Source organism: Stegostoma tigrinum, chromosome 2, assembly GCF_030684315.1.
Source record: "Stegostoma tigrinum isolate sSteTig4 chromosome 2, sSteTig4.hap1, whole genome shotgun sequence".
Classification (NCBI taxonomy): domain Eukaryota; kingdom Metazoa; phylum Chordata; class Chondrichthyes; order Orectolobiformes; family Stegostomatidae; genus Stegostoma; species Stegostoma tigrinum.
The window spans coordinates 60,308,988-60,453,166 of record NC_081355.1 but is presented as its reverse complement, the minus strand read 5'-3'; the positions used below and the strand labels follow the sequence as shown (position 1 = coordinate 60,453,166).

The following is a 144,179-nucleotide window of genomic DNA, read 5'->3' as shown; positions in this document are numbered from 1 at the left end:
TTCTTGCCCTCCTGAATTCTCTCGTAAGTGTACTCCTATACCCCGCTATACTCCTGAAGGGATTCACTTGATCCCAGCTGTCTACACCTGACATATGCCCCCTTCTTTTTCTTGACCAGATCCTCAATGTCTCTAGCCATTCAGTGTTCCCTACTTCTGCCAGCCTTGCCCTTCACTCTAACAGGAATATACCCATCCTGAACTTTTGTCATCTTGCTTTTAAAACTCTCCCACTTGCCACACATCCCTTTACCTGCAAACAGCACCCCCCAGTCAACTTTTGAAAGCTCCTGTCTAATACCTGGTAACACTGCTTTCTCTCCACAGATACTGCCAGACTTGCTGAGATTCTCCAGCAATTTCTGTTTTAGTGGAGTATATCCTTATGCAGCCTGATGTAATGTTTAGCTTTATAGTGCTTCCACAAAGTGCCTTGGATTGCCTTTCTACGATAAAAAAACCATAGAAGAACAGGTTATTATTCTGAATTCAGAAGCATATACTGTGTCATCATCTTGTATGATTCACTTCCAGGTGTAGCACAATAGAGAAGTCTCTGTTCAATTTTGATGGTAACATTTTCACAAAGATAGGCCAAATACATCTACATCTGTTAGTTAAAAAGAACCGAGAATCTCTCTGTTACGTGATTACTATGGAAAGGTCATGATCAACCAAGTGCGCAGCTGTGATGAACCAGTTGCAGTTTTCAAAAACAGAACGACAGGAAGCAAATTGTTTTACAGTGAATTTGTATAAATTATTCACAATGATGAAAGATGCAGAGACCTGTGAAGATAATCTTAAAAATCTATAGACTAAAAGTAAATAGGCACTTGAGAAATAATCGTCATAAAAAGTAACTGACATTTCAAGTAAGCCACCAGAGAATGCCATAAAATACAGTTGAACTTAGAGTTAAAGGGCAGATCATCAACTTTACTGAATGAAGATAAACAGGGCGACTGACCAACATTCCTGCTGTTGAATCTATCCGACAACAAGGGGTCAATTTTCATGGAGCGGGAAAGGCTCGTTGCCTCAGTCAAAATGGTGCTAGAGCCTCAATCCAAAAGTCCCATTCACAAATCCAACTTTCACTGTTACACTAGGTGGGAGATACTCGGAATAGGGAGCACTTTGCTCATCCATGGTTCACCGAGGCAGTTGCTCATGTAAAATTGCAGCTCTCTTCAAAGTCATTTACTGTTCATTTCTGGGATTTCCAAAACATGACTTATGGTACTTAGACATTTGAGTAAAAGATCTAAGTTTGCTGGATTTATTTGGATAAAGTACACTTTTGAAGAGCAAAGATGCCATTTGTTAAAGGTCAGGTGTTCTTTGGGAGTGGTCAAAAATCCCTTTGGGATTGTTATATGTAGACACGAATGTCCATGAAAATGTGGACAAGCTCATTGGAGCTGTATGTTCTCTGGCCCTTTAACATTTGAAAAAAAATGAATATCCAGGCTGTTGTTGGGGGAAAAAAAGTTGGTTTTACCCTGTTTGATACCATACTAATTATTTCTGCTTAATTACTAAAATAGCCCATCATTGTCAAAGCAGTAGGCAGGGTAGGGTGGCTCAGTGGTTCACACTGCAGCCTCACAGTGCCAGGGACCCAGGTTTGATCTTACCCTTGAGCAACTGTCTGTGTGGAATTTGCATGTTCCTACTGAGTCTATGTGGGTTTCCTCACACAGTCCAAACATGATCAGGTTAGGTGGATTTGTCATGCCAAAATGCCCATAGTATCCAGGGACGTGCAGGCGAGGTGCATTCACCCTGGAAAATTCAGGGATCGGATGGTTTTGAGTGGAAAGCTCTTCAGGGAGTCAGTATGGTCTTGATGGGCTGAATGACCTGCTTCCACACTGTAGAGATTCTACTCTATGATGGTGAGTTCACAGTTTGACAGTGATAAGAACTTGCTAAGAGATTAAGTGCCTCTGAAGTAGGTCTGTGAAGGCAATTGCATGCAGTTAATTAGAGATGAGCTTCTTGAATATCTTTTTTCATCAGACATATGAGTAATTAAGGAGATTTAAAATGGTATAAATCAAATTTTCAAAAATATAGCAATGCCCAGCACAAACATCTAGAACTAGTGTGAAAATAGATGTTGCTGGACAATTTCTGTTTCTGTTTCAGATTTCCAACATCCACATTTCTTTGCTGATATTTTTATAGAATCTGGGTGAGTTGGCATGGATGATGTAAGGGCAAAGGGCTGGCATAAGTTGGCAAAAAGTTTGCATATGTGCTCAAAAGGGCTATGAGATGAAAGGGAGTTAATGGGTTGGTATCAGTTGGCATAAAGTTGGCAAAGGAACTATAAAGGGTGTGTAGAGGGGTATAGGTTAACATGAGGATGTGAGGTACCACGGAGTGACTGGGACATGAGAAGTGTGTGGATGGTGAATGGAGGTGAAAGCATGAGAACTCTTTTTGCTTTTGTTGATTTCATAATAAATGGGATAAAGTCCAAGAGCTGCAAAGCAGATGTTTAAACAACCATATCAAAGCAAAATACTGTAGATGCTAGAAATCTGAAACAAACACAGAGAATGCTGGAGAAACTCAACAGGTCTGGCAGCATCTGTGGTGTAAGAAACAGAATTAACATTTCAAGTCCAGTATGATTCTTCTTCAGAACTGAAAAATAGATAGGTATCGAGGATATAAATTGAGGTATGAGAAAGAGAGAATTGATCTTTGCTAATAAATGCAAACTTAAAAAGGTACCAACACAACGTAGTTGTGGGGGCTGGTGGGTATTGGAGAAAGAATGCAAGAAAAGTGGAGAACAGACATAAGGTGATCAGTTTCTGAAGTTACCAAGTTCAATACTGAGACCTCAAGGTTGTAAAGTGTCAAGGCAGATAACAAGGTGTTGCTTCTTAAGCTTGCATTGTGCTTTACTAGAACATTGCAGCAGGGCCAGGAGAGAAATGTGAGCATGAGAGCACAATGGTTTATTGAAATGGCAAGCAACAAGGAGGGCAGTGTTATTCCTACAGACAAAATGGAGACGTTCCGCAAACTGGCCACCCAGTCCGCATTTGGCCTTACCAGTGCAAAGGAAACTGCAATGTGAGCAACAAACACAGTAAACTAGGTTGAAAGTGGTAAAAGGGAAGCACTGCTCCACCTGGAAGGTGTTTCTGGGGCCTTGGACAATACGGATGGTGGAGGTGAATGTGCAAGTGTTACACCTTCTGCAACTTACATGGGAAGAAGCCTTGGAAGAGGGACAAAGCATTAGGAGTGATGGAGGAGTTGGCCAGGATTTCACAGACAAACAATGTGGAATGCTGATAGGGAAGATATTTTTGGCTGCATCACCCTGCTGTCCACTCAGTCTCGGCACCTGGCGGGCACAGAATTGTTTCCAGAGGCTATGGGCATGGCTTCTGTGGCAGTATCCCCTATTTTGTTCCTCAGATGTGGGCACAGTGGTTAGTATGATGCATCACAGCACCAGGCATTTATTTCCAGCCTTGAGTGACTGTCTATCTGGAGTTTGCACATTCTCTCCGTGTTTGCGTAGGTTTCTGCCAGGTCCTCTGGTTCTCTCCTACAGTCCATATTAAGTGCACTGGCCATGCTAACTTGCTCTGTAGTGTCCAGGAATGTGCAGGCTAAGTGATTAGTGTCGGAGAATGTAGGGCTGTGGAGATGTGGTGCTGCTTGGGTCTGGGTGGGATACTTTTCGGAGGGTTGGTGCAGACTTGATGGGCCAAAGGGCTTCTATCTGCACTGCAGTGAAACTTTGGGCTTAGTTTCACCAGGTCATGTTTGTGGAATCAGGAATTTGACCAATTCTGCATGTTGCGATCTGACATACATATACCTTCAAAAGAGTAAATCCTAAGTTAGTGTCAATTCTAGTTCCTTTGCTAAAGGTAAATTTGTAATATTTGTTTTAGCCATAACAAGAACCTGACTTCGAATGAGATAGTAGGAACTGCAGATGCTGGAGAATCCGAGATAACAAGGTGCAGAGCTGGATGAATACAACAGGCTCAGCAACATGAGAGGAACAGGAAAGCTGACATTTCGGGCCTAGGCCCTTCTTCAGCAAAGGGTCCAGGCCAGAAAGGTCAGCCTTCCTGCTCCTCTGATGCTGCTTGGCCTGCTGTGTTCATCCAGCTCTACACCTTGTTACCTGACTTAGAATGCTTAGTTTCGATGTAGTTACAAATATTTGTATTTAGTTATTTAATTTCAAAAAAGAGAGTTGTAGGACATTAGCTGCAATGACAATGCATAATTCAGCAGCAGAAAACAGAACTGCACCTAAGGCATCTCTCATCTTAACAAGCTCTGATATTGACATTGTATTAACACAAGTGAAAGAACTTCTCCCTCTAGTGGTGTGACACAGATTAACACAATGTAGGGGTCCTACTAGATTTTACTTTTGCTTACATTTTTATGCCCTCTCTTTACATTCCTAATTTTCCTTTTACTTTAATCCCTGAACTTTTTATATTCTTGAAGGTTTTCCATGATACTGCCGTCTGAGTAACTGACGTAAACTTCCATTTCTTTCTGCCTTATCCGATTGAGCAAATTCTTTACCATCCTTGCATGCCACCATTTTCCCCTGTGGGAACATATTTTCGCAATTCTCCAAATCTCCTCCTTGAATATATCTCACTTACTTTGAAGCCTCTGTTTCCAGTCCACTTTTGTAAAATTACACCTCATCATTGCAAATTGACCTTTCCTCAATTTAGAGCCTTTAGTCTTGTCCTTTTCCGTGGCTGTGCGAAACCTAACTGAACAATGATCACAACCATTAAGCTGGCACTACCTCTTCCTCCTGTCCACCTTCAATTTCTAAAGCTAACTCTGAGGTTGTCATATCTATTGTTTAACTATTGTTAAAGCTATTGTTAATAATATTAATAACTAGACATTAAACTCACTAAAAATATCTCCTGAATCCACTTTAAGAACTCTATGTTATTTATACATTTTGCAATGATATTATTCCAGTCAAATTGTCCTGGATTATAATATTAAACTGCATGATATGTTGTCAATCATCACAGATCAGTTATGCTTGGAGAGAATAGAATCCCTTTCAGTTCCAGAACATGGCAGTGTTGAAATGAGGCACATTTAACCAATGCCTTTGCCATCAATTGTCCAATGAAGAAGCCCTCAATCCTTTCAGAGACATATACTTCCTCAGCCAACTTACCTTTAGCAAAACAGAATACATGTAGGGATCTGACTTTTGCACCGAGAGCCTCAGTGACTTATTTAGGCAATGAGGATCTGCAAACACTGAGGTATTACCAATAATTTGAGCCTAAAGGGAGCCAGGACAGCAGCATATTCACTATCACAGGCACTAGAAAGGCAGTCCTTGCATTGCACTGAGGTTGGAGTTGAGACAACAACAGTTGGCAGAGTTCAGTGAGGACCCCTGTAGTAAAGGGCAGTTAACTCAAACATTGGTTGTTCCTGAGTTTGGCTAAGAGATTTTTTTTGTTCTTTGCCCATGCAATGTAACAGTGCTGAATGTTTGCCCTGTTAAAAGATGTGATGGTTGTGAAGGAGTTATTATTGAAAGTGCTTTAAGCTCCATTCAATCTGATGATGACATTTACGTTGAGAGAAAGCAGCCTCACATGTGGTCCCTATGGAGATAAATGTGTCATCATTGTTTGGCATGCTTGAGGATAGGCGTTTGGGACGTCATGTTGCAGTGTACAGGACATTGGTTAGGCCACTTTTGGAGTACTGTGTACTGTTCTGGTTGCCCCTCTATAGGCAGGTTTTATTAAATTCGCGAGAGTGCAGGAAAAATTTACAAGGATGTTACCGGGACTGGAGGGTTTGAGTTGTAAGGGGAGGCTGGATAGACTGGGGCTGTTTTCACTGGAGCATAGGAAATTGAGGGGTAACTTTACAGAGGTGTATAAAATCATTAGGGGCATAGATAAGGTGAATAGCAAAGGTCTTTCCCCCAAGGTTGGTGAGTTCAAGACTAGAGGGCATAATTTTAATGGGAGAGAAGAAAGAGTTAGAAAAGATGTGAGGGGCAACTTTTTCACACAGAGGGTGGTTCATATGTGGAATGAACTGCCAGAGGAAATGGTAGATGCAGGCAGTTACAACATTTAAAAGACATTTGGAGAGGTACATGAATAGGAAATGTTGAGGGAAATGGGCCAAAAAGCAAACAATTAGGACTACTCTAGTTTGGAAACTTGGTCAGCATGGGCAAGTTGGACCGAAGGGTCTGATTCCATGGTGTGTGAATCTATGACTCTATCTCTGCCTCCCAATGGCCTTTGTAATTGCACCAAACTAACAATGTAACTTGTAACTGCTGCCAGCATGTAATAAGCTCCATCCTGTTTTGTAAAATAAGTGCCTCCTCTTGTTAAGACATAGTAATGGTTTATCATCCACTGATGCACATTAGATAAGCCTTTGGGCTCAGTCTAGAGAGGAGGATTCATTCAGGGCTATGTGTGTTCGGAGTGGAAGGGGGAAGACCTCTCCAACTATCATCCATTCTTCCAACCCCCACTCAGTGTTTGGTACTGAGAGCTGGAGAGTGTACCTTGGAAGATAAGCCCAGAATACTGCAGAACTGCCTGAGCTCCTGTGCCAGGAACTGAAGGGCAGAGTGAGCTCCCATTGCCAGACACCAGGAGAAGAAAATATCATTGCTACTCCTGCTGATGGTGTGATCCTGAGGGCTACTGGTGAGACAGACAGATAGGGAGGGGGAGAGAGTCAGGGTTACATGACCACTGAACTACTGGCTCTCAGAAAAGAGAAAGGGAACATTGAGTGGAAGATTATTGCAAAGACTTTCTCTTCAGGAGTTGGGTGCTGATTGCATCTTTTCTCTCATAAAAGCCTAAAGAACTGCAGATGCTGTAAATCAGGAACAAAAACAGAAGTTGCTGGAAAAGCTCAGAGTTAACATTTCAGGTTCGGAAACCCTTCCTCAGAATGTTCTCTGATAACTCTGATTTTTTTTTTGTCCACAGATGCTGCCAGACCTGCTGAGCTTTTCAAGCAACTTCTGTTTTTGTGCATCTTTTCTCTGTTTTTGGTGGAGAAAGACAGCTGTTGCTATAAGAAAAGGAAGAGGAAAAGTGACATAGAGTCATAGAGGTCTACAACACAGAAAAAGGCCCTTCAGCCCATCAAGTCTGGATGAGTCAAAAACAATAACTTTTATCCACCACTTGGTTTATAACCTTCCATACCTTGCTATCACAAGTGCTCATCTATATACTTCTTAAATGTTCTGCCTCTGTCACCCTTACAGGTAGCGAGTTCCAGATTCCCACCTCTCTCTGGATGAAGAAATTCTTTCTTCACACAATCCTTAAACCTCCTGCTCCATACTCTCAATCTATACCACCAGTCATTGATCCCTCCACCAAAGGGAAATGTTCTTTACTGTCTACGCTATCTATGGCCCTGCAGAATTTTATACTTTTCAACCAAGTTTGGCACATTCAGAAGATAACTGCTTAAAGAGTGAGTCAGCAGCTACAAATGGCTGAGGATAGAAGAAGCACTCAACGTTGTTTGGAGGGCAAAGGTTTTAATGAGCTGTGAAGAAAAGGATTTATTTCAAGTTTTCCTGATATATGGGTAGTGGTTTCTTTAAAAGAGACCTTTGAAAGTCCACTGTGGACACTGAAGATATCTTTCAACAACGTTTCTACGATTTCTAACAAGCTGAGTTAGGGAAAAACTTGCAATAAATAATCTGCCATTTCTTAAACAAAAAATTGTCTACATCAATTCAAGGTGAAATCTATTTATTCTTTTGGAAATGATTGAAAGAACAACTCAAGATTATGTTTCCCAAACAAACTGAATTTGCAAGACTTCATAAACATCTGTGCATGATTAATGACTTGCATGTACATCCCAGAACAGCAAAGTTCTAGGCTCCAGAACATCCAAGACTTTATTTTTATGCCCTCTAGAGTAATCCATTGGCCAAAGGGTTTGTGTTAGAGAAAACCAATCTCTGTACAGAAATCAGGCTATTTTTTTTGTTTTTCCTGATGTGTATTCTGGAGTTGTTTAGTTGGAAAAGCATTTATATTTCTGTATTCCAGGTTCTGCTTGATAATATGCCCATAATTATGTTTATTAAGAATCCTGGTTGATAGAGCATTTTATTTAAAATCTGATATAGATAAGGTATTTAATTTGTCAACTCAGTAACTGGAAAAAAACATTTTCATTTGATGTCATGATCTGTGGATTCATGGGGTGAGAATGATGGTGCACTTATCCAGCCTCAGGCATAATTAAAATTGAAAGCTCGTGGTGGGATACTCAACAAGGATTTAAGTGGAAATGTGATGCTAATAATTGGAATTTAATAAAAAGTGTTACCCCAGATTTCTTATGCATTATTATATCAAAACGGCTTTGGCAGTGGGTTCTTGAGGTGGAAGATTTATCCCTGAATGATTAATGAGGTATATTCAAGGGTAGGCTATTTGAATTGGCCGGGAAGTCAGGGTTAGAATTAACAGTAAGAGCTTGGAGGGGGTTTCATAATTGAGATAATAGCACAGCAGTTGAAATTTGAAGAACAGCTACGCAAACTTGATGTGGAGTCTATTACATTAGTGAGAATTCAATTGCTGATGAAGCAGCTTGAAGTAAAATTGGAAATGGAAATTAAAAAGCCTGAACCTGAGGCGGGGAAGAGAAAGGAGAGAGAGAGAAAGAAAACGCAGGCTTAAAAGGCTGAAACTAAGAACAGGTGAATGACTCTAGGGGATATTCTGACGCAGATGGAGGGTGATCTAAGATCCACTTGGGGCTGGTGGGGAGAGGACGTGGGGTTTGGTCAATTTAGTGAAATTTCTCCCAACTGTTAATTAAAGAGACACTCAGTATATTTTTCATTTCTTTTGAAAAGATAGCTAAATAGATGAAACAACTAAAAAATAACTGAACATTGGTCATCCAAAGCAAATTGACAAGAAGAGCTTATGACACTTATGACCTGCTTTTTGAAGAAACTTCTTTTAATTATGAAGTGCTTTTAAAAGCTATTCTCAGTGCATACAAGTTAATCTCTGAAGCTTACAAGCTGCAATTTTGAAATATCCAGAAGCAGCCTGGGCAGATCTATGTAGGATTTGTAGGAGTAATTCAAAATAACTTTGACTGTGGGCTGCAGTCATTAATGCTCAAGACAGTACCTCTTAATGTATGAGGCACTGGGGAGGTAATTTTCCTACAAGGATTTAAAAATCATTCCCTGCATTGGTAAGAAATGATTAATAAAACCAGAAATTTGCAACTGCAAGACTGATAGTGGGAATAGTTGATGATTGTGAATTGGTCGATGAATTCAAATCATGTTTCATCACCTCTTTAGGCCTAAAAAAGAAGTTGGGATGATGAAAGGACAGAAAGTCATGAATGATGAGAAAGGACAGCTGGGAATGCCTGACAGCCTCTTTCTCAGCTCAGAAAAGAAGGTACTGAGGATAGGTGTCACATCCAAAAGCTTATGGGTGTTCACTGTCACAAGGTGGGACACCTGCATACAGATAGCTGTAAGTCGTTAGTTCATGGCATAGAATTTATCAGAGTACACACAATCAATTCAGAGAATGGCTCTCTGACTGCAGCAGAGACCAGTATAAACATTATTGTGAATAGAGGGAAGTTAAATAAGATAGCTGAGACTTGAAAATAATTCCTGTCCAAAGAAAATAATCCTTAACCCTGAAATGAGGCAAGTTATTCTACTTAGACATACAGGAGTTATTAAACCTCATTTGCTGGAGAAAGGCTTGATCTTTCTTTCAGAGAGTGACATGAATGCCAAAGTTTTAGTAAATAACATTAGCAGAATGTTTATACCACTATGTTTATATTGAGTACACCTGTAGTATGACCTAATGTCTGAAATGGTAACTGTTAGGATTCTCCATAGTTTATCCATGGTTGGAGCTAACTTACTCCGAGGGAATGATTAACCAAAAACAAAAGTTGTGATTTCTCCAATAGTAAGTGAAATCAAGGAAGCAGAACAGTTACATAAAAAAGTTTCTAGGAATTTCTCCTGCATTTGTAATGACCAGACCATTCACTGAACAAAGTCCATTGTCAAAGATCAAATTGACACCAGGTTTTCTGATAACCTGAAGGAACTGTTCAAAAATGCCCTTTCTGATCACAGCTCAGCCATGGTGATCCTGGATTAAGTTGAAACCAAGAGAGTACTGGATATTGCTACAGTAGAGCATGTCAGAATCCAGAAAACTGAACACATAGAATAGTTTTTGAGGAAACATTCAGTAAGCTGTTAGTGAATATGTGGGATCTTAACAGAAACCTAAAGTAAGACACCAATATATCCCAACTATTATGGATTTGACTATTTAATTCCCAAGGGCCATTCCTTTGAAAACAATCACTGCTATTGAGTAGTAGCTAACCCAGTTTTTCATTTGATATGAATTATATATGGAGATTAAATTCTAATTTCATTTGTAAAATATTGTAGGAAATTATGAGCAGTCTATATATAATTGCAGTTACAGTCTTCAGTCTAACATCTACAGATACAAGGAGCTTTAGAAATACATAATCAAACCTTCAAAATAATGATCAGTGCACACTGTCATGAATATCCTTGTGATTGGGACAAAAGTTCAAAAGTTATTTTGTTTTCCGTGTGAATAATTCAAGTGATTTTAGGGATTTTGTATCAGTTATGGCCATGAGGTAAGGGAAATGTATGAAACTCATCAAAAAAAAGTTAGGACTACAATCTAATGTGGATGACTCTTCCTATGCATCTGCATTCTGGGAGCAGCTCACAGGAGCTTGCAAAGTAGCAAACAAGCTTGACAAATCTTTAACATTTCAGTCAAGAAATTAGGCGTTTTTACCAAATGAAACAATGTTTCAGTGGTCAGATCAGTCTAATCAAGAAAATTGAAGTAAATGGTATCCCAGATCATCAGAAAAAGGATTTGGACATGTCATATTAATATGTTCAAGTTTTATCACATTCAGGAGGGGAATAAGCAAGTACAGGTCTTTCAGGTACTGAGGATTGTTCAGAATGAAAGGTATAGTGAGGATGAGGCAGAAGGAGACCTGGATTGCTTTGAAATTGAACAACATGTCATCCAGTTAGGTAACACTGAACTTTAGAGAGGGTTAGGCTTTCATACTTAGTGGCGGAAAAGTGAAAAGATCTAGCAAGGTTTATTCACGGAATTTAAAGGAGTCTGTAGGGCCAAATGTAGGTGTATAATTTCAACCATACATAATGTGGATTTAGGAGAATCTTCTCCTATAAAACAGCATCCTTATCACTTAGGTCAGAGAAACGGGTTCAGATAGAAACAGAAATCTAATGCCTGTTGAAAACTGCCCCAAGCAGTTGGAGTTCCTGAGTATAGTTACGGCCTAGATCTGATAGTTCAACCGGGTTCTGATTTTACTACACAAGGATCAATGCAGGGTCCTACCCAATACCTTGCTTGAAAGATGACATTGATGGGCTGGCAGTGCTAGATTTTATTGCTAAATAAATTTGTTAAAAGGATTCTGGCAAGTTATTTTACCAAAGCTGACTGATTCCATTAATAATGTTGAAACCTTTAAAACAAGCAGCAGTAACATGTTACAAAACACATTAGAGCTTTCAAAGAAATAGAGAAAAACAGTGTCAAGATGCTAGAGATGTAAAATAGCATTAAAGGTAAATGCAGTAATCATCTCATTAAGAATAAATGGAAAAAGAAATAATACTTCTAAGACATAATATCGAAGAAATCCAAACAGAACATGAAAATTTGACAAATAAAAGTAAAACACTGAGGATATCAGATTTTTGAAATAAGAGTAAAAGCTGTTGAAAAAACTCATCAGATCTGCAAAAGAGCAACAGAGTTAATATTTCAAGTCTGAGGTGACATTCCTTCAGAATTAACTTTGTTAGATGTAGAATCCCTTCAAAATTAAAAACGAACTCTCCAGCTGAACAAGTAAACACACTACTGAATTCAATACATCCTACTACAAATGTCACTGTAAATCAAAAGATGGCCTGGATGCATCAGAGAAGTTCTAACAGTTTTGGATATTTAGCTTAATCTAAGAAGAAATAAGATTCTTGACAGAGAAAATATTTCACAGTAGATTTCAGTGTCCAGGGGATTCCATGGATAATTTCAAGAATTATCTCTACAGATAAGGGCTTTGAAATCAGAATTCATTAGAGTCAGCATTATTGTTGGAATTGTTGATGAGTCCTTGCCAGATTTATTATAGTGCAAGGAAGATTTGACTTTGAACAATGGTGTTCAAATTGTGCCAAAAGAAGAAGCCTAGAACATTCACAGGAAACTTCTGAGGGAAGGATAACATTACAACAGGAGACCAACAGAATCTATCCATTTTATAAAGCACACATACTCTACGTGACAAGCTCTCAAAAAAGGTAGATCAAACAACAGATAATAAGTGTCTGTGTCAATGTTGTGGAACAAAAATGTCTCAGGCGCATAGTGTCCAGCTATGACAGGTGAATCCTGCATCTGTAAAACTAAAAGCCACTTCCCAAAGTGATGCAGAGTTTCAAGGCAGCAAAACTGGTGGTGTTTACAAATGCAAACAACTCTGTACAGTGGAGCATCCACCAATGGAAAAAGTTTGAGAGGCATTCCTCAGGGAAATTGGTGATCCATCTGACATGAACTAACATAGAGCTTATAGATGTTTGATACAGATGTGAGTATCTCTGTCCTCTCAGATCAGATACCATGGCTACGGAAGCAAAAGTAAGCCTGAAAAGATAAACCAACATGACAAAGGTCGAAGAACCCACAAGTGCAAAATTAAGTAACACTGCAAACACAAAGCTCATAGGAGGGTTGAAAATGCTTGTGTAATTCACAATAAATATTTGTTGACTGGTTCGTCTTTAAACAATGTTACAGATAACTCCGAGCAAATGTTATGAATGAATTTTCCCAGGTATCCTGCAATACCAAAGCGGTCAAATCAATACATAAACAAGCTGGTACCAATACAAAACCGTCTTAGCTTTATTAAAATCAAAGTTACAATAATCTTTAGTATGAAACATAGCATCTCTAAGCTTGTTTGACACTTAATGTTACAATACTTCCCAAGCCTCTTGTAAGTTTATGCAGTTGCTCTCCCTGGGTCTGCAAGGCTGCTTTCTTCACCTCTGTCTCTCTGGATGGTCAGCTGGTCTCTGCCTCTATAGATGGTCAGCTGGTCTCTCTCTCTTTCCTTGGATGGCCAGCTAGTCTCTCTTTATCAGGATGTTCAGCTGGTCCCTGCCTCACTGGATGGTCAGCTGGTCCCTGCCTCACTGGATGATCAGCTGGTCCCTGCCTCTTGCCATGCTGATCTCCTCAGACAGCCTCAGGCGATTCCAGAAGAGATTTCAAGAGAGAGGACTGCTGGTGAACTCTGTTTTTATCTTTTAGCTGGCTTTCCAGAATTTTCTATAGTTCTGGACAATCAGAGAGATACATTTAATAGTTTGAAACAAAAACCATTCACTTAGTTATTGTTAGTCACTGCTACTGTTAGTTTCTTTGTGTAGCAAGACCAGGTGCCTTTCTGTCTGAGCTCTCCTCAGGTTTAGCCGGTACATTGTTGGAGATAATGGGACCTGCAGATGCTGGAGAATCCAAGATAATAAAGTGTGAAGCTGGATGAACACAGCAGGCCAAGCAGCATCTCAGGAGCACAATTGTTAGAGTGTGGCTGTCCAGAATAACTGTTTCTTTTCATGTTATGTTAATTTCATTAGCATCTGACTGCTGTGTTTACAGTGTATCTGATGTGTGGGTTTTGTGAGTTCAGAGTTTTACGTGGCCAATGTACCCAGCATCCCTTGCTGTTTGGCCAAGTTATCAGTCTATCTGTGTTTTAGCAGCTGGGATGCTCACTTTTTAGTCTGCATGTTTGTTTAGGCCTCAACATCTTTTAGCAAGCAGAAGGAGTGCAACAATTTCTAAGAAAATGATTGGTCCAGGGACAAATCAGTCAAGGTGCAACCAGTGCAAAATTTTATGGGGTTTTCTGAGCTCATAGTGAAACCCAAGAATAAGAAAGAATCAATTGATTTGACCTGTGTTGATTTCAGAGAAATGTTTCATACTGCCAATTAGATGGAAGTCTTACATTTTGCTTACACTGTAGAATTGTTCTTCATTTCTAGCATTACTGAAGAACATTCAGATGGCAACAATCTGCAAAATTTGCCAAAGAAGCAAATATTAAGAAGAAGAATGAATTCTCCAACCCAGTTAATCGCATTGAGAAATCTTTAACTGAAGTTGTTCAGACAGCAAACAACACTCTGAACAAATTGACACAGCAGTTTTGACTTAGATGCCAGATGATAAACCAATACAAATTCAAAAGTAACATTTCAATCCTTCATTTCTCAGGTAAGAATTATCAGTTGCAAGGAAAACGTTAGGGAAGCAACAATGCTATAGTACCATGTGAAGAAGAGCAAACAGGTATAAGACTGGTAGAATGCAAAATGTAGTGTATAATTGGCTACGGTAGATGGAAGGCAATTGAGCAACTTAGGTGAATGATCCACTGAGATAAGGAAATGACTGGGCAGTGCAGACAGTTTAACACAATGATCTTGATGAAGGACAGTCAGCAGTTGCATAAAGTCCAGAGGCCTCAAAGCAAATTCAAATAATCACATAATATCAGTTGTGTGAAGAGGCCCAGGGTACAGATCACAATTGGTGCAAATAGATAGAATAATAAAGTGCACACAAAAGCAGAAATTCCGATAAAATTGGAAAGATAGCAACACAAGGCACAAGGATTATGCCATCCAGGAGTAGTAGGATACAAAACTAAAGCCTGCTCTTGCATGAAATAGCTGACTTCAAGTTTTATTTTTAACCAATGTTGCATGCAAGCTTTGTGATGTGAAATGTATAAATATGTCACTTTGAGCTGAAGCTGACAGAGTGTCTTAAAGTTTAACTCTGAGGCCTCTCCCAAGCTGTGCTGGTATAAGCTTGCGTAAAGTTTGCCTTCTTATAATGTACTTAGACTGAAGCCTCAATTTGTGTAATTCTCTCCAATACCATGCCTGAAGATGTGAACATGTCTGTACACCAGGGAGATACCTACAGTGGGCTAATGATGACATCCAACCAACTCAACAAGGTAAACTAAAGGGTTTACACACTTCAACATAGTTGTACAAGCAGACTGAGATTAAGGACTTCCTTGAACAAAACAGATAAGCTTCATTCAACTCCACGAAGCCAGACCAATTTTCACAGTTTGAGGACATAGTCCAGAATAAGAAATTTCATGATCTAAAAATCTAGGATTTAGTGAGAAAAGGAAATCTTTTTCAACAGATCAGATGTTTTCCATGTTGGACTTTCATGAGAGTAAACATCCTCTCGATGATGTTACAGGGCAACTATCTGAGTTAGCAAAAGAAAGTACCTTTGCAAAGCAAATTCAGGAGATTAAACATCCTCCAGGTAACTTAGACAACTACTGGGTTTAGCAAGAATGACACTGTCCGTGAAGGACAGCTAAGAGATAAAAGATCCTCCAGCAAGAAAATGATGTACAGAATGAATGTCAACCATTCTCTAGCCAATGACCTACCAATCTTCCAAGTGTGAAGGGAATATGTTCGGAAAGAATTGTGAAATCTTCAGACCACCTGAAATTGTGAAGTCAAACACTTGGTGAGTGAAAGGGTGGTGATAAAAGTTAATGACATTTTATATTAATGAATGTATAAATATTAACACTCGGAAAATTGCTTGATTTGTAGATTTTGCATAAGACAAGGCTTCTGAATGAATTTGCATTGAAGCTTCAATAAACACCACCTACTCTGATTATATTATCCCATCTTTCAGTAGAAAACAGTTGGCCTTGCAGGAGGTCCTGATGGAAGCAGATGAATCATCTTGACTCCTATCTTTATAGTTATGGCTAATTAGTCAATGTAACTTGTACCCATTGCTATCATGCAGCAAAATATGTCTTATTGTGTAAAGCAAATGCCTCTTCTTGCTAACACAGTGTAGAGCTGGAGGAACACAGCAGGTCAGGCAGCATCAGAGGGACAGGGAAATTGACATTTCAGGTTGGGACCCTTCTTCAGAAATTGAACCCTTCTACAGCTCCACACTGTGTTATCTCTGACTCCAGCATTGGCAGTTTTTACTATCCCTGTTCTGTTTAAGACTCTTTGATGGTTTATCCTCCAAATAGATATGACCATAGCTCAGAATGGAAAAGAGGATTGATGGCAGCATTCTACCTCAAACACAAGCCTCTAGTGGTTGAAATCGCCACATGTGACATGCCCAGCTATCCATATAGCATAGACATCACACTCAACTAAAATAAAACAATAAGAGAAGATCCAACATTAACTTTAACTTCAACAGAAACAGCGTTAATGGAGGATTTAAGAGCTTGGTAAAAATTCACTCATAGGTATTACTGGCTGGGCAAACAGTTATTGCCCATCCACAGATTTCTGAAAAATTGGTGGTGAGCTGCCTTCTTGAATTGCTGTGGTTCATGTGCTGTGGGTTGACCCACAATGCCCTTATAGAGGTAGTTCCAGAAGATTTACCCAACCACACTGAGGGAATGGTGATATCTTGCCAAGTCAGGATTGTAAGTGGTTTGGAGATGAACTTGCAGGTGGTGGTGTTCCCATGTATCTGTTGTTGTTGTCCTTCTAGATGATAGTGGATGTGTGTTTGGAAGGTGCTGTCTAAGGGTCTTCAGTAAATTCCTGCCCTGCATCTTGTAGGATGGTACACATTGCTGCTACTGAGCATCACTGGTGGAGGGACTGAAATTTTGTGAATGTGGTGCAAGCAAAAGAGATTGCTTTGTCCTGTATGTCAAACTTCTTGACAGTTTCCAGGCAAATGGAAAATATTCCTTCACACTCATTTGTGCCTTGTAGATGATGGATGATCATAAATGCTGTCTCAGTCCTAGGATTTTAGCATCCTATGGGTTGGGAGCATGTTGACCCCTACCACAGGTAAATAGGGGCCTAATGTATCATAAATATTAGCCTCAAGAATGTAATTCTGACCACAATACAAGTATAGCAGAGGCAGGCAGTGAGTGGCAATGGTGTAGTTCTGAAGAAGGGTCACTGGACCCAAAACGGTGATTTCTCTCCACAGAGGCTGCCAGACCTGCTGAGCTTTTCCAGCAATTTTTTGGTTTTGTTTTTGTTTCTGATTTCCAGGATCTGAAGTTCTTACAGTTTTTTTGTCAATTAAACCACTACTTTGGTTCAGTCCTCACACAAGAAAATATCAATAACTTTGCGGAAATTCTGGGGAAAACAAGGATCTTGTAAAGACAAATGAAGGACATCATTATCTGTGGAAGCAAAAAATGTGTTGAAGAAATTAATGGGACTAAGTTGAATGAAAGTGTGCATTCTTCCTCAATTTCTTTCTTCAAATCAGTCTTTTATTGAATCTATGTTGTAATGTGGTAAAAAGCTATGAGGACATGGCAGAACTCAAATTAAGCATCAGTGAAAATTGTCGAGTAAGTTTCACTTAACATTATTGATGTCAGTTTCCATCACTTTGCTGAGGATTCAGAGCAGATTGATGGGGAGTATTTGGCCAGGTTGATTCATTCTGTTTTTTTTTTAAGGACATATTGGGCAATTTTATGTTGCTGTGTGGAGACCAGTGTTGTACCAGAAAATAAAAAAAAACTTGCCTGGGAATTAAATGTCTTCAGTGCTATTGCTGGAATGCTGTCAGGGCCCATCACTTCTGCAGCATCCTGTGCCATTAGCTGGTATTTGATTTCATGTGGAGTGAATCAAAGTGGCTGATGATGAGGACCCCAGGAGGATGCTGAGGTGAATCATGGACTTAGCACTTGTGGGTGAAGATGCTTGCAAATAGAACATAGAACATAGAACAGTACAGCACAGAACAGGCCCTTCAGCCCACAATGTTGTGCCGACCATTGATCCTCATGTATGCACCCTCAAATTTCTGTGACCATATACATGTCCAGCAGTCTCTTAAATGACCCCAATGACCTTGCTTCCACAACTGCTGCTGGCAACGCATTCCATGCTCTCACAACTCTCTGCGTAAAGAACCTGCCTCTGACATCCCCTCTATACTTTCCACCAACCAGCTTAAAACTATGACCCCTCGTGCTAGCCATTTCTGCCCTGGGAAATAGTCTCTGGCTATCAACTCTATCTATGCCTCTCATTATCTTGTATACCTCAATTAGGTCCCCTCTCCTCCTCCTTTTCTCCAATGAAAAGAGACCAAGCTCAGTCAACCTCTCTTCATAAGATAAGCCCTCCAGTCCAGGCAGCATCCTGGTAAACCTCCTCTGAACCCTCTCCAAAGCATCCACATCTTTCCTATAATACGGCGACCAGAACTGGACGCAGTATTCCAAGTGCGGTCGAACCAAAGTTTTATAGAGCTGCAACAAGATCTCACGACTCTTAAACTCAATCCCCCTGTTAATGAAAGCCAAAACACCATATGCTTTCTTAACAACCCTGTCCACTTGGGTGGCCATTTTAAGGGATCTATGTATCTGCACACCAAGATCCCTCTGTTCCTCCACGCTGCCAAGAATCCTATCCTTAATCCTGTACTCAGCTTTCAAATTTGACCTTCCAAAATGCATCACCTCGCATTTATCCAGGTTGAACTCCATCTGCCACCTCTCAGCCCATCTCTGCATCCTGTCAATGTCCCGCTGCAGCCTACAACAGCCTACAACACTGTCAACGACACCTCCGACCTTTGTGTCGTCTGCAAACTTGCTGACCCATCCTTCAATGCCCTCATCCAAGTCATTAATAAAAATTACAAACAGTAGAGGCCCAAGGACAGAGCCCTGTGGAACCCCACTCACCACTGACTTCCAGGCAGAATATTTTCCTTCTACTACCACTCGCTGTCTTCTGTTGGCCAGCCAATTCTGTATCCAAGCAGCTAAGTTCCCCTGTATCCCATTTCTCCTGACCTTCTGAAGGAGCCTACCATGGGGAACCTTATCAAATGCCTTACTGAAGTCCATATACACCACATCCACAGCTCGACCCTCATCAACTTTTCTAGTCACATCCTCAAAAAACTCGATAAGGTTTGTAAGGCATGACCTACCCCTCACAAAGCCGTGTTGACTGTATTTGATCAAGCCATGCTCTTCCAGATGGTCATAAATCTTATCCCTCAGAATCCTTTCTAACACCTTGCAGACGACAGACGTGAGACTTACTGGTCTATAATTGCCGGGGATTTCCCTATTTCCTTTCTTGAAGAGAGGAATTACATTTGCCTCTCTCCAGTCCTCAGGTACGACTCCAGTGGACAGCAAGGATGCAAAGATCTTCGCAAGTGGCGAAGCAATTGCATTTCTCGCTTCCCAAAGCAGCCAAGGACAAATCTGGTCCGGGCCTGGCGACTTGTCAATCTTAATGTTTGACAAAATTTTCAGCACATCAGCTTCCTCTATCTCTATCCATTCCAGCATGCACACCTGCTCTTCAAAGGTTTCATTCACTACAAAGTTCGTTTCTTTCGTAAAGACAGAAGCAAAAAACTCATTTAGGTCTTCCCCTACCTCCTTAGGCTCCACACACAAGTTCCCTATGCTATCCCTGATCGGCCCTACTCTTTCTTTGACCATTCTCTTATTCCTCACATAAGTGTAAAATGCTTTAGTCTTGTCTTTTACACTGACTTGCTGAGCTCTCACATCACTGAGAATGGAGTTATTTTGGGGGTCGCTCCCTCCAGTCATATAATTAGTTCATGCCTGGATGAGATGGGACTTCAGAGCTTAGATCTGGTCCATTGCTTATAGGATCACTTAGCTCTGTCTATCAGTGGCGGATTATGCTGCTGGAATGCAAGTTGTTCAGTGTTGGAGATTCACCAGGTTGACAGCTCACTTTTAGGCATGCCTACTGCTGTTTCTGGCATACCCTCCTGCACTCTGCATTGAGCCAGGCTTGATCCCCAGGTTTGTTGGTAATGGTGGATTGGGGAATATGTCTGGTCTTCAAGTTACAGAATGTTTGGCCGCTGCTGATTGTCCACAGCATATCTTGATTCTTGAATTGGTAGGTCAGTTCTGAATCAATGCCTCTCAATGCAGTAGCAATGTCACACAGACGATAGAGAGTATCTTTGATTTGAAGGTAAGACTTTGTTTCCACAAACACTGTGCAGTGCCCACTCCTATCGAAGTTGTCATGGACACATGCATCTGTGACAGATGAATTGGTGAGAATTGTTCAAGTACATTTTTCCCTCTTGTCAGTTCCCTCACAACCCAGCACAGGCCCAATCTAACAGTTATGCCCTTTAGAACAGAGTAGATTTGGTCAGTAGTGGCAGGGCTACTTGGTGATGGACACTGAAGTTGCCCACCATTCTTGTATCTCTGCCATTTTGCAGGAGAACTGATGTGGGTAGTTATCAGCAGGATAGTTCCTCATCCATGTTTACTGGCTGTCATGGCACTTCATGGGGTTCAGAGCCAATATCGAAGACTTCCAGATCTACTTCCTGCCAACCGCCTAGCATGGTGCTGCCACCTCTGGTCAGAGGATGATATCAAAGACATTTTATGCAAGGTATGTTTCCATCAGGATGGTTATTTCTGGCTTTTGCTTGACTAGCCTGTCAGTCCTCCCAACATTGACAGAAGTCCCCTGCTGTTAATCAGGAGGACTGTAAGGGGGCAAGATCAACAGGACTGTGTGTGCCATTGCTGTGTCCGGTGCCTGGGTCAGTGCCAGACAGAGCATCCAGCTCTATTCGACTGTAGTGGTTGGTTACATTGAACTTACTGGGTCAGAGGGAAGTTAAGAGTCACCCATAATGCTGTGCCTCCAAGAGTTAGATCAGTAAGGATGCCAATTTTCCTTCCCTAAAGGCATTAGTGATTTTTTTTTAGGAAAATAGTCACACAGTTACTATTAGATGAGCTTTCATGTAGTGACCCTTCTTCTGAGTTCTGAAAAGTTCTACCTGAAACGTTAACTCTGATTTCTCTCCACAGAGGATGTCAAACGTGTTGAGATTTTCCAGCAATTTCTGTGTTTCTCTCTGCAGCATTGTCTTGGATTTACTAATCCGGTAATAACACCACTTCATTAATTATCTGCCTCCACTTTCTAATAACTCACCTCATAGAGCTATCTGCAGCAAACTAGAAGCATTTTCAAAGTTTCTTGAAGTATTTGTAACTATCTTCCTACTGGGTTTTGTTGGAAGGAGAAATCCTGACAAACAAGCTATGTTCAAATGTGTACATTTGTGCACTGGGAACCCCAGTTCCTTTTTGCCTGTTATTCAGAATTGTGCCAGTAGGTGGGAGTAAGTATCTGAAATCAGATTCAACACAACTGAATTGAAAACACAATTCCCACAGAAAAGAAAGTTTAAAAAATTTTATAATATAGAAATTAAAAAGAAAATTAAAAATTAAAGTGTAAATAAAAAATATTTTTAAAAAGTCTTTAGGCACAGGGCAGAATCTTATTGGGACCTGAATGATATGGACTGTAGAAAGAAAATTGGCAAAAATATAATGAAGGCCTAACTGGACATTTTAAGAAGAAATTACTGCATCTATTAATTAAGTTCAGAGCGGTGAGGTGAGATTTTCACGAGGTAGCAGTGAGTTGCCTACCAAGGGGGGCTTAATGCTTGCTAATAATCTTATTAACTGCACATCTCACCTCATTAACCGGCAGCGTTCTATTTTATCACTCACCGAAAGTGGTAGACACCGGGAATTCTCAGCATCAAAGCCAGAGTGGGTCCCTGGCGACTTCAGCTCACGGCTTATGGACCTCCGTATTGGGCACCAATGTCTCTGAGCATGTACCATTGGCACACACACAGCCCGTGTCTGAGGTCATCGGAATCTGCCTGTTCCGGCCTCCCGGACAACCTTAAAGCACATCTCTGATCCACTTACAGTTTGCTCCCACACTGCAATGTTCATGGCACTTCTGCATTGCCATGCCATTTAATGCAGAAGCAAAGCCAGGAATCTAGTTATGGTTGTCAGTAGCCCTCTGTCAAGTCAAGAGGAGGTAGGCTTCAGTTAGGGGGTCCAGCACAATAAGACAAGAACAGCCTCTGTTACCAGCCCAGGGTGTTGGACATAGAAGATGTTGCAAGCAGTAGCGAGCATAGTAAAGCATGGGCTCGATGGGAGGCAGGTAAAGTAGCAGAGAGAGAGTGACTGTGAGGTATCGGGGAGAAGAGGGCGACATTTATGATGACAAAGAGGAGAAGGTCTTTGACTTTCTTCCTACAATGCTGTGCATTTCTCCATACAGGCAAAACTTCACTGAGTTGGGTGGCAACCTCAGCCCGGGCTGGCATGGTCTGGTGTCATAGGCCCTGTTGCCCCTCCTGGGGAAAGAGAACCCATGTACCACCCCACCCACCAGGAGTTCCAGGTCCCTGCCTGCAAAGTGACCCCCCTCAACCCCATGTACGGTCTCTGAATAAGTGTCAGGAGCTGTACAGGGCAGCTTCAGACTGATACCCCTCTCTGGGTACACAATGGCCTTGTGAAGACGTTGCTGATGCCAGGGATGCCAGTTTGAGCCGGAATATCCCAGCAGTGGGTGAATTGATCCAGGTAGAACATATGGTAGAAAAGGGCTAGAATTGATAACAGGGTCACCAAAGGGGTGTGGTTGGTCACTAATGAGGCGGATTTGGTAAGATGTAGTGAAAAAACACACTGTCTCACAAACAGAAATCATCCAACAAATTCATTGAATCCACTGTTAGCCAGAAAAAGAAATGCAACATTCAGCCTATAATTTGTAATGAACTACTCATGACTGAGTAAAAGAATGCAGTATTTATCAAAAATCTCCACCTTGATAATGAAGGTTTATTTTCTTAATTTCTTCCATGCTTTAGAAATAATCTACAGAATGTTTTCTGAAAAGAACCGCAGAAATAGCGCTGGTTATAGGTGGTACAACGTCCATGGAATCTCACAATCAAGGAGCAACCCATGCAAAGGATGTGATGGGGAAGGGTCTTATGGGGTGGGGGTTCATGGGATGAGGGAGGCAATGGCTGTCAAAAGAATGGGGAATAAAGCTTGAATTGGAGATAGATGAGAAAAAATAAAGGAACATGTTCAGAGAAAGGTAGTTTTAAAAGTTTGACTTCAAAGAGAGAATTTGGACAGCATAATGAGGAGAGAAAAGCTTAAAGGAAGAGAGAAGTAGTTGATCAGAATGTGTTTCTGATTTGATTTAACTAGAAATTTGTTTTTAGTATCTAAACATACTTCATCTTATGGAGCGAAAAGGTATTTCATATCATTTGAAAAGATAGTTGAGGAGGTGAACTGACCAAAAAACATTTGGACCTTAATATTACAGTGTCTGGATAGCTCCAATTATGAATATGAAAACCAGTCAACATGGTTAGTAAGGCAGATTGATTTCTGAGACTGGAAGATTATATTGAAAGGATTAAACAAACATCATTTGTTACCAAAGTTGACTTGTTAAAATGATATTGGCAATGTGCATTAACTGATACTGGCAAATATAGAGTAGCTTTCAAAACACTGACTGGAATTTAACATTGCAAGTGTTTCTGTGCAATTTAGCAGTCTGTGAACTCTGAAATATTGAAGGCTAAATGATGATGGAAGGGTAAAAATTAAGTGCCTCATGATTGCTCCCAACTTACTGCCTATCATGAAAGACTTCACTGCACAACACTTGGAGCATGTAGGATGTCTCCTAACTTTAGTGCACACAGTGTTAAAGCACTGCCTCACTGAGGCTTGGTCCCTAAAATCGAGTAGATCATGTATGGATACCTGAAAGTGTGGTCACTAAGATACCAAACATACACGCAAATGGATAAGAAGGCATTTAGCCAGCAGCTGGAAAGTTCAAAGACTGCAGAAATAACCAGATCCACATGTACTGTGGACTGAGCAGGGGCTAGCTGTGACATAATCAACAATGAATGAAGTCCATATTTGACTCATTCATCCTGAGAGTGGGTCTCAATTCTGTTGGGTCTGGCAACTCTCACTCATCGGTGCATTTTGAATGTTCCTACCAGTCAATGTCCTGATCTTCGTGGTCACCTAATCCTCCGGCAGTAATTATAAAACATCCTTTGACCAAATCCTCATTTCCTACATTTCTTCTGCAACCAGGACATTTCCGGTGTATCCAGACGTGAAAGGCACAAATACCACTAAGATGCAGAACACCCTTCTGCACTTCACTGCAGGGTAACTGCTAGACTGTTCCAAGCTTCTAAGCCTCATCTTAAAGAGGCCCTTAGCATGTTCCACTCGCCTGGTGGAAGCATAGGCAGTATTGTATCTCCATTCTGTGTCAGTCTGAGGGTTTTGCAAAAGGGCCAGGTTTGGAGAGTGTAGTCCTAGTTTCCCAAGTAGTTATCCATCTAGCTCAAGGAAATTGGAACACGGCAGAAACCTGTGAGTGTCCTGGCATTGATGCATCTTAGTAGCTCCCAGTAAATCCAGTGTGAACCTCCAATATTTGAAATCCTCAGTCATAGTTATGCTAAGCATTGAGAGAATGGAAGCCTTTACTGTTAATTAACTCTGCAGGTTGGTGATAGAGCACTCTCAAAGCAATAGTAGGTGCAGATTTCAGTGCTAGTGATGGTGGAGAATGTTGCAGTGCTTATCCTGCTCCAGCAGATGACATTATTTGGTGATACTGCGCTGGTATATCTTTAGTTTTCACCTGCACTACATTTCCAAAAACTGCAGGAAGCTTTATATGTGCAGGTTGTGGTCAATCTCCTCTGCCTCAATGTTTCTGCCCCTCTGTTTCGCAGCGTCTGTTTCTGTCTATCTGTTTCCCAGCCTCTGATACCCCTTCTGGAGGCTTTGAGGTAGTAATTAGAAATTACAGTTCTTGCTGGGCTTGCTGAGTCACTTCCGATTTTAGTTATCTTCTGAATACATTTGCTTATCTAACATGACAAGGAGGTAAATAGTGCATGCTATGTAATGGCCATGATTGCTTGAGGCTTTTCAATGCTCATTCTTGCAAAAAGAATAATGTGGCAACCAGTTGCAATTTATGCTGGATGGTTAGCAGTACTGACTGCATAGATACATCATTAATGCAATTGACGCTAGCAAGGTCTCACTTTCAAAGAATCGTAGTCTACCTCCCGAAGACAAAACTGCTTGTGGTGTCTTGACTCGTTTTGCACATTTGTGTTTGGATCAAAGATGGCAAATTTTCAGTTTTCTGTCCTGGTGAATGATTTTGGCAAGCTCTGCAACATGCAGAATTATACCCCTCATCCTCATGTTCCCTTTTGCATTTGCTGCCTTTGGGTCCATGATAACCTTTCAGTCTCATTCTATTTCTGTTGATCCCCTTTATTTAACTTTATTTTAACTGTTGAGCCCATGGCCACTATTTGCCTAACACTTTCCGCATGTTTCATCCAAAATGATTGTAATCTGTCAAAACTATCCCTCAAACAGCTTTCTGCCTTGAACTATCCCCTTCCATTGTTACCACTCCTGAACTAATCCACTCCGAGAATGCTAAATTCAGGTAAGCTTCCCACTTTCCCATGGTTTCCACAAACTGGCTGCTGATAAATCGCCTGACATCCAAGATGACAACTCTAACCAAGCACAGCCCAATCCCCAGTGTAAAGTCTCCCTGACAGCACCCTAAGCAGCCTACCTATAATCCCTTGACTGGTTGCATTTGAACTGCGGACTGACAATGGCACAATCCATGGACTACAAGGGCACAGACCCCTGGTGTCTGTTAGGACAAAGTGCTTTGACTGAAGATGGCTAAAACCCTGGGCTGTATTTCAGATGAGCCCCTTAACTATGTGCTGGTACTGCTGTCTAATTGTAGCCTTCCTTGACCCATTTGTCTTCCCGAAATGGCTGTGTCATTGAAGCATATGCAGTCTTAGCTGCTGCACATGCTTAGGACTAACATTGATGTGAGATGGTGTCATATAGTGCCATGTCCACAGCCTTGACTGTTCGGTGCTCTGTACCACGACAAACTGTCTGCATCTCCTTGTGCACTAAAATGCAATGCTGACATCCTTCGGGTTAAACTGAAAAGCTTATGCATGGAAATTATGAAGCGGGCAGCCCTTATGTGAACACAAAGTAAGTGAATGCTAAGAAAGAACATAAGAAGCATCCTGCTGAGATGCTGAGATATGTGTGGCCCTGAATGCGATGTGAGCCAGCAGTAGCATGCAAGGTACAATTATTCCTCAGCTCTGTAGTGAGGTCCTGACAGACTGAATTTTTATGGAAGCAGCTGTGGTGTAGCGGGTGATTTGGTAATACCAACTTGCATGGCTAAAAGACAAAATAAAATAGTGCCCATGGAACATGCAGAGGAATTATGCCGTAGGTGAATTTGTCCAAAGTCCCGGAGAAGCAAGATCCTGTAGCCAGTTAACCCATCTGACTTCCATGCCCGGAATTGGCATCATCTGGTTTCTAGGAAGGAGCGAACTGGGAGCTGTTTAGAAATGACCTGTTCAGCTGATAATGAAATGCAAATGCTCAGAAATAATAGGGTAGAGAAATTACCCTAAAAAAACCTTGAAATCTATTTATCTACAAATCTGCAGAGATTGTTATTTATAAGCAACACAATCGGTTAGTTCTTCTTCGAGCCTCCATGACATGAATTTGAGACTGTTTCCTTGGAGTTTAATGCCGCTAGCAATCAAATTAGATTATTGATTTAACCGCAGTATACTATGTCATGGCAGATGCTTTGACAAGATTAAATATGTACGAAAATGACTTATAATTAATGTGAACTGTATAAAATGTGATTATTGTAAGAAAGACTTGTGTTTAACATAATATTACTGTCAAAATGAAATACAATCAGTGAATGAGGAAATTTTTATCGAAAATGAAATTGCCTCTTCAAGATAACTTTTCACTTTTTGAGGCTTGCTGTGCTGAAGTTGTATAAAATAGTATTGTTGACTGGATTTGAAAGTGAAGGAAAAAGTAATGTAAGATTTCAGTTACATGAAGGTCACTTCTAAAGCAAGGATTAGAAGGCCATTTCGAGCAGTGGACTATGAACCGCCTTTCTGAGAAAGTGTACGATGTAAGTGAAATGACTTGATCAGTTCTGTCAGGAATAGTTGGTCAGAGGTCAAAAGGAGGATGAATTCAAAAGCAGAGGTATTATAAGAGCTTGGAGACAGTTTTTGGTTTTGTCGCAGTCTTCAGGTAGAAGTCCCCAGATCATCAGAGCTGCAAATAATTTTCCAGGTAGGAGAGCGGGAAGAGTCAATCACTTAGTCTGTATTTATATTTCTCTGGGATACAGATTACCACATCTGGCAAATGTCCAGAAAGTCAGTTGAGTAAAAAATCTTGTACTGAAAATACTTCCCAAGGGTTGAATTTCTGTAAGGGACGTTATTGGGAAAAGGGATGAATATTTCTTTGTCATATGTTGAAACAAAATTGTACATAGAACCCAAGTTGTAGCCTCATCAATACTCTGACATGTGACTCACGTGTCTATATCTCTCCGTGATCTATTTGCATATTTCTCACTTTCTCTCCTAACTTCCTATCGTTAAAAAAATCTGAATATATTCTCGTCAATTTCTAATCTACATCATTGATGTTGATTGTACATTGGCGAGGACCAAGTACCTTGTGATACCACTTAGTCTGCAAACCTGGATATATAGCTACTTCTGCTATTATGCATGTTTCATGAATACAAATTGGCTGAAACGTGATTGATGAATAGTGGATGCTGTTTGAATAATGCAAACTATCTGCTATAAAGGTGTAGTGATTTTATCTTGTGATTTCCCTATAATGTGATTTTCTGTAGCATGATTTTATATAGTGCAAGTTCATAGAAGAATGCGACTATCACGTTGTCGGAGAAATACCTGTACTTTTACAGTTTTATTTATTCCTATCTTCTATCCACGACCAAATTTCGTTGAGTTCTAGCCATTTTATAACCTCTTGCATTGCACATTAATGAATTATTTTAGTTTGAAAATCCAAATACAGTGCATCCACTGGTTCCCTTTTATCCATCCTTAAAACTCTAACAGATTTATCAAACATGACTTCCCTTTTATAAGTCCATGGTGACTCTGTTCAATCATACAATTTTTCTTGACTCAGGGACACTGAGGACTGCAGATGCTGTAAGCCGGAGCCAATAAATGTGGAGTTGGACAAACACAGCAGGTCAGACAGCATCAAAGGAGCAGGAAAGTCAACATTTTGGGCCAAAACCCTTCATTAGGATTGCATAGGGCTAAGTGAGCCCGTAAGTAATTAAAGTGAGTGGGTGAGGCTGGGAAGAGATAGGTGGGATGGTAATAGGTGGATGCAGGTGAGGGGTTATAGAGATCTGTCAGTGGGAAGGGTAGAGTGGATAGGTGAGTAGGAAGATGGACAGGTTAGGACAGGTCAGGGAGGCGGGAGATGGGATAAGGCTGGGAGTGGAGGGATTTCCTTATCCCATATCCTTCTTCCCCGACCTGTCCTAACCTGTCCGCCTTCCTACTCACCTATCCACTCTACCCTTCCGACTGGTTGATCACTATAACCCCTGGCCCCCATCCACCTTTTATCATTCCAACCACTTTTCTCCAGCCCCAACTTCTCGCTCTATTTATTAATGGGTTCCTCTGCTGTCGTCCTTCTACACCTCTAAATAGAGTGTAGTATTTTGGCTACTAATTTGCTATTAGCCTATAGATCCCCAGCTTCCCTCTTCCTCTTCCTTCATATTGCAAAGTGTTTGCTGTGTTCCAATCATTAGGAAATATTTTAGATTCTTAAGAAATTCTGGAAAATCAGAATGAATGCATTTACTGTCCCCGTAGCTACCTCTTTTAAAATCCTAACATTGAGGCTTTAGAGATTTATTACAACCTAGTCACATTGGTAGACAATCTATTTTTATGTCTCATGCTAGTCTACTTTCATTATCTTTTGACAACATTATAATCCTTTTTCTTTAATACCCTCTTTAACCTACCTTGTTAGTCATAGATTATATCACATTTTTACCTGTGTTTTTTAAGAATCCTATAAGGAATGCATATTTGTTTCATACTATCTGTTACCGATTTATTGCTAGCCATTGCTTGGCTACTGTCATATATTTTCATGAAGTTTTTCAATCTAACGTAACCAACTTGCTATTTGTACCTACATGGTTTTCTTTGTTTACATTTAGGAGCCTCTTTTCAGAATTACTAAACTACTTCAAAATGCAGAAGAAATCATATTAGCATCACTTTTCTTTAGATACCCATATGCAGCACTGTTATGAATTAATCCTACTCCAAGCATTATGCTAGAGACAAAATAATCTGGCCTCAAGTTATGTCAGTTATTTCCTTGAGGGCTTATCTGGATCAATGTATCTTGTATATATTACATGAATTATATTCTACAGATTTGCCTGCCTCCAATTTTTCCTCTTGAACATCCTAGGTTTTCGTCATCCCACCGTTAACAACTGTGCTTCAGCTATCTGTGCCATAAACCCCAGAATTTCTTCTCAGAATTTCCTTTCTCCCTCTTTTCAATTAAGACTTTTTCCTGAAACCTATCTCGTATCATATCCCTTTGCTAAACGTGTGAATTTTACCCTCTCAAAACCATGGGATATTGATTTCTTTTAAGAATAATAATGCCATATAGGGTGAACTTGTAGTTATAAACAAAATGGGTATCTTTAAACTACTGAGCTTATTTTTGCAAGCACTATTTTGCTCCCCAAACAGCACCAATAACTCCCAAAAAACTATTGCACCAGTGGCTATTATCAGATCAGAAAATTACCTGATGACTGTAGTCTGAAGAATATAGCTTGCAAAGGACATAGATATTCTTTTTCCACCACTGTCTTTTATTGCATCAGAGATACAGAACTAAAATCTAGCAGGACAAACTGATAGATTGCACAGAAAGTCAGCAGAAACAGCATGCATGTGTTGCAATATTTTTGCATAAGGAGGGATGTGGTCTAGCTAACAGTTATAGTGCTAGGATTCTACCAAGGCTTGACTCTTGAGTAAAATTTTTACGCCTTCTCCAGTTGTGGGCTCCTGACAGCAGGGTAAATAATGTAGGACCTCCTCCTTGCAATAATGGCACATGTTTATTGTTTCATGTGGGTAAAGATAGCATTGGCTGATTGGGGTGCATAGACATTTATTGTAGTGGTGACCATCACAGCCAGAGAGCAGCTCTCCCAGTTCCTGTTATTGTCTGATGACAAGTGTAGTGTAGAACAAGTAGCATAGCTGGAGTCACAATTCTTTTAGTGAGACAAGAACAGTGAAATGGGCTTCCACAGACTCACTGAGGTCTGAATGCTAAGTACAGGCCCAAAGGTATTGACTGACCTGTATTTACCTCCTTAGACACCTTCGAATGATGTGTTCTATCTAAATGCACGCCAATATTCTGTTCTCTAAACTTTGCTAGCAGCAAGTTACCAAGCAATATCAATAAAAAGAACCCCTGAATATTCCTTGGTTCCAAAACGATTCATTTTGTGAAAATAGCAGAAAGAATACATTAAAACAATGCCTATCCACCAGTACTGAAATGTTAATTCATGAAAAGAACAATTCTCAAGCCCAATTACATAGAGTGAAAAGTAATTTTAAGCAGACGGCTAAAGAGATTAAGCTCATGGATCGTTGATACAACTACCTTATACTGCTGAGATAAATATTGAAGAGAGAGCTTGGGCAACTGCCTTGAAATTAGAATAAGACTTAATTCCATAATTATCTGTGGAAAGGAGACTTGTATTATATTAGGGTTGCTACCTACTCTTGCCCATCAGAAGTACTGGTCACAAAATCCAACCTGCTGTGAATCAGATACGGAACTTTAGGTACGGTCTCTATTATTTTATGTGTAAACAATTTAATCTTATCCTTTAACATGTGGCAAAAACAGATAACTAATTACTGATGCAAACTTAAACCAAACCCCCTTAAATCCAAATACATGTAAGGTAGACAAATGAATGAGACAAACAATACAAATAGTGGGTGGAAAATATGGGTGAAGTGCTCTAACAGGAACACTGTTTAATATAATATAACCAAATTTATATTCTCCTAAATGTACATGCAGGGAATTATTTATAAAAATGCGGACATTTGGTCCACCATCAGCTGATAGTGATCATCAAGTTAAATGCCATTTTCTATATTTATGCTCCATGGCATATGGAAAATATCACAAAATGCTGATCAATTACCTACAAATCTGATTTGCACTTGCATGAGGAAGGATTTAAAAATCCAACTTTATTGTTTCTAGTTGATGCTATGCATCCTGGTATCATCTAGACTTGAATGCACAGTAAGCGTTATGTGGCTTGACTCACTAGTTTCTTTTACCGAAAGAAGAGGCAGATCATTTTTCTCTCCCCCACCTCCCCCCTCCACCCACAAGTCTCCACTGCATTCTCCTTCGTTGGCTTCGGAACAAAACAATACTAATACTGTTACTTGCTTTATCAAGTTTTCCTTATCATCAGCTTTTATCTGGTCATTATGGTAACAAGCTTTCATATGAACTGCAAAGTAATTAAATCAATGGTCCCATACCCTTTCAGTTAATCAGCTAATGCGTTTTAGGCTTAATGTTATTAAAGCCATATATAAGATACAAATTGAGATGGCTGGTAGATTTGGATAAGTTATTACCCAGTGGGATCAGTCAGACAGATGGGTGACTGTCAGGAAAGGTAAAAAGGTAGTTCAGAAGTCTCCAGAGATAATGGGAACTGCAGATGCTGGAGAATCCGAGATAACAAAATGTGGAGCTGGATGAACACAGCAGGCCAAGCAGCATCTTAGGAGCACAAAAGCTGACGTTTTGGGCCTAGACCCTTCTGAAGATCTAAATTATACTTATTTCAATGCAAGGGGCCTCACAGGCAACGCTGATGAACTTAAGAGCATGTTTAAGAACATGGAATTAGGATGTCACAGATATTACAGAAATTTGGCTGTGAGGTAGACAAGACCAGCAGCTCAATGTTCCCAGTTTTACATACTGCAAGAAGGATAGAAAAGGAGGCAAGAAAGGAGGGTGGAGTTGAGGTGTTTTTGATTAAGGAATACATTATCAGTGCAACTAGAGAAGGTAATTCTGAAAAATCAACCAGTGAAAATACATGGGTACAAATTACAAAAAGAAAGGAGAGATCACTTTGATGGGATTCTACTGTAAGTCCCCCAGTAGTAAGAGAGAAATTGAGAAACAAATACAGAGGGAGCCCCCAGATGTATGTGAGCATAATAAGGTTGCAATAATGGGGGGTTTAATTTTCCAAACATTGACTGGGACTACCATAGTGTTAAAGGTTTGGATGATGAAGAATTTGTTAAATATGTTGAAGAAAATTTTCTTTATCATTAGGTGAATGCACCGAATAGAGAAGGAGAAAAACTAGACCTTCTTTTGGGTAATAAGGGAGGGCAGGTGGCTGAAGTAAAAGTGGGAGAACACTTTGGGTCCAGAAATCATAATTCTATTAGTTTTAAAATGGTTATGGAAAAGGAAAAGCCTTCCATCAAAGTTAAAGTTTTTAATTGGAGTAAGGCACATCTTAATGCTATGAGAGAAGAACTTTCAAAAGTTGATTGGAGTAGATTGTTTGCGGGTAAAAGGACATCTGACAAGGGGGAGGCATTCAAAAGTGTGATGAAGAGAGTTCAGAGTTAGTGTGAAGGGTAAGGCTGGTAAGATTAAGGAGTAACGTATGAATAAAGATATTGAAGTCCTAGTCAAGAATAAATGCGAATCCTTTTTGTGATATGAACAGCTTGGTTTAATTCAATCTCTTAATCAATATAAAGAGTGTAGGGGCATTTTTAATAGCGAAATGAGGAAGGCAAAGAGGGGGTATGAGACAGCATTGGCAGATAAGGTTAAGGATAATCCAAAGAGATTCTACAAATACATTAAGAGTAAGAGGGTAACTAGAAAGAGGGTTTGGCTTCTTATAGATCAAAGAGGTTGTCTTTTGTGTTGAACCCCAGGAGACGGATGAGAATATTTTGCATTAGTTTTTACAGTGGAGAAAGAAGTTGAGTCTAGAGAATACAGAGAAACAAACTTAGTTGTATTAAAAACAGTTCACATTATGGAAGAGGAATTGTGGAAGGTCTTAGAGAATATAAAGGTGTATAACTCGCTCGGACCTGATCTAATGTATTGCAGAATGTTGTGGGAACTAAGGGAAGAAATTACGAGACCCCTTGCAGAAATATTTGCATCGCCTATAATTATGGGTGATGTGCCCGATGACTGGAGAGGGAGCTAATGTTTTATCTTTGTTTACAGAAGGTTGTAAGGAGAAATCGCAGAACTATAGACCTGTGAGTCTTGTGGGTAAATTGTTGGAGGTGATTATAAAATATAGGATTTATGGGCATTTAGGGGGGCAAAAATTGATTAGAGATAGTCAGCATGGTTTATTTTGAGGAAAACTGAGTCCCACAAACATGACTTGAGTTTTTTTGAGGACGTTACCAAAAAGGTTGACGCTGACAAAGCAGTTTATTTGGATTTTAGTAAAGCCTTTGACTAAATTCCACATGATAGGTTAATGTGTAAAGTTAGGTCACATGAGATTTAGGGTAAGCTAGCCAATTGGATATATAATTGTTTCAACTGCAGGAGACAGCATAGTGGTGGAAAGTTGCTTTTCAGACTGGAGGCCTGTAACCTGTGGTGTTCTGGGTCCTCTTTTGTTCATCATTTATATAAATGATTTGGATGTGAATATAGAAAGCATGGTTCGTAATTTTGCTCATGACACCACATTTGGTGGCATTGTAGACAGTGAAGAAGGTGTTCTAAGATTACAAAGGGATCTTGATCAAATGGGTCAATGGGCTGAAAAATGGCAGATGGAGTTCAATCTGGATAAAAGTGAGGTATTTCATTTTGATATAAGAAATAAGGGCAGGATTTATACAGTTATTGTTAGGGCCTTGGGTAGTGTTGTAGAACAGAGGGACCCAGGGGTGCAGGTACATAATTCCTTACAGTTTGCCTCACGTGTAGACAGGATGGTTAAAAAAGGCATTTGGCACACTTGCCTTCATGGCTCAGCCATTTGAGTATAGGAGTTGAGGTGTTATGTTGAGGTTGTAAGGACATTGGTGAGGCTTCTTCTGGAATACTGTGTCCAGTTCTTGTCACCCAGTTATAGGAAGGGTGTTATCAAACTGGAGAGGGTTCAGAAGAGATTTACCAAGATATTGCCAGGTATGGAAGGTTTGAGTCATAAAGAAAGGCTGGATACGCTGGGAGTTATTTCGCTGGAGCTAGAAAGTTGAGCCGCGACCTGACAGAAGGTTATAAAATAATCAGAAATAGATAGAGTTTGATGGTAGTTATCTTTTCCCTAAGGTGGGGATTGCATCTGGGGGTGGGGTGGGGGTGACATATTTTTAAGATGAGAAGGGATTTAAAAAAGGACATGAGGCAATGATTTTACACAATGGGTCCTTTGGGATTATGTTGGGTATGGGTTGGTTGGACTTAAGTGTGTGTTTCCGAGCTGTGTGATTCTATTACTCTGTATGTTTTCCAACAGTTTTGGCAACCTATTGCCCTCCTTGGAATATTTGTAACGTACATTCAGAATAGATAATCTTTGACCCCGGCAGCAACCCAGCATTGTAGAAAATGTTTCAAGGTATAATTTACATCGGTAATTCCAATTCTTAAACGGTAAAATATTTTAAAAATAAAATTAGAACCATCATTTCCCGATGCTTCAGTTTTTGTTTTATTTATGCTCAATTTTGTAACAAAAGCAAACGCTTTCTGTAAAATATACTCAGTTATTTTGTACATTTTAAAACCAGCAAAGCCGCCCTTTGAAACAGCGTATCGCGCACGAAATCAAATCCGTATTCGCGGTCTTAAAACTGAGGTTCCAAATAGCAAAGCCTGTATGAAGTATTATAATCTTTACTCGCTGACTACAAGTTTGCACGATGAGACGCCGCCGTGTCATTACTGTACAACCCAAGTTACTTGGGTTGGTCCTGTACAATTGCTATTTATGTTGCATTAACCATTGAAGCTCCTCTGAATTCGTCCAGAGTTTTGTCCGGAGCTTTTCATTTATTGATTTCAGCTTTTAATGTAAGAGAGAAGAAATTGATTTAACTTTCTTTGGTCTGAGGAAGTATTAGTGAAAGTAATACTGTGGCATTGCTCTCTCCTTAATTGCATTGCCATTAATTCTTGAATTAAATGAGGAGGTTTAACAAATCAGATTTATGTGGTGGAACTGATCAATAAACTTATACTGTGTTCGACTGCTGTTCCCGTCTCCTGCAGACTGATCAGGGGGTCGCCGAGTGCTAAGAAGTCTGCACATTTGCCAGTCGTGCTGTTTCTGTGGAAAACCCCAATCTGAAGATTTAAAGGTAAGTAAAAAGAATTGATAGAGGCTTTACAAACCTGCAAGCAAATACAAAAGCGTGGGAAGCGAGAAAGCTTTCGCTTATTTACTTACTTATTCTTGTCGTTATTTCACTGGGTAAAACGAGACTTTAACTTTCCGCATCACGGCTAGACTGAAACAATTCGGGCCCTTTTGTGCAAAAAGCTGCCATGCAACAGCTGAATACCTCATTAGAGGTACATCTGCACCAACGTGAATGAGCAGAAACCAGTTAGTGAAGATCTCAATGAACAAATGCAATAACTTGTATTTGAAGAGGTAAGTCCAGTTGTTGAATGTACTTCTTCAGTAACTGGGCAATATCGACTGTTGAACATTGGTTGCATAGAAAATCATTTAAATAGACACAGACACGACGGGCCAGATAACTTCTTTCCATGATTTCATATGATACAGAGATGGCATGGAGAACTAATGACGGAGATTGAGCCATTTATTTTAAAGTCAGACCAATGTTACCAAGCAGGTAGGGCAATATGTGTAAGCCGGCCGCTATGTAGTCAGAGGGCAGCGTGGGGTGCTCTCTTACATGTTTAATAGGTGTCATTCAGAATGCCAGTGTGCGGATCTTATCATTTGAAGACCCCGTCCAGGCAGCCTCACGTCTTTAACCTGTCAGCACCCGGCTCTGTTCTGGAGGGAAGTGACCCAGCCTGGCCCGGTGAGGGGTCAGCACTGACCGGGATAGCTGCCCAACGTCAGAGCCAAGGGCCAGTGTCTTACAGTGACGGCTGTCTTCCCGTTATTGCTGCATGAGAGAGGCGCTCACAAGGCGCTATCTAAAGGCAGGCGGCTAGTGCAGGGTGAAGTGGGATGGGCGCTGAGGGTGATGCAGTGTGATGTGAGGGTACGTGCTGGCTCCCTGCAACATCTCTCTGCCGTCTCCGGCTCGGAGAGCAATTACAAAGAAAATGACCGTGTTCCAGCGCCCAGGGTGAAGACATCACAAAAAAGATGCTGTTTCTGCTGCAAGCCTTTCGGATCGCGGGGAGAACGGGGGTGAGTTTCTCTGCAGTGGCAATACCGTAACAGGGGATTCTGCGTCGACTGGACACAACCGAACGAGCTGACAAGGGTCCACTTCCCTCAGTAATTCCCATTTTGGTCCCACTTTTTTACACTCGCCGATTCTCTCGCTGCCCTTCTCTCAATCGCTGTGATTCAATGAAGGCACCTTTTTACACAGAGATGACATTTCCAACAGTTGCTCGAAGTCTCAGTGAGGGGTCTCATGCTGCTCAAGTGCTCAGTCCGTTCAAAGAGGGAGCAGAGTCCCCCGGTGTCAATCCGGGGAGAAGCAGCTTCCCTGGGGAGCAAACCTTTCTTGTACGATAACTGAAGAAGAAATGTGAATCAGCACACCATGTCTTAAGACTGGACAGGAAAAAAAACTTTTCTATCATAAAATGTTGAATACTAAGAGGCTATCTTTATGGATTACAATTAGTAAGGGTGATATCTGTATTGGAAATTGGAATCATATGGGGGTGGGACATCTGTTTGCTTTTGGATTTATAGTTCGTTGATTGCAGTTTAGAACTTACAGGGCCGATATATTTCATTAGCAGCTAGCATTAAGAATTAACAGAAGTGGCACAGAAAAGATATTATTAAGCTGGAAAGGATTCAGAAAAGATTTGCCAGCATGTTGCCGGAGCACAGGAGGCTGAGGATGACATTGTAGAGATTTATAAAATCATGAGGGGCACAGATAAGGTGAATGGCAGGTTTCTTTTCCCTAGGGTGGGGGCTTTCAAGACGAGTGGGCATATATTTAAGGTGAGGAGAAAGATTTAAAAAAAGACACAAAGGCAATTTTTTTTACACAGAGAGTGGTTTGTGTGTGGAATGAACTTCCAGAGGAAGTGGTGGATGTGGGCTCAGTTACAACATTTGAAAAATATTTGGATAATTGTATGAATAGGAAAGGTTTGGAGGGATATGGGCCAGGAGAAGACATGGACTGGTAGACTGAAGGTTCTGTTTCCATGCTGGGTGGCTCTATGACTCTATTTCGTATGATTAGTGGGATTATGGCATCAAGATCCAGTGGGTGACATTATTTTTAGTGGAGTTTGAATTAACGAGTGTGATATTTTCTTCTGGTTTAGCTACTAATTGTGGTAACTCCACTGGGGATAGAATTAATAGGTGCATGTTGGGGTTGGGTTCATAACTGAATGAAGAGTGTTGTTTAAATTAGGCTGGGAAAATAAACTAAGGGGGAACTCAGTGGGTAGCAGTGCCTGGCATTTAAACAAATATTTCTTACTGTTTAGCAAACATTAATTCTGCTCAATAAGAAGGACTTCTCAAAAATGAAGGCATACAAAGCCACAAAAATTAGTGATAACTTAAAGAATTGGGATTTTTGAAGGAACCAGCAGTGAATGATTAAAGAAAGCTAACAATGAAAGAGGAAGAAATTTGTTCACGAAAGTAAAACAAAGAATACAGAAACAAATAGCAAGAGCTTTTATAGGTTTATAAAATGAGAAGAGCTGAGGTTACTGTGGGACCCTTACATTCCCCAGAATGAATTAATAATTGTGACTTCTTAAATTAAGTTAATTTAATATTTTACCTCAGTCTTTATTCCAAAAAGAACAGACAAGCAAGTGCATAAATGAAAAGAAAGATCTTGTAACAGTCGCTATCACAAGGGGCAAAGTATTCGACAAACTAATGAGACAAAAGCCAAACAAGTCAACAGGACTTGATGGGCTCAGTTGTTTACTATCTATTGGAGGAGGTGATAGTGTAAGGTATTGTCACAGACACTGAATTAACCAACACAAACAAATACAAAGTGGAGAATTGTGAGGTCACAACATGTGATGAACATTTTGTGAAGTTATCACAGTAACTCCTCCTAATTAACATGTCCATCAATTTCCTACCCCCGAGCTATACTTGTGTTGAAGACTTCTGACATCGTTTGTTTTACATAAAACATGACAACTATTTATTACTAATGAAAAGTACTTTACAAAATTCTAGGAATGGCAATGATACAAACTCTTAAAACCACTAACTAACTAACTGGACTATTAGCCCAAAAAGACTCAGAGGAAGGAAGTGAATGTATTGTAGCCAAATTTGCAGACAATGCTAAAGTAGGTGAAAAGGCAGGTTGTATGTGATACAAAACGTTTAGAGATACTGGTAGGTTGAGTAAGTGAGAAAAATGTGGAGTGGAGTATGTGGGAAAATGTGAAGTTGTTCATTTTGGAAAGGAGAACCAAAGAGCTATTATTTTAAGTAGAGAAAACCTGCAGAAAGCTGCAATGCAAATACACTTGGGGGTACTTGTACATGAAACACAAAGCTAGTACACAGATGCTGTAGGTAATCAGGAAGGCCAAAGGAATGTTGGCCCTTATTTCATGGGGTTTGGAGTCTAAGAGTAGGGAACTTATTTTACTGCAACTTTACAAGATCATGGTGAGACCATATCTGGAGGCCTGAGAGCCAATTTTGGTCCCTTTATTGAGGAAAAATATAATTTCATTGGAGGTAGTTCTGAAAAGGTTCATTAGGATGATCCTGGTATGGAGGGATTGGTCTTATGAGCAGAGGCTGGGACTTTATTCACTGGAATTTAGAAGACTGAGAAGTGATTTGATTGAAACATATAGGGGCCTGACAGGGTAAATGCTGAGAGGATGTTCCCCTCATCGGAGGGGACCAGAGGGCATAGTCCTGGAATAAAGGGGTGTCAAATTAAGACTGAATGAGGAAGAGTTTCCTCTCTCAGAGGGTTGTGAGTCTTTGGAACGCCTTGCCACAGCCAGCTATGACAGAAGAGTCCTTTAGTATAGTTAAGGCTATGATTGATAGATCCTTGATCGGTCGAGGATCCAGGGCATACAAGGAAAGGGCAGGAAGGTGAACACGAGCAATGTCATATCAGCCATGATCCTATTGAATGGCAGAGCAGGCTTGAAGGACTGGACAGCCTACTCCTGTTTCTGTCTCTTGTGGCCTTTTGTTCTTACAATACCACAACATTGGTGCCAAAGAAAGCATTAAGAAGGTGCAAAAATGCAAAGGCATCAAAATGTTCAGGGATGGTCAAAAGGCAAATTTCAGAAAATGACCAAGCTTTCAGTATTGTTAACCTCATGCACCATATCAACTGTATTTAGTCACCTAATATTTACAGAAATTAGTATCATATAAGCTGAAAAGGCAGGATAACAAACATATAAAGCACAAGCATGAGCTAATGCCAACAAATTATTATTACCCATCTCAAACAATGTGCAGCACAGCAAGTAGGACTGCACTGTACAACCTTACAGGAAGGACTTTTTTACGTTAGATATCAAGGTTGGATGAACACAGCTGGCCAAGCAGCAAAGGAAGAGCAAGAAAGCTGATGTTTCGGGTCTAGACCCTTCTTCAGAAAAGTTAGAGAAGATTTAGAAGAGACTGGGAGACAGGGTGTTGCCAGGTAAGGATTAAGTTATAAAGAAAGGCTGGATGGACTGTAGCATTTTTTTTCACTGAAACATCAGAGGTTGAGAGGTGACTATAAAGAGGTTTAGAAAATCATGAGGTTGATAGATAGTGTTAATGGTAGGTGCCTTTTCCCTAGGATGGGGGATTTCAAGGCTAGAGGGCATAATTTTAGGGTGAGAGGAGAAAGATTTAAAAAAGATGTGAGTGGCAAATATTTTACACAGAGACTGGTTCCTGTATGGAATGAACTTCCTGAGAAAGTGCTGGGTGCAGGAACTGTTAAAATGTTAAAAGACATTTGGGTACGTACGTGAATAGGAGAAGTTTGGAGGGATATGGGCCAGGAGCAGGCAGGTTAGGCTAGTTTAGTTTGAGAGTATGTTTCACATGGATTGGTTAGACCAAAGGGTCTGTCTTCTGTGCTATATGACTACACTCCATAAATTGTCTCACAATATATCATGGCTTGCCAATTCTATTCATTGCTGAAATCACACTACATTTCCAACAACTCACTTTATTTTCTCTGAATCTTCCACCTGGTAGATACTAATGGTTCAGCAGTTGCAAGGATATCAAAGTGTACAGATTTTGATAGTCATAATTCATGACATTCAAACCTCATTGGCAAGTAGATAATGTGTGATATAATCAAATCATCTCTACCCAGATGGTGTTGACAAGATTGGCAGTTTTAAGGATGATGCAGATCCATCTATTGATTCTCCAAGGAATGACATGGAGCAAAACGGTAAAGTTCAGAAAGCTGACCACTACACAGACTGGTATAGCTTCATCAAGTGTATTTTAAAGAAAGAAATTTGATACCATGAAAGTATACCTAGATTGAAGGCACTTCAAACTTGCACTTAGAAGGTGGTCACACAAAATACTGTCACTGGAAGAAGTATTCCTAAATCTTCCAAAACAAGACTTTTTCAAGCGAAATCTGGCATGGATAAAGGCCTAGAGATAATGGGAACTGCAGATGCTGGAGATTCCAAGATAATAAAATGTGAGGCTGGATGAACACAGCAGGCCAAGCAGCATCTCAGGAGCACAAAAGCTGACGTTTCGGGCCTAGACGAAGGGTCTAGGCCCGAAACGTCAGCTTTTGTGCTCCTGAGATGCTGCTTGGCCTGCTGTGTTCATCCAGCCTCACATTTTATTATCATGGATAAAGGCCTGTCCATTTAGTCAACATTAAGAATGCCAATTGGACAATACAGTTCTGATGATTACCATTTGGGTAAGCAGTTAGTGAAGACCTACATGACATTATTAACCCATTATCCGACTAAAACAGTCCAGCAGAATGCACTTAACTCACTTCCAAAATTATTATCATCACGTGCTGAGCAACAAAGCATTGCATGGCTGTATTTTAATGTAATAGTAATGCTGAAGGGATTATCAACTTGGGCAGAACTTGTGCTCAAAAGGCAAGTGCAGATAACGTGAGCCAGCAACCAGCTGGAGGGGCTGAGGCATAGCGGTAAAGTCACTTCGTTAAGTAATCCAGAAGGGCAGGTTAATTTTCTTGGGACTTGAGTTTGAATCCCACTATGACAGATGGTGATATTTGAATTCAATAACAATCTGGAATATAAAACTAGTCTAATAGCAACTTTGTAACTGCTGTCAATGGTCTCTAAAAAAAGATTTGGTTCAATAATGCCCTATAGGGAATGAAAGCTGCCATCCTTACCCAGTCTAGCCTACTTGTGATTCCAGACCCATGACAATATAGTTGACTCCTAACTGCCCTCTGACCAGTTAGGGATAGGCAACAAATGCTGACCTAGCCAGAGATACTCACCCCTCATAAATGAATTTTAAAATTTGTGTAACTATTCTGAGACACAGGGCATTCTTTTTCAAAAACAAAGGAGATATGGGTTTAGAAATCAGGGAGAATGCATGTGATGCTGTATTATTAAAGAAATTTGCACAGATAGAGAGGTGGTTCTGTGTGGTCTGACAGGCTTAAAAGTAAACAAATCTCCAGGGCTGCATACCAGATTATTGAGTGAGGCCAGGAAGAAAATATTTAGGATGCTTGTTGAAAATTGTCACTTCATCTCTGGCCACACATGGGGTGCCAGAGATTGGAGGATGGCCAATGTGGTAGTGTTATTCAAGAAAACAGCCAAGGCTAAACCAGGAAACTATAGGGTGGTCAGTCTAACCATGGTTGTGGGAAAGTACTGGAAGAAATTCTGAGATACAAAATTAATCAGCATTTGGAGAGATAGCCAGCACAGTTTTCATAGAATCCCTGCTGTGTGGAAGCAAGCCATTCAGCCCATTCGAGTCTACATCAACCCTGCAAAGGTCATCCCACCCAGACATACCCTGCTCCCTGTAGCACTAAATAAAATTGAGTACTTTTCTGTAACATTTCTGAAGGCAATTTGGAGACAACTGCATTGCTATTGAGCTCAATGTGCTATTAGGACAGACCCGATTAGGGCAGCAAAGACACTAGTGAACCAAATGCGTTTTAAGGACGATCAATAGTTTCCCTTATCATCATGAGTATTATCTCTATCTTGGTTAGGAATTACCAGCAGTGGTGTATTTAATGAGTTTAGGATTAAGGGGGCAAGAGCTGTACACATATGAGCATTAATGGGATTTTTTTGGGAGGGTTTCAATTAATAGGGATGATACACTTATCTGGGTTAATAACAATGGGGCATTTATATTGTGGTTAAGCTCATTGGGAAGGTATGTTTACTGGAACTAGGGTGCTGTCTTCTATTGGTGTCGGGTGTGATAGCCACTATATCTTTACTGAAGTTGTGATTACTTGCCAAAATCAGATATAAGGTTAATAAGAGCAATTCCTCTATTAGGATTAAGGAAAACTGTGCATAGCACTGTAATACAGGAAGCCATTCAAATGGAGTGATAAATTATAATGGACAATATAGCCCAGAAAATAGATTCTGTTCCCTACTGCCGTGACTGGGGGTTCCAATGATTGTGTTGTCTGCCCATGCTTGCATTTAAGACCTCTCTTCAAGACAATGGATGAACACAGGTTAGAGAAGGAAGATCCAGTTATTGGGATCCATGCAGAACTGGCAATGATATTCTGCTGAATGAGTTTAAGAAGTTAGGATTCAAACTAAAATGCAGAACCACAAAGGGCAATATGTTTGGGTAGTTACAGGAGCCACATGAAGCAGTTGTGAGATTGAAAGTGTGGTGTGTGAACAAGGAGTTTCAATTCATGAAGAACTGGCACTAATCTTGAAACACCCCCCCCCCCCCCCATCCTAGGTAAAAGAACCTACCATTAACGTATCTATACTTCTTATTATTTTATAAACCTCTATAATATCACCTCTCACCCTCCTGTGCTTCAGTGAAAAAACTCCCGGCCTATCCAGCCTTTCTTTATAACTCAACTGCTTTGTACCCGGCAACATCTTGATAACAAGGCGTAGAGCTGGATGAACACAGCAGACTAAGTAGCATCAGAGGAACAGGAAAGCTGACGTTTCGGGCCTAGACCCTTCTTCAGAAGTGGTGAGGGGAATGAGGTTCTGAAATAAATAGGGAGGGGGACGTGGATAGAGGAGAAGATAGGTGGAGGGGAGATAGGTCACAGAGGCGAAAAATCTCGCTGCGAAACATCTTGGTAAATCTGGTTTCAAATTTGCACATTCCATTTTGAAGATGTAAACCCTCATATAATTGTTAGTGTCCGCTCAGATGGACCTGCATATCATGCTAACATAATGCATACCCTGTATATACTTCATGAAGAAGGACAGTGTATGTGGAGATTATATAATCGGAAATGCACAGTGAAAAAATAATAAAAAAATACTTTCAAAGGCGCTTTTCGAGTTTGAGACGCGGAATATCCAAAGTGAGAATGGACCACAGTCAGTGAGCCCAGTGAAAATGTGCGTGTCTGTGTTTAAATATCTACACTGCCTGATTATTGGCTCCAGTCATCATCTTCGAGCAATAATGAGCGTTACCAGTGTCTAATGTCCGCGCTGGGGCTTGTGTTGTAAAAGCAGCTGGTGGACTTTCAGTTTAAATATAGCCTGAGTGCGGTAAGCAGACTTAATGGGAAATGTTTGCCATTCTTCCCCAAAAGGCAACAGCGACTCCAGCGTCAAATATGAATTGTAGCCGAGCCGGGATGTTCCCGATCGCCTTCAGTGTTGGCCTCCAGCTCTTTCTGTGCTATGTGTTGGCTGAATCCACCCTATTGGACAACGCGTTCCCATTACAAACAGGTAGAGTAGGTGAAATGATTGTTACTTTCTCTGTACCCTAACCTCGCCATGCTTGTTAAACTGGGTATTGCATGCGCAGCGTCAGGGAATGAGTGAAATTGACAGTCCGTGTTCTTCCGAATGGGGCTATCCCACCGGATGAACGGCCTGACCCGGATCAGGATGTGAATAGCTGTTCGCGCTCCAGTACCTAGTTTCTAATGTTGTAAGCGGCCCGCGTTCAATTCTATTTCGGCCGGTCCTCCGGGAGAGAGGACAGAGTGCAAACGTAGATTTTCTTTTTCTAAAAATACTTCGGGTCTCTTCCTCATTGCTATGGGACACCAATCGGATGTGAAATGGTAAACAGCATCAGCTGGCCCGTTCGTATCACATATTCAGCCAGGGCTCCTGAAATAACTTGTTCAGGCAGCAAGAATTAATGGGAAACTATTTCCAATTGTTTGCGGATGTTGCCTTGGGAACGCCAAAGTCAAAGATTAATCCGTATGTTTGACTAGAGTCTGTTCAACCAGCAACTTTGCAGTTATCTGTGCGTCCAATTAGTGAGGGACATTGTGCATCAGACCTTCTGCACAATACTTTGGGACTCAGTTAGTTCAGATGGCTAGGCAGCTGTTTTGCGATGCAGAGTGATGCCAACAGTGCAGGTTCACTTCTCATGCCAGCTGAGGTTACCATGCAGGGCTCTCCTTCTCAACCTTGCCTCTGGCCTGAGTCATGGTGACCTTCAGGTTAAAACACTCCCAGTCACCTCTCTAATGAGAGAGCAGACTATGGTAACTTTATACTCCCAAAAACACATTTCTCCATGAAACGTAAAGTCAATCTTAATTGAACTTTTAAAGTCATGCTGCAGTACCTCGTGTGTTGCATTTTGTTAAACTCTATAAGGTATTGCTTCACATAAAATGTAAAGGTGATGCAGTTGGCAGCCTAATTCAAAGGAACATGCCCTGAACACAGACTGGAATGTAGGGAGAATAGGGTTCTACCAACGGATCCAAAACAAATAACTTCTATAATGCCTGCACAACAGTGATGACTATCATTGTTTATATTATTATAGCATTTTCATCAGTTTTACCAAGAAATAACAAAATGTTACCTCCAATGTGTCATTTATTTTGAATGCACTCTCTTTACTATTTGGCACGGGGAAATGGAGAGACAGGTTAAACTGTACACTTTTAAAGAAGTGCAAGAACAGAGATGGAGGGGTGGTGGTGATGTTTATGCTCCTTTGAAGGTGATGAGGCAGGTTAACAAGGCATTAGTAAAGCTTTTGTACTTTATAAATAGAGGCACAGCTGTACCAAAGCCAGAATGTTGTGTAAACCTACAGAAAACACTACTTTCACCCTGGTGAGGATATTGTCTAATTCCAACCCCATACTCAGGAAGGATGCAAAATCTTTAGAAAGGGTTCAGAATGGATGAACGAAAATAGATCCAGCTGAGAGGGATTAAAGTTATACAGATATAATGGAGAAACTTTTGCCGCTCCAACTCCATTTTGATTTTGTCCCTTGCTGCTGTCCGTACCCCGTAACCACCATGATGGTTTGCATTGTCCATTATGGGTTTTGCATGTCAGTATTGAATTGGCTACTCGTGTTTTATTGGAGGTGGATTGTAGTTTAAGAGAAAAGCAAACAAAATGTCAGTGGTGGTGGGAACATGGCTCAGTTGTGTGTGAATACTTTTTTGCGTAGAAGATAGAATGGAGAAACTTGATGTTCTCTTCAGGCTAATAGGGGATTTAATAACAGTGTTTAACATCTTGAAGGATTTCAATACAGTAAATAAAGTAATGCAAGTGTTTCCAGGCATTGAAAAATTGATAAGCAGATGCCACAGGTCTTTTCTAGAAGAATCAGATGTGAGGGGGAAAAAGAAAATTTCAATAAAACAAGTAGTTGGAATTTGGAATACACTGCCAGGTTTAGGAATGGATGCAGGTTGAATAGCTACTTGTAAATGGAATTACAAAACAACTCGAAAGACCAAATTTTGCAGGGATGTGGGAAAGGAGCCAAGGTGTGCAATACTTGGATGCTGTTTGAAAGAGCCCAATGCAGACTCAATCATCTGAATGGTCTTTTTCTGTGCTGTTCTATGATTTAGTGATTATTTCATGTTGAAGACATTTGTACATCCATTGTGAATGTTGAGCTCACTGATCACACAATTTTGTTTTATTCTTTCCTGTGATGTGGGTGTCACCAGTGAGACCAGCATTTATTGCTCATACCTAACTATCCAGAGACCAGAACAGAGTCAACCTCATTGCTATGGGTCTGGAGTCACATATAGACCAGACCAGGTAAGATTTCCTTCCCTAAAAGACACAGTGAACCAGATAGGTTTTTTCCCCCTCCTGAAAGGCAACAGTGGTTTCATAGTCATCTTTCGACTCATTTACAGTTTTTATTGAATTCAGATTCCACTACCTGCCATGGCAGGATTTGAACCCAGGTCCCCAGACCGTTAGCTGAGTATCTGGATTAATAGTCAAGCGATAATACTTCCGGAATATTGCCTACAATAGCTAATAAAAAATACTGCAGTGAGAATGTGAATGCAGTTTAATAAATTGCAATTTTGAATTCAATTCCACAGGGAATCCATTTACATAAATTAAAGTGAATTCCTTTTTGGCTATAATTCCAGATTATTTGAATGGGGCATCTATATTGCGCATTTGTATTGGTGCCAGGGAATGTTCATGTTGAGTGGTGAGAGATTAGTAGTGTCGCATTTTCAAGGGACTAATTGGAGGAGATAGCACTGCTCAACAACATCCCTTGCATTGGTTGTAGTTTGACAATAACCAATGTCAAACACATCTTTTGAAACCCTTCAGATTTCAAGTTGAATTAAACATAATTAAAAATCTCATGACTATCGAGCCTGATTAACTTACTGAATAGCAGCACATATAGAGGAGTAAGTTTCAAGTTTTGATCTTTGGACTTCACAGTGTTGATTGATATCAGCCAGAACAGTGGTACAGCAACTGACCTCATTGTTAGGGGGAAAACCTTCTACTAGTCTAATCTCCTGACTGGATATTTGTGCGAGTGCAATACCAAATAAGACCAGATCAAGATTACTGCTGGTCCATACCCCTCAGTGGTTGTCCGAAATATTGCTAGGTTAAGTGAACACAGAAACAAAGCAAATTGAATTCAGTTGTAGCATTGTAATGTCATTCACTTTCGATGATAAATGGATAAAACAAGGTCCACTCAAAATAAAGAAAAACTAGAATCAGTAAAGTTTCAAAGATAATTTTGTGTTTAAAAGCACAGATCATTGTTAAAATGTCAGGAACAGGTAATCAAAAAGGCTTGTGGAATTCTAGCCTTTGTATATAATGGAATTGAATGCAAAAGGCTGTCTGTACTACCTCATTTACAGATCAAGTTTTCTTTTCTATAAAGGTCTTCCATTGCAGACTGCTCATGATTGGTTAATTAGCACACTCCATTGAGGCCAAGAATAAGTCATCTTGAAAGCACAACTGTGATAGTCCCACTGAGATCTGTCAATTGAAAACATGGGCTTATTGCCGTATCTTATATTGTAATTTATACTGAAATGTTTAGGAGGGAACACACTATAGATTTACTAGAATGACATGTGAACATCAAGAGATAAATGATGAGGAGTGATTTCACAAACTCAGGTTATGTTACTGAGAATTTCAAAGGTCCAGGGGTTACTGGAGTGAAATTTTCCAGATATTAAGGGAAACACATTAGGTTTACAGATTCTATTTTGGTGTCTAGGACTAGCGCTTTGGTGTGGTCTAAAATTTAAGGCTTCAGTGAAACTAAGAAACAGTTTAATACAAAGATCTGTAATATCCTTCTACAGCAATTGAGCAATTGTTAATTTTAAATCTGTGATTGATAGATTTTTGTCAATCTAAGGCATTAAGGTAATAAAGTATTTAGAGTACAGGTATGCATGTAGAGTTGGGTCACAGGTCAGCCTTGATCAAGTTGACTGTGAAACGAAGTCTATTCTTGTTCCAATGCTCCCATTTTTGCCTGACAACGTGGGACCAAACCTCAGTCAGCAGGAAAGGGGTTCAAGGACGAAGATGCAAGTGTGTGATTAAGGGTGGAAAAACAGAAACAGAAGTTCAGATGTTTTGCTGGTAATCAGAACTAACAGTCAATACTCTACACAAGTACATAACTGTACATAAACAAAAGATCCTTAGCTTGCATGGCGTGTGTTGCTAATGAATCAGTAAAACGTTGTATTGTCTGCTCACACTACTTATACAGTAACTACAGCACCTGTTCTAACTGCAATATAAAGGTCACTACCTAAACATACAGTTCAGAAATATTTTGCATTGAACTGCACCACACGGGCCATGTTGATATACTATGTCACAGCAGATTAATCAAAATGTTTTGTCAATACAAAATGTTCCTTCCCATGTCAATAGTTATTTAGATTCAACAGAAATAACTCTTGATGCTTGTTATTTTGTTTTATTATGCTAGTTATCAGACAGTAATTTAAAATTAATATAAACCATCAAACCTCACTTCAAAAATGTGTTAGTGTTATTAGTTGGTTACTTAATAGTGCCTCTGTTATAATGCTCTTGATCTTTGAAATACTTATTGTTCCATGTTGTTATATACTACCCTGTAGGGCATTCACTGTAGAGTTGCATTGACTGTGCAAAGTGTATGACTTCCATGGATCATGTTTTGATGAGGATGGAACACATTACAATGATGACAAGAGGCACTTAGGAGGTACTTGGATTTATGTGCAGATTCAAGGTTCAGAAAATGTTCTATACGTGGCCAGAGCCATTTATGGTTTGTGACATCAAAGGGGTCCCCAACTAGAGAAAGCATTGTTTGAATCTTGCACTCCCAATAGCAATGACTGCTAAAATATTTGTCACTATTTAAGGCCAGAAGAGAATTATAATTTTTAGGGTCTAACTCATACTCAAGTCCAGATATTATGCTCCACCAGAAAGGCTTTAGTGTCACGGATGGTGGGGGAATGGGAGATACCTGTTAATAGTCCACTGAGATCTGTCAGTTAGGAACACAGGTTGGTTATTTTAATTTCAAAATTATACTGTATTCATTAGAAGTAACTTTATATACATAGTTCGGTTCTGTACAATAGCATATTAAGGAAACAAGCAAGTGTTGGAGTTTGACTATATCCAAACAAAGGAAAGACATCTCTGACACGTGCAAGACTTTATTAAAATACCTGAGGCACTGGAAGAGTTTGATAACTGAATGGACCCCCAATTAACTTCAGCAGGAAGACCTCAGACAGTGGTCTTGCCCCATTGTGCCTTGGCAGCAGCAGTCCCAAGCTTTAGCATGTCCCTCGGCACATAGTCCAGCACCTTGGACTGGTCTGCAACACTCAGGTGAGATCAGCTGTTTGTCCTGGAAGACCCAGGAAGCTTTGGGCAGACCAAAGAGCATCTTTCACAGAGTTGATTGTAGTCCAGGTACAGTTGATGTTTGTCTCATTGTGCGTCCTGGGGAATAGCCGAACATGGGCTGATTGATTAATTTTACATTGGTATTTATATTGAAACATTTAGGGCTACTCCTAACAAGCCTGAAGGCTGTTGGAGAGCAAAGTCTTTTAAATAAATAAACATATCAAAACGTGAGTGATAATGAAACATTCCTGCAAACTTGCCAATATACCAGGTACTGTCTTTTTGTGGAATTGATAAATAGTTTTGCAAAAATTGTTACATCAAACGAAGTAAACAGGAAGTGCAAATCAGAGCTGATATAAAAATAGGGCATAGAGACAACCAACAAAATCTTGCATGTATTGGATTTTTCTAATTTGATCCTGCTCCACCTGGACTGTTACAGTCTGAAGTACCTTCTGAAGTAGCCTACCATGTGCAACATCAAGCTATTTGTGGCATTTTATGAAGTGTGCTATTAGCCACTCGTGAGCAGTCTGTAACAGAAGGACTTTAAGGAAAGAAAGTCCATGCAAACCAGCATGGTAATATCTCTTACCATGAACCTCTTTAACTCTATCATTCTCTAATAGCACTGCAGGTTTCATTGAGAACGTTGGAATAAACAGTACCATACACAGCCAATTTAGCTACCACAGAGCCAATCCATTTCCAATTACTGTATAGTATTCGTAACAAATTAATACTGAAATCCAAAAGCATTGCCTTACTGCATGCAGTGGATTTAGCAATGTATTCTTGGTGTTTGGATGAAATTATAATACAGTGCTTCTTGGCTTTTTGTAATCGTGTGACCGTTATCATGAAGCACACACTGGGCACAAATGGCTTATGACCAGTTCAAAAAAGAGACAGTAAAAGCAGGACAGTTTTCCTCTGAGGTTGTGATATGTGGTAGGGTGGAACTGAGATTGCGTTTTGGAGCTATATAGAGGAACAGCTATAATGTTCAGCTGGAATGTTCAGAGTTGCTGAAAGCTTCTAAAAGCCACAGAAAAGAAACAGCCATCAGCTGAAAGGTCCAGGTTAAGGCACAATGGCTGCCAACACGCCTCTCCGAACACTGGTTGAAATGAAATGTGAAATGAGTAAAACTGGTAGTTTTATTCCCATTTACATTGATGAAACTGCTGTAGTCCATTCAGAGCAGGTACACCCACAACAGTTTTGGAACTAGTTGCAGGATTTTGATCCAGCAACAGTGAAGCAACACTGATGAACCTACCATATTGAAATGGATTTAATTAACAAATGAAAGTGGCAATAATCTTAACATCAAATGGGAGAAACTGTTACAAGTTGTGTTCTAACCTTAACCTCCAAAGAACAAAAAAGACTGCTGAAATTTTAAATGCCTTCAAGACATATTTGGAACCTTAACATAATGCAACACATGAATGGTGTGTGTTCAACAGTAAGGCTGAAGTTGAAAATCGACCAAATGTTTTCAACCCTTTTGTGACTCAATGGTTAAGTCCCTACTGTTGGACCAGGAGGCCCAGGATCAAGTCCAACTTGCTCCAGAGGTGAATAATAACATCTCTGAACAGGTTGATTAAAAAAAACAGATTAGTGACACAGCTCAGAGAATTCTGTGAATTTGTTCATGTGAACGATAATTTAATCAGGGATAAAACTATTCTATAAATAAGTGCTCCTGCTGCAATTCTGCAACTGCAAACAGAAGGGACTTTGGTTAATATGCAATGTGAAGGAGTAGCCAAGACCTGTCCACTATTTTGATAAGAAACTCAGACCTGTCCACTATTTTGATAAGAAACTCAGGCCTGTCCACTATTTTGTAAAGCAGCCATGACCCTTCAAATGCAACAACATTTGAACAACACTCCAAGCTTTATATTATTCAGGTCAAAGCAGGTTTTTGATTGACACAATGTCTGCTGATATTGGCTCACTTCACAAGTGTGGCAGTGGTGTATATCATCTACAAGATGCATTGCAGAAATTCATCAATGCTCCTCAAAGCACTTTCCAATCGTACCTTGCCATCTTGAAGGAAAAAGGCAGTGGATAACGGGAATAACCTTCAAACCGCACACCATGCCACATCTGGGAAATATAACATCGTTCCTTCACTGTCACCGAATCAAAATCCAGAAGCTACTTTCTCAACAGTTGATTAGTGTACCTGCTCCGAATGGCCTACACTGGTGCACAAAATCAGCTCTCCACCACCTTCTCCTGTCCAATCTGGAATGGGCAATAAATGCTGGCCTCAATGATGCCCAACCCCTCTGAACAGAAGCTAAAAAGTAGCAAAAAGCAGTAAGTATCCGTAGAATAGCCAACAAGACCCAAGGACATGTTGCAAGTGTTGTGAAGGTCATCATATAAAACAAAAGAGCAAGTTCAGCAAATGGAGTGCAATGTTTTACCTGCAAGAAGTTAAATCAGATTGTGTACAATGTTTAGCTAGGAAGAAGCCAAGTAAGTATACAGAGCTGAAAGACTATTGCTACAGAGATGTTGGATGACAATCCTGATTGATCAAATGTGGGCATGAGACAGAAACTAGATTAAGATTCCGAGGACTCAATTGACTCCTTTAGGCAAATTGACAATATCAGGTCTAAAAGAGAAAATTGGTTTGTAATTATTGTGATTTAAGACTGCATAGAACATAGAACATAGAACATAGAACTGTACAGCACAGAACAGGCCCTTCAGCCCACAATGTTGTGCCGACCATTGATCCTCATGTATGCACCCTCAAATTTCTGTGACCATATGCATGTCCAGCAGTCTCTTAAATGACCCCAATGACCTTGCTTCCACAACTGCTGCTGGCAACGCAATCCATGCTCTCACAACTCTCTGTGTAAAGAACCCGCCTCTGACATCCCCTCTATACTTTCCCCCAACCAGCTTAAAACTATGACCCCTCGTGTTAGCCATTTCTGCCCTGGGAAATAGTCTCTGGCTATCAACTCTATCTATGCCTCTCATTATCTTGTATACCTCAATTAGGTCCCCTCTCCTCCTCCTTTTCTCCAATGAAAAGAGACCAAGCTCAGTCAACCTCTCTTCATAAGATAAGCCCTCCAGTCCAGGCAGCATCCTGGTAAACCTCCTCTGAACCCTCTCCAAAGCATCCACATCTTTCCTATAATACGGCGACCAGAACTGGACGCAGTATTCCAAGTGCGGTCTAACCAAAGCTTTATAGAGCTGCAACAAGATCTCACGACTCTTAAACTCAATCCCCCTGTTAATGAAAGCCAAAACACCATATGCTTTCTTAACAACCCTGTCCACTTGGGTGGCCATTTTAAGGGATCTATGTATCTGCACACCAAGATCCCTCTGTTCCTCCACACTGCCAAGAATCCTATCCTTAATCCTGTACTCAGCTTTCAAATTCGACCTTCCAAAATGCATCACCTCGCATTTATCCAGGTTGAACTCCATCTGCCACCTCTCAGCCCATCTCTGCATCCTGTCAATGTCCTGCTGCAGCCTACAACAGCCCTCTATACTGTCAACGACACCTCCGACCTTTGTGTCGTCTGCAAACTTGCTGACCCATCCTTCAATGCCCTCATCCAAGTCATTAATAAAAATTACAAACAGTAGAGGCCCAAGGACAGAGCCCTGTGGAACCCCACTCACCACTGACTTCCAGGCAGAATATTTTCCTTCTACTACCACTCGCTGTCTTCTGTTGGCCAGCCAATTCTGTATCCAAGCAGCTAAGTTCCCCTGTATCCCATTCCTCCTGACCTTCTGAATGAGCCTACCATGGGGAACCTTATCAAATGCCTTACTGAAGTCCATATACACCACATCCACAGCTCGACCCTCATCAACTTTTCTAGTCACATCCTCAAAGAACTCGATAAGGTTTGTGAGGCATGACCTGCCCCTCACAAAGCCGTGTTGACTGTATTTGAACAGAACAAAGCATCAAGTGAACATGAAATATTCAAATGACATGGCGCTTCCGGCTACTTTGAGCTTCCAATCTGTGGAAAGTTACACAAAGTAGTGACTGAATGATGCACACCCTGCGAGGACAAATTTACCATGAATGAAGACGTAGAATTCCAGATATTCGACCTGAAGATAAAGCCACTCATCTCAGAAACAAGACAGAGCTCAGATGAATACTCCTAAATACTTCAGACAAGAGTACTGTGTGCAGCTGTGGACACCACAATAAAGGAAAGCTGAAATTGCACTCGACAGAGCATAGAGGAGATTCTGTGGTTGGTTTGCTCGCTGAGTGGATTTGTTAATTCGCAGATTCATTACCCTGCTGGGTAATACCCTCAGTGCAGCCTCTGATGAAGTGCTGCTTTGTTTCCCACCTCGTATTTAAACTCTGGGGTCCTTTGGAATTAATTTCCTCATTTCTGGTTTTCCTTTGCAGTGGTGTATATATAGGGTCTAGTTCTATGTATTTGTTGATGGCCTTCTTGGTGGAGAACTGAGCCTCTAGAAATTCCCGTGCTTGTCTCTGTTTGGCCTGGGATTCTGACGTTGTCCAAAGTACCACAACTGGGTAATGAAATAATCAGCACACTGAAGAGACTCAAACAGACCAGACAAATCAATAAAGCCGACTATCTGAAAATGAAACCTGAAGGGACAAACACCTCCTGATCCTATGCCCCCCCCAAAAATTACACAAATTAGAAGTATCCCTCAGACCTGTAGTCTCCCTCCCAGGCACACCAACACAGAGGTTAGCCAAGGACTTACAACAAAGACTACAGCACCTCATCAGCAAGTCACCCCACTCAATTCATTCAGCCCAGGAGTTCCTCACTTCGCTCAAAGACATAAGAATAGACAAGGATGAGACCATGGTGCCCTTCGACGTTACCGCTCCATTCACATCAATGACATACCACTGGCAAGAGAAACACTAGCATCACTACTGAAAGAACTGGACCCGAACATCACCATCTCCACAGATAACACGCTGAAATTACTAGACCTATGCGTCATGACCGACTTTACGTTAATGGCCAGATCTGTGAACAAATCAACGGGACACCCATGGGGTCACCTGTCTCCGGACTAATAGCAGACGCAGTGATGCAGGGACTTGAAAGCACAGCCCTTCCACAGATTCAACCTAAATGACGGATTCGATACGTGGACGACACTTTCGTCATCATCAAACGGACAAAAGTAGAGGAGACACACCAACTAATAAACAACACTCTCACCGGCATCAAATCCACCAGAGATGAAAAAAAGAACAAACAGCTCCCATTCCCGGACGTCATGGTAGAATGCAGGACCAACGGGGAATTTCGGACAAAGTTACACAGAAAGGCCACATATGCACAGATTAAGTCCTGAATATCAACAACCACCCCAACACCCACAAACAGAGTTGCATAAAACCACTATTTAAACAAGTGACAACATGCTGCAGCAACCCTGAACTATGCTAAAATGAAGAAGAATACCTCTACCAAGTATTTACGGACAACAGACTCCCGAACAGCTGGGTCTGATGATGTCTTTCAGACAAACAACAGAAAGATACTGCATGCCCTGACGCATTTGTCATGTTAACATGAATCAAAAACGTATCTGAACTGACCACAAGACTCCTACGACCATTGGGCATCAGAGTGACACACAAACCTACGTCAACCCTACGCCAACTGCTAACTCGAACCAAAGACCCCTTACCCACTATAGACAGAACAAGCATGATATACAAAATTCCATGCAAGTTCTGCGACAAACATTACATTGGACAGACAGGAAGGAAACTGGCCACAAGGATACATGAACACCAACTAGCAACAAAAAGACATGACCAGTACTCATTCATCTCCATTCACAAGGATAAGGAGAACCACCAGCTCAGTTTGGACAACATGGGATCCTAGGACAGGCCAAACAGAGACAAACACGGGAATTCTTCGAGGCTTAGTTCTCCACCAAGAAAGTCATCAACAAACATATAGAACTAGACCCTATATATATATCACTGTGAAGGAAAACCAAAAATGAAGTAACCAATCCAATAGACCCCAGAATTTAAATACCAGGTGGGAAAACATAACAGCGCTTCATCGGAGGCTGCACTGATGATGTTACCCAGCAGTGTAATGAAATGTCTGCAAATTAATGAACTAGCTCAGTGAGCCAACCAACCAAAGCATCCACAACCTGAGCTACAAATCCACTCAAAAACCTCATAGAGGAGAATCATCAGAATGTTTCCTGCGTTAGAATGATTCAGCTATGAAAAGAGACTGATGGGTTAATTTTCTTAGAGCAGGAGGCTGAGAGAGAACTTGAATGAGTTGTGCAAAGTTATGAGATGTTATAGACAGAGGAGATAGAAGTTTTTCCCATTTGGAGAAGGGTCACAGCCCAAATCAACCAATCAATAGGCAAGCAACAGTGCAAAACAGAAAAGATCTGATGGCAATGCAGAAAGAAAAGGTTAATGCCAATGTGATTAAATGAAAAGACTGCCTTCCTGGATACAGTCGATAGTCTGCATGGTTTTGTCAAAAGCAGATCCTGTCTGAAAAATTTAACCAAGTTATTTGATGAGGTGAGACATGCAGTGGATGAGAGTAATGCTGTGGGTGTTGTATATATGGACTTTCAGAAAGCATTTGATATGATGCTACACGGCAGGTTGGTTAGCATTTAGAAATGTTTGGGATTGATGGCAACATGGATTAGAAGTTGACTGAAAGCTAGAAAACAGAGAGCAGGTATGGATGGGCATTTCTTAGACTGAAGATAAGTTGAAAGTAATGTTCCTCAAGAAATTGGTTTTGACCCTGGCTTTTCTTGACTTATGTGAATGATTTGGAGGTGGATGTCGAGGGAGAAGTCTCAAAATTGGCAGAACATGCTGAGCTAGGGAGAATAGTGAATTGTGAGATCAACGCTGGGCAACTTCAGTGGGACTTTGAAAAGTTGGCCTAATGGGCTGACAACTGGCTGATGAATTTCAGTGTAGAAAAATGTAAGGTAAGAAGGAGCATGGAGTGACAACACAGGCTCAATGGTATAACTTTGAGGGGAGTACGAAAGCAAGGGGACCTCAGGGTTCACGTACATAACTCTCTGCAGGTGACCAGGCAAGTTGAAACAGTTGTTAAGAAGTCTTACAGGATTCTTGGGTCTTTTGATAGAAGCATAGTGTATAAAGACAAGAAAGTGATGCTGCGCCTCTGCAAATCATTGATCAGTCCACATTTGGAGCATTGTGTTCAGTTCTGGGCACTTTATTTTAGGAAGAACGTTAGCAGCCTGGAGAGAGTGCAAAGTAGATTTACTAGAATTATACAAGGAATGAGGCATTTTAAATACAAGGAAAGATTAGAAAAATTGGGTTTATTCTCCTTGGAACAGAGAAGATTAAGAGATGACAGTATTGATTTGTTCAAAATTATGAACCATTTTAACAGGGTAAAGAAGGATATTCTGTTTCTGCTGGTTGGTATATCAGTAACTAGGGGTTACAATTTCAAAGTTGTCAGCAACAGAGCTAGGACTGAGATGAGGAGAAACTTCTTTAATCAGAGAATTGTTAGGATTTGGAATACACTATCTGGGAAAGCGACGAAGGTAGATTCCATGAGTTTTGAGTATGGCATCCTTTATGTTTGTCAGTAGCTGTCATAGAGTGGTTGTTGGTTTGTGGGCTAACCTGATAACTAGGGATCTGAGCCTGATAGCCCACAAACCAACAACCACCTATGACAGCTACTGACGAACATGAAGGATCCCATACCCAAAACCAAGAAAAAACAGTGTAATGTACAAAATACCATGCAAGGACAGTGCAAAACACTACATAGGCCAAACCGGAAGAAAATTGATGATGCTGATACATGAACACCAACTATCCACTAAGAAACATGACCAGTTCTCACTTGTCTCACTACACATGGACAAAGAGGGACACAAATTTGACTGGGACAACACGTCCACAATTGTACACGCCAAACAGAGACATGTCCAGCGAATTCCTGGAGGCCTGATATTCTAACCAGGACTCAATCAACAAATGCATTGAACTAGACCCTCTGTACAAACCACTGCGAAACAGAACTGGAAGTGATATGAAACACCCCAAAAAACTGAGATATATAAATAACAAGCGGGACAGAACACCGACACTTCATCAGAGGTGAAATGATGATGTTACTTAGCAGGGTGACCAAACATTTGCAACCAAACTCATCGGCTCGGCGAGCATGTCTACAACCTCATCCATGACCCGAGCTGCAAATCTTCTCAGAAACTTTAAAATCACAGTGTGTTTTGGCCACATTCATTGTTTTGAATTCTGCCTAGCTTCACAATTGAAAAATGTCTTTACTTTGCATAGTTAGGATTGACTGAAAACAATACCTCAAAGGGAATTTGGTGTGTGGGATATGACATTGAAGAATTTGAATACTGCTACTTGAAAAACATTTGATTCTGTGATCTGGTTCAGTAAAAGAATCAATTCACTGGCATGTTGGAGTATACTGTTAGATAAAGACTTTTGCAAGAGAGATCAGATGAATTGAAGTCACTATTCAAAATCTACCTCCATGAGAGATTTTTATGTTCCATTTGAAGACATTCTCAGAAACAATACTTACCACTTGACAGACTTTCTTGTTGAATGGATGTACAAATACAAGTCTTGATTTGAATCTCTATAGGTGCAGAGAATTAGCACTGTCATATGATCAGGCCAATTCAACCACTGCCACCATGTGCTTTGGTACATAACTGTCACCATACCTGGAGCTAGTGAACCTATTTGGTCCAAAGCAGATCAAATGTTTCATACAATAAACAGGCACAAGTTACATTGTCACTTAAACAATGTTATAAAGGGCATTAAGAAACCTCAGATAATGCCTGTTCTCTCCAAGATCATAAAGTACTGTTAATTCCTCAAAGGGCAGTAGGGCTGGGTGAATTGAAAATTCCAAGTCTGAGATTTTTGTCCAAGGGTAATCAAGAAATATAAAACAAGGACTGTTAAATATATCTCCGGTATAGATTAGCCATGATCTTATTGAATGACAATATGCATGAGGCCCAGTTCTGTCTCTGTGTCCAGTTGTTGCATTTGTCAATACTTTTACGTTTCATATTATTATTTAGTTGCGAGGGAAAAAATCTGTCTGGCTTTTATTTGTAGATCTGTCAGCAAGCCATGTGAAAGTGAGTTCACGACATATCACGTGGCTGCTTTAACTTTAAATAGATTGATGCAAGTGATGCAATTGATAATCTCCCAGGCATGCATTTCTGTGAAAAGTGAACAAGAGAAAGGAACAACTTCTACATTGGAAAGGCTGGCGATTCCTTTAAGCGACATGTGTCAAATCATTGAGGGATGAGATGACGACGAAACATTCTAAATCTTAGTTATTACTTTAAATAGTGATTTCACCAACATAGAAGTGTCCTATTATTGGAGACACCTGGACAATGGAGCACATTACGTCTTACTGAATGGCAGAGCAGGCTCGAGGGGCTGAATTGCTGACTCCCACTTCTCGATTTTATGTTCTTAAACGAAGGTGGAATTGAAAGGTGTTTGGAATCCAATCTGTGAAATTACTTTTATTTCTTTTTTGCTTTATATTTTTAAATCATTTCCTTACTTTGTTTTCTCAAGTACTCATCTGCGCAATTTTTTTTGACAGTAAATTGCCTGTGTTACACTCTGAACTTGTGTACAATTTCAGCATTTAATGCCTGGCTGGATTAATACAGAAATCCCGAAATAGGAGATAGCAATAACTGCAGATGCTGGAGTCAGAGCTGATACAGTGTGGAGCTGGAGGAACACAGCAGGTCAGGCAGCATCAGAGGAGCAGGAGAGGTCTAGGCTCAAAATGTCGATTCTCCTGCTCCTCTGATGCTGCCTGACCTGCTGTGTTCCTCCAGCTCCACACTGTATCAATCCTGAAGTAGGTGTTTGTCGCTCACAGCTCTGCCACATGTTGTACTATAGACACAACCACTATCTTCCTGCCCACAGAATCAGTAATCAGAGAAAAGAGTTGATGTGATGAGAAGTTCCCATTTTCCGGTCTTAAATCACTGCTGATAACCATGAAAAGATCCAATTTCAGTCAGGTGTAAACAAGTTTTAATTGGTGGTCAGGGTGACAACTATTGCTGAACAACACAACTGGCTCTGAAAAAGAAGTTGTCTATACAGAGAGATGTTGAATGTTGCCATTTAGATTGTTTGATCAATAAATTCTTTAGACTTTTAATTTTAAATGACCTTTTAATGACATTTTGTCTTCTACTCCCTTTCCACATGTATGCCAAATGTTCCCCCATGGTTTTTTTAAAAAATGAATTCATTTTACAGCTTTAATTTTTCAATTTGGTTGTTTTTGTGTATTATTGGATGTGATTAGCTGTTAAGACAGCTTGTTGACATTCCTACAGCTACGTGCTGGAAACTCCCATTGAGCAACTCTCAAAGTCACTGCGTGGTGACAGAGGTAAAAGTGTCAAATGCTGCTTGATATCCAACATCCCCATCACACGCTGCATTCAACTGACTGTTGAAAGCAGAATGTGATCACATGTGCAAAAGGTCAGGCTGGAGTCATTATCATCATATCAGCTCATTTCAATCGCAATTAAATCTTTCATTTTTATTTTGTATAGTATTCATTTTTAAATTCCAACATAATTGTTCATTTTGCAAATGTTTTTGTTGTGGTCAGGGCAGCAGTGGAAGTACAGTGGAAACAGAAATACTCAGCAGGTTAGTCAGTAACTGTGCAGTGACAGACAGAGTGGGTGAAGACTGTAGACCACTAATCCGAAAAGCTGGGAAGAATATTCTCAGCCACATGGAAGAAGGCTTGGGTGCAGGTCTGGGAGCAAACATCGAAACCTGTTCATCTCTCTGGTTCCTTGATGTGCTTCAACCTGAGGTGATATTGCTGGAGAAATGGACAATGTGGGAAAAGACCCTGCACAGCAGCACAGATCTGCTAACTGACCAACTGGGGCAAGTTTCTGATGATGCAGAGTGTCGTACAAGCCTTTTGCTGGGTCAGGAGGCTGTTCGCAGCGCAGAGATGACGTCCTGATGGCAGGTAGGAGGGCCCAAGGGATTCCCTGTCACTTGTCCCATGAATGTGCCACAAAAGTGTAAAGGCTATGGTTGACCATAATTCCTGTTTTTCAATATAGATCAGGCTTCTGGGGCTCTCGATTCTGAAATGCCCTCATGTCTTCTTACTAGTGTCAGCAGGGTCCACATGGGCAAGTGTGTCTGCCATTCATCCACTGCAGCAGCTCGTTTATTGGCACTTCCACCTTGGAAACCTGCCTGCTGAATTCACTTGTTTAACAAGTCAGCGGGAGGTGGTGGGTGATGGTGGTGGGTGCAGTGGTGGTGGAGGGGGGAGGGGTTGGTGATGGTGGTGGGTGCGTTGGTGGTGGAGGGGGAGGGGATGGTGATGATAGTGGGTGCTGTGGCAGTGAAGGAGTGAGGGTTTGGTGATGATAGTGGGTGCTGTAGTGGTGAAAGGGTGAGGGTTTAGTGATGACGGTGGGTGCTGTAGTGGTGGAGGGGTGAGGGGTTGGTATTGACGGTGGGTGCTGTGGTGGTGGAGGGGTGAGGGGTTGGTGATGGCAGTGGGTGCTGTGGTGGCGGAGGGATGAGGGGTTGGTGATGACAGTGGGTGCTGTGGTGGCGGAGGGGTGAGGGGTTGGTGATGGCAGTGGGTGCTGTGGTGGCGGAGGGGTGAGGGGTTGGTGATGGCAGTGGGTGCTGTGGTGGTGAAGGATTGAGGGTTTCCATTTCAGAGAGAGATGAAGAGGAATTTCTTTTGAGTCACCAATGTTTGCAATTCTCTTTCCCAACGACCACTGCATTCTGACTCATTGAATGTTTATTAAAATCGGTGAAGATTTTTTGATCAACTTGGTTTAGCACTAAGGGCAGTAGGCAAGAAAATGTAGTTAAGGTCACAAGCAGATCAGTCATCATCTTACTGAATAGTGGAATAGACTTAATGGATTGATTTGCCTACTTTGCAGCTATGTTTTATGTTAATTTGTTCATGCAATTTCTTACTTGCAGTGCTGTGAAAATTGAATGCACCGATGCCATGTAACAGAGCAGGGCAAATCGAAGAGTTAGAAATGCGACCAGCAATGATGACTCCCCAAGCACCCCAACCCCATGACAACCTGTTTCAACAGCTAATTTCAGCTTCAAAAGGCCCATAAGCATAACAAAGCACTCAAACAGAAATAATATTTTCATGTGATATTCAAAGTAAAAAAAAATCATCGATTAAATCAAAACATGTCAATGAAATTGAACAGAGATGGTAGGAACTGCAGATGCTGGAGAATCCGTGATAACAAGGCGTAGAGCTGGATGAACACAGCAGGCCAAGCAGCATCAGAGGAGCAGGAAGGCTGACGTTTCGGGCTTAGATCCTTTTGAAGAAGGGTCTACGCCCGAAATGTCAGGCTTCCTGCTCCTCTGATGCTGCTTGGCTTGCTGTGTTCATCCAGCTCTACACCTTGTTATAATGAAATTGAACAAATGCATCACGCCCTTGCCTTCATTGGTCAATGCATTGAGTATAGGAGTTGGGACAACATGTTGCGGCTGTACAGGACATTGGTTAGGCCATTTTTAAGATACTGTGTTCAGTTCTGGTCTCCCTGCTATAGAAAAGATGTTGTGAAACTTGAAGGAGTCGGTATATATTTTCAAGGATGTTGTCGGGATTAGATTTTTGAGCTATCGGAAGGGACTGAATAGGCAGAGGCTTGTTTCCCAGGAGCATTGGAAGCTGAGAGGTGACCTTGTTAAAGGTTTAAAAAAATCATGAGGGACATGGATCGGGTGATTAACGAGGGTCCTTTTCCCATGGTAGGGAAGTCCAAAACTAGAGGGCATAGGCTTAAGGTGAGAGGAGTAAGATTTAAAAGGGGCCTAAGGGCCAACTTTTTCACACAGAGGGTGGTACGTGTCTTGAACGAGCTGCCAGAGGGAATGATGGAAACAGATACTATTACAACATTTAAAAGGCATCTGGATGGATCCATGAGTAGGAAGGGTTTAGAGGGATATTGGCCAAATGCTGGCAAATGGGACTGGATTAATTTAGGATATCTGGTCGGTGTGTTGGACCAAAGAGACTGTTTCTGTGCTGTATAACTCTATTACTGTGATTCAATACTCCTCTGTAGAATTGTGTTTCTGGCTACTATGCCATTTAAGTTCTTAATGCATCAATCCATACGAGATCAGCTTTAACATTTATGTAATATTCAGATTCTCTTGTCTAAAATGGAAATATTGCGTCGATATTTATTTGAGGGTGATCTGCTTTGCTCGAATTTTTGAGATGCCCATTTCTTAAACAGCAAATATCAGGCTGTAATTGTAACAGCAAAAGAGTAATGCCTGATTGTCTGATTGCATTTCTTTTGTGATACAGCACTGGGGCCTGTGGAACACAAAAAGAGAAGCACTAACAAGTGTTGTCTGCTGACCCCTCCACCACCCCCGATGTTTCCACCACCTATCTTCATGGAAAGCAAAAGTCTTGTGAGTACCACCAAGTTCCTTTGTGTCATACCCATCCTGCTATCATTGTTGCTAACCACAAATATAGTGTCTGCCTTTAACGCCTGCTATTTTGCTGTTTGTTTAGGCCTTGGAATGATCTGCGCAATTTTCACCAGTTACATGGGGTCTATCAAATGACACTGCTGAAATATTGCTAAAAATTTCAATGTTAGATTATACACATTCTGAAGAAAATTATTGCAGCAACAGGTTGTGAAATGCTGTTTGTTTTGTACATTCAGTACAAATTGTGGTGTGTCATTTCTTGTCACTACTCAGCCAATTTCAATTGTACATGATAATATTGACTTATATAGTAACGTTATGAGCAAACATCTCGTAACATTAAAGTACTGATGAAGGGTCCAGACCCGAAATGTCAGCTTTTGTGCCCGTAAGATGCTGCTTGGCCTGCTGTGTTCATCCAGCTCCACACTTTTTTATTCTGAATATCCTGCTGTGGCACTGAGCTAAACATGTTACAAAAGTCCCATATTTGCTGCAGAGATAATGGGAACTGCAGATGCTGGAGAATTCCAAGATAATAAAATGTGAGGCTGGATGAACACAGCAGGCCAAGCAGCATCTCAGGAGCACAAAAGCTGACGTTTCGGGCCTAGACCCTTCATCAGAGAGGGGGATGGGGAGAGGGAACTGGAATAAATAGGGAGAGAGGGGGAGGCGGACCGAAGATGGAGAGTAAAGAAGATAGGTGGAGAGAGTGTAGGTGGGGAGGTAGGGAGGGGATAGGTCAGTCCAGGGAAGACGGACAGGTCAAGGAGGTGGGATGAGGTTAGTAGGTAGCTGGGGGTGCGGCTTGGGGTGGGAGGAAGGGATGGGTGAGAGGAAGAACCGGTTAGGGAGGCAGAGACAGGTTGGACTGGTTTTGGGATGCAGTGGGTGGGGGGGAAGAGCTGGGCTGGTTGTGTGGTGCAGTGGGGGGAGGGGACGAACTGGGCTGGTTTAGGGATGCAGTAGGGGAAGGGGAGATTTTGAAACTGGTGAAGTCCACATTGATACCATATGGCTGCAGGGTTCCCAGGCGGAATATGAGTTGCTGTTCCTGCAACCTTCGGGTGGCATGATTGTGGCAGTGCAGGAGGCCCATGATGGACATGTCATCTAGAGAATGGGAGGGGGAGTGGAAATGGTTTGCGACTGGGAGGTGCAGTTGTTTGTTGCGAACTGAGCGGAGGTGTTCTGCAAAGCGGTCCCCAAGCCTCCGCTTGGTTTCCCCAATGTAGAGGAAGCCGCACCGGGTACAGTGGATGCAGTATACCACATTGGCAGATGTGCAGGTGAACCTCTGCTTAATGTGGAATGTCATCTTGGGGCCTGGGATGGGGGTGAGGGAGGAGGTGTGGGGACAAGTGTAGCATTTCCTGCGGTTGCAGGGGAAGGTGCCGGGTGTGGTGGGGTTGGAGGGCATTGTGGAGCGAACAAGGGAGTCACGGAGAGAGTGGTCTCTCCGGAAAGCTGACAGGGGAGGGGATGGAAAAATGTCTTGGGTGGTGGGGTCGGATTGTAAATGGCGGAAATGTCGGAGGATAATGCGTTGTATCCGGAGGTTGGTAGGGTGGTGTGTGAGAACGAGGGGGATCCTCTTTGGGCGGTTGTGGCGGGGGCGGGGTGTGAGGGATGTTTTGCGGGAAATACGGGAGACGCGGTCAAGGGCGTTCTCGATCACTGTGGGGGGAAAGTTGCGGTCCTTAAAGAACTTGGACATCTGGGATGTGCGGGAGTGGAATGTCTTATCGTGGGAGCAGATGCGGCGGAGGCGGAGGAATTGGGAATAGGGGATGGAATTTTTGCAGGAGGGTGGGTGGGAGGAGGTGTATTCTAGGTAGCTGTGGGAGTCGGTGGGCTTGAAATGGGCATCAGTTACAAGCTGGTTGCCTGAGATGGAGAGTGAGAGGTCCAGGAAGGTGAGGGATGTGCTGGAGATGGCCCAGGTGAACTGAAGGTTGGGGTGGAAGGTGTTGGTGAAGTGGATGAACTGTTCGAGCTCCTCTGGGGAGCAAGAGGCGGCGCCGATACAGTCATCAATGTACCGGAGGAAGAGGTGGGGTTTGGGGCCTGTGTAGGTGCGGAAGAGGGACTGTTCCACGTAACCTACAAAGAGGCAGGCATAGCTGGGGCCCATGCGGGTGCATGGTTTATAAGCAATCAGCAAATACTTATGGCAAGAGCATAGCTCAGCTGTAATGTTGCTGTAGCTGAATTGCCTCTCAACAGGTATAAGCATAAAGAAAAGTCATATATAAAATTACAGTGGTTTGCTGGTATCATACTTTGAGCCAGGATCTTCAGGAAAGAAACAAACTAAAGTCATAAGTAAAATCTGACATGGATTCATCAAGTTAGTGTGCCATGTCACACTATGTTTGGGGAATAAGCAAAGTCACAGACTGTCTATTTTATATTAACAAGTTATAAGTATTCAAATAGGCTGGCTATTATATAATAATTCCCTGTGTCGTATTCTAAAACTAACATTTCATTCAAGCCAAAAAAGCTGCAAGTAGCTTTTAAGGGGTTTTAGTGACAGCATGTTTGATCTGATTGAATTACTCAAGCCCAGCTGAGATCCTACTGGGGACCATGTAATAACCAAAATATTCCCTGAGCTTATATCTGGAAAGATAGAAAGGTGCCAATCTGGTGTAGCACTGAATGATTCTCCACTATGTGTTATTTATCGTCATCTGAGGTTGACAAGTCTCAAAGTTGTGTTCTGTCCCCTCTAGTACTCTAAAATGTCTTTGCTGAATCACACTGAATGCATTGCATGATTAGCTCTACTCCTAAGAAGAGAAATTACATTGAATGTTCGATTGTTCTGCTGGGTATTCAGGTAGTGGGTAAGGTAAAGTCGCAATAGTCTTACAGACCATAGGATTACTTTCATTGGAGACTGACACTGGTGGTGGTTTAACCTGATGGTCACCATATCTCAGGCAAGGAGAGAGGTTGAGAAGGAGCCCCGTTCATGGTAACCTCAGCCAGTGTGTGAACTGAACCCATGCTATTGGTGTCAATATGCATCAAAAAATAGCTGACCAGCCAACTGAACTGAACTGACTCCCCTCTCCCTAATATGTGGTACTATTCCATTGGAAGATCATTTACATTCCTGGAGGCAGGGAACTGCTGTTGGATATTGTCCAGCACTTTTTACAGAGTAAATGGCATATCATGAAACGTGAATTGGCTCTGTTGGACTACTTGAGTCTGTTTATATTGGCGATTAATGAACTTAATTTGTTAAGCCAGAGTTTGGGCTAGAGGAAACATCGAGAAACCAAGCAGTTGTTGTAAGCTAAAACTTGTAAGCTTGGAGCAGGCAATTTTTAAAATAGAGGTCCTACACAAAGAAACCGATGTATTATGTCTGTGTAGCTCAGAGATGTAAAATTTACAACAGCCACCCTTTGACAAGTCCAAAACTGGCCAAAGGTTCAGGCTAGAAACTGTGAGACTCAGGAAAACCAGGTTTAAATCATACACGAAGGTAAATTATTCTACCTGCTAGCATTTAATTGGGCATTGAAAATATCTTTGTTTTTGTGCAGGCATTTTTTCCCTGTTGATATAGGATTTCTTGGTTCAGCCTGTTTACCAGCTTCAGTTACGTGTTATAGGTTTAAAAGTCTTTTGTCTCTTGTTGCAGTTGAATATGTAAATTATACTCATGTGAGTGATTAGTACCTAGTTTCATTGGCTTGGAGATACCACCAGGTTGCTGTTTATAGTGCAGTGTTTAAATGGATTCTTCTAAGTAGTTTTAGGTATTTTTATCTGGTAGAGACCAGCAGTTACAATGGAGCAAGAGATGCACTGACCAGGTTACTTCAAAACTTGTTACTGGAAATATGACTGTTATGAATGAATTGAATGTAGGAAATCAGTGCAAACAATGGGAAACCTGAAGTAGCTGAGAGATACTGAACTGTGGTTAATGTTCAATGCAGAAAGAAAGAATAAATACATTTTAAACACTAACTAACTTGGGGAGTTTTGCAATTTAAAATCAGTAGCATTTTGAAATGCACCAGCACTTCTTTCCTTTATGACCGAAAGTGATTCAGCACCTAGACTGAGAAGAAGGAGGCAGCTTCTCTTAACATCAATGCTTCCTAAATCTGACTCCACTGTAACCCTTTATTGATGCTTCAAAATTGGTGAGACCCCAGACACCAAGACTAAACTGAACAGGACAGTAGCATTCAATACTGAATTATTAAAGTTCGCACCTTAAAGATAAACATACACTTTATCATATACTTACGTAAACCTGTGTTTAACCATTTTTTTTGTGATAGCTCATGAAAATGTTATCTGAATCAAGATAGCATGCAACTAGGAGTATATAAATAGCACAAATCAAGACTGTAAGGCACAAGATAAAGTACAGAAGGATACAGAAGACATTCACTCATTTTAGCTTATAAAATCGATTTAAGCATGAGAAGCTCAGTTGGCCGTGCAATATTTCTACTACCTATTGAAATGTTGGCTGCAGCTCACTTGGTAGGATCCTCACCTCAGAACACAAGGGGCTGAACTTACCAAGGAAGGAAAAATTCCACCTAACGTTCCAGGTTCAAATCTCACTCCGGTTCTTGGGCACTGAAATGTTTGTTGACAGTCTAGTATTGCACTGAGGGAAGCTGTGCTGTCAGAGATGCTACTTTTTGGATGCCATCGTTGTCCCATCGCTCTGCTAAATAAAAGATCCACCGCTATTGATTGAAGATAACACCCTGCAGTTCTTTAAATGACCTTGTGAATATTTATTCAGTTGTTGTTATATGTGAAGTTAAACAAAATCCACACAACACCATCCTCTAAGTGTAGAGATCTATGGAGCCTGCTTGGTCTATTGTGGTAGAGGAAGGTCACTTATGGGTCTCACTAGAGGATGCCCTTGTAATGAACCAAAATAGGTTATTGCATTCTATTAATGAAAACCTACAGTTCTGAGAATCTGTCTAAAGTATGATTAGCCAATTGTGTGCATCTAGCACAGCAGAATGTTACAAATTACAGTGATAGAAAAGACATCATTGCAGTGACTATGAGGAGGTCCTAAATTTAGGTCACTCACTCCTTTGTGACTCTAAGCGGTTCTGCCCATACAATATTATTGTAGCAGAGACGTTTAAGACATTCCTCAATATTAACCCTTTTACACCCTTACAACAGTTATTACACTGTAGTTTGTCGTAGTTTACTCTGCTCAATTTGGCTTCTGAATTTCCTACATTGTTTAGTGACTACCCAAACAGCACATCATTGGCTGTAAAATACTTGGAGTGTCTGGTAGTTGTGAAAAACCCTGTGTATATGGAAGTCTTCATTTTACATATCTTGCAGGGCCTGCTGACCTTTACACTTGGATTTCCAATGATTGAGTTTGCAATATAAATTTCTAAAACCACACTGAAATGTTTACATTCAAGTGTAAATTTGCTACTGGATGCTCTAAACACATTGTTTATAGGGATAAAACTACTACACTATCCTCTCCAGTAGAGTTTCAACATTGTGCTGTAACATTTTTTTTAATAGGAAGAGGCATGTTAAGAGAATAGAGCTTTAAAATGAATGATCACTGGATCTACGTGAAGACTTTCAGCAATGCTCTGCTATGTTAGATACACACGTTATCCTGACTATATGTGGCTTTATGTGATCTGCATGGACTCAGAATTCAAAGCCATAACGAAAGCTTGGAACTAAAAACATCATTACAGCTGTCTGAATAGCATACTTTCAAAGTTCTGTTAAGCACCAATACAAAAGATAAAGTTTCCATAGTCTTACCAGACCGTAGAGCTGCCCTCTTATTAGAGAGAGAAAGGCCCTCACTGCTAGTTAATGCAGGGAAAAGAGGACACAGCTTGGATTAATAGTAAACATTCAACCCTGTGTGATCTACATCAGCTCTAGATAGTGTATTTGTCATCTGAAAAGTGTGGATGTGTTTTGAAATCCACATTTTCTTGTATTGAGGTTCCTATTTAGGATTCCATTACACTTATTTCTCCATAAGGCAATACTTTGTATCAGTGTGCGAAGAGTAGGCCGTGTTGAACAAAGTTTACCTTAACTGGTAAACAAGCACTGAACAGGGACTCGTAAGCATTTTGTTTGTGTGGGTGATTTAGTCACAGCCATGGCCAAAAACCAATGACTGTTGATCAAATCACTTTCTCTTTATTTTTCCTTGCCAGTTCTCCTTCCCTTTCTCAAGCTGCTAGTCCCCAGTGCTGCAATGCCTTTATCTTGGTGTCTTACTTAGCAGCAAGTAAAAGTTTTCTATCATTGTCCCAAACAGAGGTAAATACTGCAAATGCTGGAAATTGAAAAAAAAACACACAGAATGCTGGTGAAATTCAGTAAGTCTGCTTCTTATGGTATGACAGTTCTTCAGAACAGAGGAGAGTCATACTGGACTCAAAACATTAACTCTGTTTCTCTCTCCACAGATGCTGCCAGACCTGCTGAGATTCTCCAAAATTCTGTGTTTGTTTCGTGTTATTGTACTTGGGAGTTTTGAATTGTTTGAGTCACATACAGGAAGAATTGTATGCATATTGAGTCAATTTTAAACTTGGGTTCATAATATAAAAGAGTTGGAAAGTTCTTGGAAAGAACTCAGCCTCTGATCTCACCCTTCCCTCTTAAATTTACACTGTATTGCACCATGTCCTTCAATCCTAACTTTTATAAGTAGTTATTGCAATGGATGACCTTTGAGTAACTAGACTAATCATTTCTTGAATAAATTAATTTATTAATGATATTTTCTGTCATCTTTTTTATTTCTTAGCAAGAAGAAATAAATTTGAAGAATTTACCATTGGAAATAAAGACAACTGAGTCTTCATGTAAAGTATCAGTTGGACCTCCTGGACCACCAGGCCCCCAGGTAAGCTTAATAGATACTTTTGGATAAACTTCAAGATCTCAAACTTTGCTGGTCTCAGCTAGAATTTGTACTGCTATATTTGAAAATAGTGCAATTTGCTGGTGTTTGATTTCAGCTTCACTGAGCCCTTTTCTCTACCCCAGTCCCAGGCAGATTTTTTTTTGTCAGCAAGTGAAGATGGTAACCTTTTTGATCATTTGAAATCAATGTTATTCAATATTATTAAATCATATCAAAACTGCGCAATGTCAGACAACTATAGCTGTTGCTTTAAAATTATCAGTTCTATTTAGAGATGTTTGCAGTATGGAGGTTAAACCCACATGTTCAATCCAATATTAAAGTGGCCTATCAAGGAGCAGTGGGTGCTTGGACCTCCTGGGTTTAAAATGTACAATTGGTGGAAATTGACGTGTGTACAAACTGACTGAAGGTTGATGAGTGAACTTTGCTTCACTAACCCACAACACATATTTAGGATCTGGTCTTTCTTTCACTTCTGAACAATAATTTAAAAAATGAAATGGGACCCTGTGTTTAGAGTTACTTAAATGACAAAGGTACCAAAACTAATTCAACATTTCTGTTCATCAGTAAGGAAACTTTATGCCTAAATTGTACACTTCTCTTTCACAAAGGACTTACATGAACAATTCAATCATTAAAAGTTTGATGCTTTTTGCAGTAGCTGCAATTCCTGCTTGAAGACTTTGAGAATATTTGATATAAACAGTAAAATGAAAATGATATACACGGAGCACAGTGCAAACATCAACAGAATAATAATGACTTTATGATATACGTCCATGTATGGAGAATCCAAAGGAAAGAATTAGGACCTGAAAGAATAAAAGAGCCGGATATGAACAGTATTTCTGCAATGAAGTAAATCATATGCAATGAAATATTTCCCACCATAAATTTCCAATTCAGGAATTTTCCCTGATGCTGTAACCACATTAAAAATGAGATTTTAAAAATTGTCTTTTGCTGAACAATTTACATGTAAAATATTTTGTGTCTTGATATTTAGGGACGGAGCCCAAAGGGCTAATGTGTTGCGTGATGGTATGCACTAAATACATAATATTGCTCGGTGTTGATGTCCATACGATAACAGTTTTATTTAGTAATCATTGGTTCAGGAGTCAAAGGATGAATTCTCTAACAATAATGCAACCTTTAAGTTTGTATGATTTTTAAAAAATCTGTCTATGATTTCCTGAGGTGCTACATATGGAATGTAATGAGCAAAAGATTATCTTTTTGCATCGTATTTTAATTACACTCTCCTGCTAGTGGTAGTGCTAGGTTATCTTCAGTTTATGACTCCAGGCTCCTCAGCCTGTATCATTTTGAATGTGCCTTTACTTTCCAAATAACTGCAGATTTTACTATTTAAATGCAATGAAATGGAACACTGTCAACAGTTTTGTACCCCTTATCTAGGGAAAGATACATTGGCATTGTAGCAGTCCAGAGACAGTTCACTGGGTTGATCCCAGATTTTGAAGGATTTTCTTGTGAGATGTTGACTCGGCTGGGCTTGTATTCATTGAGGTTTAGAAAAATGACAGGAAATCTTAATGAACTATACAACCTCCTTTGAGGGTTATATAGTGTAGATGCAGAGAGTTCTTTTTATCATTGAGGAGATTCTAGGACTAGTGGATATAGTCTCAGAATAAGGGGTTGGCTACTGAAGACATTTAGTGAATTTCTTCTCTGATGGTAGTGAATCTGTGGAATTCTTTATTGCAGAGGGCTGTTGAGGTTGGGGTATTCATTATGAAGAAGGCTGAAATAGACAGATTTATAATTAACAAGACAGTCCTTGACAATGAGGGTGTGTTCAGAGCAGTTTTGCTCAGACTCAGTCTGTTGACTTATTTTAAAATAAGAACCTGTTGTTGTTGTTCAAGGATGCTCAACACAACAACAATGCTCAGAACAGAAGCTTGTGTATGAATTATACAATGGCAGAAAGCCCATGAAAAGTGAACATCCTCTCTTTCTTTACAAAGAAATATCAAAAAATGAAGATAGCTGGGTATTTTGACTTTCCATTTGACTATAAGCTGCTGCTTCTAACCAGTGAGAGACTGAAAAGTTAGTGTGCCAAAAGCCTTGTCTTCAGTACAGAACTGAGAGGACTTGGAACAAAGAAGATTGGAGATCAGAAAAACTCAAAAGAAGCAAAAGGCCACCTCATTGAAACCTGTGGATTGGTTCTATTGAGTTGTGCTCTCCTAATATTTTATTCTCTACACGTAACATCGATATTTTTTGTTTGTCTCTGTGTCTCTATATATGTATAGGGTTTAAGAAGGGGTAGAGTTTCAGTTAGAGTGTTGCAGGTTGATCATTCATAGTTTCTTTTCCTGTGATTAGAACTAATTTATTCACAATAAGTAGTAGCTTCTTGTTACATGTAGAAGCCTGCTCAGTGTTTTTGGTTAACTTGAGGTCATCAGGCAGGATACTTGGGGAGTTTGAATAATTTGATTGAATCTTTAACTTTTGTGATGATTCTCAGAGCAGTGGAGCTCAAGTATCAGCATATTTTCCCAAGTCTATCATGACAGAATCCTGACTTGAAAGTATGTCGCTATTCCTTCATCATGGCTGCATCAATATTCTGAAACTCCTTACCTAACAGCGCTGTGGGTATATTTTCACTGTAGCAACATCAGTAGGTCAAGTCAATGTCTACTGCCACCACCTCTAATGCAATTAGGACTGGGCAATAAGTGCTGGCTTTTTTTAATGATGCCCCTATCCCAGGAATAAATTCTTACAAATTTCCAGATTTTATATTTCGAAAGACACAATTTTAAAATAATTTAAATCAGACAAGTTAAAAAATCACTGATTTTAGTAGTCGGGCCAGATTTTTGCAGAGTAGTAAGTTGAAGTTTAATTTGATTTCATCCTCATCTGCCTCTTAAGTCTGCCCATAGTGGATACTGGGTGAGTAACTATGGAGGTGATATGGGGGTTGCAAGTGGGATGTGAGGGCATATCAGCTTTATACAAATGAGCTGAAGCAGGTCTACCATAGCTCACTACAGCATTCTTCCACTCTGCCACCTCTGTACCTGCTTCCAAATCCCATTCCTCCACTCTCATGGAAAATCATGCAGTCAGAGGTCATTTCCATAAGTGGCCAGCTGAGTATGGAAGATTTCCCTCGTAAGCATCTCACCTCAACAATAATAATCTGGACCACATATGTGCATGGCCCTTGCCATGTTGATTCAGTGGATTTCTTAAAAACAGGTTAATGTTAAATAGTGGACAGAGGATGGTCATTGGAAAGCAGTAAGCACTAATAAGGATGTCCGAGATATGATTATGTTAGTTTGTAATTAAGCCCATTCAGTTAGTTGCTGCTTCAGTCCAAGTCTCAAAGAGGTTAAAATTAAAGGATAATGCAGAATTTTAAATTATAGGCTTTGCTCATTGTCTTTAGTGCTGAAAATCTAGAGGAAATTATTTGGATTGATGATAATATTTATACAGGTATAAAAAGTAAATTGTTAAATTGTGAAATTAAAAGGAAACTGTCAGGTAATTAACTTGCCTGAGAACAAATGTTGAAGTGTAATTCTTATGTGTTCATCGAAACTGACAAGATGGTTTAACCAATTAACTGGAATGGTTTTTGCCTTAAAGCTGGAGAAAATACTGAAAAAAACTGCTCAGGAACCATTGTATGGTGCAATAGACTCAAAGAGTTAAAGAGCCACTCTTGTTCCTGTGTTTAACCTCACGCTCAAAATCAGTGAGGATCTGGACCTGATGAGACATGACTCTAACTTCCATTCTTTTTGTCCAAACAAACACTTCCAATATGCATGTACAGATATGGAAATCTTGCAAATGGTCCACAATCTTGGAATTGGGGTCTTCGGGGTCTCTGTAGGCAAGATGTGTATTCTGCTCCTTTGTATTTTGAGAATTCCCAAAAATTTGGTGCCCTTGTTAACACAACAAACTTTACCTTTATTAGTAACCATTATGGTATTCAGCTGTCAGACGATATAGGTCTTAACTTTCCTTTCTCTTCACATTTCTTTCTACTAAAAATTAGCCCAAATGTGATTATTATAGTTCAAATAAAATAAACTAATAGATTTGGAAAGGTTAAGCATTCAGACTCAAAAACAAAGTTGCTGGAAATGCTCAGCAGGTCTGGCAGCATCTGTGAAGAAAAAAAATCACAGTTCATGTTTCGGATCCAGTGAATCTTCCTCAGAAGCCAGACTCGAAACATTAACTCTGATTTTCCTTCACAGATGCTGGCAGACCTGCTGTGCATTTCCAGCAACTTCTGTTTTTGTTCCTGATTTACAACATCCGCAGTTCTTTTGGTTTTTAAACATATAGGTGTTGTGTGTGATATTTCCCTCATATCTGAAAATTGATCAGAATGTCATGATGCTCTTATTTTAATTGACAGGGTCCACCCGGAATTCCAGGGATTAGGGGACCAAAAGGTGAGAATGTGAGTATCATGACATATGTTCTGTCTGAACTTGTTATGCTCACCCTTCTGGAATGTACATTGTTGCAGACATCACTTTGCAAATTCAGCGCGAGAAATGTGTATGAACCATGTGTGTTTCTGTCTGTTTTAGGGAGAAATTGGAAGGCCCGGAAGAAAAGTGAGTATGGCCAAAGCCAACACCAATATTTTTCATAATTTTTGTGATCCCTCTATCACTGGAAATTAAAAATGATCGAAGATAAAATATGCTGTGACGTTGTATTAATGCTTCACCTAATGCTGCTGAAGTTATTATCCCATCTTCCTCTTAAATTATAAAGCGCAGTGTGGAATGCAGAACTCCCAATTATTAATGCTGCTCCACATTTCATTTTCACTTGAATTTTCATTTTGTAAATTGGCTCAGTATCATTTTGTAGAATTTATTCAATTAATGAACAATGAATCAACCTTAATTGGCAGAAGCATCCCATGCTCTGACTGATGTGAGCTATGGTGAGATGTTCAGTGAGGTCCATCTTGATATCCAGATCATCACAATGTATCTTGTACACTGTTTTCTCAAGTGGTAAGGTGATATTCTTGCTGGGCACCACTGAGTTACCAGTTGACATTTATCATTGTTAAATGTCTTGTTAAAACCTCAATTTGTCATGGGATGGGATCTTACTAAACTCATCAGATGAACTAGCTGTCAGGAAAAACCTGACATGGAAACGAGAGTGGACTCATAGCGGGTTCAACACGTGACTTCCTCTGAACAACGTCCATCATGCCCACAGCCAAACTGCAGAGCCACCTGCGACATGTAGCCATCTATCATAGATATTGGCACTCCACTTGGAGGAAAACATTGCCAACATCCTGGATTCCTGCAATGCACAGGCAGCGTGCCATCCAAGGATAGATTGGTCTAGCAGGGCACACCAGCAATATATTGGGTATAGACCCCACCCAGGGACTGGCACCCATTACACAGTGATCCAGGCTGTCTAGTAGAGTTGCTGCCATGCTCTTTTTCAGCACACATTCAACAAGTGCCGACTGGCACTCTCACAATATGCTTGTCTAGCTTTGACAGTTGGTGCAGCCATACAATAAGGCAGGTGGCCATGCTGTACAGCAGTCCACAGTCAAGGGGACGTATATTGGCGTGCCATGTCACCCTAGCACCCATATTGTATGGCCTCAGTGTTCATATCAAGCACAGTATGTTCACAGCAAGTAGTTCAAGATATCCAAAAGGTCTGAAAAAAGTAGCCTGCCACAAAGTCCATGAGGACATCCATCAGCCAGGGGAGTCCATCACAGTCAGTCAATGGCAGCGTCTCAAGCCAGTCCTGTGTTTTGGCCATGGTTTGGCATCCAGTCGGGTGGCATTGAACAGGGAGCCAATCGCAGTCAGCCGTTTGCCTTCAGCTTCAATCCAGGAGTTGCGGCACATGTGTGCCCACCAACCAGGGGTCTGAGCAGGTGAGAGCAGATACTGACAGGGTCTGTTCACGTGAAATGGTCAGCCATAGTCATCCTGTCACTTGAACCAACAGAAAGGCAGGGGGATCTGTGGGAAGTGGGGGCTACAGGTAGGCAGTTGCAGGCGTAGGTACATGCTGATGATCTGAAGAAATGTGAAGTCTGTGGTGTTAACAGAATGGCACCGAGAAAGGAGAGGCTGATGGTGGGGGTCTCAACAAAGTGTTAACGCCAAGGCTGGAAATCACTGGCAAAACAAACGCACTCGCTGTCTTTCGAATCGTAATACACATGGATAGAACACAATGTTGTGGAGAGAGGCCACAAAGTGCCTTGCAATGGCTGCCAACTTGTGAGGGAGGGGCCTGTATTTGCAGCCAGTCACTGGACACTCACATGGGAACGACATTGGCCTGAGCACATGATATCTTTCCAACAGAGGCAATAAGGGTTCATGCTCCCTGCCCATCCTACAGTATTGATCATTAGTGTGCTACACCTCCCTGTTACTACTGTCACTGTCACTGTCCCTCAGATGTAGGCTTCTGCCAGCCAAACTGTGAGCAATGATGAGGGGGCAGGTGAATAATTGTCAGATTGAGTGATGCCATGCACACACATTATTACCCAGATCCCACATTTATGTATTTGAGTGCTCATCACATAACCCCAACCATTGTGCCTTGTTCATACCCACGGAGTGATGCCACAAGGTACAAAGGAGCATCTAGAGTCAACACAGAGACAGGGCCAAGCACATGAATGTGAAATGGAAGTAAATTTTTTTAAAAATTACATAACATTGTGCGCGAAGGAATGTGTGGAAAGCAAACTGCTTGCAGAACATTGCCAGCTATTGTACCCACAAGCCATTGGTTTTGCTTTTCCTCCCCTCCATCCCGCTGTGATGCATTGAGCTACCCCGCACTGCAGATGATATGGAAGGACCCTGCCCCGCACAGGAACTTGTTGGCCCTGGAGATTTGGGCAGGTGACCCCATGGGGTATTTGTTTTTGGATAGGTCAGACATGCTGAAGGTGGTCTTGTCCAAGCAAAGTTGACCTCCTCATTTGGAACATCCAACGGTTGAAGGGCGGGGATTGGTGTGAGGCAGTGTGGAGGTGGAGGGCCCGGTTACCTCCACAGTGATTGGAGACTATTGAGGGGCCCTCCTCCTCCAGCTGGGTGCGTTGTGATATCACCATATCACCATGAGAAGGGTCCATCTGGATTAGGGCCAAAGCTTCGTCCTCACCCTTTCACCCTAATTTTGGTCTTGAAGACCAGTGCATGGACTGATGGAGTGCCGGTATACTGTTGACTCTCCAGTGGTCCCTGAGGGTGCTGCCAACCTATCCATGTAACACACAGTCAGACAGTCGCAGGACCGGCTGCATCGCTCCAGCTTCTCAGCAATCAGGGTCCATGTCTCCCGGATGCCTACTGCTGCACTTCCCTGTGCTGCTGAATGAAGTGCCTCATTGTTTTATACCACAGGACACTGTCCTATTGGGGGCTGAGCAAGTGCCTGGTCTCCGACAGTCCTCAACTACAGGTAGGTTAGAAGATGGAGCCTCCAATGTGTTTGCACCGTCTCTGGGGAGGTAAGCTGCTCCTTGGGAGCATGAGTCCACCTGCAAGACACAAGAGGCAGAAGGCACCATGGCCTTTGACTAGTGTGGTGTCCGATGCCTAGTTAATGTGACAGTTGAGAGGTTGACAAGTATTACTTTCTCAGGTTTGAGGTCATAGATGTCTCCCCATCCCCTCAGGAGCAGTCCCTGTCCTCTGCTTCTAGAGCGAGTATGTTTTCCTCAGAGGGCATGAAGACATAGATACCCAGCGCCCCGCCTCCCTGTTCTATGTTGCTCTGCCCTGTTGTGAGATGTCTTCTCCTTAATGACACAAAGGTACTGAATGTGTAAGACACAAGTTTGTTGTATGGGAGAATTGGGAGGGATCAGCGAAAGCGAGTGAGGGAATGTATTACATGCAACAGAGGGTATCAGAGCATGAGTGTTTGTTGGAGGTGGGTACAGTTGCAGGGATAGAAAGTGAGGGAACAGCGAACAGAGTTATACCCTGGCAAAGCTGACAAAACCATTGTCCTTCCTGCACTGCTCCCCAGTGCTTCTCACTTTGGAGCTAGTAGTCACCTGGGTGATGATCTCCAACCAGGCTGGCATGGACGGGTGGCATAGCCACTGCTGCCAGACCTTTGGGAAGAAAATTCCTCCCGATCCTTCCTTCATCAAGGGCCCTCAGAGAAATTTAGCACCATTCTCCAATGTCTTTCCCGACACTTTGCACAGCCAAGCAGCACAGCTTCCAGAGGCCAGCTCTCTTGCAGGTACCATATGGGTTTTGCAAGAAGATGCAGATGGATGCTGGTCGTAGGGGGTATCTCCGCTGAGTGAAATGCTTCTCCGGGAATAGCACGTGGTAAGATTAGGCAGAAATCAAACATGATTCTCACCATGAGGGCTGAAACACCAACTAATGCAGCAAGCTTGGTAAGAATCAAATAGAAAACTGATTCGGCCTTATGAGGAAAATTACACCTGAGAACTCGATACAACTCCCTCTTTACTCAAAAATAATTGCAAAATTTATAAGAACCAGTCTTGTGGATTTTTCAGCACCATCTTCAATGGTGAATAATTTCCACGTGTCTTAAAACTGGACACCACGTTCAAATTACAATTTGACAGAACATTGTATCAGTGATAATGGGAACTGCAGATGCTGGGGAATCCAAGATAATAAAGTGTGAAGCTGGATGAACACAGCAGGCCAAGCAGCATCTCAGGAGCACAAAAGCTGATGTTTCGGGCCTAGACCCAGCTTTTGTGCTCCTGAGATGCTGCTTGGCCTGCTGTGTTCATCCAGCTTCACACTTTATTATCTTGACAGAACATTGTATTGTTTTACCACAAAATCATTTAACTTGTGTCGTATTGAATTAGCAGTATGATTCAGCATTCTATTTACCTCACAGCTGATGGGCATGAATTGCTGACTTTTTGCAACAATATCACACTTAGCATGAAGGGGCTTTTATGGTACAATGGTTATGTTGTTATCTTTGAACTAGATGGCACACGTCAAGTTTCACCTGCCCCAGAGACATCTCATAATATGTTTGAATGGGTTTGTTATGATTATTTACACTTAGTTTGATACATTCTCTGTTTGGTAAACAAACACACTGATTCTTAACTATTGATAGTCGTTCATTCAAAGTGAACGGTGTGCACTCAAAGATGTAAGTGTGACTATTTTTTCTTGACTTTGTTTCAAATCAAGAGATCTGACTAGTTACTTAATATTTATTTTGAAGGGGAGAGCAGGGTTACCAGGCCACCATGGACTGCCAGGGCCTGCAGGCTCACCAGGACCAATTGGGCCCAAGGTAAGAACTGTTGAGTTTCCAGACTGTCAGTCTCATTGAACACAGTCGTAGATTAAAACAGATCCAACTGCTTCCAATTTATAAATGAACTTAAATTTATCATAGAAACATAGAAAATCAGAGCAGAATTAGGTCATCAGGCCCATTGAGCTTGCTCCAACACTCAATGCGATCATGACTGATCCAGTATCTTAGCACCATTCTCCTGCTCTTTCTCTATATGCTTTGATGCCTTTAGTGTCTATTAATCTATTTCTTTCTTAAATGGTGAATTACACAAATGAATGCATTTACTGGCCAATAACAAGCAAAAATTTGCTGAGCTAATGTATACAACACCAACTTCTTTTATTTTTTACAAAATAGCTGACTGGGTCATTGGCACTTAGCCAACATGAAAATTGTTCAAAGTAGACTTTGGACTGTGTGGGAACTTGTTTTAAGTTTAATGCTTAATTAGTGACGTGTTCAGTGCTCTGATTGATTAGTTGTCAAAGGCAGTGCAACACATTTGCAATGATACTTTTCAGATGCATTCTGCTGCTTAAACCTAGGGTGGAAATAATAGAAATGCTGATCATCATTTTCTCATTCTCTCTGGCTATGGGCAAGGTGCCAGAACATTTGGAGTATTATGTAAAAGAAGGGACAAAGGATAATTGGAGTTCAGTCATCCCAATCTCAACAATGGACAAGTTATTGGGAAGATTCTGAGTGATCATTATTTAGAAAGACCTGGATTAATTTAGAACAGGAAAGGTTCTTTCTAACTAAGTTAACTGAAATGTTTTGGGGAGATAACAACAAGGGTTATTGAGAATAGCACATGTGATACAGTCTATGTGAATTTGAATAAGGATTTTAATGAGGTTAGCAGATTGATTAGAAAAGTAAAAACCCACAGAATCCAAGGAAAAGTGACAATTTGGATTTAAAATTACCTTAGGAAAGGAAATAAAAGATGATTATTGGATGATTCTGTGATAGGAAGCCTTCTTTCCAGTGGGGTTTCCACAGAATGAGGCATCTTGATTTTCAATAGTATATATCACTGATTCAAACTGAAATGTAAGAATGTGATTAAGGGTTTTCAGATGAATTAAAAAATAGCCATGTCATCTGTAGGCTGCAAGGAAATACCAAATGACTTGTCAATATAGATGTGTCAAATTGAAGAAATGAGAGGTATTGCAGTTGGGATGGTAAATAAGCTACGGAACACACTTAGTAAATGCCAGAACGTTGAGAAAACTATAGAGCCCTTGGAACAACACTCTATACAATCCTGATGGTAGCTGGACAAGTGGACAAAATGGTACACGTGGAATATGAATTCTTCTCCTTTATATGCTGAGGTTTCGCATATAAGAACATAAAGGCTGTGCTAGAAATATATAGACCGCCATAAGTGCTGAACCACAGCTAGAATACTGTACTGCATACAGTTCTGGTCACTATGTTACAGGAAGGTTGTCCTCACCAGAGGAAGTAAAGAGGAGACTTACAAAGATGTCATTAGGAAACAAGAATTTTTTGCTATGAGCAAAGATTGAATAGGTTTGTGTTGGATTTTTTTGGAAGATAGGAAGTTGATGAAAGATTTAATTGTATGTAAAATTCGGACGTACCTAATAGGAGTGGATTAAAATAACCTTTTTCTGTTAGAAGGGAGGTCAATAAACACAGCCAAAGATTTCAAATAATTAATAGAAGTATTAGAAGGGAATTGCGGAGAAGTGATAGGGCTTAGAATTCATTGCCTGCCACAGCATTATTTTGGATATGTGCTTGGAAGTGCCTGATCTTGCTGACCAAGAACTGGAATGTGGGATTAGGTTGACTCACAGAATTATTATGGATAATGGCTACCCGCTTGTTTGTCGGCATAGAGACAATGGACCAAAATGACTCCCTTCTGTACTGTAAATGTCTGCAATTCTATGAAATTAAGAGAGTTAAGGCAGGAATTGGATCAATATCAAGTTTTTGTTATTTCAAATAATATATGCTGAATTCATGAACAGACTAGTTTTCTTACTGTGGTGAGTGCAGAGAATGATAATCATTGTACTGGGACCCTGTCCCCTACCTGACAGTGTAGCAATGCTAATCCTCAAACCAGTGGCACAGTAATTTAGATTTGATGAGGTAGAAAGAAGTAGCATGATTAAGAAGCAAACAAAGTATTAACAATTACAGAACCAAATTCAGTTGAAATGACACACTGCTGTTTCTATTCCAGGCATCCATTTTGGGCAAGTCCTTTTTTTAAACGTCACTATTATTAACAGCAAAAAATGTAATCATACCAGGCAAGATCTTCCCAATCATTGAAGGCAGGTTTTGCTATTTGCAGGGTAAGAAAGACCACCAGAAAATCATTCCAAGGCCAGTGGGGAACGTCAATGAATCTGACAAGAAAGCCATGCAGGAAATTAAAAAGATCTTTAGATCCTTGCAAACTGCTAATTCCTTCTTTTGCAACAGTGCTCACTGTATCTGTACCTTACCAGGGCCACTGAGGCTAGGGTAGAGCAGGAAGAGCTTTCTGACTGGAACTGGCAATTTGGGAAGGCTTTGATCAGTTGCATTTCAAATCTCCAGAGGCTGATGTTTGAATCATTTCTTCTACTTGAGACTGCTTTCACTGCTTGTCAAGTGATTGCCATTTTCTTCAAAGGCAATTCACTTTTTAGCACATCAGACACCTTCAGATCCACTTCCTTGTTGCCAATCTTCAGTAAAGCTCCATTTTCTATTTCTGATGAGACGGAGAGTAGAAGGAACACCACCCCCAATTGCACCAGCAACTGAATGAGCAATACCTGCAGCACCAGGTCACCCCAAAGGTCATATGGAATGGAATCATGGATCTAGATGGAGGAAGTTGCAACACACCCACCCAATGCAAGCTCTAAAGGCAGAGGATCATCTTTCTAATGTTATGACCCACCAGGATACAGCACTGCAAATCAAGGCCCACTATTCCCAGCATCATCATGAGACTTGAAGATTCTTTTCTACAGGAAAACCACAAAGAGTGAGATTAGCTGGGTATCTCTTTTTGGGAGCCAGTACGGGCGCAAATGGGTTTAACGGCTTCCATCTGCACTGTAAAAGTCTGTGATTCTATCATTTGATATGATTCTACTTTGTTACAAAGAAATTACTTAAAAATATTGTCCAGCAGTTTGGTATTAATTAGAATGACTAATTTCTGTTTTCTAATTTAAGGGTGAAATGGGTGATCAAGGATTAATGGGATTGCCAGGTGCAAGAGGACCAATGGGCCCTAAGGTTTGTATCTGCACCTCCTGTGTGTGCCTGTTAATGGCAGAAATGCTTAGCACAGTATTGAGCAACTAAAAGAAAGCAAATATCTCTGGCGGTTTGGAACTGAACTAGATTTTGCAGGGTCCAACACATTAATTAATATCAGGTAAGATACCGCCAAGATGAATGTTCCTCCAATAATTCTCATTGTTTTTTGCTTTTGACTTTTCCGGTAATCAAGCCTTTATTCCGTATGGATCAGAGTGTCTTTACATACACAGCATCAGTTCATGAACAGTTGCCCAAGGAAAGAGTCTTGCCTTTCAGCATGTTGACCAGCTGTTTCCTTATCTGGGCTAATGGAAGAATAAATGCTTTTCAGTCGATGTAATTTAGGCTGTAAACTATCCCTCACTTCATGTAATTGTTCATCTGTAACTTTAATTAAAGTCAATACATCAGATTTTATTTGGTTACAGAACACCTCATTTATATTTCCATAAATATATACACATTAAAGTACATGAAGTTTTGCTAATTGTCATTATAACACTAAATCCAGATTATCATCTGCAGTAGGAAAGTTTTGAGTGACATTTCATCTAAAGATCACAAAGGGTGGAATTTTATCAGTCCTCTGGGACTGGTGGTTTATGGTGGGGCCTGTAAAATGGCAAGGGATTGTGGAATGTGAACCATCTGTTGTCAAAGGCGGAGAATTAAAAGCCTCTTCCCCTACCTCCACCCTCTGGCATTTTACAATGGGTGGACTTTCTGCTTTGTGAGGAAAATACAAGTTAATCAAATACACCCTCTGAGCTAGCTTGGAGGAGGGCCTTCCTATTTAGGAACTCTTTGTCCTTTGGGGGTAGCCCCAGTAGAAATGAAGACATCAAAGCAATTTATGTCTCCAAAGCCACTTACTTCATTGGGAGGGAGGTGTGTTTCTGTGGCACTCTGCCACATGCAGTTCCACAACTGACCACTGCTCCCAATGGACCCATTGAGTTAACCAAGTTCAGAAGGTGTGGAGCTGGATGAACACAGCAGGCCAGGCAGCAACAGAGGAACAAGAAAGAAATGGGGGAGAGGAAGGTAGACTTTACAAGCTTCAAAATCTCCCCACCCCGACCTCATCCCAAGACCAGCCCATCTCATCCCTGCCTCCTTGACCTGTCCATCTCCCACCTATCTGCTCCTCCCACTTCACTGGTCAACCCCCACCCGAACTTCCTACCTACTAGCCTCATCCCTGCTTCCTTGACCTGTCCACCTTCCCTCAACTGACCAACCCCCACTCCAAGTCTCTACGTACACTCACCTGTACTGGCTTCATGCTCGCCTCCTTGATCTGTCCGTCTTCTCTCCACATATCTGCTCCTCTATCCACTTTCTATCATTGCCTCCTCCTCTCTCGATTTATTTCAGAGCCCCCTTCCCCTCCCCCATTTCTGAAGTAGGGGCCAGGCCCAAAACATCAGCTTTCCTGCTCCTCCGATGCTGCCTGGACTGCTGTGTTCCTCCAGCTCCACACCTTGTTATCTCAGACTCCAGCATCAGCAGTTCCTACTGTCTCTGAGGCAGAGTTAACTGATTTGTTGGCCCTTCAGCTGGCAATTCCTGTGGTCAGCCAGTCAGTGTAAAAGCATGTGCTACTCCTGCAACAACCAATGAGCTTGTCACTGAAAGATGTGGCACCGATTCCCACAGACTGCTGATGTGAGGTTGCCGCCCCTCTTAACACACAAACAAAATTTTGCCCAAGTCCTCCTTTTGATTACCAACAATCTTTCCCGGTCCCTCCCAAACTGATGCAAAGGTCAAAAAAAAGCACAACACATTTCTGTTTCTCTAGGAGGCTAAGGAAATTTGGCGTGTCCACAAGGATTCTTACAAATTTTTATAGATGCACCATAGAAACCATCACAGCATGGTTTGGAAACTGCTGTTCCCAAGACCACAAGAAACTACAGAGAGTTGTGAACATAGCCCAATCCATCACGCAAACCAGCCTTCGCTGTCCATCGGTCCCATCTATACTTCCCATTGCCTTGGAAAAGCAAGCAACATCATCAAAGTCCCCTCCCACCCTGGTTATTCTGTCTTCCACCCTCTTCCACTGGGCAGAAGATATAAAAGTTTGTATACACATACAAACAGATTCAAGAACAACTTCTTCCTCATTTTTACTCGACTTCTGACTGGACTTCTCAAATTTTAAATTTAATTGTTGATCTCATTGTCTGTGCGCCTTCTCTGCAGCTGTAACATTGTATTCTTTGCTCTGTTCAATTACCCTATGTACCTTGTATGGTATAATCTGCCTGTACTGCACATAACTTTTTACTGTGAGAATAATAAACCAAATCAAAGTCTTGCCACCTCTACTTAATGCAGTACAATGGGAGTAGAAGCTGAGCTAATGATTAGGGAAAGGCTGTCTCAGCTAATCTTCAGAATCAGCTGGTGTTTGTTAAATGTCCTTAGAAAGATCAGGGTCCCAATCCTAACCCCAGAAAATATTGTCTCCAACCAAGGTTATAAGCTGACAATAGCTGATTCCAATATTGCAGCACTCATTGTCTACATCAAGCGTTGCTTCTCATGGCAGCAATGTTGTGCATTAATGAATCACAACAGCAAAATGCAGCCACCTTAGCTGTGGATTTGGTTTTCCTCATTGTACAACTTCTGGCATTACTTGCAGACAAATTCTTCCTCACCCAGAACTCAGTAGTTACAGAAACACAAATTTAATGTGACTACTCACACTACTCTGACAGATTTTAAAAAAAACTTACAAAAGCAGCAAAAATAACTCACAATCAATTGTTTCCAATTGGAAATAAGTTTGCATTTGGCACAAATGAACAAAACAGAGCTGCAGCTATATATTACCATACCGCATCATAGCAGTTCACATAGAATGGAGCACTTTGAACTGCATTGATGACAGTTGCATATGTGTACAGAACAATGCAACTAATAGGACAATCAATTAATTTGTTACTGAGCGGTGCTCAAGGGAGGATTGTTGGAATCTCCCTGCTCTTCCAAGAGTATCATGGGATTTTGAACACTTTTATGTTCGATCACTGGATTAGGTTTAATATCTAATTTAAAAATGCAGCTTCTCTCACTGCTGCATTCGTGACTGTGTACTTTAAGTACTCAAATCATAGAATAATCTGACATTTCAATAAGAACTGGAACAGACTTATTACGTACATCATTCCTACTCTAATTTAGTTTAATTTCAAACTGACTGCCCAGTTCTTTATTCCATAGAGCAAAACCAGGATTAGTGATTTACAGAAAATCTACTGTCTCGGTTATTATCATGGATAAGAGATGTGATATGGGAATATATCTTAGAATTGGGCTTGAACAAACTTGAATGGTCAAAATACTCCAGTGAATTTCCTGAGTCATCCGGTAGTCTGTTGAATTTTTGCCAGAACTTCCACCGACACATTACAGTATTTTGTGATTTCTATATAACTTATTCAAGAAGGTGGATTAGGAGGAAATTAATGATCATTTAGTCAAAACCCATGAAGCCAATGTACAGCTGCTCTTTTGAGACAGGTATAGCAGCTCTCTCTAAAGTTACTTGTCACACAGCTGAGTGGCATCCACATGGTGCGGAAATCTATCTATAGTGCACATAATGGAAAAAGACAACTTGTTCCTAAAGTCAAATGGAAATGAAGTTTTTTTTAATATACACGCACATGGAAAGCTAATTAAAATATGATGTCATAAAAGAGCTACACAGGAATTAGTTCTACAACTGGCTCAAGCGTGGTTGTTGTACGAACTATGCCATTGGCAAAAACAAGGGGTAGCTTTCAAATCTGCCAACATCACTTTTTAAAACAAAAATTGCCAGAATTAACAATCCACAAAGATGAGACAACATTTAGCTAATGCTAATCAAGTAAGATAATTAATAATTATAACACATATTTTATGTTACTAAAACAGAACAAGGCTGAAATCCAATTATGGAGTTCAGATGATGTAATGAATTGTGAGAGTGCAATTCAAGACATTTATGACTGACATCTGAACCCTGAGATTAGCTTACAGTTTTCAAATAACTCCCTGATATCTTACTATTAATAACCTAACATTTCGATTTAACATGGGGGAAGGGTTTGGATATTAGTTTTAGAATGTTTTGTGCTAACAGTGGCTGTCAGTGCCGATGCCAATAGCTTGTATATTCAGTGTCCTTGAACCATAATGCAGCTCATACAAGAGAATTTGAATTTGGCTGGAATTTTTACTGACTGGAGATAAAATTCTTTCCAGTAACAGCATGATAGCTACGTTAGAAACTATCGATCTGCATTTCAGTACTAGCAGGTTATATTAGAGGTTTTTAAAAATCGTCTGAAGTGAAGCTATTCTCATTTATTTATGGAATGATAGTAATAAACTATGGATTCTGAAAATCTGAAATAAAAACACAACATGCTGCAGACCCGTGAATTTTTCCAGCGTTTTCTGTTTCCATTTTGATTCTGAAATAAATTTGATTTTTTTAAAAAATAGAGCATTTTTAATCAAGGATTATGCAAGTATTGCAGCATTAGTGACAAAGCTCTCTTGTTTGTTTAATCCCTCAACAAAACAACTCATTAGGTTCTGCAAAAGCCATTACTCGTAAAACAAATGCACACAGATAATCTTTTGCATTTGTTTAAATATAACAAGAGGGACTTGGTTTAATAGTACGAACCTCGGATTGTCGTGCTCACAAGAAATCTGGATTTAAACCTCAGCTTTTCTCTATTCATATTAATAACTTTTGATAATGGAATAGCATTGTATATCCATGTTTACAGATGGCAGTAAATTAATAGTATCACGCCTCACTCGGGAAGCACACTAAAAATCAAGCTCCATCTTTCACTGAGTCATCACAAAAGTTAAAGGTTTTTAAAATTATGCAGAATTTTCCAACTTACATGTCCTTCAGGGCCAGGTTGACAAAGTATAGATCAAGTTTCTGACTTAACAAAATTGACTATTTGTTGCAAATAAATACACTGTAGCTTACAGGTAAACAATTTTAAACTTCAACATGTAAATTTACTAGTTAAAACTCTAACTCCTTTATAAACTTCCCCGCTATGCAGGCACACAGATAGGAAATGTATATGGGCATCATGGCCAATGGGAAAGACTGAGAAAACAATGCAGTGCTTCCCAGTTCACACGATTTGCTGAGATAATTCCGAGTGCCTGAAGAAGGGCCACAGGACCAGAAACATTAGTTCTGCTTTCTCTCCTCACTTGCTGCCAGAGCTGCTGATTTTCTCCAGCAATTTCTGTTTTTGTTTCAGATTTCCACCAAGGTTGTTCTTTGTTTGATTTGATAGATTTGTGTTAAATAATTGTATTCGTAAGATCGAACTGTGCATCAGTACACATGAAATAACAATAAAGTTTGTAGGCTTTTGACCCTATTTACAGTGAAATTCCTTGACTGAAAATGAATATTCATTGCATTTGTGTTCCATTTTTCAGGGTATGATGGGGCATAAAGGTGAAAAGGTCAGTAAATCACTAAACATGTATGAACTAATCTTATAACTCTTAATATTTAGGTTCTCCATAGATAAAACAGTGTAGCTCAGATAAATAGACCAAGAAGCTCATCCCTAGTCAGTGCTGGGTTTAGTTCTTTTCTGCCTTGTTTAGAGCATGCTGCTGATATTGATTTCAGTCTCCCAACAATAGTGACAGGATAATTAATCCTCCTTTTTGTGCAGCTACCTGTGCTACAAGTGATTGATAAGTGAGGACAGAATTTGCTATCCAAGTAGGCGCAATACCTGAATCTAGGACACTCTGCTCTTTGTGTCTGGACCACCATTTGGTGAGATAATGCCTGAAGTGGCTGTGCCTGAAGTTGAACTCACCATCTCCAGCCTTCAGCCCCCAGCTCTTGACACCTTGCCTATCAAAACTCAATTTAACATGACCCTGAGTAAATACAGACTACGCTTTATTGAGAAGAAAATTCAAAATGCTGACAGAGATAATGGGAACTGCAGACACTGGAGAATCCAAGATAACAAAGTGTGAAGCTGGATGAACACAGCAGGCCAAACAGCATCTTAGGAGCACAAAAGCTGACGTTTCGGCCTAGACCCTTCATCAGAGGGTCTAGGCCCTAAACGTCAGCTTTTGTGCTCCTAAGATACTGCTTGGCCTGCTGTGTTCATCCAGCTTCACACTTTGTTATCAAAGTGCTGACATCCTGCTGAGATAAAGAAATTCTCATCATCTCTGTCTTACAAGGCAGACATCTCAAACTTTTCTCAAACTGTGACCCCCTTCAATAAAAGGAACCAATACCCACGCCCCCACCATATCCTGTATCTATCTTATCAATTACCTCAGGATCTTAGATGTTTCGATAAGATCATCTTTCATTCTTCAAAACTCCTGTGAGTATAAGCCCAGCCTGTCCAACCTTTCTCTCTCAGATCATTCCCCTCCTCCCTGGAATGAGGCAAGCATTGATGGCAGCTGGTGTGGAGCATGCCCAGTACAGCCCTTGGACGAACTGTACCTTAGAACAGTTAGAACCATCAAGATGGAGAAAGAATAAACCTAGGTAGAAAGATAAACAATGTTCACTGTATTTAAACTGGTATCAGTCATTTATGCTCTGAAAATGATAGGTTAAAATGTGAAAACTAATGCATTCTTACAAAGTATGCTTTCTACAGGGGATAAGAGGTGAAAAGGGTCAGCAAGGAATCAAAGGAGAAATGGTAAGAGCAATTTTCTTCTAATGTATAGTGTAGATTATATCACAACTTACATATATTATTGACTGTATTTTGTTACACTGAGATTATAAAGTATGGGATCAGCCTTAGCTTGTAAGATAGAACACTCAATGTGGAAACTTTCTCTGATAAAGTTATTGACCTTCTGAACATCTTTAAATTTCAGGGTGTTATGGGTCTTCCTGGAATGCTCGGACAGAAAGTAAGTGCCGACTGTAGAATGATTGAAAAATGATACAGCAGAGTAGGAAACTATTCAGTCCATTGTGCAAATTCTGGGCCCATTAGTTACACATGGCACTGTAGCCTAGCAGTTAGCACTGCTATCTCACAGCATTAGGGACCTGGGTTTGGTTCTGCCCTTGGACAACAATCCGTGTGGAGTTTCCCTCTGTCTGTGTGGGTTTCTTCTGGGTGTTATGGTTTTCTCCCAAAGTCCAAAGATGTGCTGTTTAGGTGGATTAGCCATGGGCAATGCAAGGTTGTGAGGATAGGGTAGTGGGGTGGTGTGTCTGGGTGGGATGCTCCTCGGAAGATCAATGTGGACTCAATGGGCCAAATAGCCTGCTGCCACAACGTAGGGACTCTATGATATCATGTTAAATAGAAAAAGCTAAGTTAAAATGAACTGAATACATCACTTTTGCAAATCAAGTGACCTCAATACACAAAAACTAAATGCAGGTAAAGATGGAAAATAATAATTGGAAGCAGAAAATAAATAAAACAAAAGGAGAGTACGATATTTTCTAATCCAAAATTTATGCTGCATAGTACTAAAAAAGATTACAAATAAGCCATATCTGCTAGTAGTCTACTTGAGAGTCCAGAATAGTTATCAGCATCTGTCCTTGTGCCTGGATTTAAAAACAGTAATTTTAAGAGAGCTGTATTGTGCGTGGTTCTCATTCACTTAATTGTGTCTAGGTTATCTTTAAAGATAATTAAAATCTATTATTGTCAACAGAATAATTTATGTGGAATGTGAACATATTAAAATGTTAATTAATTGCATTTTGTGATGTATTATTGACCCTCATATGTAACTGGCTTCATCTGTCCATCAAATGATGTGAAAGGTAGAAAAAGATCTCAATGGTGTTAAGATCATTTCTTATATCTGGACAACGTCAACAGCCACCTAGCAAACTGAGAAAATAAGTGCAGATATTGCAGCAAGAGACAGGATGATGTTATAAATATGCACAGTTTCAGGGAAAATAGCTGACTATAAATTTAAGATGCATGATCCTCACAGAAGAGTCTAATTATTCTTGCTATGCACGTGGGTTGCTGTGTATCCTTCATAATTATAACCATGCAAAATTTCTCCATTCATGTCAAGTATTCACTGCCCAGGTGTTTGCTGGGTGCCAGCTCTGTATGTGGGCATTCTCTCCTTGGTGCAACATTTCTTCCAGGATCAACAGATTGAAATTCGTACAGAAATAATCTTCATATGTAATAAGTTGTGGCAGGTGCTTGTGATATTTTAACACGTAAGCAGATTTCTTCAGGCCTAAAATCTGTATTCTGACACCCTACCTCTCATGCCTACTGCACGTGTTCTCTGTTTCTCAAAAGTAGGATGTCTATCAATCCTGTGAGGTGTGTTCTTCTCCCTCGTACCTCCCTCCAGACCTTTCACCAAGTTGTCAGCATATCTGGCTTCCCTTGGGCCACAATATTCCATCCTTCATGAATATTGCTGAGTTTTAATTACCTCGGCTTTCAGCTCAATTCCAGCTGTTTGAATGGCTCATTATTAACGTTTACGCTGCCAGTTCAGATTATTGATTCTGCTGCTTTATTGAATGGCCTGCAGTGTGAGTAATTTACTGCAGCTCCAGCACGACAGTAAAATGAGGAATTAACTGTCATGCTTGGTAACTCAGAGAATTAAGAAAAATGCAGTTAACTCCTCAGTAGTGCTAAAATAACCATTTCTAAGTTTGCCTCTTATTAGACAATTATACCTGTCTTTTTTATCTTTTGCTATGAAATTTATTTGTTAATGCAGGATAATTCCATATGATTAAAATATTCCCAATACCCCCACACTCTTTCCCTCCCACTAACCATAAGGATATAGTTAGTGATCAGAGATAATGGGAACTGCAGATGCTGGAGAATCCAAGATAGCAAAGTTTGGAGCTGGATGAACACAGCAGGCCAAGCAGCATCTCAGGAGCACAAAAGCTGATGTTTCGGGCCTAGACCCTTCATCAGAGAGGGGGATGGGGAGAGGGAACTGGAATAAATAGGGAGAGAGGGGGAGGCGGACTGAAGATGGAGAGAAAAGAAGATAGGTGGAGAGGAGAGTATAGGTGGGGAGGTAGGGAGGAGATAGGTCAGTCCAGGGAGGATGGACAGGTCAAGGAGGCGCGATGAGGTTAGTAGGTAGGAAATGGAGGTACGGCTTGAGGTGGGAGGAGGGGATAGGTGCGAGGAAGAACAGGTTAGGGAGGCAGAGACAGGCTGGGCTGGTTTTGGGATGCAGTGGGGGGAGGAGACGAGCTGGGCCAGTTTTGGGATGCAGTAGGGGGAGGGGAAGAGCTGGGCTGGTTGTGTGGTGCAGTGGGGGGCAGGGACGAACTGGGCTGGTTTTGGGATGCAGTGGGGGAATGGGAGATTTTGAAGCTTGTGAAGTCCACATTGATACCATTGGGCTGCAGGATTCCCAAGCGGAATATGAGTTGCTGTTCCTGCAACCTTCGGGTGGCATCATTGTGGCACTGCAGGAGGCCCATGATGGACATGTCATCTAAGGAAGGGAAGGGGCAGTTAAAATGGTTCACGATTGGGAGGTGCAGTTGTTTATTGCGAACCGAGCGGAGGTGTTCTGCAAAGCGGTCCCCAAGCCTCCGCTTGGTTTTCCCAATGTAGAGGAAGCCACACCGGGTACAGTGGATACAGCATACCACATTGGCAGATGTGCAGGTGAACATCCGCTTAATATGGAAAGTCATCTTGGGGCCTGGGATGGGGGTGAGGGAGGAGGTGTGGGGTCAAGTGTAGCACTTCCTGCGGTTGCAGGGGAAGGTGCCGGGTGTGGTGGGGTTGGAGGGGAGTGTGGAGCGGACAAGGGAGTCACGGAGAGGTTGGTCTCTCCGGAAGGCAGACAAGGGTGGGGATGGAAAAATGTCTTGGGTGGTGGGGTCGGATTGTAGATTTATAATGTATAGTTAGTGATTCAGTTGTTCTCTTTTTCTCACCATGCTATCTTTCTGTATCTCTCTGTCACACACAGACACACGTACACACAATCACATGCACACAGGTGTGCGTACACACACACACACACACACACACACACACACACACACACACACACACACACACACACACACACACCATATTTGGGCCCCTTCATGTGCCAGTTGCTGAAAGAAACATCCAGGAAGATGCAACAAAAAATATATTCTCTGACTTCAAATTACTGATGAGTCAAACTAACAGTCAATTCCCCATTCCCTGCTATGGTGGATATGAGGCAAAATTGGGAATGTTTCCACACTAAGTGATAAAACTATGGAATAGCTACTGAACTAACTACAAAACTTGAGTAAGTAAGTGTGATAGCCATGCTATTAGTGCTCTAGAGAGAGTACTAGAAGCTGTATTGTATACATGACTCAGTGAGGAACAGAAAAAAAACAGGCAGCAGGGTTTTAAAAGACTTTGAAGATATACTTTAAGCTCCATATTAATTTTATTTCATATAGTATGTGCCCAACATCAGAGTTCAAGTGAAGAGAGTAATTATTGATCAGTACATGCTGTACTGATATATCTAGCTGGATCCTGTGTATGCAAAAATGATCTAATTGGAGATGGGATTGTGCTGGCGTAAGAGATGCTACTGTGAGAGCATGACCACTAAGGTGGGAGAAAATTACTCTCAGGGTGGGGATGGGGGTTCAGTAGGAGAGAGATACTGCTCTCTTTGCAAGAAGCTGAATCTCTGCATACAAGTTAAAACCAAAAGAACTGCGGATGCTGTAAATCAGGAATGAAAACAAAGTTGCTGGAAGTTCTAAGTAAAGGTCACTGGATCCGAAGCGTTAACTCTGTTTTCTCCTCCACAGACACTGTCACACCTGCTGAGGTTTTCCAGCAACCCTGCATACAAGTGTTTAGCTCGAAAAATGTAAAGCAAGCCTATAAAGATGGCTGCTGGAGCGGTGTCACCTGATTAGACTGATGGACCATTTTACACCATGCAGGTTGGCAGTGTCAGGTCTAAAAGAGATAAATGGCTTGCAACTGTTAGAACGATGACTGCAGAAGGAGAACATGAAGCTAATGTGAGGTATCAGATAGACATTGGTGCTTTGTACATTGTTAAATTTACAGACCTGTGTAAACCAGGGCGGCACGGTGGCTCAGTGGTTAGCACTGCAGCCTCACAGCACCAGGGACCCGGGTTCGATTCCTGCCTCGGGCAACTGTCTGTGTGGAGTTTGCATATTCTCCCTGTGTCTGCGTGGGTTTCCTCTGGGTGCTCCGGTTTCCTCCCACAGTCCAAAGATGTGCAGGTCAGGTGGATTGGTCATGCTAAATTGCCGATAGCGTTCATGGGTGTGTGGGTTATGGGGAGATGGGTCTGGGTGGGATGCTTCAAGGGGCGGTGTGGACTGGTTTGGCCGAAGGGCCTGTTTCCACACTGTAGGGAATTTAATCTAATCTAAACTGGTTGAAGATGGTAACCAGAAAATGGATCTATTGAAAGCAAGGTTGAGGCCATATGGCGTAATGATCCTGTTGCCAGAGAACAAATGAAACTGAGAGCCTGATATAATGGGAACAATGGAGATCTGGAGTTCTGATTGTAGATATTAAGCAAAATCCATTCACCTCAGCTGAAGTAAGCCCAAAGCTTGGATTAGTGACTCTAAACCCTAATCCTAAATTTGCAGCTCTTCTTAGACCACTAAGCCATTGATTGTTGAATAGATCCTGGAAGACACACAGATGTTTTTACACATTATGGATATTTTCCTGATAAATTTAACTTTGAGTGGCTCAGTGTCTGAGACCAGCTCAGTATCTGTCACCTCAAGTTTGGCCTGGGAGATTAATAGAGGAGCTGCAAAAGAAGGGAGTAATCAATGAAATGACACTTCTTAAAGAATGGAGTAGCAGATTGTCAGCAGTGCAGAAGTCTGAAAAATTGAGGATCCAATGGAACTCAATAAAACTTTGAAGACAGTTCACTACCCCAAACTAACCACTATAGAAACATAGCCATAAATTGCCAAGGCAACAGTCTTTATTACCCTTGATATGAAGAAGGACTACTGGCAATTGAAGCTCGATGACTTGCCTTTTCTTAGTGACTTTCCAGATACAATTTGGGAGTTACAGGTGGTTGTCCATGATATTTGACATTTCCATAGCTCCAGAAGACTGTTGATGCAGATAGCACAAGGTAGACAGTGATTCTTCCAGGGTTGAAGCTATTCTGGATGATCCGTTGGTCTATGTGTGTCAACACATGGAAGAATCTATTTCACACCACAATCAGAATATAATGTGGCTGTTAGAGAGAGCTCCCTGGATAAATCTGAAGCTGAAGAGAAAGATGAAGCAGTTGAAGGTGACTAACATTAAGCACATTGGTACTGACAGCAAAAGGACTTCTCTTTGATCCACTCAAGGTAGGGCTCGAGTAGAAATGCAGCAATCAATAGATGTGAAGGAAATGCAATGACTTGTTGGATTTCTAGCAGGTTTTTGCCTATTTTTGACATTGTCTAATTTGGAGCGTGAGTCTCTGTGTAAGCTCACTGCAAAGGACACGTAGTGGAATGGTGACCAAGAACAAAATACAGTTTTTGCTAGAATTAATGAACTAGTAATGACAAAGCCATGGTTGAGGGACCATGATGAGGTTCCCATGCAGTACAATGCCAGTGAGACAGGACTTGGAGCAACCTATATGCAGCAAAGACAACCAATTACAATTTCATTCAGTGTGTTAATACAAACCAAATATAATGTAATGCTCAGACTAAGAAAGTGTGCCTAGTTATTCTCTTTGATTGTGAGTTTTTTGATGAATATTTGTCTGGGAGAGACAAACTGGAAGTAGAGTCTAAATACAAGCCATTTCACAGAATCTTCCTTAAGTCATTTCTATCTGCTCCAAATTCCCGGCAAAGAACATTTCTTTGTTTGAAGGGATATCATCCGGATATGACATAAAAACAATGGTAACAGATGTACATTGCCAACATGTTGTCAACAGCAGCACTCCCTATGAAGAAAGTCTACCGTGCTAAGACAGGTGTAAAAATTTCCATATTCAATGAGAAGCAATAGCTGGAATCGTCAATGAATCTGAAAGAGAAGTGACTTGCTCAAATCAAGCAATCTGTGCAACAGTATGCAATTTTCCATATACTGCAACTATAACAGAGTCCTGAACATTTGAAGGTTACATGGTTGCTTCAGATAGCGCCTTGACCAAGGGAATTGGAGTAATTGTCCCTACAGAGATGAGCAATGAGATATGAGGATCATCATCATCATCATCATCATCATAATCCCCTTCAGGTGCAGTTGTTGCTGCAGGGTTAAGGTGAAAAATAGATAATCCAGAAATGGATGGCTATGGTTCATAATCTTTTGACTGTTTCTTGGGGGTTGGCTTAAAAAGACATCCAGCTTTTGCTGCCTTGGCCTTTATCTTCTTTCATGAAGAAGCTGTTCACTGGGTGCCAAATAAACTTTATTCCACAAACTGCTACCCTGCTGTGTTCTGCATTGTAATCATTGTTCTCTAAGAGCTGCAACTGCTTCTCAATTTCCCTCAGGATAGAAGATAAAACACAAGTGGTAATCTCTCGTGGTGCTGCATCCTAGACTTCATCTTCTTCATCTCCAGCTTCTTCTCACCCCTCAGCAACAATTTATTGTGGATCAACTGTACAGTTGGGACTTCAGCAGCTCTTCAACATCCTCACTTGCCACTTCTTCAAAAATAGCTAGCTTTGCAAGGTCAACACAATGTTCTTTGATTCTTGGGAGCTCAGCTGATGGATCAAAGCTTTTAAAATCTTGAAAAAAATCTGGGAAAAGCTGTTGCCAAACTGCATGCAAACAGTCCTTACTGACATCACCCCAGGCCTCCACGATAATGTCAATTGCATTCATGATGTTGAAGCTCTTCCAAAATTGACAAACACTGTCCTTATCTACTTCAGTGGCTGCAATCAGCCTCATAAATGTGTGCTTGAAATAAAAAGCTTTAAAAGCAACCCCACTCCATGGGTTAAAGGAGAGATTTTGTGTATGGGGGTAGCTATGTTCGCCTCCCGCAGTTTCATCACTTCTTGTGAACATTCTTGTCACTTTGTCCTCGCATTTTTATGGTAACACAGCAGAGTTTGCAAAGAAAAAACTGTAGCTCTCACAGAAAGCACGATGATCACATGATACCAAAGCCTTTGAAACAATCATGTGATATTGACATGTACTGGATGGAATCGCGTTACAGCCAATACAAGTTTAGAAATAGAGTTCCTTTATTTGTTAATTGTGTTATAGCCAATTAGCGTTCCTGGAACATGCATTATAGCAGAACTCCCATAATGAAGTGTAAGCTATCAAGGATTTGAGTTCAGTATGAGGAAGGCATACTGCCCTGGCCAACAGTGGGCAATCTGCATCAGCTAATGCAGTGCTTGTTGTAAATACCAAGCTAAGCAAATGAAAGATCGACTTATGACTTATGACTTCTCAACTGGACCATGGATGAAGCTTGGAGTAAACACCTTCATTCTGTCATAGAAGTTGATTATCTTTTCACTGTCCATTACTTTTCTGATTGCTGGGAGTTTGATCAGGTAATGGCAATGATTACTAGTGAAATCATAGAATGCTGACCCTAGTCACTAAGGTATTCATTGTGATGAATGACAATGTCAGTCACAAATTAAGAATTCAAGTGTTTCATAAATGATTGGCAAATTCAACACTATATCATCGCCACACTATCCTCTTTCAAGTGGAAGGCTGAGATGGAACTGAAAAACTCCAAATGGATCATAAAGAAATCTAGCAAACCAGCACAAAATATACAAGGCAATCCTAGAGTGGTTTCCAACAGGGAATAAATAGCAATATTGTGAACAGTTTGGGCCTTTTCCAAACCCAGGACCAATTCAGTTTAGGAGGACAAGGACATTAGAGACATGAGAATGCCAGCTCCTGCAAGTTCCCTCAAGCCACTTCCCATATTGAATTGGAAATATGTCATCGTTCCTTCAGTGTTGCTGGGTCAAAATCGTGGCATTCCATCCCTAACAGAACTGTGGGTCTCTATCTGCAGCACATGGACTGTGGTTTTTCAAGAAGGCAACTCACCACCACCTTCTCAAGGGCAACCAGGGATGGGTAATAAATGCCCACATCCCAGGAGTGAAGGAAAAAAAATACTGGTATTGGAGGCAGTGCAGGCTGACAAAAGGAGGGACTATCTTCTGAGGAAATTTTGAACAGGTTGGACCTCTACTGGAAATTTTGAAGAATTGAGAGGTGAGCCTGTTGAAACATACACGATTCATTGATGACTTGGCAGAATGGATCCAGAGTTGTTTCACTTGTGGGAGAATCTAGGACCAAAGGATGTAATCATAGAATAAGTGGTCATACATTTAAGACACAGATGAGAAGAATTTCTTCTCTGAAGATGGTGAAATTCTTTACTGAAGAGGGCTGTCACAGCTGGGTCATTGTGCATTCAATACTGAGATAGACAGACTTGTAGCCAATAATGGAATGAAGAGCTATGGTGAAAAAGCAGGAAAGCAGAGTCAAGGATTTTCAGATCAGCCTTGGAGGGGTTGGTGGGGAAAAGGATAGGGGGATGTTTGGACCTGTCAGTTGGTTGGGGAGTCAGTGGTGAGCCTGTTTCCATTGATTTTGGAAGCCATGATGCTTTCTTATTTTCAGCGCCTCCTTTTCAACCTCGTTTTCATGTCAGCTCCTCTGCAATACAATCTATTGCTCACTTTGCTGGCCCTCTGACTTTCCTGTTGTTGTGAAGTTGGGTAGCGTACTTGTGGATTGGGAGGCAGGAAGAAAGAATTTGTTGTTTGGAAAATGCTAGGCGGGGGGAAGGATTGTGTGGCCCCTTTAGAAGATGATATGCTTTTTCTGTGTTTAGAGGTTTAAAATGGATGTCTGTGAGCAACAGCTTGAAAGTTTGCAAATACACAGAGAACACTGGAATTGAAACATTTGTGTCAAAAGGCCACATAGTTAACAGGCCAAGCAGCAGTTTTTAACAAGACAACAGGTTTTTTAATTAAGCTAATCAATTTGAACTAGGCACTTAGATGTTAAAAAACCCGAGTAAGTTTAAATCTGATGGTTTTGACAGCATAGGACCAATCCTATTGTAAGAAATATTGATAGGTCATCAAGAGTATAAAAGAATGGGGCAGTTGGACAAAGCCACAGAGCTAACTGCCATCTGCCAAAGCTAGCTGCCATCCACCAGAGCTAATGGCCCTCAGTTCTCAAGAGAAGATCACAGGTTCTCACAGCCTCATCTCTGTCTTAGAGAAAGCACCATCTAAATACCAACGGTACCAACAGCACAACTAGTTAATATTCCTGACAGAAGAATTGATGGAGAAGGCACAGAACATTCTGGAAGACATGTAACCTGGCTGCGATATCGAGAGACTAAATTTTTTTTAAATATAAGTGGGATTTATATTATTGGAATAGCATACCATTAGAATCTTGCTTTATTTGGGAATAGTTAGTAGTTAGTAAGGATTTATTCGGTTTATTAATAGTTTAATTACTTTGTTCACTGTTAGAGTTAGATAAATCAATTGTTACTTGTTGATTGAAAGTGAGTGTCAGGAATTTGCATTACTTAACCATTAGAAGTTGCTGAACGGCAGGTTACGCCACTTTTTACACTCCTTTTGCAGATTATAGAGAGAGATGCTGTTGTTTGGGTCCTTCAGTTTTAGTTCTCGTGGGAGAGAGGGGGGAGTCAACCTTCACTTTGTAACACTCTCCTTGGCCAGCTGTGGTGTTGTAATGAAACTTGACTTCAGCTTGAGAAACAGTGCCTGTCCTTCAGCTTAGCACTCTACAGTCTTCTGGGCTTGACAGTAAATTCAACAATTTGAAAAACTCCACCTCTGTCTCCATTTTGTTTCCGTTTTTAGCTTTTTGCTTCTACTCATTTCTTTAATTCCCCTTTTACTCTGCTTTCATACGGTTATTATCCTGCCTTTAAACCTCCTCTCCCCCTATATTTGGTCCATGGTGAGCCAGAACAGAAGGTGAAGTCAAGCTAGCTAAGCTGGGAAGAGATGAGGATTTTGTATATTTCTGAGGCTGACAGGGTGGAAATGCTGCCTCCAGACTTCACCACAATATCCAAAAACTAAACCAGAAAATTAAAATAAAATACATTCCTTTGGCCTTCACTCCTCATCCCCATGCAATGGAATGACCTCTAACCATCCTCCATGTTCCTCCATACCTTATGTCCTTCTGCACCTCCCCATGGTGCCTACCCACGAATACCTTATGTCCTGTGACCTATCCCAAAGAACCTTCAAAACCCCAATATCTACTAAGCATTCCCATGGCCCCTCAAATGCTTTCTGTGAACCCATTCTTCTACCCTTTCTTCATCTGCCATGTCATCTCACCTGGTATTTCCTGGTACCTCAGTAGAGTAGCTTGACTTTTAAGGTGGCACTATGTGTAGCAACATTATACACTTTTCACTGTACTGCTGTTACTTGAGTACACGTGACAATAAAAACCTAAATCTTAATCTAAAATATGTAACATGTGATGCTCTATTGTTTGGAGTTTTATATTGTAATATTGAGTACTACTGTTATAAGTTTGAAACAACAGGACATGCTTGACAAACAAAAGCTGTTCAGTCATCTGGATCTAGAACCTAGATACAGAGTTAAATATGAGGGAGTGATGGGAAGGGAAATTAATGCTTAGAACCAGTCTGATGCCCTTGAGTCAAAGGCAGACCTGGCGCCAATGCAGGGAATAAAATGTCTAGCAATGTTCGCCTCCCAAACCCAGGGCACTGAATCCAGCTGTAACAAATCCACGATGTTGCTTAGTTCAGTCTGACTTCCAGTGTTTTGTACTTGGTGACATAACTCCAGTATGAGAGCTGCTCACTGCGCTTCCATATATATAATAACATGAAATATAAAACCCAGTAAAGTTACATTAATCACAGTGCAACTCTGAGATAAATCCTGGTTACCATTATACATGAAACACACGGATGACAATAAAAATAAATTTGTCCAAATGGTCTCGCAAATATGTCACATATGAAACAATTTTAAAGAACGAGCAAACAAATAAAAGACAGGGTTTAATGGAGGTATGTGTCTATGAGGGACATTTCATTGTAGGGACACCACTGCAACTCCCATTTAAGTTCAGGGTTGATTGTGGGTGACCTTACCATTCTGAGGCAGGCTGGGTGACTAACAAGAAAAATCTGTTGAATATGCCTGAGGCCTTCTGTGAGGGGCAGGTTGGTGTCCCCTCCATCATGGCTAGAGACTTTCCGTGACTGATAAAGGAACACAACATCAGGAAAGCGTCCCATCATCTGACCCAACCCCCATCACCCTATCTTCTCCGTCTGGCTGTCCCCTCCACAGAAACTCCACCTTGCTGTTATTTCTCTCGCTCCAAGAATCTATGATGAATGCTGGTGCAGGCCCAAAGACCTTCTGGTAAGGTCACCATTTCTGGCAAAGCTGCTAGTAACAGAGGCCAGAGGGTAACTGCTCTCCAGGATGGGATTTTCATACTGCTTAGGCAGAAGTAGAGGTGGTAGAGTTGGCTCTGCTGCCTCACAGTGTCAGGGACCTGGATTCAATCTCACAGTCAGGTGACTGTCAGTATGGAGTTTGCACATTCTCCCTTTGTCTATGTGGGTTTCCTCTGGGTGCTCTGGTTTCCTCTCACAGTCCAGATTAGGTGGATTGGCCATGCTAAATTGTCCAGGGATACACAGGCCAGGAGGATTAGCCATGGGAAAATGCAATGTTATAAGGATAAGGTAGGGAGATGGGTTTGGAGGGTCTGGACCTGATGGGCCAAATGGGATTCTATGTACGACATTTCCATGTACCCTTTGAGATGAAGTTTTGTCAACAAAATCTTCAGTGCATATTAATTCCTTTAGAGTTGGGGACCCCAGAAACTTGTGGTACTTGAACCAAGGTCTCTTAGCTCAGAGAAAGGCACAGTACCAGCACACCACTAGAGCTCTGCATATTGGTTCAAACATAGACAGGTAGGAAAAACTTCTATTCCTCAATTGTAGACAGTTAAGCTTCAATCAATCGGGAACCAGTAACTCATAGAAAGCAACAACATCAATTTATTTGTAGTGGCATCAGTGAGGATCATGTAACTGCTATAACGAAAGTTAATCAAATTAGAGAAACAATTTGCCTTATATCTTTGACTGTCATGTTTCTCCTAGCCAGCTGGCACTGAAAGCGTGCATTGCAAAAGATGTATAACTTTCCAAACTTAAATAATTCACCCAAATCCTGTTTAAAAGTGCACATGCAATTGCCCAGGTATTCTTGGAGAATGCTGAGGCTCACCCTCCCCAAAGAGTCATGGGCTTGAGTCTTGTACCAAGTAACCTTTGGTATTCTCTGAGATACTGAAACTCCAGAGATTTGTAATAGTCTTTCTTACCTGTGACTTATGAGTGCGGCTGTGGGTGAAGGAGGGACAGGGAAAGGCAATGGAAATTCTTGTGTATAAGTTAAATTCACCATAGCATTACCAGACCACGGACTGCTGTCTCATTAGAGAGAGACGATTGCTGGTGGGTCACCATGCCTCAGGTGAGGGGAGTGGTTGGGAAGGAGAACCTTCCATGGGAACCTCAGCCGGCCTGGGGATTGAACACACTCTGTTGGCATTACCCTGTGTCACAGCATCCAACCAAACCCCAGTTCTTGTGGTAAGCATGGAATCAAGTAGTGTGTGAAAATCTTGCGCCAACAGGAGCTGGCAATTTAGTTTTACAAGTGATGGACAGTGTAAATTATAAAATTACATCAGTGATAATGGGAACTGCAGATGCTGGAGAATCCAAGGTAACAAAGTGTGGAGCTGGATGAACACAGCAGGCCAAGGAGCATCTCAGGAGCACAAAAGCTGACGTTTTGGGCCTAGCCGCATGTTTTGAGCCTCTCTGATGAAGGGTCTAGGCCCGAAACATCAGCTTTTGTGCTCCTGAGATGCTGCTTGGCCTGCTGTGTTCATCCAGCTCCACACTTTATTATCTTAAATTATAAAATACCCATTTTCAAACTACCAGTATGAAGACAAAGCAATAGAAAGTCAAAGTCATAGCTTTTATATGTTGCTCAAAATATGAATTTGTCAAATACATAGTGTTGTAGATAAAAGAACACAAAAGACTTGGGGTTTTACAAATGTCAACCAAACTGTGGAATAATAATGCTATATCAAGAACCTAACTTTTTAAAATAATGTCTTTTATAAAAGGGTGAAATGGGTCCAAAGGGAGAATCTGGAGCCCCTGGACACAGAGGACCTGTTGGCAGACCTGGAAAGAGAGGAAAATCTGTAAGAGTATTTTTCCCATCTATCCATTACTTTGTTTCCTACTGTCAGTGTATATTTTGGATGACTATTCAACATTTGTGACCGTGTGCATATTTAATGTAGTATAAAGGTGTAAGGAACTGAAAGGTTACAACATCGTCCTATATATTGATATCACCTGAACATGGGTGGGAGAACAGCGTAAGATTTCAGAGTTAGACCTGACCATTGAAATCTCCCTCATATTCTCAGCAACAATGGGCAAACTGTTTGTTTTCTGGGGTTCTGAGCGACATGGGCGATAGTGAGACATTTGGCAGAATCAAATACTAAGGTCCACCTTGACATTGACGTCATCTCGCTCTATTTTTGACGCTGCTTTCAAGCATTGTGGGGAGTTTCTTGTGAGGCAGAAGTGAATTACAGTTAAGTTGGGGGTGGCGATCGCATGTTAATCACCTCATTCACTGCCCAACTGCCCATATTAATATTCAGCCTCCTATCTTATAAAACTCGCTGAACAAGCCACAGGAAACTGCAACATGGAAATCACAGCAGCTTCAGCTCAGTTTTTGCTCCAAAGGACATCAACATTGCTTACGACCAAAATGCAGCTCAGGGCATTATGCACAGAAACCAGCTGTAAGCACTCTTGCTCCATAGGAAACTGGCATACAGCATTCAGCACCCTCTCATGGCAGCTCACTGCTGTACTGGTAATGTGCGCTGCAAGCATAGATTTGCACTGCAGGGTGGTCTGGTAACTGGCATTGAAAGGGTGCTTCAGGGACACAGAGTGGACTCGGCCGCATCTCCCAATTGCTCGCTTGCTGTCTTTCTGCTTGCTTAATTAGTAAACCCCTGCATTCCCATATCATACACACCATGCTATGCCAATTAGTGCAGTCACCGAAAGAGGCAGTTTGTCTTGCTGATCAGCAGTCCTCAGGGAAGGGGGTGGACATCTTGTTGTATGCAGTGTGATCCCTCAGTCTCACATTAGCTCTGTGTACCAGCAGGTTAACAGCTAATACACAGTGCATGTGCAACAACTAGACAGCCATGTTTCAGTGTCCTGGGGGAGTAGTCCTCACTGGAGCCCCCCATGCTGGAATTGTTCAGTCAGACAATCCTGGGATGGTAAGCCAAAGGCCCGCCTCGGATATCTGTCCATGGTATTGGCCAAGGTGAGGCATGAAATTGTGGGATGGGGGTGGTGTCTTTGTGAGGGGAGTCTGTCCCTCTGCAGTCCAGGATCAGTCAGACACAGTCAGTCCTTTATCTCCATAGCAGCTAGCCCAGGAGGAGGTGTATTAGAGTCAAAGAGATGTAGAAACACCAGACTGGTTACACCTCATTTGGGGCTGTCCCCTCAGGTTGGTCAAGAATGGGAGCCACAGTCAGTCTGTCAGGTCCACCCACAGAAAATAAAGGAAAAAATGGGGGCTGTTTTAGGGTGGACAAAGATGATTCATTGGTGCAGGACTGAGTTTCATGTCAGCCTTCAGGACTGGTGGCTTCTGGCTTTGGGCAATGGCTGTGTACAATTGTGAATGGGGGTGGAGGGGCAACAGCGCCTACGTGGGGTAGGTGGTGGTGGGCAATTTTGGTAAAGCTGGGAAAGGATAGCTGGGAAGAAGAGACTCCTCCACCATCAAGAGCACCCTCGGGTCAAGACAGGGGCTATGTTAGACTGTACCTGGCATGATCACCTCATATGCCAGGAACTGAGTGGGAAAGGTGGGTGTGTTTGGATACATGGAGATGAGTTGTATGGGACCTGAGTGTGGTTCCTCCCTTGATGGGTGCCTCCTAGCACTGCCCCTTTCCTTACAAGGAAGGGGCAGCTGGAGTGTGCACCAGGTTCCCCACCTACTGTCAGTGGGCCTCCGGTGCTGAGGACAAATGGCTGGGGTGATCGAGTGCTGCTTAGTGGGTGTCTCCAGAAGACCCTGAAGGTGTTGGGTCTGGCTCTCCATGGCAGCCATCAGCCTGTCCTTGGAGGCAGCCAGACGATGGCATGACTTGCAGTACTGCTGCAGCGTCTGGGCGATGAGGTGCATTGTGCCGCCATGTTGTTGCCTGCTGCTCATTTTTATTTTGTATTTATTCATGTTGTGGGATGTGGATGTCGCTGGCTGGCCAGCATTTCTTGCCCATCTCTAGTTGGCCTTGAGAAGGCGGTGGTGATGATCTACCTTCTTGAACTGCTGCAGTCCTCCTGCTGCGGGCTGACCCAGTATGCCGTTAGGGAGGGAGTTCCAGGATTTTACTCAGTGACAGCGAAGGAATATTTCCAAGTCAGGATGGTGAATGGCTTGGGGGAAAGCTTGGAGGTGGTGGTGTTCTCATATAATTGCTGCCTTTATTCTTATTGCTGGAAGTGTTCATGGGTTTGGGAGGTGCTGTCTGAGGATATTTGGTGAATCCAGCTCCTCCCTGTGCATGGGGACAAAGTCCCTGATTCCTGACACTAGAGGGCCCTCACCTGCCTGAGTTGAGCACATGCCTGGCCTTGGGCTTTCCTCCGAGTATCAGTGGCCTAGTGACGTTTCTTCCTTGGCTACATGTTTCTTAATGTTTCTTGCTGCGTATTACTGATTGCAACTTTCAAAACTTACCTCGGTTGTTAACCCCTCCTTAATATTGATGCAATCTGCCTCTATGTGCTGTTTTTCTTGAATAAATAAAGAACCTTCCAAACACAGTTGGTTAAGGAATTGAGGCTCTGTTCTGGCAATTAAGTGCTAACTTGGTTCAATCTCTTGGTTTTGCATCTTTGAGCTAGCAATGACCTCAAGCTACATTGCATCTTCTATGGCCAAAATATAATGCTAAGTCTTTAAATGTTGACCTACTCTCTCTCCCACTCATTGGCCAGCTGCAGCAAAACTTCATATTGAAATTCATGGGCACACTTAAAATAATTAAACTTAGTGAAATCCCTACCTTAGGAAAACAGCTAATCATTGGTAAAGACACCTTGCTGATTTACCCAGGGGAATGTTAAACCTGTAGCTGAAACAGGCATGGTATTGGTACAAAGCCAGTGAGCTGAGCAACACCGAGTGCTGTGCTGCAGCTCACCTGTTGTGAGAGGATGGGAGGATGGCCAATCCCTTTACTGAGCTGGCTGACAGGTCAACCGGTGTGGGGGAGTTGGAAAATGGTGGTAGAGGAGGCACATGTTTGTCAGGAAGGCTGTCAGAAACAAATTTCAGTCAGTAACTACTCGTGATTTGTTGTGGGGCCAGGTGAAGCACTTCAGAGGAAAGGACAAAAACCTCAGTTCCCGATATCAAGTGTTCCCTTTAACTGGTTGGGCTGCTCACTGCTCGGTACAATTAGGCAGAACATGTGCACATTATTGATATTTGTATTTCAAAATTGTATCAGGTGGATTTTAGGCATTCAAGGAGTATGGATTTCCTCTTCTATTTTCCTTATCTCCTCCGACTCTCCATTTCATGTCAATTACTTTTATCTACATTCTATAATTTGTAACTTTCAATAAAAACAGCTCAGTGGGTATCATTGTACACATAGCTGATTCATTTGTATCAAATTAACTTCTGACTCAGAAACAAATTAAGCTCTTTTGGAAGCTAAAATAATGAACAAAGCAATTTGAACGTGTATGTTCAACTCTGAAATTCCCAGGTTCATAGGTACGAGTGTAGGTATTAATGGATCTATTTCAGGTTGGTAATATGTAACAAGTGGTGTGTCACAGTGATTTGTGCCGGAGCCTCAATTGTTTACAAATGATATAAATGACTTGGGATGAAGGGACAGGAAGAACCTCTGGGTTGCTACATTCACTCTTGGCAAAAAAGATAGATAATAAATTAAGATAACGAGGTGTCGAGCTGGATGAACACAGCAGGCCAGGCAGCATCAGAGGAGCAGGAAAGCTGACGTTTCAGATCTGGACCCTTCTTCAACGTCAGCTTTCCTGCTCCTCTGATGCTGCCTGGCCTGCTGTGTTCATCCAGCTCTACACCTTGTTATCTCAGATTCTTCAGCATCGGCAGTTCCTACTATCTCTGAGATAGGAACGTAAGTTGTGAAGAAGACATGAGGTTACAAAAAGATAGAGATAGGTTAAGAGAGTGGGCAAATGGAGTATAATGTGGGAAAATATGAAATTGCCCATTTTGGCGGAATAATAATGAAAGCAGATGATCTAAAGGGTTAGTGGTTACACAGGAATCTGTTGTCTTCGAGCATGAATTGTAAAAGGCTAGTATGCAGGTATAGAATGTAATTAGAAATGCTAATAGAGTGTTATCTTGAATTGCAAGGGGAATGCAATAAAAAAGGTTATGTTTCAACTGTACAGGATACTGGTGACACTGTATTTGGGATATTGTGTACGATATTGGTCACATTAAGGATGTAAATGTCCTAGAAGCAGTTCAGAGAAGATTGATCTGACTAATACATGGAATGGGCAAGTTATCTTATGAGTCCAGGTTGGATAGGTTAGGCTTGTACCCGCTGAAGCTTAAAAGAATAAGAGGTGAATTGACGGAAATGTGGAAACGTATAAGATCCTGAGGGGTTTTGACAGGGTGGATGTGGAGATGATGTTTCCTCTTCTGTGAGAAACAAGAAGCAGGAGTCACTTTTTTAGAATTAAGGGGTCACTAATTTGAAAAGAGATGAGGCAATTTTGTTTCTCCCAGACAGTCTTTGGAACTGACTCCCTGGAAAGTTGTTTGAAGCAATCTTTGAATATTTTTAAGGCACAGCTGGATAGATTGTTGATCAGTATGGGGTTTGATGTTCCAATCAGATTGGCCAATACTTTATTAAATGAAGGGGCAGGCTTAGGGGGCTGAATGGCCCATTCCTGCTCCATGTTCGTATATTTGTAACATGTAAAATGTTATTAAAAATCACGTGTTTGTGTGTATGCTTCTAATTATTACAAGGGCTCTTCACTGTTAAAGCAATGCTGTTGAAAAAAAATGGAATCCAGCAGTCCAGACTAGTATTCCTGAGACACAAGTTCCAATCACACAATGAAAACTGGTGCAATTTAAAAGTAATTAAATAATAGATATGAAATAAAACATTAGTCTTAATAATGATGATCACAAAATGATTGGATTTCCATAAAACCTATCTGGTTCACTCATTTCATCTGCTGTCTTTGTGAAATCAGGCCTACAAGTCATTGGATCCCTTGTCAAGTGGTTGATTCTTAACTGTCCTTGGAAAAGTCATAGCCACTCTGCTGGATTCATGAAGAGCAAGAAGTGTTGATCTTGGGGATCTGAGTCATAGGAATACCCCCAACAACATATGATCACAATCTCCTCCCCACCCTGTGACCTGGTTTAACACATGCAATGAACTTTTCTAACCTGTTATGTTCTAATGCTCATTGTTCTACCAGGCTATGCCTTAATTTTCAAGTATATTAAATCCCCATTTTTGCAATGGGGAGGCAATGGCCTAGTGGTATGATTGCTGGAATGTTAATCCAGAGCCCCGGATAATGTTCTGGGGACCCAGGCTCAAATCCTGTTACGGCAGATGGTGGAATTTGAATTCAATAAATATCTGGAATTAAGACTCTAATGATGACTGTGAATCCATTGTTGGTTGTCGGAAAAACCCATCCAGTTCACTAATGTCCTTTAGGGAAGGACACTGCCATCCTCACCTGGTCTGGCCTACATGTGACTCCTAACACACAGCATTGTGGTTGACTCTTAACTGCCCTCTGGGCAATTAGGGATGGGCAATAAATGTTGACTAGCCAGTGATGGCCTCATCCTGTGAATGAATAAAAAATAATAATCACCTCAAAATAATATCTCAGTGAAAAACTGTCAATTCTCAATAAGGAATCTATTCTAACATCTGACATGAATCATCTCTCAAAACTTCAAACTCTTTTAACTCTCCAGTGAAGAATTTTGTCTCAAATCTCAGTGCACATTATTCTATGTCAAAACCCAGGGAAACATTTTCACTCCAATATCGGTGAAAAACAGTTCAACTGTCAGAATAAAAATATGGTGCTAAAAATGAATGTAGAGTGTGGCTAGATTTTGATGGACTACTTTGTGAGAAATTCAATTTTGAAGTATGGGTGTTCAGAAGCAAAGTCCGAAGAAGGGCCAGCTTGGGATTTATAATGAAGGCAGGAAGGCAAATGATAACAATTTTGCTTGATAACAATGAGACCATGCCATTACACAAAGGGCATTAAAGCCATGGATTACATACAGCAAAAAAAATCACCACAGTAATATGAATGGAAGTCTGTAGTAATGAGAAAAGACTTGAGACACTGAGATTATTTACATTGCAGCACGAACAACTAAGTCGAGATTTCTTCAGTATTTAAACATTATCAAGGATCTTGTAAGGTGTGAGTAGGGAAAAGTTATTTCTTTCAGTTGGGGAGACAGTGGCAAGACAATAAAATCTAAAATTATCCCTAAGAGAGGGAAGAAAGTGATTTGGATAAAAATTTGAGGCAGAAGTCGACAGAGGGTTAAGTGTAAGGAGCAGAGCAATGGCAGTTTTGGACTGTTTTTAATAAAAATCTTGCACTGAGTAAAGTTATGCTACAATACTTACCATTCCATATAAAACTTCCCTTTATACAGATCTTATAGTGTTTGTTGCACAGTTTCTTTGTTTGGGACAACACGGTGAATTTTTTTTTGAAAATAAATTATATGATAAGTTTATCTTTAATTCCCTTCTGTGCTATTTGTTTTGTCTATGTCAGAAGTCACACAACACCGGGTTATAGTCCAACAGGTTTATTTGAAATCACAAGCTTTCAGAGTACAGCCCCTTCATCAGGTGAAGTGAGAGGGTAGCACACAGACACAGAATTTATAGGCAGAGAGATCAAGGGCAGAGAGATCAAAAGATCATACAAACGGTGTGAGTGGAGTGCCAAATAACAAGTCTCTGCAGGTGATTAAAAGTGTCATACCATGTGAGAAAAGTGCCAATAGCTGAATAAAAAACAAAGGGATCTGATTAAATGAGGCAGAGAGATAATTATAATAGACTAAAAATAAGGTGGTGCCGGAGACAAACCAAATGACTAGAATAACATGATTAGAGTTGCATGCCAAGGGTCTAACCAAAGTAACAAGTAACGCAGAACTGTACAAATTAAGTGAGGTAGAGAGATCATAACAATATATCAAGGTGGTTGTGTCAAAACAGGACAGTAAGGAAGACTTTACAGATACAGTACATTGTGGTGGGATCACATGTATTGCAACACAAACCCAAGATCACAGTTGTGGCTGTTGGGTACATGGGTACAGCACATGGCTGTCAATTTCTGTTCAGCGACTCTGCGTTGTTCTGTATCTCGAAGACCAACTTGGAGGACACTTACCTGAAGATCGGAAGCTGAATGCCCTTAACCAATGAAGTCTCCCCAGAATAGGAGGGAACATTCCAGTCTGGTGATTGTTGCATGGTGTCCATTCATCGACTGTTGTAGCGTTTGCATGGTCTCTCCACTGTGCCATGCCTTGCAGCATCTTTGCCGGCAGCGCATAGAATAGACGACATTGGCCAAGTCACACAAGTATCTGCCGTGTATGTGGTGGGTGGTCTGCTACGTGTGATGGTAGTATCCATGTTGATGATCTGATATGTCTTTCAGAGGTTGCGCGGCAGGATTGTATGGTGTTTGGGTTGATGTTGTCCTTGAGGCTGGGAAGTTTGCTGCGAGCGATGTGCTGTTTAATTGTGTGGCACTTGTTTGAAGGCCCTCACCTTGATTAGTTATCTTAATTAGTTTGTACAGTTTTAGATTACCTACTACTTTGGTTAGACCCTCAGCATACAACTCTTATACCTACCATGCTATTCCCGTCATTTTGCCCAGCACCACCTTATTTTTAATGCATTATTATTACCTCTGTGATCCACTTAACCAGATTATAGGTTATCCTTTTGCTTGTTATTCAGCTGTTGACACTTTACTCACCTTTGTTCACCCGCAGAGACTTGTTATTTGACACTCCACTCACACCATTTGTATGATGTCTTGATCTCTTCGCCTATTGATCTCACTGCCTATAAATTTTGTGTTCTGTGTGCTTCTGTCTCACCTCACCTGATAAAGGGGTTACAGTCCGAAAGCTCGTGATTTCAAATAAACATGTTGGACCATAATCTTGTGTCATGTGACTTCTGACTTTGTGCACCCCAGTCCGATACTGGCACCTCGACATCATGTTTTGTCTATGTGTGGGAATATTCAGTTTCTCCCTGTAATTGTAAATTAAACTTTGCATTACTATCAAAACTGATATGGTAGTACATCTGAATTTATAGGCAATGCAGAATCTGTGAATAAAAGTGTATTGGACCATCATTCTTAACTGATCATAAAGCGATTCAAAGCCAGGAGTTAAATTTTAACTCATTCAAAATTTGCCTACTTTTTTGTTAATGTCAATCCCTAGATCTCACTCAGTACTATTTTTTTCTTAGAGGATTTGCCTGTTTAAACATCAATTTTAGAAATATGACCTTTAGTCAACACCAATTTTATTTCAATCTGACAAGCTAAAAAGAAGTCATGGAAAAAAATATCCTTGATATAATAAGGATGTATCATGTTAGTGATGTCAAAGGCCATTCTATTTCCTGTAAGACTCTTTGTATTTTTGTTGACTTCTTAATATAGGAACACTACAATTGGATGTGCCACAAAAAGCTTTAACTCATTCAGGATTTTAAAAAACTTCCCATTTCTATTTTAAAACACAAGTTAATGACCATCCAACAGAGAGAACTTCTGAACTTGATATTCCTCAGTAACATGTCTTCTATGATGCTTCAGTTTACCTTTATAATTCCTATTGGAAAATGTTACTGAATTTTGAGTTCAACCTCTTACTTATAACACAAGCCAGTTTGGTGTATTTGCAGACACCTAAGTTTCTTGTTGGTATGATTTGCTGTTCTGCTGTCTGGAGGAACAGTGGGAACCGGAGGAGGTTTGTGGCATCATACTCTGACTGACTGCTTGGAATGTACAATATCTTGTGTTTTCTCTCCTCTTGGAATAACATAAATCTAAAAACTAAAGGCCAGGAGGCTTAGGGGAAAGGATGTTATGAGTATGATATATTTTCCAGAGGTATTGTGATGTGTTTTCAATGTATTTAATGCAACACAAAGAATTGTGACACAAATACAGGCTAAATTGGTCAACTGGAAGGTGAGAAAGACTTTTTGAAGACCTTGTCACTTTTGAATGTTTTGAACAGAAAATGGCTTATAAATGGAGAAACTTTACCTTTTGTAACTAATTTTAGCAATAGACTAAGGAATGGCATTACATCACTAGAAAGTATTAAAAGAATATTCCTCGTTACTTGGCACAGGTTGAGAATTCTTGTCCCACCCATAAATGGATTAACAAAGTTTGTCAGAAGTTAAAAAAAATCCACTACGTGATTGTTGAAATTGACAAAAGGAAATTGTGCTTCATTGTGCATTAAATTGAAAAGCTCATTTTTCATTTAAGGTAGGGCCTGATAGCCATGATTTTAATAAAGTTGAAAAGTATTACCATATTGGTACAAAGCCTAAATACTGTCCTGGGATATGGTTATGGCCATTGGTCCCAGAAGCACATCAGTAGAACAGAAGACAAGGAGGATAAATTTGGAGCACACAGTTTGCAGCAGCTAATATCCTCGGCTAATGATTTGTCATAATTGGTAGTTTAGCACTTTAATGGAGGTCACTCTTTATCAGTGGCTGGTTGTGGAGGGATCCAGGTTCACTAGGGGCCATCAGGCAGACCCCATTGAATTAGTTTGTTAAAAATCCATCCCAATGAGTTCTGGGCCTGAGTGCCTGCAGTCAGGCCATGGGGCAAATAAGAGTCTCTGACTATTCTTAGTTGAAGTAGCAGATACTTTATGCTGGAGGAGCCTAGATGGAGTGATTTACAGGAGAGCACTGATAACACTGAAACGCTGTTTGCATTGGCTGGTTTGACAAACAGATTGCTGTCACTGTCAAGAATCATTGAGCAATCTGTTTCCATATTGGCCAAGGGCTTTGTGCAGAGCATGGTCTTTCTGTAGCCTCTGTTCTATCTTATTGATGTGTTGCAGACCCAGAAGCAATGCAAGCAATTGCAGCTTTTGTGTGGACAGGTCAGGTCATGATATCCTTTGTCTCCCCTGCAAGAATGAAGCAACATTTGCTGACAAATCCAACACCTCAGCACAACACTTATAAAAACAGCCAGTACTTACAAAAACAGAAACTATTTGCATGCAATTGAGTGCTTGGTCTTCAAACTATATCAGTGCTGGGCCCAACTTACGGTTCAATGAATGCTCTTTGATGAGCTACAGCAAATATAAATTGCCCTGCGTGATCAAAGTTAGAAACAGAATGTCAAATCAGTCACTCTGGCAGTTTGATATCATGGCAGCATCAGGTGGCAGGCTTCTGGTGCATGTAGTTGACACAATCATGAGTGTACTTCCCAAAATGAGTCTCTATGCTGATTTTGCTTTAGTATAGGCACAGTTATATCCTACTCCAGGGACCATTGACTCTTTTATCATTAGTACTAAAGGCCACATTTTGTGCCCCTAATGTTTTCTAAAAATGTGGAGGTAAGTTGCACTTGTCTATGGAGAAATTCATCACAGCTGTCAAAATGTGAGCACAGGTTTTAGAGCAGGTTGTTAGATATGGATTGGCCTGAAGCTTTCTCAGTGTCATGGAAACTTCTAATAAAACTTATATTTTTAGAGCTTCGTAGTTGCAGAACATCAACCAGACAGGGTAAGCCCTCATAGAAAAGCTGTGTAATTATAATAATGTTGAATTAACACAGTATGGCAGAGGTATGTACAGAGTGCCCATCTTCACTTATTTCAGTCCTTGTGTTGTGTTTTCTCTTAACCACTTCATGACTCCTGTGTGTTGAGAACTTGATTGGTTGTAATTGTATCCAGTGAATTCCTTGTGAGTGTCGTAAGTTACCTTTCAGCCCATTGGTGACTCATGAAGAATATAAAGGTCTGGCTCCCTATACTTGGGATTATCGTAACAAATTTGCCTAACGCTGAGGTGTCTTTGTTAGAATCACTTGTAAGTCCGTGACCTTTCTTTTTATATAGTACAGTGACATGCTATTGAAATACAGTTGATAAAAGGGCCTACGTGCTGATTCTTTACTAATACACATATGTCAAAGTAGGACATCCTCCCGTTGCTTAATGATGTATGAGACTGGACATTCCATAATATGTCCTTCTGGTTGGAATGAAATTAGCCATAACCATAGTTGGACTCCAAAACCCACACAGAAAATATGTGAACATTCCACTTATTACAGACATATTTGGGGAATTGCAACTGTACAGCTGTGACCCCACTCTCATCTCGTGAATCTCCACACCAACAATGAAATTTTGCAATAGCACCTACAAAACATCTGCACCATAACATGACAATTAATAGAAAGAGAGAAAACAACCGTTGACTTTATTCATTGAATAGAAATATAATGTTGATGAGTATTTCAAGATAAATGTTGATATAAATATGAAAAATACTTATTCTATCAGGTGTTTAATTTCCAAAAGAAAACCTGTTGCATTGCATTAATTTATTTCCCTCTATCTGGAAGGGACTAAAAGGGGAAATGGGTCCAGCTGGAATGATGGGACCTTCAGGCCCACCAGGACCATCTGGTCGTCCTGGTCCACCTGGGATATCGACATCAGGTAAGAAACTCTGGTCATTAATGTACGGGACAAAATATAATTGTTTTAAGATACTAAAAAAAATTGATCCAGAATTTACCTTCAAAATAATAGTGAGGTTAATGAAGTTCATTGGTATTTATAAACAAATGGGCTATATCTGTTTTGTCTTCCTCTTGATTCAATGATTTTTTTAAGCTCACTTCCTTTCTCTTTCTATACCTCCTCCTCCAGTTTATTTTATTTTCTTCTCAGTCCTTGTGTCATAATCAAAATCGGGTCCTTTGCTGTCATCCATCAGTGGACAGTTTTGATTACGTGACCTCCATGCATGTACTTTAATGAAAGTATTGCCCTTTTTAAAAAAAAACTCATGTTAGAACAACTATAATAGAGAGTGATTACACAGAATGGTCGAAAACAGAATTTACTGAAAGTGAGAATTCAGTGCAGGAGGGAAGGGAGAGGTGTTGTTATTTGCATCACACACTAGTTTGTTTGAAGTTTTATGTTTAGTTCAATTATCTGTAGCTTAAACAATATTAGGTAATTAGTTAAGAATATTAAGAATTATAGGCTAATTTGATTAAATGTATAAACCTTAAATAATTTAGCAAATAAAATGACATTATTTCAGGATGTCAGTGCAGTCTGTGTGCTGCAACTGCATCATGTAAGAGCTTGCATGGAGAAGTTGGCTCCCACAGAACGAAGGCTGCATTTCATACCTACATTGCAAGAATATCTGCTCAGCTGCTGAGGTGGAGTTTGAGGTGCAAGAATTGCAAAACATCAGAGAAGGGAAAGTTCCTTGCACACTTTGATGCAGAGGCATATTGGCCCCTTATGTTAGGATGTCGCAGAATCACATAATTGTTACAGTGCAGATGGAAGCTACTCAGTCCATCATGCCTGCTTTACTTCTGTTACCTACTGCTAATCTCCTGACTCTTCACCAAATTTATGCACAGCATTTCTATCCAAATAATCAGCCAGTGCTCTCTTGAATGTCTCAGTGGCTTGGTCAGGTCAGCAGTCATAGAAATGAGGCTTTGACCACAAATAAAACAAGTAAGGAGAACTTCAGTGTGGTGCTGGAGGAACCTCTAATTTTCCCCTTGGCCAACAGGTACAAGGATTTTGGATAATAAAATGTGAGGCTGGATGAACACAGCAGGCCAGCAGCATCTCAGGAGCACAAAAGCTGACGTTTCGGGTCTAGGACCGAAACGTCAGCTTTTGTGCTCCTGAGATGTTGCTTGGCCTGCTGTGTTCATCCAGCCTCACATTTTATTATCTTGGATTCTCCAGCATCTGCAGTTCCCATTATCTCAGGTACAAGGATTTTGTTCCTTTTGTGGATGAAGGAAAGTTTGCAAAGTACATGGGCAAACTGACCAAGCACTAAATGTGGGATTGGAAATCCTTCAAGTGGTGAGAGTGAAGAGGAATAATAGAATAGAACAGAAATGGATAAACAGAAGGTTCTGCTTCCTATCAAATGCCAGAGTTAAGGACAAGGATTTCCTGCCGTGCAGCTGGTGAACTCTAAGGAGCATTAAATGGGTTGAGACCCCAACCTTCTGCCGCCAGCTGGAAGGAAGTGCCACATTCAACAGCAGTCAGCTGTGTGGCACCTAGCCGCAACACCAGCATTGATGGCCACTTCTGACACTGCATCTAGCCTCAAATTTGAGGAGACTCATTTGTGTGACAAGAGTGTGGGGGCAATTCTTTGTGGACCAGGATCAAAAGATGTTGTTGGGCAGGGGTGTGGGTGTGGCGGGAGAAGCCTATACAAGGGGATTGAGGAGAAGCCCTGTGGGTGGGGAGCAGACAGTGACAGAGGAGTCTGTTTGGAAAAAGGGGCCAATGAAGGAGCCTTCCCCTTTACCTACCAGGATTCCCATCCTTTCTCCCACTGTCTGCAAACAGCAACTAGATGGGAAGAGGCTCTTAGGTAGCCATTTATTAGGCATTTGTTGGGCTCAATTAGTGGTGGGTGTGTAAAATGTGGCAGGGGGGCATGTGTGGTTTCTATAAAGGGAGTTGTAAAGTCACGTGGAATGAATGACTATCTGAACCATGTAAAAATTAGTATAGAGTTGAATAGAGCAGAGAGTTGAAGGTGTGCCTGAACAACTGTTGTGAGGGACAGGAGTTTTAATTCACCAGTACAGTTCTATTTGAACTGTCACTGCTTAAACAATACTGGGATCAGTGCTCTGGCAGTTCACATACCGGACCTGTGAATGAGGCTTGAAACTAAAATTGTGATGTTGGGAGTGGGATGGGAAAGGTTCTGGTCAGCAGAAAGGAAAGAATCTAAAGAGAAGGTCAAGGCCATAGTTCAGGTTGATGATTGCTAACAGTAAGTGGATTGTGACAGAAGGGACACAGTTTAATGGGCATCTTCATCAGTGACTAAGCTGTAGTCAGGAAGAAATGGCTTAAAATTGCTGTATGTGAGAAGAACAAGTGTATTGAACATAGAGATATCGAAAGCAAAGATAAAACTCTTGGAGCTGAAGGAGGATAAGTTATATTGGGGAATAAGGAATTGTCAGAGATATTAAACAAATGCTTTGTTTATACTGAAAGGCACATTAACATGCAAAAACTAATGGGTAGCCGAGTGTGACAATTCTGTGGCTTTATGAGGTGTGTTTTTTCCTGGTTTCTTTTAGAAGGAAATTGGTGGACAGGGGAAGAGCAGGTAAACAACTTGACCTTCTCTTTAGATTCTTGCCTTTCTGCTGACCAGAACCTTTCCCTTCCCACTCCCAACATCACCATTTTAGTCTAAAGCCTCACCCCAGGCCCAGAATGTGATCTGACAGAGCACGGATCCCAGTATTGTTTAAGCAGCGACAGTTCAAATGGAACTGTAATGGTCCAAATACCCCATGAATTATAACCCTTGTCCCTCACAACATTTGTTCAGGCACACCTTCAACTCTCTGCTCTATTCAACTCCATATTAATTTTCACGTGGCTCAGATAGTCATTCATTAGTTAAAGGCACAATTTAAAGATCCGCTTGACTTTACAACCCCCCTTATAGAAACCTCCCCCACCCATTTTACACACCCACCACTAATTGAGCCTAATGAATGGCTACTTGAGTCTCTTCCCACCTAGTTGCTGTTTGCAGTCAGTGGGGGAAAGTTGGCAGGGGATGGGAATCCTGGTAGGTAAAGGGGAAGATTCCTTCATTGGCCCCTTTTTCCAAACAGACTCCTGTGTCACTGTCTGCTCCCTACCCACAGGTTTTCTCCTCAATCCCCTTGTATTGGCTTCTCTCTCCACACCCACACCCCTGCCCACCAACATCTTTTGATCCTGGCCCACAAAGAATTTCCCCCACCATCTTGTCATAGTTTACCTGGCATGTATCTCCTCAAATTTGAGGCTAGATGCAGTGTCAGAAGTGGCCATCAATGCTGGTGTTGCGGCCAGGTGCCACCCAGCTGACTGCTGTTGAATATGGCCCTTCCTTCCAGCTGGCGGCAGAAGGTTGGGGTCTCAACCCATTTAATGCTCCTTTGAGTTGTTACAATAGAAGCAGCCTGAGTGGATGTGGTTAAGCTCTCACAGAACCAGGAATTTTTAGTTTCCAGCAGCAGTTGCTGTTGGGGTCTTGAAGAAATGGAAGCTGTTTTTCCCCTTCTCGGTTACAGCCAAAAGCTGGGGGTAATCTTCCTGGGCTGTTGGATCGCATGTGAGACCAATTTTGTTTTTATGAATGTGCCTTTTTCCACGGATATGTTTATGGTTTGTTACTATATTGGAACAGTTAATTAGTGATAGTTACTGCATCTATAATTCCATTAAGTTTTACTTGTCGAGTTGTTATTCCCAGTTCTTCTTTCTTTTGCTGTATTTTAACTCTAGTGTTTGAATAAATTTTGTTTTGCTTAACATTGAGCAGTTTGACCAATCGAACTGCATCTGGGACACAGCACCTGACAGTTACCTTTAAGATAAAACAAGAGAGGGTCCGGGCTATCTTATTAATATATTTTGAGGGGGTCTGACCTCGTTCATAACACAAGGATTTCATTATAGTGAAGAACTTAAAGAAATTGATGTTAATAAAGATAATCTACTGGAGAGATCAAGGTGACAGGTTTCCTGGATCCAATGGCTTACATCCTAATGTTCTTAAAGAGGTGGTTACAAAGTTGGTAGATGCATTGATGTGCTTTTGCAAAAGTCCCTATATTTTGGAACTATCCCTCTGGATTGGAATATCGCAATACAAGGAAGTAGGAAGAGACAAAATTACGAAACTACAGGCTAATTAACCTAATATTGGAGCACTTCAAAATTCCTGACATAATTAGGCAAAGCCCACATTGTTAGATGAAAGAAAAATTGTGTTTTTGAGGATGATATTAGCAGAGAAAGTGGAATCAATTATCATAATACTTTTGAGTTTTGAAAAGGCATTCAATAAGTGATTGTGTAGAGGATTTCCACCGAATGGTGGAAATGGAGATCATATCTCTGCATGATTGGAGGATTGGTTATAGAACAGGAAGCAGAAAAAGAATAAAGAGGTTATTTTCAGGTTGGTATGCTGTTGCAAGTAAGATACAATTAGGATCTGTACTGTGCACTCAGCTATTTGCAATCTAAATTAATGACTTGGGAGTAGAGGCCAGGCCTAATGTACTCGGGTTTGCTGACTATGCATAGCCAGTTCAGGGATACAATGCTTTATCTCCCCTTTCAACGACATTTTGATTTATCCCCTTTCCTGTCCCCTTACCCTGCACCTCCCCCCCGCAACCGTCTCTTTTAATGGTTTGCCTCTCCCGTAATGGGCTTTGTATGTTAGCACTGAATGGGCTACATGGGTGCTCTTGCTGGTGGTGGTTAGTAATTTTTCAGCAATGCAAAATAAGGGTCACTGTGATTTTGGTGGCAGGAAGATTTCTTAGTTGTGTGTGATAACACTTCTGGGTAGAAAGAAAAGATAACAAAGCTTGGTGGGAAATATAATTTGACAGAACCCAAATTGTAGGTATCTTGCATCCTACCTGGATGTGAGAGCAACTACATACTACCTACCCCCAATCATGGTGGTTTAGCTGTAAGAACCATGTTTGATTTAAAGATTTATAAAGGTTAATCAGAGGTCACCTCCACTTTGAAGCACTGACTTACCAACCATCAGGCCCAGCTGTTCTTTTCAGGCTGGAAAGCTTCTGATGCATCTACCAGCTCTAAAAGCCTGCCTGCATCCCACGTTAGAAAAAGGACCTGCCCCCACACCAATTAAAGGGACACTTCCATGAAAACCCACTGGGTGACTATTATCCCCACCCCACCAGGGTGAGAGTTTTGAGAAAGGATCTGAGGAAGGGTCACAGATGCTGACAGACCTGCTGAGCATTTCAGCAACTTCTGCTTTTTTTGTAGTGAGAGTTTTGGGACTCTTCCCAATCCCTGAGGTAAATCATTTGCTCAGAGAGTTTGTAAAGTTTAAGTGACTGAATGAGGCAGAGGAAGATGGTGTTTGAAATAAGGAAATATGTGAATAGTGTTCATGGAAAGAATAGTAACACTTTTTTTCATGCTAAGGAACTATTAAATGTTAGTTTTCAGAGGAATTTGAAGTGTCTTGCTCTTTCTTATCATTGTAATCTCCTCCAGCCTCATACCTCAACAAGATATCTAAATCTGACTTGCTGGGTATCCCCTAGTTCAATTGTTCCTATTGATGACCATGCCTCGTACTCTTTACTTCACATTCCTCCTTGAAGGTGTTTAATTTGTGTTCATAATGCTCTTGTGAGATACTGTGTGACATATTACAATGTTGAAAATATTCGATCAGTATAAGTTGTGGTGTTATTCTTCTACATTAAATACAGAAGCTTAACAACAAGGTACAACATGCAATGAGGGAAGTAAGTCATATCCAAATCTTAATTTGGAATATACCTGTCAAACAGTGTTGCAGCTTTGGTGGAGCCAAGCATAGATTACTGAGGCATAGCTTGTATCCTAGAATGGACCTTAACAATAATAAGTGGCACTCCCCCACATTCTCTTAGTGGCTGCATGTCTCTCCAAGGCTGGTGTCCACTAGTGACCTTTAGAATGAGACAACAATGCTATGATCAGCACGCTGATACCTGTTACTGTGCGTGGAACATCATGCACAGCTTAGAGGGAACATTAATGATGAGAACTGGATGCAGTTCCATGGCATCATGAGGAAAGGCCTGACAGAATTAAGTACTTTAACTAGCATTTAACTGGCAGCTTGGTGTCTTGCCCAGAATTCAGGACACAAGAGTGGAATTCCTGCCCACTGAGAGCTGTTAGTCAATCATAGACCAATGGGAGTATTGGGAGCCACTAGTAAAACACCTAGGGAGAGGCCTAGGATTGCAAAGGGTGCCAGGCTGTTAACCAGGCAGCAAGAATGGAGTCAGAAGAAAGGGCAAGGAATGGGTGTCAGTGGGCCTACAAGCCTTCTCCTCCCTGATAACCCCAAGGAAGACCATTGGATGAGAGATACCCTTGCTGATTGCTCCCAGTGTAGAAATCTACAGTGGGCCTTTGCCTTGTTGATGAAAATTGCTACAATTGTGGTACCCTCTAGGCACGGGGATACTTATAGTGTGTTGAATACTAGTTTATACTTGTCATGCGTAGTAATGTGGCTATTAGCTATACAGAATTGTGCAGAACTTATACTGTTATCTGATGTATTATGCTCAGCTCCACTCCCACTCCCTCTTTCAATACCTTGCCATATAGTGAGTAAAGATTATTTCAAGGAGCTTACTTTACTGTCTGATTTCAGAATATTAATATGTTAATGTATAACAAGAAGGGTGAAAGGTGCACTGAAATGAATCAACTATGGAATTCATGAAGAAAATTAGAAGTACGTTGTTCTTGACGGACCATTTTTTTTTATTGAAAGGTCGCTTAATTGTTGGACCAAAAGGTGAAAGAGGACTCCCAGGGCCAGTAGGAAGATGTTACTGTAATCTCCCTCACACCGTAAGCAATCCATCATATAGTGGACTCCCACCTTTGATCAACTCTGCACAAGTACCAGTAGTAAGTACAGATTTTAGTGGGGAACCATCATTTATATCCAAAAATGTTTGTTTTGTTGCTTCTTACCCAATTCTAGTGAGAAAGATGCATCTTCCATGACTGAATAAGGAAGTTAAAGGAAATATCAAAATTAAAGAAATACTTTACAGTTTGGCAGATATTAGAGGTAGATTGTAGATTGGTCGGGTTTAAAGAATCAGCAAAGATTGATGAAAAAATATAAAGAAACTGAAGTATGAGAGAAAATTAGCTGATAAAATAAAACAGATGGTAAGAGTTTTTTTTAACAAAAGTTCAAATAGGAAAAGAACCTAAAGCTATTGTTGGTCCTCTAGAGAGTGAGACTGGGAGCATCTCTACACAACTATTGTTCTTTAAGTGCAGTGCGTTTTTCTCTAGGCAGTGGTGAGGGGCCAATTAAGTGCTTTTTTTGGGTTGCTGGGTTTATATTTTGAAGAAAGGTTGAGGGTGTACCCATTGGAGCTGACTAGAATCTTGTTGAAACACATAAGATGGTGAGGGGACTTGATAGGACGGATGCTGGGAGTATGTTTTTGGGGAGACTAGGAGATGTGGACACAGGTTCAGAATTAGACACTTTCTTTTCAAGGCTAAGATGAGGAGGATTCTTTTTTCTCTCGCACAGTATCACTGGTGCATAGAATTCTCTTCCCTTTGAAATCGCTGAAGGCTTGACATTCCTTCAATAGATTCAATTCAAATAAATTGATTTTTGATAGGCAGTGGTGATGAGATTATTAGTAAGACAGATAGTAAAGTGGAGTTGAAGCCATGATCTTATTGAATGGTGGAGCAGACTCGACGGGCTGAATGGTCCACACCTGTTCCTAAAATCAAACGTTGCAATCAGTTCCAACTGTGTACATAATTTAGCTGGTTTTGTGTATTTGTGCATGTCTACATGCTCTTGTGTAGTTCATACAGGGGAAAGAAAAGTATAAAAGTTGTATTTGGAGATAAACATACTGATCATATTGCAGCTCCACATGGTGTGTTGGACCATTGTATGTCATTCATAAGTTTTCCTGCATCTTCCTTAGGTTGTTGTTGTAATTAGGTGTGAGCGAAACTGTGACATCGATCTCTCCAAATGAAATTCATAGCTGAAATCAAAGTTTTATTCATTATGGAGCCAAAAATTAACATTAAAAAGATGCATTAAATTGTCTGTAAAGATGGAACAAACAATGCCAGTGCACAAAAACAATGAAATGCAATCAATGTAAATGATTGGAATCTGCTGCTAATAACACTGCCATCAGAAAGGCCAAAATAACAGTGTTATTCTTACTTCTTGAGCTGGTTCAATTTTTCGAACTGCATCCATCCTGACTTTCCTGCAAATGTTGTAATATCAGAACAATATTTAACAAATTTTCTTTTTAGATATTTGTTGTAGACAATGAAGAAGAGCTGGAAAAGCTGAACACTGCAAATGCACTAGCTTTCCGGAAAGATCAAAGGTCACTGTACTTTAAAGACACTGGTGGATGGCTGCCAATTCAGGTAGTGCCAGTTTAATTGTTGCATTCTTTCCAAAAGTTTTATTTTTTGTTAAACTCACCCTGCAAATTCCATGTAGCAGGAAGTGGAAAGAGTTTCTCTTCCCACTCTTGTCTCTTATAGTTTTTATTCCTGTGTTTCTGTGCTCGGACAAACTAATGTGAACAACAGCTCTTAAAGGTGGGCCTCCACATTTCAACTTTCTTGTCATAGGAGATTGCCATCTGCTGTGCTGTATGAGTATTACAGTAGGAAACAAATGTCAGTAATAAACGTGTGTTTCAAAATTATACATAAATTTAGATTTTCTTAGCTGTCCCTTCATTTGCCCATTTGAGGCAGCGACCTCTTAATTACAACAGGAAGTAAGCAGTTTGGAGGCAGACACGTTGTGTTTATTTTTCAGTCTCTTCCCTTCTCTGTTAGAAATGAGGCAATCTCTGCTGGAAGTCATGTCATCATGAAATGTTTCAACCAGATCAATGCCAGGCTGGCTTTGGCTTCTGACTAATTAGATTTGTCAATGCAATGACAGAACATTTAATCTGATACTCTGAAAATATCACAATAAAAAGGCAGAACGATTAAAACTCTAACACTTAATGTTTATTACATTATTACATTCATAAGTTTTCCTGCATCTTCCTTAGGGTGTTGTTGTAATTAGGTGTGAGCGAAACTGTGACATCGATCTCTCCAAATGAAATTCATAGCTAAAATCAAAGTTTTATTCATTATGGAGCCAAAAATTAACATTAAAAAGATGCATTAAATTGTCTGTAAAGATGGAACAAACAATGCCAGTGCACAAAAACAGTGAAATGCAATCAATGTAAATGAAACTTATGTATAAGACAGTTGGAATCACTCTTGACAGTTTCTACAGCCATGGATTATGAAACTTGCACACATTTGTGAGTGATGTTCAGTCTCTCATGTTGAATCAGCCAGGAAGAAATAAAAGATTTCTAGCAACCATGCAAATAAACGACAAATTACAGTCACCATTCAGGCCTTGGGAGCATTGACTTACTGGTGTTCAACTACTGACAGATGAGTTGCTCCAAAGAGGACATAACAGTATCAGAAAGCAAGCTACCTCCAGACTTTTTTTAAAATTTCTTAACAAAGCTCTTTCTTTATCCTCTTTGGTGTATGCAAGACTGTGCTCGGTGAATGACAATCACAATTCTATTTACATCCAAACATCCCCTATGCTCAGCTTGAAACAATGTAAATACCAGAGAATACATTAGAAATCAAGTTTTCCTGTATCAGAGTGCTGTTGTACAAACACCCCTCACTAACCTATCCACATGCCAATGGGATTAATTACCAGAAGCTCATGTAGAGAAGCAGAGGAGTGTAGTCAGAGAGCCATAGAATCATCCAGCACTGAAATAGACCCTTCGGTCCAAGCAGTCCATTCCAAACATTATCCTAAACTAAACTAGTCCCACCTGCCTGCTCTTGGCCCAAATCCCTCCAAACCTTTCCTATTCATGCACTTATCAACGTTTCTTTTAAGCATTGTAACAGTGCTAACATCCACCACTTCCATAGGAAGTTCATCCCACATGTGAACCACCTTATGTGCAAAAAATTTGTCCCCATGTCTTTTTTAAATCTGTCTCCTCTCATCTAAAAAATATGCCCCCCAGTCTTGACATCCCCCATCCTAGGGAAAAAATACCAACCATTAACCCTATCTACACCTTTGATGATTGAATAAATCTCTATATGGTCAATTGTCAACCTCCTACCCTCTAATGAAAAAAGTCCCAGCCTATCCAGCCTTTCTTTATAACTCAAACCTCTGGACCACCTTTAACAAAGGGGTATAGACCTGCCTACTCAGCACTAATTGAACAATTTTGAAGGTGACTGTGGTGAATGGAGGGGCAGAAAACTAGATTTCATTGTCTTAAAGCTCTTTTTTGTCAAATTGATTCAACGAGAATTTCACTCTGACAATGCCGTGGCTTAAGCTCTTGTGAGCCCTAACAGCCATTCCGAGGAATTAATCTTTTTGAACTGTCAATGTGGCTTGTGAGGCCTGATGGCATAAGTGAGTAAATGCTTGGCTCTCATCCAGAATGTCATAACTTTATGTCCCTGGGCTGACTTTCCTTCAAATTCATTTAGGAAAGTTCTTTAATGTTTCCACAGGGACATCAAAATGTAGTACAAGCTGAACTAAACCCAAATATTAAAAAAGATAAAGGAGAGCATTAAAACAATTTCTTTATATTTCCTCCTTCTGAATCATCTGTTGCATACAATGACGACCTAAGTATTCTCATAAAATTTTAAATTTCAGGTGGGCTTTTCTAATCAGTAAATATTCACTATTGGCTATTTACACTTCGTTTAAAAATTGCTGTAAAACTGATGAAGGAGCACCTTAAAATTGTCAGGATAATCTTGCAAATTTGTACCCATACGGCACACCTTGGGAGTGCACAATAGGAATTTGAATGAGATCAGTGGATATTGTATTATGTCATAGATTGCAGCCCTCACAGACACTGTCCCTTTAAGACAGTTGCATGACGTCACGATGTGATAAAGGTAGCTGCTTCACATTCAACCACTCTCTCCACGTAAATGGAGACAAGAAGTAGCTTTGGTCAGCTGAGCATGTGTAATGTAACACTAATAAACACAGACTCAAACTAAAGTTATTTTGTTCCATTCCCTGGTGTGGCTTGAACAATGATAAGAATGTTGGGAAAATACAAAGAGAATAGAAAGTCAATCTTGATGTCGAGGAAATGTTTGGCAATTTTCCCCTTAAGCCTTAAATGGCACTTCTGGAACTCACTATTGAGAACACAAGTTGGCGTTGGCAAACCACCAGGCTCACCACATCATCATGCCTGTTCTCAGGCCAACTCTCACACCACATCAGTCCATTAACACTTTACTTGTAGCTGCGGGACACCTATAACATACATGATTCTGTCTGTTAGCCTTGTGTATAGGGATGCACGTCCATCTCCTGCATGGACATAGGATACACCATTGGACTCTTGCTTTCTTAGTCCTCACTCACATTGAGGTTATTTGGAGAAGCCAGACTCTGCCCATCTCCCATTGGTTAAGTAGTGCACTTACTGATTCAGTACAGGATAAGGGGCTGATAGTCTTTCTGTGGCTCGCATTGCTTCTTAGTGCGGATTAAGAGATGGGCAATTTGTTGCATTTGGGCACACTGAACTGACAATGAGATCTGCATGTCATTGTGTGATAACCATGCTACAAATGCAGTATACATCTGCAACATTGCTGGCATTTTACACAACAAACACTTTGCATGTACTGCAAACAAACATTTGTGTGTGAAAATGTAGTATAGTGGGAACAAGGGGCACTGTGGTCAGTCAGGGATACTGTCATGGTCAGGCAAGGGTCTCTTCCACTTCCAGTTCAGGGAATTGCCCCATGATCATTTGGTCCTAACAGAGTCTGGGAAACCAAGTTTTTTGCAGTCCATGGATGAGCCATGGTCAGTCCTGCAGGCCAAATGCGACAAGTCTAGGAGTTGCAGATAAGTCAGTCAGGGTACTGTGGAGACATTTATCTGGGCTACGGGAACGGAGGGACTGCACACGGTGGAAGTAGATGAAAGGGCATTTAACAGTGATGTAGGGGCACAATATGAGGTGAGGTATCTCATGTGAGTGAGTAGGGAGCACAGAGAATAGGGAGAGTTAATCATTTAGGAGATGAGGTAGGTGGCTATGGACATGGACATGTTGCATGTAGTAGTGAGAGCTGTAGTCCGTGAGACTTGGTGAGATGTGTGTGCTGTGGCAGAGATAGAGTGAGTTGTGGCTGTGTGAGCGTGAGGTAGAAGAGAGAAGATGGTTGCAGGGTGCACATCATTGACCTTCTTTCTGCACTATTGGACATCCCACTTCACTCAATACACAGTGCTACATCAGGAGTGCAATTTGGGTCCAGCTTGATTTAATCCATTAGCATGACCTCCTTTGGCAATCTAAGGGAACATGGACTGCCCTTCTCTTCATCACAGTCCACCAACACCTCCAATTCCCTTAACATGAAGCAAGGAGCAACCTTCCATTACCTGTACAATATGTCCTCAGTGATACTGGTCAAGGACCACAGTGTGAGGGGAGTTACAACTTCTGAAATAATGTGCAGCTGGGCTTTAGATATTGAAAGCCAGAATATGGCAGCAGTGGTGAACACTTCTGGCTCTGGTTACACAATTCCCTGTAAAGGTGCGTACAATCATAGCCACATAATGAATGAGGTGAAGCCCCTTGCTCTCAGCTGTGGTTAATTAAGCATCTTGAATCTCATTCAAGAAAGCACTTTAGCTTGAACGGGAACATTTTGACCAAATGTCTAAGTTGTGATAGTGGACACATTAATTTTTAGTTTTGTGAAAAAAACTTAAAGACGTCTGTCTTAACGAAAACCCAACTTCCTGGCATATTCTATGCAGACTAACCTACGGTAAAGCAGAAACGATATCATGAGAGCAATAAGTGAGCACTAAACGCTGCTGATAGCTAGAGGTGACAGCTCTATTGGGTGCTAAATGCTGAAGAGCTGATGAGTGTGGCAGTTGAGAAGCTTTGTTTTCTAATATTCATCTGTCAATTTGTCCAAGTTCGGAGATGAACAACAATTATAACCAACACTAAAATGTTCCACTTTAAACTGCAAATTAATAAAATCAATGCAGAAGCACAATGATTACTCTATCTCACTCTCTTTTAGAAAGATCAAACATCAAAGGGTGCTAATGAATTAAAGTTTAAAATCAAAGAAATTTAAATGTTGATAGGGTAGTTCCAACCTAAGAAAATACACTTGTAACAAAGGAGAGAAAATAAAAGCAAAATAACCTGCTCTGTATAGTCAATTCAATGTAAGGCCTTTGGTCAGTCAGATATACATACGTACAGTAACATTTATCTCACAAAACCTAGTCTGTGTATGCAAGCCTGTGATATTAGGGCTGCTAAAATAGATTTATTAATAGATCTCAAGACGTCTGTTTCAACAATACCCTACAACCTTAGGTATATTTTATGCAGACCAACATATTGAACATCACCAAGCACATCAAGAGAGTCAAACAGAATTTCCTATTAGTATTGGAAAAGCAAAATAAATAAAGTGAAATTTTCTCAATGTGCTTTGTTGCAGAATGAAAGTCTGCAACGCACAAATGAATTCACAAACATCCTTTAAATGTGCTTCCTTGAAATGCTGCACTGAGAAACCCTGTCTTGAAGCATATGTTTGGGATGCCCTAGGTGAGAGGCGTTTAAATCCTTCACTATGTCTTTTGTTGATCTGAAGGATACCATCTCCACTAGGGAAGTGCTAATTAGAGGCTGTAGCATCTTTGTAATAGTGAAGAATGGAAAGAAAATGAGTGAGTCATACTCAATAATTAGAGCTGTTTCCTTGCTCTCAGTAACTAAGAAATTGTTGGCAGCCCAGAGATATGTCATGCACTGACCTTCCAGGTTTCAGGCATTAAGCCAAGTGGATGAAATCATCTTTCCCCAAATAAATTGATCATTCCAACCTTCACTAAGACATGCAAGTGAAGTGATAGGAAAGAGAGCATAGTTTGTGTCCACAGAGGGGGAAAAACAATGTACCTTTTGTCTTAAACTGTCATCAGGAGCCAAAAGAAAGAATTCACCCTGAGCTTGCCCCAATCTTACTCTTGGAAGAATTAGCAATGGCACTTGTGCAAACCTGTGAAAGGTGACAGCAAGTTGTTGAGAACTGGCTAATGTCAAATTGTCAGTTTCTTACACTTACTTCAATTAAAGGCTGTATCAACAAGGGGCAGTTTATCTGATATCTCTAGTCAACGAGATCAAAGGAATCTTTCTGACATTTGTCAAGATTTCCTGAACTAGGTAAGTAAAACATTAAAAGTTTTTTGACTGAAAAGATTCTATTTTATTGCCCTGAGAGTTTTCTGTTCCAATAGTCCCTCGGTTGACTTTCTTACTTCCACCTTTTGTAAACTCTTGCTGTTCATATTCTAACTTAAAAGTCCTGTCACTCACTAATCTACATAGGCCTCAGGTGCACCAATACTTCAATTTTAAAATAGTACAAAAGTATGACCAATAAACATGTAGGCAATTATTCCAACTTGTACCAGGTCAGCACATACAAATCCAAGATTTTTGCATGAACAAATTGTTATTACTTGCTTACATAGTCTCAGTTTTGTGCTGCAGCTGTCGCTGCACGTATGTATCGCTGACTGATCGAAGGCCCTACTTTTAATCAATTACATGGAGACAGTGCCTGAGGTAAGGTTGGCACTTTTATACTAGAACATTGCAGGTTGTGATCTCATGCAACTGCCTTAAAGGTACACTGTCCTCATGGCCTAGAATTTATGCCATAAAACAACATCCGTCCTTTTCACTTTAAGAAATGGGAAACATTTTACCACAGCATGAATACGGAGACATGTACATATATTGTCTCTATACAGTCAGATAATATTTTGGTGAGTGTATGACATGGCCAGATCTGGTCCTTGTACAGTATAACACTGTAGCTTCACTTTGTGGTGTGCCATCATTGTTTTGGGCTCCATTTCCTCCTTATCACCATTCCTCCCTAATTCTATTCAGTCCATCAACCCTAAAAGCCTTTGAAATGACTGTCATCTGTACACCCCACTTCCTTACACACAACATTGCTAGCTGTGCCTACACTTTCTAGATTCTAGGTTTAAGAATTCCTTCCCTAAATTTGTGCACCTCCCCCCGACTGTCTGTCTTCCTTTAAAGTACCACTAAACACTACTCTTTGTAATCAGGCATTTTGTCACATGTCCTAATATTTCTTTCATTTGCTTGGTGTCAGTTTATGTTTTGATTTTGATATGAAAGAAGGTACAGTGATCATCCTTGTGGAAATGCTGTTAGTAATAAGTTAGGCAAATCTGATGGCCTTCCTGGAGATACCAACATCCCAGGAACAGATAAAAATAAGTAAAATGTGCTACTTTGATCCTACTTCAAATCTTGGAGCCAGGCAAATAATTTGAAAATTACCAATAGTGAGACTATTGAGGGAAATAATTATTTTTCCTCATGCACTTTATTTTCATATAGGTCTCCCCTGCACAGCTCACACCTTCTTCACCACATTCAGCAGGGTTTTGCGGAGATGGAATAGTTCAGGAGGAAAATGGGGAAGAGTGTGATGATGGAAACAAGATTATCACCGATAGCTGTATAAGTAAGTTACCAAGCATTATTTTTTGTTAAAAAAATTCCTTAAGGTTTTCATTAGAAATATACATTTGTATGCCATCAATTTTATTTTTGGTCAGCTGATTTCAATATATTAGGAAAATCAAAACTGGTATAGCTGATTTTCTTGCAACTATATTGCCTACTGCCTGGACAGTGAATACAAACTTGAAATCCTGGGTTTACCTGGGTTTTCTCTTCAAATCCATTTAAATGGCTGGGAAAAAGACCGATTACCCCAGTTAACTGTTAGCTTTGGAGGTGGTTGTAGGATAACCAGCTGCAGCTGGAAAGCTGTTCCTAGGGCTATGTTGGAAGATGAAACAACCCCCACCATTAGCAAAATGTTGTATGAAGTATTATTACTGCTGCTTTCCATGCAGAGTGAATGAACTGGACCCTTGGTCACCACCATGTGGATTTGCTGCCACCATTCAACTTTCAGTTTGCGATCTACAGGGCCTGCTGCATCTAGTGAGAAAACACAAAGTTGTTGAACCAGAAGAGACTTCTGTCTCAAACAAGATGTGGTTAACTGTAAGATGTCAACTAGGTACAAGTAACATTGATGGAATAGACATCGTACTATGAAGAGACGTAAATGGCAGGTCTATCTTCTTCAAGGTGCAGAGCTGTACTCCAGCTAAAATCGCAATGGCATCATGTTGGTGGTGCATTCTTCAACATTAACCCTTTCTGAACCAAACATCTTATACAGCAGAAAGGATCATCAGTAGCCAGAAGGTCCAGATGGTGAGCTGTTCTAAACATAAGAAAGTTTACTGCATCTTGCCCTCGTGGTCCAATTAGGACCAGTGGGTGGGGGGTGGAGGCATGGGCTTTTTGGGGGCAGTGTTGCAGCAATCCACAGGACCACCTTATGTGGATGATTCTGCACTGTAGTATTTCATAAGGAATACACTAAGGAGTCAGATCAATGCTAAGCTCATTCTGTATTGCCCCGCTGTAATTCCTTATCTGGGCTATATGTTCTCCTGGTGCAGGCAAGGCTCACTCCCTCATCTATACAGCCTCAAATATCTGAAAACAACAGTACAGGGAAAGTGATGAGGTCTCTTCTATACCTTCTTCCTGACCATTGCTCCCAGAGAATTGAGTATTTTATGAGGAAAGGTGAGGAAGATAAGTCCAGTCTCTTGCAAACCAAGGATCTGGATCAAGCCAAGCTTAAGATTACCCTTGGCTGAGTGACTTCAAAACAGCCAGTCAAATGGGCAAGGACACATTAACAGTTGAGGAATGGTATAGCCTGGAGTGCACTGGATTGAGAAACAACATTTTATTGCCAATCTGCAGTAACCTTCTTGCCAGAAAGCTGCCTCAGTCAGCAAAACAATATCAAATTAATTTTACGGCCAAATACATGGAGTTCTATTAACAATCACCCCTCGTGTCCAAAAAAATTACAGACTTGTAATTATTGCAATTGCTATAGACAGCTGCAAAATCTTGATACCCAATTATATAATTTCAGTACAATTGGGAATGAAAAGTAATATTCAACAATTAATCAATAATTCTCTTGAATTACTTCAATAATTGCTTCCTAACGTAGCTTGCAACCAGTGAACAGCATACAGGGAAGCATAGTGCATTACATATATTTTCTTTGGAAAATGAAACAATATGTAAATTTTGTTAATTAATGCTTTAAAAATTGTGCAGATTACACTTTCTACTCATTATGTGTATTGATGTTATAAATTGTAAAGTAGACATTTAAATACAATATAATTGAAACTACCAGGATTACTAACAATGCCACATGCTATTCAAAGTAGAAAAAGCAGGATATTTCGGACGAATACGTGGCTAGAGAGATGGTGTGAGAGGGAAAGTTTCAGAATCCTGGGGCATTGGGACCAGTTCTGGGAGATGGGACCAGTGCAAAGTGGGCAGATGGGACAATGCACACCCGAGCAAACCAAGACTGATGCCCAAATGGGGAATATTTGCTAGAGTAGTGTGGCATGGTGGCTCAGTGGGTAGCACTGCTGTCTCACAGTGCCAGGAACCCGGGTTTGAATCCACCCTCGGGTGACTGTGTGTGGAGTTTGCACATTCTCCCTGTGTCTGCATGGGTTTCCTCTGGTTTCCTCCCACAGTCCAAGAATGTACAGGCAAGGTGGATTGGCCATGCTAAATTGCCCATAGTGTTCAGAGATGTGTAGAGTAGGTGGGTTATAGGGGGATGGGTCTGGGTGGGATGCTCTGAGGGTCAGTGTGGACTTGTTGGGCTGGAAGGGTCTATTTCCACACAGTAGGGATTCTATGATCATGTTGGGGAGGGTTTAAACTAAATTGGCAGAGGGTGGGAACCTCTGCAAGGAGTCAGTGGAAGGGGAATTAAGAGCAAGAACAAAAGACAGAAAGGAAAATAAGAGAAGTGATGGGTAGAGAAATCAATGGCCAAAATCAAACAACGCCACAGTAAAAAAAATAGCAGGAATGGAACAAGGAATGTTAAAAAGACAAGCTTTAATACTTTGTGAAAGCAGAGAGCGTTCAAAATAAAGTGGATAAATTATTCACACAAATAGATGTACATGGGTATGATATAGATGGGATTATGGAGGCATGGCTGCAAGGTAACCAGGGATGGGAGCTGAACATCTGGAGGTATTCAGTATTTAAGAAGGACCGACAAAAAAAAGGAAAAGCAGTGGAGTTTCATTACTAGTTAAAGAGGATGTACACACAATATTAAGGAAAACTAATACCTCAGACAATGTAGAATCTATGTGGGTAGAGAAATACCAGGAGCACAAACATTAGTGGTGACATTGGAAATGGCATTAAACAAGAAATCAGAGGTGCATGCTTTAAAGGAGCATTTGTAGTTATGGGTGACTTTAATTTGCATATAGATTGGGCAAAGCAAATTAGTTACAGTACTGTAGAAGAGGATTTCCTAGAGTGAATGCGGGATGATTTTCTGAACTAATAGTTGAGAACCAAAGAAAGCACAGGCCCTGTCAGTCAGGGTATTATGAGAAAGGACTATTTGACAATGTAGCTGTGAGAGACCCTTTGTGGATGAGCAACTATAGTATGACAGAATTCTTCATCAATATGGAGAGTAAGTTAGTTAATTCTGAGTCTAGGGTCCTGAAACGTAATAAGGGAAACTACATTGGTATGTCAAATGAATTAGCTGTGATGGTTTGGGAAAAGCTACTAAAAGGAGAGATGATAGCAAACTTTTAAAGAAAGAATGGGTGAATTGCAAAAATTGTTTATTCTCATCACGAGAGCGCATATACAACAGTGGCTAAACCATGGCTTACAAGGAAATTAGAGGTAGTAGTAGATGCAAAAAAGAGCCATCCAAATTGACAAGAGCAAAAGTAATAGACATGAGGATTGGAAAAGTTGAGAAGTCAGTAAAGGAGAACCTTGACTGATTAAGAAGGGGATAATTGCGTTCAAAAGTAAGCTTGTGTGGAACATAAGAATTGAAAGTAAAAGTTTGTATAGATACGTGAAAAGAAAAAGATCAGTGAAAACTAATGTAGGTTCCTTACAGGCGGGAACAGGGGAATGGACCAGAGGTATTCTGCGGACTGGGTGACCATTTTGCAGAACACTTCTGGCCTATGTGCAAGCATGACCCTGAACTTCTTGTGGTTGGTCATTTTAACGCAGTGCCCTCCTCGCAAGCCCCAATTGTCTGTCCTCAATGTGCTGCGGTAAATCACAGCGAAAACTGGAAGAGCAACATCTCATCTTCAAACTAGGCAGTTTACAATCTTCGGGGCTCATATTGAGTTCAACACCTTCAGATTGTGTACTGATTCTCTCCCTCCCCCAATGGGACTGAGTGTTCTGCCATTCTCACATTCCAATCACTTAATCTGAACTATCAACATCCTTGAAAGGTTCCACCTAGATTTGAACTCGGATCACTTGTTTCAGAGTCCAGAGTGCTAACCATTACTTTTCTGATGAAGCTTTTTCTGATGAAGAGTCTTGGCCCGAAACGTCAGCTTTTGTGCTCCTAAGATGCTGCTTGGCCTGCTGTGTTCATCCAACTCGGCACTTTGTTATCTCGGACTCTCCAGTAATAGACATCAACATCCTTTCTCCCCCAGCACTCCAACCCACCCCTTCCATTGCATAAATGCTGCCCTCTGCACACTTCACTTCAGACCTGATAAAGAATCGTCTAGACTTGAAACATTATCTTGCTGTCCAAGGATGCAGACTGACCCGTTGTGATCTCCAGCATTTTTTGTTTTCAGTACAATTCCAGCATCTGCAGTAATTTGCTCCTAAGATTAACAGTATGTTGGCCTTCACAGTGAGGGGATTTGAGTATAAGAACAGGATGTCTATCTGCAATTATACAGAGCATGCTGTATTCCAGCCGTTCTTGGAACATTGTGTGCAGTTTTGGTCTTCTTATCTGAGGATGGATGATCTTGCTAGAGAGGGAGTGCAGCAAAGGTTTACCACATTGATTCCTGGGATAACAGGACTGATGTATGAGGAGAGATTGAGTCGGTTAGGATTATATACACTGGATTTTAGAAGAATGAGGAAGATTTCATAGATGCCTATTAAAATTCTAACAGGACTATACAGATTAGATGCAGCAAGGATACTGCCAAAGGAGTTGGCGGCATAGTTTAAGGATAACAGGTAAACCTTCTAGGATTGAGATGAGAAATTTCCTCACTAGAGGGGAACTACCACAGAAAGGGGTTGAGGCCAAAACATTGTGTTTTCAAAAAGGAGGTAGATATAGTGAAAGGGATCATGGGATACAGTCGGAGGTTGATGTAAGGGGATTAAGCTTGACGATCAGCCATGATCATAATGAATGGTAGAGCAGGCTCGAAGGGTCAAATGGCCTAATCCTGCACCCATCTTCTATGTTTCCATAAAACAGGATTGCTGATCTGTGTCATGTACTTCTAATAAAACAATTGTTGTTTTGCTGCATTACTATAGATTGTAAGCAAGCCTACTGTGGAGACGGATACTTATGGAAGGGATTTGAAGAATGCGATGGTAAAGATTTTGGTTACCAAACCTGTAAAACCTATCTTCCAGGGTAAGTTCACTTAAAGATTACATTTTGATGCCCTAAATACAGTAATTTCTTGAAACAATCTCTGATAAGGAGTACACATGCCTAGAATTTTTGCTTTGAAAATAGTTCAAAAGAGTTTTACAAGCTTTTGCGATATTCTTAACCAACCCGTTCAAGCATGTTCGACCCATGTTGCGGTTAGATACGGTTTGAACCTGGGCTTTCTGTCCCATAGGTAGGGACAGTATCACTGCACCATAAGTGTCCTCAATACTTCCTTTTTAGCATGGAAAGCTGCAACCAGACTTCTGTCAATAGCACTTCGTAAACATCAAATAGAATGCACACGCAAGAGCAGTCCAGGAGAATAAAATGCCTGTCAGTTAACCACTCATCGAACAAAGGGTACAGGCAAAGATTAACCATTTTCACCTTTTATGTACTAACTGATAAATTGTGCATTTCCAGTACTAATTGTTAATTTCCATTTATTTTGGATTTATGCATTTTCTTTTAATCTTCTCGTTTTTGTTTGCATTTTGATTGTCTTATCTAGACCAGTTCTTTTTATATATACAGTCCTTTATTTATGAAGTTGTAAAAGTTTCTGGTTCCTTCTTTGTGTTGTATTTGTTTGTTCTAGGTCTTACGGGGAACTGAAATGTACTTCATATTGTTACATTGACTCCACAAGCTGTCGGTATTTTACATGAGACTATAAAAAGTGGCTGCTGGGACATGTCTCACTGAAACAAATTCATCTGGTGCTATCACGGAACCACAGATTTGGGCTGCACATACACTTCCATTGTTCAATATAACTATAACCAGCAGCTGGAAGACTTTTAGATAGCTGGGATTCATTTCAAGTGATTATCTGGAATGACAATTTCGACCATTGCATTTTGTCTTAAAATAAAGTCAATGCCGACAACAAAGGTATGAAAAGGATGCAGAGATAGTCAGAGCTGCCGATGCTGGCGAATCTGAAATAACGAGGTGTAGAGCTGGATGAACACAGCAGGCCAAGCAGCATCAGAGAAGCAGGAAGGTCTTTTTGGTCCTCTGATGCTGCTTGGCCTGCTGTGTTCATCCAGCTCTACACCTTTGTCATCTACAAAAAGGATGCAATTTGCTTTCCACCGAGACTTTCAAAGTGTACATATGTACATATATACATACATATTACACACATATGTGTATATATATATGTATATATACATATATATTACAAAGCCATGTCTAAAGACTGCTCATCCTCGTTTGACAATTCTCAGGCAGAAATATCAAAGATGTGATATTGTTCCACTAGCGACTGGAGTCAAAACTGCCATACCTCGACTGTGCACTGTTACTGACTACTGTAGTTTTATACCTGGACATACTCAAGGATGCTACTGGCTGAATTCTTGGTGCCATATTGACAGAGTGAAAACAGGAAATGTCAAAGGAGTTCATTTGCTGAAATGTGATGTACTATTTTTTGCATTTGCATGAATATTATGCACAAAGATGTGAACTACGAAAATCACTCTTCCATGTCTTGATTACTCTTGGCTCAAACAGCTATTACACTATAGGGTGTCATGTTCTTAAGAGATATATATATAGAGAGATGCATATACCATCTTACTTATGTCTGATATTTGGATATGTTTCCTTACAAACAGTGGATAATGCTGGAAATCTACCAAATAAGTAAATGGTTGCCAGCTGAATCTGGGCTACGACATACTACATAGAAAAGATTTGATGTTTGGGTAAATGTAAGTGGTGACAAATGTAGCAAAGGATACATGGCTTCTTTTTGCTTCTCTGAGAACTTTTTGTTTTGAATACAAATAATGTTCTACTGAATATGTAATTTCATTCTGAAAATGCTCCATGTCAGAGTGTAGCTTTCACCTATCAACTGTACTGATGGTTTGTGAGAGTGTGTTGGAGTCAAACTGACACAGAAGGAAGACATTGGGTCCATTGTGTTTGGGCTAGAGCAATCCAGTCAATCTCATTTCCCTACTCTGTTCCTGTGAACAGTAAACTCTGTGAGTTTATTTCTCTGTAGTATCCACCCTGTAATCTAATTGACAGTAAGTTGCAGCGATGTGTAAAATGGTTCTTCCTCAAATATGCTGCATCACCTGCCCCAAAACCTTCAACTTGTGCCACTTAGTCCTTGTCCCATTCACTAATGTGAGCTGCTTTTCTTTGTCTACCTTATCTATACCTAACCCTAACCTTGTACACTTCTAATCTTGTTCCTCCTCCTCAATCTCATTTGCTGCAAGCCTCTCCAGCCAGACCTGGTAGCCTGTATCCATGGAATCAGTCTGATAAACCTCTGGACCATCTTAAGGACCCTCATATCCTAGCGTGCTGACCAAAACTGGAGACAGTACTCTAGTATACAGCATGTTGGCTGTAGTTGCAAGAAGAATGATGCACAAACAGACCCTTTCTCCCTATTGCCATTTTCATTCTTCCTACAGTAAAACTTAGTTTAAAAAATACATTTTACGTTTGACATGGTACATCGTCTTGCATTTGGAGCTGGATCTGACACCTTCCCTGTGTCCTCCCTTGCCACCACTTTCCCCAACACACTCTCTCTCTGTCTCTCTCTCTCTCTCTGGCTCTCTCTCTCTCTCTCTCTCTCACACACACACACACACACACACACACACAGTGGCAGCACATAAATGGCTGAGTACATAAAGTGCATGAGCTATAGATATCACAAGCAATAAACTGGCAATAGGTAGGTATCAGTCTGCCACTGGAAATGTATATAGTAAGATGGTCATTGTCGTTAAAATATGATTGTTTTATCCTCTAACTTTCACAAGAATTGTCACTGTAATATTCATAACATCGCATGTCCATGATACTGGAATTTATAATCAGTATAAATAAAAAGGACTCAATGATATTTGTGTATTCCTCATTCAAACGTTCCGTGGAGTATATTAGCGAGTTCGAATAAAGATTACTACACCAACAGAGTTTAATCAGCTCCAGTGCATACTGTATAAGTAGCACATATTCAAAATTGGAAATCCAAGGCTGGCCTGAAACTCGGCCTTAGCCTCATTAACATTATTTGAGTGCACCGTCATGGCCTGCTGTCAGCTTCTCCCTTTGAAATGTTATGTTCCAGATGATGTGACCCCTTGTCAGTGACTCAAGAAGCATCCTGCAGGTAGAGGCATGAAATGAAACCATCGTGCACTCAATTGATTGTCAACCAATGATGCAGTTATGTCAGATGCTAGAGCCAGACTTGAGTCCTGCAAGAGTGGAAGGTCATCCTCCCCTGGTGGCTCTGATGATGACAATTGCTGTGATCCTCAATGTGACTGGCTCATTCCAGGGACTGATGGGTGCAGGATCTCTCAGTGCACTCACACATGCGACAAGAAAGGGGCTGATGTCACCTTAACAAGGTTACATTGGTTTTCATTTTGTTGGCAAAATTGGTGCTGTAGCCCAGGCAGAAGGATCTGGAAATATAGCTGGCATCCTCCCCTCAGGCACAGGATGCCATTATCTGCACACACATAGCACTGAGAGAACTGGTTCATAACACTGTGGGAAGGGGCCCATTCGATTAATGTTCAGGTGATCTGCAGCTGCCATGTCTACTACATTCTGGAGGACTCTTGTGTACCTGTTATGATTGAGGGGCCCAGGAACCTTAAAAAGCTGGTTACTGCTTACGGGAGTGACCCAGTACAACCATAGCTCTTGACACCATTGCATCACCCCTGATGACCTATGACCAGGGCCATGCTTTAACAGCCAGTAGGGCTGCTGAAGATGTGGGTTCCACTGCTTGGATTGGTGGGAGAGGTCTGCAATATACTCTGAAATGTATGTCCCACATCACTCCGTGCAGGTGATGTGCTTGAGGCTGAGGAACTGGGGGAACAGGAACGGACCTCCAACAAGGAGGAGGACACTGGAGACTGAGGAAGTTTTTCTTGCCTATGACAGAGGTCAACTGCTTCGGGGGCTGCAAGCCAGACAGGAGCTGACTGACATCTGGTTCCTGTCCATGACAGCCTAGTGCAGCAAAGCATCATGGGACTGTAAAATAATCATTGGCTATGATGCCAGCATTTGGTTTGCATTGTGGGGACAAACTTTAGCCCGAATTGGTTTTGTTTGTGTTCCTTTTAACTAACAGTGGTAAACAAAAGTAACAAAAAAAACCCTCCCTGGAGAACTAACTGTGTAAAAATGCCAGAACGAAACAAAGTCTCTTACTCTTAACTCAGAGAACAGGGGAAATTGTCCATCTGCAAGCAAAACTTTCTGGCTAAATGCCATGGGAGTCAGTACACTGGCACTTCCACATGGTCCCAATGTGCATCTTCGGTCAGATATCTGATTTCTGATGATCTGGACAGTAGAAGATTTGGCCTTTTTTTAAGAGATCTTGAACCTTCACACTTTCTGTGTGCTTTTTCCAGCACTGTAGTCGTATGAGCCTCTTAACATCGAATGCTCTATTAACTTTGGTTTTTGCAATTTAAGGAGTCTGCATTCATGACTACCCCCCACTTGCTCTGATTATGGGGAAGCTCTCCCTGAATTGATAAAATCCTTTCAGTGACGACTCTGTTACAATGGCATAAGGAAACGGGTTCATTTTACCTAATTAAAATGCACTTATGGAAATTGTGTTTGGTCACCAAATGGGATATTACAGTAGTATGTTGTGCTTTTACAATTTAAAACTGCTTTTGAGCAAGTTGTATTACACTGGTCTCTTGGTATTACTGTTCCCATTTACAAAGCTATCTACTATCAAAAGCTAGGCAGAAGTAGAACTACATATTCCCTCAATAAATGTTATCATGATAAGAAAGGTATTGCAGTTTACATTTTTAACTACAGCTGATAGTAAACACCTCTATGTTCCCATCCAGTTTTGTTTCCAACTTCAAAAAGTCAAGATAAACTCTTTCATATTTCTCTATTTGGATGCTTCACAGTGATAAGCCCTACTGAAGAATGATGTGGGCAATGTTTAAATAAAGAAACCATAATCCAATTTATGAAGAAAAGCCCAGAAAGAAAGAAATTAAATTAGGAAATATCTCTCACAGTCATAATTCTAAGTATGAAGTAAAAAAAACTTGACTTGAATGATTTGTTCCAAAGTTATGTCATTTTTCACTGCCATGACACAAAAGTATACTAAATAAATAAATCAAGCTCCACCTCTCAGGCAAGATGGACTGGTTGGATGGCAACTGCCAAAGATTTTTGCTGAGTGACAATTTATACTTCCAACACCCAAATGTTTTGTTTCACCTTTAGAATTTGTTACATTTGCTCAGCAAGTTATAGAATATTTGATTTTTTTTTGTTTTATTTAACCTATTTCTCTAACCAACCTGTACAGAGATATTATACAGAACATGTGGAACTTGAACCCAGACCTCCCAGTCCAGTACTAGGGGCATTATCATCGCACCACAAGGGCTCTCTATAGAATGTTTGAGATCAGGAAAGATAATTATCTTTAAAAATGTTGAATTGCATGTCTGAAAAGGCAACACTGGACCGAGTCAAAATTTGAAGGCTTTAGTTATGTGTAAATCACATTTGGATAGTGACATCTTGCATCAGCTGCTCATGGGTGAGGGTGATCTGGCATCTGAAAGTGCAACTCACTAGCATGGGTGATATCATTTATTTTTTAAAAATTTACATATATTTCTCAGGATCTGTCCAGCTGCACCTCAACATTCCATAGCACTCCAAAATTCGATAGCACACAGTGTTAATGGTGAGGGAGATAACATAGTGTGGAGCTGGATGAACACAGCAGGCCAAGCAGCATCTTAGGAGCACAAAAGCTGACGTTTCAGGCCTAGACCCTTCATCAGAAAAGGAGGAGGGAGAGAGGGTTCTAAAATAAATAGGGAGAGAGGGGGAAGCGGATCGAAGATTGGTAGAGGAGAAGATAGGTGGAGAGGAGACAGACAAGTTAAAGGGTATCAGAGATAATGGGAACTGCAGATGCTGGAGAATTCCAAGATAATAAAATGTGAGGCTGGATGAACACAGCAGGCCAAGCAGCATCTCAGGAGCACAAAAGCTGACGTTTCGGGCCTAGACCCTTCATCAGAGAGGGGGATGGGGAGAGGGAACTGGAATAAATAGGGAGAGAGGGGGAGGCGGACCGAAGATGGAGAAGAAAGAAGGTAGGTGGAGAGAGTATAGGTGGGGAGGTAGGGAGGGGATAGGTCAGTCCAGGGAAGACGGACAGGTCAAGGAGGTGGGATGAGGTTAGTAGGTAGCTGGGGGTGCGGCTTGGGGTGGGAGGAAGGGATGGGTGAGAGGAAGAACCGGTTAGGGAGGCAGAGACAGGTTGGACTGGTTTTGGGATGCAGTGGGTGGGGGGGAAGAGCTGGGCTGGTTGTGTGGTGCAGTGGGGGGAGGGGACGAACTGGGCTGGTTTAGGGATGCGTAGGGGAAGGGGAGATTTTGAAACTGGTGAAGTCCACATTGATACCATGTGGCTGCAGGGTTCCCAAGCGGAATATGAGTTGCTGTTCCTGCAACCTTCGGGTGGCATCATTGTGGCACTGCAGGAGGCCCATGATGGACATGTCATCTAGAGAATGGGAGGGGGAGTGGAAATGGTTTGCGTCTGGGAGGTGCAGTTGTTTGTTGCGAACTGAGCGGAGGTGTTCTGCAAAGCGGTCCCCAAGCCTCCGCTTGGTTTCCCCAATGTAGAGGAAGCCGCACCGGGTACAGTGGATGCAGTATACCACATTGGCAGATGTGCAGGTGAACCTCTGCTTAATGTGGAATGTCATCTTGGGGCCTGGGATGGGGGTGAGGGAGGAGGTGTGGGGACAGGTGTAGCATTTCCTGCGGTTGCAGGGGAAGGTGCCAGGTGTGGTGGGGTTGGAGGGCAGTGTGGAGCGAACAAGGGAGTCACGGAGAGAGTGGTCTCTCCGGAAAGCTGACAGGGGAGGGGATGGAAAAATGTCGAGGGTGGTGGGGTCGGATTGTAAATGGCGGAAGTGTCGGAGGATAATGCGTTGTATCCGGAGGTTGGTAGGGTGGTGTGTGAGAACGAGGGGGATCCTCTTGGGGCGGTTGTGGCGGGGGCGGGGTGTGATGGATGTGTTGCGGGAAATACGGGAGACGCGGTCAAGGGCGTTCTCAATCACTGTGGGGGGAAAGTTGCGGTCCTTAAAGAACTTGGACATCTGGGATGTGCGGGAGTGGAATGTCTTATCGTGGGAGCAGATGCGGCGGAGGCGGAGGAATTGGGAATAGGGGATGGAATTTTTGCAGGAGGGTGGGTGGGAGGAGGTGTATTCTAGGTAGCTGTGGGAGTTGGTGGGCTTGAAATGGACATCAGTTACAAGCTGGTTGCCTGAGATGGAGACTGAGAGGTCCAGGAAGGTGAGGGATGTGCTGGAGATGGCCCAGGTGAACTGAAGGTTGGGGTGGAAGGTGTTGGTGAAGTGGATGCACTGTTCGAGCTCCTCTGGGGAGCAAGAGGCGGCGCCGATACAGTCATCAATGTACCGGAGGAAGAGGTGGGGTTTGGGGCCTGTGTAGGTGCGGAAGAGGGACTGTTCCACGTAACCTACAAAGAGGCAGGCATAGCTGGGGCCCATGCGTGTGCCCATGGCCACCCCCTTAGTCTGTAGGAAGTGGGAGGAGTCAAAAGAGAAGTTGTTGAGTGTGAGGACGAGCTCAGCTAGGCGGATGAGAGTGTCGGTGGAGGGGGACTGGTCGGGCCTGCGGGACAGGAAGAAGCGGAGGGCCTTGAGGCCATCTCCATGCGGAATGCAGGTGTACAGGGACTGGACGTCCATGGTGAATATGAAGTGTTGGGGGCCAGGGAATTGGAAGTCCTGGAGGAGGTGGAGGGCGTGGGTGGTGTCACAGACGTAGGTGGGGAGTTCCTGGACCAAAGGGGAGAAAATGGAGTCCA

The 144,179-nt window shown here is 41.1% G+C and overlaps 1 protein-coding gene across 2 annotated transcripts; it reads left to right on the top strand.

The window, feature by feature from the left end:
- Window positions 1-36,527: 36,527 nt before the first annotated feature.
- On the top strand, window positions 36,528-139,080 carry LOC125461153 (acetylcholinesterase collagenic tail peptide). Of its 2 annotated transcripts, XM_048549619.2 has the most exons (18): window positions 36,528-36,649; window positions 44,235-44,376; window positions 63,349-63,458; window positions 70,315-70,413; window positions 74,876-74,920; window positions 75,054-75,080; window positions 79,738-79,809; window positions 83,044-83,106; window positions 88,621-88,647; window positions 89,832-89,876; window positions 90,061-90,096; window positions 103,461-103,541; window positions 115,189-115,285; window positions 122,211-122,350; window positions 123,758-123,877; window positions 131,014-131,140; window positions 136,129-136,231; window positions 136,854-139,080. In XM_048549619.2, exons 1-18 carry the CDS (start codon window positions 36,605-36,607, stop codon window positions 136,921-136,923), a joined length of 1,449 nt encoding a protein of 482 aa, XP_048405576.1. In that variant the 5' UTR covers window positions 36,528-36,604; the 3' UTR covers window positions 136,924-139,080. The 2 variants fall into 2 exon arrangements, with proteins under 2 accessions (XP_048405576.1, XP_048405585.1); XM_048549628.2 differs by lacking the exon at window positions 36,528-36,649 and having other exon boundaries at window positions 44,156-44,376.
- The last annotated feature ends 5,099 nt before the right edge of the window (window positions 139,081-144,179 follow it).

Coding starts and splice junctions, on each gene's coding strand:
- LOC125461153 (XM_048549619.2), top strand. CDS start 36,605: ATGCTGTTTCTGCTGCAAGCCTTTCGGATCGCGGGGAGAACGGGG. Junction 74,921..75,053: donor GGGGACCAAAAGGTGAGAAT/GTGAGTATCATG, acceptor TGTCTGTTTTAG/GGAGAAATTGGAAGGCCCGG. Junction 88,648..89,831: donor TGGGGCATAAAGGTGAAAAG/GTCAGTAAATCA, acceptor TGCTTTCTACAG/GGGATAAGAGGTGAAAAGGG.